This window comes from Zootoca vivipara, chromosome 11 (assembly GCF_965207765.1).
Source record: "Zootoca vivipara chromosome 11, rZooViv2.hap1.1, whole genome shotgun sequence".
Lineage (NCBI taxonomy): Eukaryota > Metazoa > Chordata > Lepidosauria > Squamata > Lacertidae > Zootoca > Zootoca vivipara.
In genome coordinates, this window is record NC_142594.1 from 53,626,750 (window position 1) to 53,770,928 (window position 144,179).

Below are 144,179 nucleotides of genomic sequence, written 5' to 3' on the forward strand. Positions count from 1 at the left end.
TGCGAGGTAAGTCCGTCCCGCTGTCGAGCAGCTGTTACCATCGGAAAGTCCTTCCTGATGAGTAAGGGGAGGGGAGGAGGGGGAGAAGAGTTTTTAGCAGGCGGCGAAGCCAGCAGGGCAACAGGCAGGGAGTTCCAGAGAGCAGTTGCTGTTGCCGCAGCCGAAGATCGACTTCTTCCATCCCGGATCCACCTCTGCGTCCTTAGCTCAGGACCCGAAGCTCGCCTCTTCGCCGAGCGCAGCGCTGCCTCCTTTGCGCCGGTCTCCGCCCGGAGCGGTGGGGTGGGGAGGGGGGAGGGAGGCGGAGCGGAGGGGGCGGGACTCCCCGCCTGGCCCCTCCCCCGGCCTTCGCCTCCCTGCTCGGGGCCCCGCCCCCGGCTCGCAGCTGGGCTCGGGCCGCCGCCGGCCTCCCTTCGGCTGCCTATAAAGCGGCCGCCTCCAGCCGCCCGGCTGCTGATCCGGCTCCGCGGGGGAAGGAACGAGATGGTCAGCCCGAGCGCCGCAGCAAAATGCTGGATGGACACCGCCTGCTCCGCTGGCTCTTCTTCTCCTCCGCCTCCTGCGCGCTCCTAGTGCTGCTGCTCGCCGGCGCCCCGGGACCGTCCCTTGCCTACTTCGGGTAAGTCGGCGGCGGGCGCGGCTGCCCCACCTCGGGGGGCTTCTTTTTATTTGACACCTCCCCCCCATCTCCTCTCCAGAGGTAATATCGGCGGGGTCGGACTGTGCCGCCGGCGATCTCGTGGCGCTGCAACGCTTTGCTCGTGAGGAAGCGAGCCCCGGGTCGCTCTGAGCTGCTGCCGCTGGCTGCTCCGTGATCGGTTGCCTGCTTTGGATCGCGCTGCGCTTCACCCGCGCGCAAGCGACGCCGCGTTTAGCGCCGGCGTGCTTAGTCGGAAGTAAAGCGCCGCTGGGTGTTTTACGGGGGGGGGGGGAGTAGGAGCAAGGGGAGCGGGATCTGGTTGCGGTGGCTCGGGCTGCTGCAGCTCTGTGCGCGCTTCCTCGCGAGTAAAGCGCCCTCGACCTGGGAGGGGCCTGCTTTAGAGCAAACCCGCTGTCCACTTTTTATTTGGTCTTAAAATGCTTCCCTGGAAACGGCGGTTGTCTTTTGCAAATTCACCTTCGTGCCTTTTTTCTCTGCCCCCCGCACCCCACTACAACCTGCTAGCGGCGTTCCCCCTCGCAACCCGTGGCGTGCGCCCATCGCCGTACCGTCGAGCCTGCCTCTTCCTCTGGGTGCCCACCCTTTCTCCAACATGCTGCTGGCAAACCCTGAGGTTTTCCAGCTTTTGCATTTAAGCCAAAGCCTCGACGCCCTTCCCTATTCTCTCTCCCTTCCATTTTCATATAGGGCGCCCGCTGTGCCCCCTCCCCACCCCCACCCCTGCGTGACTTGGCAGCAATCCGGCTGCCTCTGTCTCCCTTAGGTGTGCCCCATAATCCCGCTTCACCTTCCAGCAGAGAGCGGCAGGTTGCTTGTTCGCTCGCTCCGGCGGCGTCCCTGCCCGCTGTACGACCCGCGAGCGCTTCTCTTCGGCGCGTAAAACGCACCACTCCAAAATACTGTACATAAGAAAACCTCGTGCAGGCTACTTAACCCAGCCTCTATGCAGTCTGTATTTCCCCCTTACTAAAAACCCCTTTCCAGTACTGTACTTTCCCCTCTCTCCACCAAAGCCCACCACATCTCCCGGCAAGGTTTTTGCAGCCCCCCCCTCCCTGCCCAGTATGAATGCTCAGGGATGGGAGGGGGGGGTGCCCTTCGCACGCATCTCTTACCTGAACCACCTGTCTTTGCTCTCCCTTCTCCACATTATAGGTTGTTCAGGATGTTCTGCAGCATCCAGGGCTGTTTGCTATGTAGACCAATCCTCCCCTTCTTTATTACCCCCCCTCCCCAAATTATTTGGGGTCAGGTGCATCCAACAAGTGGCAAATGGTTCCTTGTTCCACGCAGTTACGGTACTTGGAGAGTCGCCATTCTAAGAATCTGATTGCATTGTCTTGGAGGGGAGGGACAGGAAGTGGGAGAGGAGTAATTTGGGGGTGTCACTTACCCTGCAGAACCAGGTGACTCTCTTGGGGTGTGTGTAACACAAATGCACAATTTGATTCGTCTCCCCTCCCCCTTGCAACTACCTGTATAGCCCCTTCTGATTTAAGACACATAGACTCTTAAATGTGTGTTAGGAAATGCCCAAAGGTCGTATTGTGTGTTCCTCACCCCGCAATGAAAATATTCGGTAGATTGCATAAGAACAAGATGCTGTTCCTGGGCTACCGGTGTCAAAGTGGTGGGTGTTTTGGGAGAAGTGGCAAAGCTTAAGGGGGCTGGGTCTTTGCTTCTACTTTGGCACTCTAGCAATGGCCCCTCCCTTCCTCCCTTGTGCTGCTTGTGTGGGTGACTCGTGAGCCTTGTCCTGGGCAAAGAGGATGGCGATGTCAACCTGTGGCTGTGTGGATTTGCTTTAAGTTGGCATTAGGCTGGTCTTGAGGAATTGTCCTGAGTCCGAATGCTGCTGGTGTGCGAGTTGGCCTTTCTGCTCAAGGCCTGGCTCCTGGCTTGCTTGAATTGCATCCCCTTTCCATGTTAACTTCATGTCTGAAGTTCTAGGCTGTCAGCTGGGAACAGTTTGAGCTCCCTTTCCCCGCTCCGCTTTGCACTTTGGAAGAATATCCATTGCTTGGCTTGCCTTGAATTTCCCTGGAAGCTGTGAGCAGGCTTGGAAGAGTGAGGTGAGAGGTTTTTTTTTTTTTTTGCTATAAAACATTGTGCTGATCTGGACACCCTCTATTTATTTTTCTTTTCCGTGGCGTTTAGTGGTGGGCAACAGCCTGGGTTCTGCAAGCTGACATCGGTTTTAAATGTTTGTGGTCACTCTTCCTTTCTGTGTCTTGTGAGTTTTTTTGCTGGCCGTGCAATTTATAGATGACTCTGTTAGGAAATGGCAGGATACATCATTTTATTTATGGGATGGGTCATGCTGGTTGTTCCTTATAGCAGTAGCCTTGAGTGGCTTGTAGAGCTGCGAGCTACCCTTTGAGGCTGAATTGGCTCACTGTAGAACAGACTTAGAAGGCAACAGTCTACTTTGCCAGACGCATGCTCCTTTGGCAACCCTACAGGCCAATCAAGGTTGTAGCCCTCTGATCCCATACCTACATTGGCTTACAAGAACAGGCTCCTGGAAGAAAAACCAAAGTATTCCTTTTACTTGTTGCTCACCTGGAGTTCACAGGTGGGAGGCGTTTTGCGTGAGAGTGGTAGGTAGTTCCACTAAGGAGATGGGGGAACTTAACCACATAGCCTGTGAGATCTTACGCTGGAAGCCAGCTGTTAGAATGAGCTTTAGTCAGCTGGTGTGTGAGGCTTCTGCTGTAAGGGGCATCAGGGCTCCTGTGAATGCGTTTGTCGAGATGCAATTGCAGGGTCTGAAATGTACGTTTCTGGTGCCCTGGTGTGTGTGTGTCTCCTCCTCTCCCCCACCCACTCTGCCCCAGCTATAGCGATTACTGCTGCCATGTGTTTCTAAGCTCTGGCATTTGGTGGGCAGGCAATCAAAGAGAACAGCGAGAATAAGCTGTTTCTTTTCTTCTTCCTGTATTTCATAAGACTCTGTGTCTGGGAAAGTGCCCTCCCCCCCTTTTTTAAAAAAAACCTCACTGGCCTGTCTTGGAAGTAGGTCCCCCACCCTTCTGAGCTGGTATGTCTGCTTCCCTCCCCATCCTCCCGCCTGTGTGTGTGCCTGCTCTGATTTCTGCAGCTTCCTTTCTGGAAATGCAGAATGGGTGGGGAGCTGTCATAGGTCGAAAGGCTGTTCTTCTGATCTCAGATCCTTCCCACTGTAGAGGGAAAAGGAGCAAAACGATTGCGTGTTGGGTGTCCTGTTGTGGCTGCTGTTCCTCTCTCCTTCTGCTCCCCCCCATCCGCCAAAGACTCGCTACATCTTCCCCTGTTTTAATGAAGTTTGAAAGAGAAGCGTAATCTACTCCTGTTTGATCAAAAGCACCCCCGTGGCTCTGTGTTCTGCTGCCCCTACTTCTAATTAAGCCTGATGGCAATTGGAGCGACCTCTTTGATGCTGTGTAAAAAAGTTGACCTGCCTTTACCACTTATTAAAACACTCTAGTTTGAGGGGGTGGGGGAGCCGTTTAAGTGCAGTTCTGGCTCCTGCCAGCAGAGGGGTCCATTAATCCATGAATTAAGTTAAATAAAAAATAAAATAAAAACTCCAACTACCCTCTGGTGTTAAGACTCGCAGGTGTATCCTGTTCTCTAAGAAAATAAAATATTTTCATGGGAAAGTTTCTTTTTGCACTCTCCCTCCCTCCCCTCGTCTTGTTCATTTCTATTTATTTTGTTTCTCTCTCCGGGAGGATCCATTCTCTGTAGGCTGGGATCGGGGGCAAATAGCCAGCCTCTCACCCTACCCCCCCCCCAAAGCACCATAGCAAGATGAGGTTTCTGTTTTAGTGCAGAAGGAATTAAATAAAGTGCAAGGAGATGCTTTAACCTGCTTCCCTCTGTAACTTCCAACCTCCTGAAGCATGGCCATTGCTTGCCTCCTCTTTAACTTCGGTTCTTAATGGATGTTTTGGATTCCCGACAAGTATCGTACCTGGGAAAGAAGCACTCCTAAGTGTGTGTGCATGCAGGCACATGTCAATCATGCACGGATCTCTTTCTGCATGGGCGAGAAGAGTCTGGGTGCCGCATGGTGAAATAGGTAAATAGGTGTCTGCTTATCTTACAATTGCAGAGGTTGGAGGCTTTAGCTGAGATTCCTGCATTGCAGGGGGTTGGACTAGATGACCCTTGGGAATCCCTTCCAAATCTACGGTTCCATGAGGGAACACCAAGGGTCATCCAGTCCAACCCACTGCAGTGCTGGAATGGGTGCAGAGCATGGCACTTGTCCGCAGAGTCGTTTACACATGCAAGACTGCTGAAAAGGACACTTAATTCATGTGTGTGATGCCTTTCAGGGGAAGCCAGGGCACTGCAGGGATTCCTGCAGTGTGGCTGATGTGCATGGGTGCATTGCATCCCCACAGGGAAAGAGCATCACTTAATATGCCAGGCATGGGCATTAATGGGTGATCAGGGCATGCCTTTAGAGAGAGTCTGTTTTGCAGAAATGTTAATGCCCATTAAGGTCTCCACTGCAGGCAGAAGGCTTGACTTGCCCAGTGTTTATAACACACTTGACGGCTGGCTAATGGGGGAAGCTGATGGTTTCATGTCCTGCTTGTGGGGTTCCCAAGTACCTCTGGTTGTTAGGCAGAAGCAGGATATTGGACTAAGTCCATCCTTCCCCAGCCTGGTGCCCTCTGGAAGTCATAGAATCGTAGAGTTGGAAGAGACCACAAGGGCCATCCAGTCCAACCCCCTGCCAAGCAGGAAACACCATCAAAGCATTCTTGACATATGCCTGTCAAGCCTCTGCTTAAAGGCCTCCAAAGGAGACTCCACCACACTCCTTGGTAGCAAATTCCACTGCCAAACAGGTCTTACTGTCAGGAAGTTCTTCCTAATGTTTAGGTGGAATCTTCTTTCTTGTAGCTTGAATCCATTGCTCTGTGTCCGCTTCTCTGGAGCAGCAGAAAACAACCTTTCTCCCTCCTCTATATGGCATCCTTTTTATATATTTGAACATGGCTATCATATCACCCCTTAACCTTCTCTTCTCCAGGCTAAACATACCCAGCTCCCTAAGCCGTTCCTCATAAGGCATCGTTTCCAGGCCTTTGACCATTTTGGTTGCCCTCTTCTGGACACGTTCCAGCTTGTCAGTATCCTTCTTGAACCGTGGTGCCCAGAACTGGACACAGTACTCCAGGTGTTATACTCCAGTCTTGGAATATAACACCCATTGGTCCCAGCCAGCACCAGGCTGTGGGGATGGATGGATGGACCCGACAAACTATTAGTGTGTCTAGCTGGGCTCTGATATTGTCCTCATGCACCTGGGTCTGGAGCAGAAACCTGTGGGGTCCTGATCACCTTGCGATCAAGCCTTCTCCTCTTTACTTTGCCTCCTTCTGGCTTTTGGTCTTGGTCACAACATGGTGTGACGGAATGTCAGGCAAGAATGTTGTGAGCTGGCTTGGATATCATAGCAGCATCAACTGGGCAAGGTGTGTTATGGAGCAGGGTAGGAAAAAGAAGTGTCTTAAGAATGGAGGGGTGGGAGAAGTGGAGGTATTGCCATGGGATGAATGTGAGTACTGTAAATGGAGCGTCCCCACCCCCATTGTTCTGCCCGGACACTGAGGTCCAGCTCCGAGGGCCTTCTGGCGGTTCCCTCGTTGCGAGAAGCCAAGTTGCAGGGAACCAGGCAGGGGGCCTTCTCGGTGGTGGCGCCTGCTCTGTGGAACGCCCCACCATCAGATGTCAAAAAGAAAAACAGCCAGCAGATTTTTAGAATACATCTGAAGGCAGCCCTGTTTAGGGAGGCTTTTAATGTTAAAGAAATTAGTGTATTTTAATGTTTCTGTTGGAAGCCGCCCAGAGTGGCTGGGGAAACCCAGCCAGATGAGCGGGGTATAAGTAATAAATTATTATTATTTATTTATTGCAATGCATCCTGCATCTGGTTGGCCACTGTGAGAACAGGGTGCTGGACTAGATGGGCCATTGGCCTGATCCTTCAAACCAAACTCTTCTTATGTTCTTCAGGCTTGGTTTTGCTGTGGGGTGAAGGCTATGGAGTTAAGGCAGAAGCTTCTTTCAGGAAACCTTTTGGAATAAAAGACCGAGGCAGTTCTAGGCTGATGGGATGGCATGGGAGAGTGGGCGGAGGTAGGAGGGTTTTGGGTGATGGAGCTGGAATTTGTAAAGCCTTTGGCATGATGACGGTAGCATTCCTTGGGCAGAGCAGATCCTCATCACAATTTGGGGCAAGTTGCATCCTCTGTGCTTGGGAAAGGTGGCGGCTATGGCAGAGAGAGAGTTTTTAATGTGGACGGTGCCTCTTGGAAGATGCTTTGTAAAGAAACGAGCAAGCTGTGAGGATGCTTGCAGTTTCCACCAAATCTGTTCTGGCTTACAGCTGCTTGGAACACATCGCACGGAAATGTCCCTTGGAACCTGGTGGGTAATTGTGTAGGGGACAGTCTGGCCAAACATCTGTAACTGTTGCCTCTTAACGACTTTCCCAGTGTAAGCAGCTGAGGAAATCACCCTTTTCTGTCAATTAACTTGCAAATATTTGCCTGTATTGTATGAGCTTGAGTATCGACTGGACTCAACAGTCCTAGCTGGTTAGGGAGATGGTTTCTGGATTAGCCCAGGCAAGGTCACGGGGGCCTCCAATGTTGGCAACAGTTCATCTCTACCTACCTGATTATAGTAGAAAAGGAGGATGGCTATCATCACTGTGTCTTATGCATCTTATTTCCATAGAATCGTAGAGTAGGAAGAGACCACAAGGGCCATCCAGTCCAACCCCTGCCAAGCAGGAAACACCATCAAAGCATTCTTGACATAAGCCTCTGCTTAAAGACCTCCAAAGAAGGAGACTCCACCACACTCCTTGGTAGCAAATTCCACTGCCAAACAGCTCTTACTGTCAGGAAGTTCTTTCTAATGTTTAGGTGCAGTCTTCTTTCTTGTAGTTTGAATCCATTGCTCCGTGTCCGCTTCTCTGGAGCAGCAGAAAACAACCCTCCTCTATATGACATCCTTTTATATATTTGAACATGGCTATCATATCACCCCTTAACCTTCTCTTCTCCAGGCTAAACATACCCAGCTCCCTAAGCCGTTCCTCATAAGGCATCGTTTCCAGGCCTTTGACCATTTTGGTTGCCCTCTTCTGGACACGTTCCAGCTTGTCAGTCTCCTTCTTGAACTGTGGTGCCCAGAACTGGACACAGTACTCCAGGTGAGGTCTGACCAGAGCAGAATACAGTGGTACTATTACTTCCCTTGATCTAGAAGATGCTATACTCCTATTGATGCAGCCCACAATTGCATTGGCTTTTTTAGCTGCTGCATCACACTGCTGACTCATGTCAAGTTTGTGGTCTACCAAGACTCCTAGATCCTTTTCACATGTACTGCTCTCAAGCCAGGTGTCACCCAGAGGCAACTGGTGCCAGATAGCCCAGAAATGTTGGGCTAAGACAAACCTCACTCTGATGTAGAAGGCATCTGTTCCAGAGGGCACAGCAATCTGGTGCTGTTGCTGAAGCTGGATGATATGCTTTACTGCTGATAGGCGAGCAGCAGGCCGCAGTTTCTGGCTGTGATACAGTTTTGCAAGAACACCTGTAGGTGTTTCAGTCCACTGCCGATGTCCCAGGAGGTGCAATGGTGGAGGATATCCATGTGCCAGGAGTCAGAGGGCTGTACCTGACAGTATTCGAATCCAAAGCGCTCCTGCATGGCTAACTTAGGTTTATTAATTCCAGTGGGTCTATTCTGAGTAAAAATTCACTTGGCCACAATCCGCAGAATCCTGACAGAAGGGGAACTTGCTCTTTGTACTAGGGTCCAGATGCAGGAAATGTGAAGTGTTCTGGAGCATGTTCCAAATCTGTTTTCCATGCATCTCTCTCTGCCATTTATTACATATTTATATCCCTGCCTTTTCTTCCAAGGATCTCTAGCTGAATGGTAGAACATCTGCTTTGCGTGCAAACCAGGGAGGGTTGGGGAGACGACCCCAGTGTGAAACCTCTCCTAGCTAGTGTAGACACAGGAGGTGGGTCCTGTGGTCCTTCCAGGCTGGTTCAACAATGGCTTCCATCGCTCTGGACCACTGCCGTTGCCGGCAAAGGCTAATGGGAGTACAAGGAAGAGTGGAGGGCTCTAGGTCCCCATCTCTGGTGGAAACAAGGCTGAGCTCATTGGACTGAGTTTGTAGGTCAGCTTCCTTGGTTACAGGTAGGTGATGGCTCTCCTTTGCTCTCACTAGCCTCCCAACGGGGCGAGTGGGTGGGTAGGTAGATAGGTAGGTAGGTAGAGAGGCGTTCAGGAGGAGAGAGGCAACTTTGACCTTTCTTGAAGGAAGATGGTTGAGGCCCGGTCACCTCGCCTTGTAAAAGATATTGTTGAGTTGGGAAAAGGTTCAGAAACGGACAACCAGCATGGTCCCCTTCTAGGAGGAAAGGTTGCAGTCTTGGGGACTGTCAGGGTTGTTACGACTACTCCAGAGTAACGACACTCCACACGCTTGTCTTTTAACAGTCTTTATTTGTGCACCTTATTTGCAGTGTAACAAGCTGTTGGTTTCATGTCTCCTCATTCCGATTCAGAATCCGGCACTGCCCCTTTTTGCGACTTTGACCAACATAAAAGCCTCGGGACAGTGAATCTCCTCCCCTTTCTCCTCCTCCTCAATACCGGTGTCGGGGGGGGGGAAGGGTCTACGGTCAGCCTTCTCCCTGTCCACCCTTCCCGCCTCTCTCTCTTCCTGCCTGTGGAGTAGTGGCTCTCCCATGCTGCCAGAGCCCTGGCACTCCTTCTCCGTCTCCTGACTCACCCCTTCAGACCCCGCGCTTTCATGACTTCTTGGAGACGGGCTGCTTCTGATGGGGGGGGGGGTTCTCCTGTAACCTCCCCCCCTTACAGGGACTTTTTAGTTTCGAGGAAAAGGCGAGTCAGAGGTGACATGACAGAAGTTCTTAAAATTGTGCATGACGTGGAGAAAAGAGAAGCTATTCTCCCCCTCTCATCGTGATCCTAGAACTTGTGGACCTCCAATGAAGCTGAATGCTGGAAGATTCAGGACGGATAAAATGAATGATTTTCCTTCATGCAGTGCATAGTTCAGCTGTGGAACTCCCTTCCACATGAGGCAGTGATGGCCACTGACTTGGATGGCTTTTGTTGTTGTTGTTTAGTTGTTTAGTCGTGTCCGACTCTTCGTGACCCCATGGACCAGAGCACGCCAGGCACTCCTGTCTTGCACTGCCTCCCGCAGTTTGGTCAAACTTATGTTCGTAGCTTCGAGAACACTGTCCAACCATGGTTGTCCAAAGCCATGGTTGGTTGGATGGCTTTAAAAAGGGGATTGGACTAATTCATGATGGATGGCTGCTAGCCTGGATGGCTATGCTCTGCCTCCAGGGTCAGAGCAGCCGTGCTTCTGAAGACCGGTTGCTGGAAGCCAGAGGAGGGGAGAGGGCTCTTGTGCTTTTGGGTCCTGCTTGCTGGTTTCCCACAGAGATCTGGTTGAGCACTGTGTGAACAGGATGCTGGACTAGATGGGTCCAGCAGGTTCTTCTTGTCATCTTAAGAGGGATGGTCATAGAGCTTTGCCCCAGAATCCCCTGATAAAGCTCAAAGCGAGTGGAATGGGCCGTGCTCCTCTGTGCTGTGCAATGTGTGGTGTGGTTTCGACGGCCATAATGCAGGAGCCGTCTGCAGCACCTGCCTCAGGCTTTGGCATGGCCTGCAGCAGCTGTTGCAATGTAGCTTAATGCTCTTTTCCAGTGAGTCTTGTTGGCATGCCAGCTTTCCTTAAGCCTCTGTCTGCCTGTATAGGTTGCGCCAGCTGAATCGTCCTACTTTAGACTGTGCTGAAGAAGCTGAGCACCCTTTTGTTTATTCAACTGGAGACCCTGCTAGAGAAACCCTGGGCTACTCGTAGATCAGGATCATGGGCAGATGGTAGATCAGGATCTGCTGGTAGATCTTCAGGGGATCTCTCTCCTCTCATGTTAGATGGTGAAACGGACAAAGCTAACCAGGAGTGGACGTCTGTGTGAAAGGACTGTGTTCGGTTCTGCTGCTGAAAACAAATTTTCGTACAAAGTGCTATGGCTGCCAGTTGATACTGCAGAGAGCCAAGTTTGACCTGATGCAGACGTCTTGCGCTTGAATCTTTTGATCTCTCTTTCTCCCTTTAAATGAAAGCAGGTGGTTTGGATTGGTGGTGTGGTCCTCGGAGATGCGGCGTGTGTCTGTTAATAAAAAAAAACCCCTCAGAGCCATGAAGATCTTCTGCTGGTAGCTAGAAAGAGCAGGGCTGTCTCTGTGGTGGGTCCCCACTTTGTTTAATGCAAGCCTAGTAGCATCTACTCTGACTGGCAGCAGCTTGGCATCCCAGGATCTTGGGTGGTAATTAATATTATTTATACCCCACCCATCTGGCTGGGTATCCGCAGCCACTCTGGGCGGCTTCCAACAGAAGTATTAAAACACAGTAGGGAGCCTCTGTCCATTATACCTGAAGGAGCGCCTCCACCCCCATCGTTCTGCCCGGACACTGAGGTCCAGCGCCGAGGGCCTTCTGCCGCTTCCCTCATTGCGAGAAGCTAAGCTACAGGGAACCAGGCAGAGGGCCTTCTCGGTGGTGGTGCCCGCCCTGTTGAACGCCCTCCCACCAGATGTTAAAGAGAAAAACAGCTACCAGATTTTTAGAAGACATCTGAAGGCAGCCCTGTTTAGGGAGGCTTTTAATGTTTAATAGATTATTTTATTTTATTTTTCTGTTGGTAGCCACCCAGAGTGGCTGGGGAAACTCAGCCAGATGGGCAGGGTATGAATGAATGAATGAATGAAGGAATGAAGGAATAAATAAATAGATATTCCATCTTTTGCAGCTACCAAGAAAAGGAATTCTTTGTGAAAGTAGCACAACTCCATTCTTAGCAGAGGAAGCCGACTTGCCACATCGGATTATTGTCGGCACTGATTGTCACCAGCTCTCCAGGGTTTGGGGCAGGGATTTCTCTTTCTCAGCCCTACCTTGAGATTGAAGCAGGTGCTCGCCTGCTTAGTCACACAGCCCTTCTCCAGACTAGCCTCGTAGAAAGCTGCTGCCTTACACCAAGGCAGACCGTTTGGCCCATCTTGCACTGACTGGCAGCGGCTTGTCAGGCAGGGGACATTCCCAGACATTCCCAGAGATGCCTTTGGGTATCGGATCTCTGCAAAGCAGGTGCTTCCCCGCTGCGCTTTAAAGCCCTTATTAACCGCGAGATTAAAGGAGAGGTGCTTCAGTTTGTTGGGGCTACATCTGTCCTCGCACAGAATTCCTTAGATTAAGAGCAGCAGCAGTGGACTAGTTGGCAACTTGAGTAGGCCAGGCATGTAGCTTAGAATCATAGAATCATAGAGTTGGAAGAGACCACAAGGGCCATCCAGTCCAACCCCCTGCCAAGCAGGAAACACCATCAAAGCATTCCTGACAGATGGCTGTCAGGCCTCTGCTTAAAGACCTCCAAAGAAGGAGACTCCACCACACTCCTTGGTAGCAAATTCCACTGCCGAACAGCTCTTACTGTCAGGAAGTTCTTCCTAATGTTTAGGTGGAATCTTCTTTCTTGAAGTTTGAATCCATTGCTCCGTGTCCGCTTCTCTGGGGCAGCAGAAAACAATATTTCTCCCTCCTCCATATGGCTTCGTGGAAGAGTCTCTGCTGCTTAAAGTTTAACACTTCTCTTCTCCCGGGCCTTTGGCTAATTAAACAATCTATGGGTGGGTGGGTGGGTGGGGCATAGTTTCCGTCTGTTACTATGTTATGTATTTCTGTGTTTTTATATTGTAAACCACCCTGTGATCCTCGGATGGAGGGTGGTATAGAAAATAAATAATAGTCAAAAGAATCATAATAGCAGGTATGTGTGGAAGCGGGGCCTGCATTCAGGACAAGGGAGGGCCCTGGCTTGAGAAAGAGGTGTAGCTCAGTGGTAGAGAATCTGCCTGAGTGCAGAAGGTTCCAGGTTCGATCCCCGGTATCTCCAGGTAAAGATCGTGCCTGAAATCCTGAAGAGCCACGGCTAGGGAGTGTAGGCAATGCTGGATCGCTAGCCTAACATGGTAAATGGCAGCTCTCTAATAGATTAAACATGTCACAAGCAAAGCGATCTGTCTGTGTACAGGTGAAACTCGGGAAATTAGAATATCGTCGAAAAGTGCATTTATTTCAGTAATGCAACTTAGTATTTTTTATTTACAAATGCTTTCTTTTGGAAATTCCACAGTAATAAAACAAATAGTTACAATAATACAAAAATAAACATCGCTGTTGTTGTTGTTTAGTCGTGTCCGACTCTTCATGACCCCATGGACCAGAGCACACCAGGCACTCCTGTCTTGCACTGCCTCCCGCAGTTTGGTCAAACTCATGTTCGTAGCTTCGAGAACACTGTCCAACCATCTCGTCCTCTGACGTCCCCTTCTCCTTGTGCCCTCCATCTTTCCCAGCATCAGGGTCTTTTCCAGGGAGTCTTCTCTTCTCATGAGGTGGCCAAAGTATTGGAGCCTCAGCTTCAGGATCTGTCCTTCCAGTGAGCACTCAGGGCTGATTTCCTTCAGAATGGATAGGTTCGATCTTCTTGCAGTCCATGGGACTCTCAAGAGCAGGGGTCACCAAACTTTTCCAGCAAGGGGCCGGTCCACTGTCCCTCAGACCTTGTGGGGGGCCGGACTATATTTTGAAAAAAAATAATGATTTCCTATGACCCACAAATAGCCCAGAGATGCATTTTAAATAAAATAACACATTCTACTCATGTAAAAATATGCTGATTTCTGGACCGTCCGTGGGCCGGATTTAGAAGGCGATTGGGCCACATCCGGCCCCCGGGCCTTAGTTTGGGGGACCCCTGCTCAAGAGTCTCCTCCAGCACCATAATTCAAAAGCATCCATTCTTCGGCGATGAGTCTTCTTTATGGTCCAGCTCTCATTTCCATACATCACTACTGGGAAAACAATAGCTTTAATTGTATGGACCTTTGTCGGCAGGGTGACAAACATCGCTATTACATTTCATTAATTACATTCCATTTATAACTGACCCGCCTAACGACAAATAATTACTATTACAACAAATAAAGGCTTGACATATCTTGTTTGCATGCCATGCATCTATCTCATATATTGGTTTCACCTTTTAAGTTGCATTACTGAAATAAATGCACTTTTCGACGATATTCTAATTTTCCGAGTTTCACCTGTGTATATATACACTCCCTGGAGATCTCTGCTGTTTTAAGGCAAACCTCCCTGCCTGTTGCACATCATCCTGATAAACGAGACTCCTTCCACTGCTTAGTAGCAGCTATTAATGCTGCTCTTGTGCATCCAGGGAAACAGCAGCCGTGTTAAACAGATGTCACTTGGGTAAAGCGGCCTGCTTGAGCCACCGCTGTTCCGTTTCACGGTCTGCCGAAGCAATTGAGACAGCTGGGGCTAATCTCCAGCAACCCCAAACTTTTCCCCTCTCTCTTTTATTTCGAGCAAAGAATTTTTGGCCTTTCCAAATGTGTGGCCTATCCAGGAATTGGAGCAGCGGGACAAATCTTTCATGGTTGCCTGTTAATGAGATGGTGTCAGCCCGAAGCTATGCTGCTTGTCTGGCAACTCGACTGTGTTGGCAACTGGGTGAGAAGCTTTCCTGGGGTAGGTTGGCGGGCCTGGATAGGGTCTTCTCTAGGTGATGTGCCCACTGGGATTTTCAAGGTTCTTAACCATAAACAGTTAGGTGTTTTAAAGGGGAGTGATTATGTAGGGTTAGGTATATCGTGGCATATAGGAATGAGCGGAACTTGTAAATACCATTTTCTGGTTTTCTCCAAAAAATTGGTGCTCTATTTCCCCCTCAGTGTGTCATTACTTAAGTATTATTATTTAAAGAAAAATCCTGTGCATTTATTTAGACACATTTGTATATGTGCCGTCTGGTCCTCAAACATGGGCAGCGAAATGCTGGCCTGGCCTTGTAGGGAAACATACTTGGTACACTCTGACCATTAAAACGTTGCTGATGAAGAATTGTCGAAACAGGGCCTTGCCCTGGGATTTTTATCACTGGAATTTATTTTTATTTGCCTCACCATCATACTGGAATTGATTCCTGTTTGAATTCATCATTACATAAATAAAACCTTTTGAAGACTTGCTTGAAATTCATCTTCCTCCTGGCCCGAATTCTTGCAATTTACTGTATATTCCACACACAAACACACCCTCTGACCTGAATGGGGATGGTGTATAAGGTTTGTGTGTTAGATGCAGAGATATCATGTTTTGACACCAATGTGTAGGCCTAGCTTTAAGCATGTAAGGTCAACACAACCTGCAAATCTGCCATAGCTGGAAAAGGATATGAGAATTTGCTTTCATTTTTGGAAGCGGCGCTGAATGGCTTGACTTGCGTTCTTTCTCCCCTCGCCCCCTGGTATTGGTAGTTAACTCCAAAGGTGTTCAACAAATGCAAGCTGAAATAGCTTCCCCATCTAAATAATCAAAGCACAAAATTTTGCATCGGTGAGTCGGCTGTCCTGGTGGCTTAGCCAACTCTTGGCAAGACGCTTGAACCACAGTATCCGTAGTACTCAGCAATTTGCCCGATTGTTATGCTTGGCTGGGTGTGTGGATTGCCTTTGTGAGCTTAGAGCTACTATCTTTATTAGCAAAATTCGGCTCTTTAAAAGAGTCCCCAACCCCCCCAGGCTGACTCAAGTCTGGAGGACGGTGTGATTCAGTGGATAGCGGGATGGGACCGGGAGAGCTTTTCATCTGCCTCCGCCCTGCGTGCAAAAAGGGAGGAATCCCTCATTTTGACACAAGCTTCTTTCTGGATTCTAAATGCGCAAGACGTAGCTGAGCTTTATTAGATACTCTAGCTTGGGTTGATCCCTAACCGTAAGTGCCTCTTAATTCTAAAAGCAAATGGGTTGCCCTGCCCAAGAGCAGCGCAAGACCAATAAGTCCTGCAGCTGCCTCCACTTTTACTACAGCTGCCGCCACCCAGTATGATGTCATGCCATGACATCAGCATGGGGTTTTTTTTTGGAAGCTAGTGGGGTGGGTTACTCCAGTGGCTGACATCACCCTTCCATGTCCATGGCAAAGCCATGCTGGGTGGTGCAATGGTCATAATGCAGGCAGGAAGAACTGGGGCAGGAGGCCTGTGTCGAGATTTGGGTTGTGTCTACATTGCTTTAGATCAGGGCTGGTGAAATATACTCGGAGTCGAGAGTGAATTTCATGCTCTTTATTCAGCTCATAGTCATCAAGGAGTGGAAGAGAAGAATGCCCTTTTCCCAAAACCATCTGCTTATATACATTATTTACACAATGGGCCTTGTGTGATTGGCTACTTCAGGGCTACACCTGTGGGCCAATCAGTTTGTGGATTGACTTCTGCCAGCAGCCTGATTGGCTGCTCCTGCAGGCCAATCCGGTTGCGGATTCACTTCTGCCAGCCACCTGATTGGCTGCTCGTGCAGGCCAATCAGGTTGCGGATTCACTTCCACCTGGAGTTGGATTGGGTGGCTCCTGCGGACCAATCAGACTGCTGATTCTGGATCCTATTGTTCAATGATTCAGCTCAGTACCTAACAGTTGGGGAAATATTTCAGCCCATGGTCATCGTTTGTTTGTTTGTTTATTAAATTCATACACCACCACCCTTCATCTGAAGATCACAGGGCTTAACATGAGGAAGGGCTTAGGGAGCTGGGTATGTTTAGCCTGGAGAAGAGAAGGTTAAGGGGTGATATGATAGCCATGTTCAAATATATAAAAGGATGTCATATAGAGCACTGTGCTGAAATCTGCCTTCCAGTTTCTGCTGAATTTTCTTCCCCTGTGAAATAGGCTCCTGTTTGGTGATATGATAGCCATGTTCAAATATATAAAAGGATGTCATATAGAGGAGGGTGAAAGGTTGTTTTCTGCTGCTCCAGAAAAGTGGACACGGAGCAATGGATTCAAACTACAAGAAAGAAGATTCCACCTAAACATTAAGAAGAACTTCCTGACAGTAAGAGCTGTTCGACAGTGGAATTTGCTACCAAGGAGTGTGGTGGAGTCTCCTTCTTTGGAGGTCTTTAAGCAGAGGCTTGACAGGCATATGCCAAGAATGCTTTGATGGTGTTTCCTGCTTGGCAGGGGGTTGGACTGGATGGCCCTTCTGGTCTCTTCCAACTCTATGATTCTAACATAAAACTGCAAAAGGAAAACGCAAAACACAGTGGAACCTCAGTTTTTGAATGTCTCTGCTGCTGAATGTTTCAGAAGCCGAACGCCGAAAACCCAGAAGTAAATGCTTCCATTTTTGAATGTGCCTCAGAAGACGAATGGCTTCCGAGGCGCATTTCTCCTTTCTCTCAATGAGATTTGCCGACCGCCCATTGCGCCCCAGTTGTTGAACATTTCAGAAGTCGAACGGTCTTCCGGAACGGATTTCGTTCGACAACCGAGGTACCACTGTACGTAATTAAATAAAAAGCAAACAACCCCCCCCCGCCGCCTCCCTAGACACTCTGGCAGTGGGTGGGGCTCGCAAGCCACAAGGCTGCAGTTGTTTGGGGAGGGTTTGCGATGATGGAGGGTGGTGGCGGTGGCATACTTTCAGTGAAACGAAGTTGTGGCTGTGCAAAGAGGCAGACAGCAAGACCAATGATTAACTCGGCCTTGTAGATGCCGCAGTGGCAGCGATGAAACCGAAGGGGTAGAGGGGAAATATGCAAACCTCAATGGCACCCCCTTAACAGGAAACCATTTCTGTTTAATCATTACTGGGCACGTGCTTTATCTCTTATTGGGACATTTCCTGTGAGCAGGTAATTTAATTGGCATTCAAGGCAGGAGGCTGAGTGTTCAGAGTGGGGTGGGGGGAGGACGTTAACTGCAATACAGACATTGGCAGGGGGGGGGAAAGGCTTCTGTGTGTATTTTGTCATAGGAACATAATAACCTGCCTTACACTGGTTCCCTATACATCGGGCACTGACTGGTAGCAGTTGCAAAGGAACAGGAGAAGCTGCCTTATACAGAGTCAGGCCACTGGGCCATCTAGTTCAGTAGTTCTAGTTACAGGTAGGTAGCCGTGTTGGTCTGAGTCGAAGCAAAAATAAAAACTTCAGTAGCACCTTAAAGACCAACTAAGTTTTTATTTTGGTATGAGCTTTCGTGTGCATGCACACTTCTTCAGACACACTTGAAACAGAAGCGTCAGACCCTTATATATATATATATATACAGAGGGTGGGGGTGGGTGGGTGGGGGAAATGGGTGATGGGCTGATGGGAGTGGTAAACCTGTAGATGGCTGTTAACGACTGCTGATGGCTGCAATTGGTCCTGCGGGGAAAAAGCAAGGGCTGAGGCACTAAAGAAAGCTTGATCATGCATAATGAGATAAGAATCTAATATCTTTATTCATCCCAGGTGGCTCCATAGTTCAGTAGTGTTTGCACTGCCTGGCAGTGACTGTCGAAGGTTTCAGACAAGAGCCTGTCTGGAGATTGAACCTGGGGCCTAAAGATTGGAGAGGAGTAATAAGAATAAGAATAATTTATTATTTATACCCTGCCCATCTGGCTGGGTTTCCCCAGCCACTCTGGGCGGCTTCCAACAGAAATATTAAAATACTGTACAATAGTCCGTCAACACATTAAAAGCTTCCCTAAACAGGGCTGCCTTCAGATGTCTTCTAAAAGTCTGGTAGTTGTTTTTCTCTTTGACAGCTGGTGGGAGGGCGTTCCACAGGGCAGGTGCCACTGCCGAGGAAACCAATTCAGTTTGCATTTACAGGTGAATATATCAAATTCACCCTTTCCAAAATGACATGAGGACCGAAAGATGGCCACCCTTCAAAATTTGCATGTCAAGGAGCATAGCTGCCAAGTTCTCCCTTTTTTAAAGGGAAATTCCCTTATGCTGAATAGTGTTCCTCGCGAGAAAAGGGAAAACTTGGCAGCTATGTCAAGGAGCCGGAGGTTTCAGGTCTTGCAGCAAAGCAAAGCAGAGCAGATGCAGGAATCCTGTACCGTAGTACCATGATGCTTCATCTACTGTAGCCTGATGGAATAGCAGCTGTGAATGATGCTTAAAAGAGCAGCCTGATGGAGTTGGTCTTTAGCAGAGCCAATGGAGAGGGACCCTCTCCTATATAAGCTGCTGGAAGGACCACTCTGCTTCCAGTCCTCCTCGGTTCAATGTCTGGGTCTTAAATTGCAGCCCAGGTGTCCACGTGGATAAAGGAATACACGTCTGCTCCATCATGTCAAGTTTGGCCTAGCAATGGGCTGGGTTGTCACAGCCATGCACAGCGCCACCTGAACTGTGCTCTACTTTGAATAAGCTTCAGGAAATAACACAAAGCATGCAAGCATCCAACGACATCATAGGGAAGGACATAGCAACCAAGCTCTGGCAGATAGCGCAGATGAGGCTGGTGAAGGTCTGTCTTTTCTTTTAGGTGATGAATTTTTATTATTATTATTTGTTTATACCCCGCCCATCTGGCAGAGTTTCCCCCCACCACTCTGGGTGGCTTCCAGCAAATACCAAAATACATTAAAATATCACAGATTAAAAACTTCCCTAAACAGGGCTGCCTCTAGGTGTTTTCTAAATGTCAGGTAGTTGTTTCTCTCCTTGACCTCCGACGGGAGGGCGTTCCACAGGGCGGGCGCCACTACCGAAAAGGCCCTCTGCCTGGTTCCCTGTAGCTTTGCTTCTCGCAGTGAGGGAAGCGCCAGAAGGCCCTCGGCGCTGGATCTCAGTGTCCGGGCTGAGCGATGGGGGTGGAGACGCTCCTTCAGGTATACAGGACCGATGCCGTTTAGGGCTTTAAAGGTCAGCACCAACACTTTGAATTGTGCTCGGAAACGTACTGGGAGCCAACGTAGGTCTTTCAAGACCGGTGTTATGTGGTCTCGGCGGCCGCTCCCAGTCACCAGTCTAGCTGCCGCATTCTGGATTAGTTGTAGTTTCCAGGTCACCTTCAAAGGTAGCCCCACGTAGAGCGCATTGCGGTAGTCTGTGGAAAGGGCAACAAGCAAGCCCTGGTGTTGGTTTTACATCTTGTCTGTTTTCCAGTGAACTTTATTTCTCCCTGTTTGCAGTTGTAACTGATGGGAAGAAACACTGGACTCAACAGAATGGCAAATGCCAAGGTTTTCTGGTCTCTGGATGGAAATAGCAGACCCAAATCTCCTTATGGCTTTTGTTCCAAGGAGTTGAAATAACTTCATGTCTTGCATGTTGCATGTGGCTCTCAGCTTCTGTTTCTGATATTAAATTGCTCATTTTCCAGCAAGAGTTGAGGGTGGGGTAACTTCATGGCTCTGGGTTTTTTCTTTTTTAAAAAGAAAAATAAAGAAAAAACCTGGGGAGTGTGAAAGCATTTTAAGACTGAGTTACTCCCTCTGGCTTCAAATTTGGCAGTCGTCTGCAATATTAAAGAGTACGCAATAGATCCTCCACCATGTCGGTTCATGAACTTAAAGCATATGCGCTGCTGAGTTCTGAAGCAAAGCTGGGAAACTCGCTATCTGAAAAATATCAAGTCACTGGAATTTCCTGATCTTTAAAAACATGGAGCGCACATGCACACAGAAAGCTTGATGTCAATTCAATATTGAGTAAGTTTGATCTTAAAAATGCACACACCCTGTGATATTCCTTCTCCTGCAAAAGGTTTGCAACCCATGTGAAAGGCCTGGAATTCAATCTACAGTATTCCCAGGGAAGCTGGGAAGAAATGCCTGTATTGAGTTGCTCTTAAGGCATGGGTGAATCCATCAATTTCAGTTTCTCTTTTTCCCCAGTCCTAAATTTCAGTTATCCCCATCAGTTTGCTTCAAACCCCCCCCCCATAAAACCACATGAAAATTCATCAGCATTTCAGTCTGAATTTTCCTAAAATACCCATCTTTGCAAAGTAATTTCCCTTCGAAACTACAGTCATACCTCAGGTTAAGTACTTTCAGTTTAAGTACTCCACGGACCTGTCTGGAATGGATTCATCCACTTTCCATTACTTTCCATTACTTTCAATGGGAAAGTTTGCTTCAGGTTAAGTACGCTTCAGGTTAAGTACGGACTTCCAGAACCAATTAATAATAATTATTATAATAATAAATTTTATTTATACCCCACCCTCCCCAGCCAAAGCCGGGCTCAGAGCGGCTAACACCAAATATAAAACAACTGGTTAAAATAAAACTCAACAACAAGACTAAATACATCAAAATTAAATTTAAAATTTAAATTTTATAAGTTAAGTACTTAACCCGAGGTACCACTGTACATTGATTATTGCCTTCATTTTATAAATCAATGGTCTCATTAGACAGTAAAAATTGTGTTAAATTGCTGTTTTAGCGGGTGTTTTCCATCGTCTGGAACGGATTAATCCACTTTCCATTATTTTCAATGGAAAGGTTCGCTTCGGGTTAAGTACGGACTTCCGGAAGCAATTAAGTACTTAACCTGAGGTACCACTGTACTGGATTATATACTGTACTTGCTGTGGCAGTTATGACTCCTTGCGCATCTGTTGTCATTAGCTTTCAGTGCAGATCTCCCACTGCAGTTTGTTGCTTGGTGAACATGCTGTAAAATTCAGTGATTGCGACTGATGCCGCCGAGAAGCCCAGTGAAGGTAGAGAGGGCTTGAGCATGGATGGCCATTGGAATAGTCTTGGGTTGTCCAGGATATGTGTCAACCATTGCCTCTAATTGGCCTGATCTGGGGTGGATGCGAACAGGACGTAATAGAGCGTGTAGGGCTGCTATTAAACCTTGGTCATTAGAGCCTTATTTACCTTGGTTACTTGCCTCTTGGGCTGCTTTATTCTCTGAAGGAGCAAACCATGAATGAAAATAGCTTCAGCAAGGTGTGTGTGTGTGTGTGGCGCATTGCCACACCACTATGTGCTGTGATCCCGCCAGGCTGCTGAGTCAAAGCAGGTCAGCGATTCTATGGGAGACCTACAATGGAGAACTGGGTATAAGCAGGTCCCCCTTTAACGCTCCTTTGAAGAGCCTCGCAGGATCAGACCAAAAGTCCATTGAGTGCAGGATCTTGTCTCTGATGTTGGGAGTAAGTGATGTAGGCCTGATGGGAATTTCTGTTTCGTTTCTTTTTTAAAAAAATAAATAAATAAAACGCAAACGATGCTAAAGTTGCAAAGGGTAATTTGCATTGGAAAGTTATTCAGTGTCCCTAGACAGTGGTCCTATTCGGAATGTTCTGTTTTGCTTGTATTTAGTGAGCAAAGCTAAATGCTTAAGCTGTCGAACCTGCCTGATGACTGCATTTGCAGTTGTGTCCATTCATTGTCGCTAATGAACTTGCAAAGCAGAATTTTCTGCAGGAAAACGATGCCCCTCTCCTGCCTGCTTTTCCAGCTTCCCACTCCAGATCACTGAGCAACCAATTGCCTCTGGGAAGCCCACTAAGTGGGGTATGAACGCAATTTCTGTACATTGTTTGGTATATCGAAATATAATGCCTTCTGAAGCAGAACGTTCTATTTGGCTATAGCACCACTCACTTGTCCAGCTGCCCTGGACAAGAGAGCTTGGTGGCAGAGCTGGTTCATTGTTATGCCAAAGGTTCCTGCTTCCAGGTTAAGCCTCTGGCATCGCCAAGTCAGGTTGGGAAGGACTCCTGGAGGGCTGCTTCCAGTCAGTGTAGGAGGTGATGCTGAGCTAGGTGGGCCAATTGTCTGACACGCTCTTATATTCCTAAAAGCCATTCTTGTTGCATATTGCTGCATTGTTTTGATGGTGCCTTCCAGAAACCAGGAGCTGAAGGGGTGCAATTAGATCTGCTTTCACTGAGGCCACATGGTGGGTGGGTGAGTGGGGGGTTAGTATCTGCCCCCATTTGTTCCAATGGAATCTAAAACTGCATAAACCTCCACTCTGGTCTCCCCCCCCCCACCTTGCCCTGATGGTTTACTTTTCTGGTACAAAATGTTGCCTGCCCCTCCAAACCATTTCAGCCTTTCCTTGTAGGGAGCATGTTTTGACCTCTGAGCATCTTGCTTGCTCTCCTCCTGAACCGTTCTCAAGCTTTATAACACCCTTTTAGGGACAGGTAGGTAGCCGTGTTGGTCTGCCGTAGTCGAAACAAAATAAAAAAATTCCTTCCAGTAGCACCTTAAAAAAAGGTAAAGGGACCCCTGACCATTAGGTCCAGTCGTGACTGACTCTGGGGTTGTGGTGCTCATCTCGCATTATTGGCCGAGGGAGCCGGCGTATGGCTTCCAGGTCATGTGGCCAGCATGACAAAGCTGCTTCTGGTGAACCAGAGCAGCACACGGAAACGCCGTTTACCTTCCCGCTGTAGCGGTTCCTATTTATCTACTTGCATTTTTTTAATGTGCTTTCGAACTGCTAGGTTGGTACCATAGAGACCAACTAAGTTTATGAGATTTCGTGTGCATGCACACTTCTTCAGATACACTGAAACAGAACTCACCAGACCCTTATATATAGTGAGAGGGTGGGGAGGGGTATTACTCAGAAGGGTGGTGGGAAAGGGTGATTGGCTGATAGGTGTGGTAGACCTGTTGACGACTGTTAACGACTGCAATTGGTCTTACAGGAAAAAGCAATGGGTGAGATGGCTAAAAATAGCTTTATCATGTCTAATGGGATAAGAATCCAATGTCTCTATTCAGGCCAGGTATCTCCATGGTTTTAAGTTCGGTAATAAGTTGCATAACTAATATCATGGCCAATGGTCCCATCACCTCCTGGCAAATAGAAGGGGAAGAAATGGAGGCAGTGAGAGATTTTACTTTCTTGGGCTCCTTGATCACTGCAGATGGTGACAGTAGTCACGAAATTAAAAGACGCCTGCTTCTTGGGAGAAAAGCAATGACAAACCTAGACAGCATCTTCAAAAGCAGAGACATCACCTTGCTGACAAAGGTCCGTATAGTTAAAGCTATGGTTTTCCCAGCAGTGATGTATGGAAGTGAGAGCTGGACCATAAAGAAGGCTGGTTGCCGAAGAATGGATGCTTTTGAATTATGGTGCTGGAGGAGACTCTTGAGAGTCCCATGGACTGCAAGAAGATCAAACCTATCCATTCTGAGTGCTCACTGGAAGGACAGATCCTGAAGCTGAGGCTCCAATACTTTGGCCACCTCATGAGAAGAGAAGACTCCCTGGAAAAGACCCAAAAGATGTTGGGAAAGATGGAGGGCACAAGGAGAAGGGGACGACAGAGGACGAGATGGCTGGTCAGTGTTCTTGAAGCTACCATCATGAGTTTGACCAAACTGTGGGAGGCAGTGGAAGACAGGAGTGCCTGGCATGCTCTGGTCCATGGGGTCAGAAAGAGTCGGACACGACTAAACGACTAAACAACGATAACAAGTTGCAGTTCAGAAGTTCATATCCATAACTGTTTAGATGAGGTGGGCAAAATCTGAATAACTGACAGGTCCGAGGGTGGGGAAGCAGTAAATAGGCAGCTGCTTTATATGTCAGAAGTTTGGTATTATCCATCTTACCTGGCAGAGGCTCACCGGTGTTATAGGCAAGAGTCTCTCCCACCAATACCTGAGATGCTGGGGACTGAACCTGGAACGTGATGCATGCAAAGGCATTACTACAGCACCACAGGGCTTCCTTGTGCCCTGTGACTTGCAAGGCGAGGCCCATCTGAACGGCTTGTCAGCTGCCACCAAGCTTTCTTGTTTATGTATCCTTCTGCTTGTAAAAGGGAAGAAATTTGTCTAATGCAATGGAAACCTCCAGTTCCAGGAGGGGAGGACTGTAGTTTTTTAGGCCGCAGCTTGGGAGAGGACCTCGGCCATGCGCTGCTTCTCTCTCTCTCTCTCTCTCTCTCTCTCTCTCTCTCTCTCTCTCTCTCTCTCTCTCTCTCTCTCTCCTCTCCAGGAAGTTCAGCCAGAGAAAATATCAACAGTTCCATTAAAAAGTCTGCCGGTTTTGCTAGAGTAGTGAAATAAACATACCTGTAGGCAGACCAGATTGAACCGCACAGGAAACATTAACTAGAGAGAACACACACAGAGCCCTCCTTGCTCTCCCCTGTATAATCTGCCCGCTAGAAAACATTGCTGCATGCAGATGGCAAGGAATAAATCAAAACAGCAGCCGAGGGGATTGTGCGGGATGTGGGGAGGGAGGGGATCGGCGGTTGCAGGAGGGGGGGGGTAGCGGCGCGGGAAGAGGAGAGACCCAGCTTGGATCGAGTGCAGAAAAACTGGAGCGGCGTAGCCAACAAAAAGACTTGTGCCTCTGAACTCGAGAGGCAAGGCACGAAACTGGAGCTGTGGACACGGCGAGAGCCAAATTGAGCCACTTTGCCTCTCTCTGCTTGTTGCAAAAGTGGGGAGTTCAGGGGCAGAGCAGATGCTGTACAAGGCAGGGGGGTCCAAGATAGGTCAATTGCTGACCCCTGGCATCGATTGAAAATATTTTGATGTGGCTGCAAAAGAGGGTTCTGCCTTGGGATTCTGGAAGAGTTGCTACCCCTCTTGAGTTTTTAGTGTGATGAGTATACACCAGAGCAGAGGAAGCTGCCTTATCCTGAGTCAGAGTCCAGCCATTGTCCCATCTGGCTCAGTACTGTCTACACTGACTGGCAGCAACACTCCATGGCTGCAGGTAGCGGTCTTGCCCAGTTCTACCAAGAGATGCCCGCTTTTGAACCTTCATTCAGATCAGGTGTTCTGCCAATGAGTTTTGGCCCTTTCCTAGCTGAACGCTCTTTATTGTGAAACCTTTGATAATGGGGTCCTAGGAGTCGCGACCTGGAACTGTGTTGCATCGGTTTGAAATCGGCCAGATCTTTGGGGCGCAGGCATTTTTTTTGTAAGAACACTTTGGGAAACGTGGTAGCAAAGGAGTGAGAAGAGATCTTCTTGAGTCTAGCAAAAATTAAACGATCTTGGCTGTAACCAGCTAGTCTGATAGGCTTTCACCTTTTCCCTGAACTGTGTTGTCTGGACAAATGTTTCTCTATGTACATGAGTGTTTGTTCCCAGCCAGGTCCTCCCTTGATGGCTGCCGCTTTCTCCTTTGACACCTCTGGAGTCCAACCCAGCAGGGATCACATAAATTAGGACAAATGTTGACATGCTGCATCTGATGTGCCGGTTTTGGTGAAACTGAAATTGCTACAGGAGTGCAGGAAACTGTCTTGTACAGAGTCAGGTCACTGGTCTACCTAGCTCAGGTTGCCTACACTGACTGACAGCAGTTCTCCGAAGGGGGACATTCCCAGCTGAGGAGTGCTGAAGAATTTGCCTCGAGGGAATGAGATAATAGAACCTGGTACTGTATTTTGCATTAGCTGACAAGCTTTTGCCGAGATAGAGGCTGGCTAAAGACAAAATCTCAGGACACCTTTGCTGATTGGATGTCTTTTTGTTTTCTGTCTTAATCCAATCCTTGAGAGCCTGGGCTCTATTGAATCATAGAATCATAGAGTTGGAAGAGACCACAAGGGCCATGCAGTCCAACCCCCTGCCAAGCAGGAAACACCATCAAAGCATTCTTGACATATGGCTGTCAAGCCTCTGCTTAAAGACCTCCAAAGAAGGAGACTCCACCACACTCCTTGGTAGCAAATTCCACTGCCGAACAGCTCTTACTGTCAGGAAGTTCTTCCTAATGTTTAGGTGGAATCTTCTTTCTTGTAGCTTGAATCCATTGCTCCGTGTCCACTTCTCTGGAGCAGCAGAAAACAATCTTTCTCCCTCCTCCATATGACATCCTTTCATATATTTGGACATGGCTATCACATCACCCATTAACCTTCTCTTCTCTAGGCTACACATACCCAGCTCCCTAAGCCGTTCCTCATAAGGCATCGTTTCCAGGCCTTTGACCATGCAGAAGGCCCGAGGTTCAATCCCAGACATCTCCAGGTAGGGCTAGGAATGTCCCCATCAGAAATGCTGGAGAGCTGCTGCCCGTCAGTGTAGGCAATACTGAACTAGATGGACCCATTGGTTTGAATCTGTCTGAGGCAGCTTCTTATGTTCTGGCCATGCTATAACATTTGTTCTCTGGTTGGGTGTTTGAATGTTAGACCTGTTGCGTATCGAGGTCCCCAAAACCACCCCTCAAAATAATTCACACCACAGACAGATTTTTTGTTTTGGGTTTTTTGGCATGAATTTGGCCACAACTTTATTAAAATGCAATATGTGAGTGGTTGTGTAGGCATTGGTTCTCCAACTGTCCCCTAAGGACAGAACTAAACTAGCCTATGGTTTTCCCAGTAGTGATGTATGGAAGTGAGAGCTGGACCATAAAGAAGGCTGATCGCCAAAGAATGGATGCTTTTGAATTATGGTGCTGGAGGAGGCTCTTGAGAGTCCCATGGACTGCAAGAAGATCAAACCTATCCATTCTGAAGGAAATCAGCCCTGAATGCTCACTGGAAGGACAGATCCTGAAGCTGAGGCTCCAATACTTTGGCCACCTCATGAGAAGAGAAGACTCCCTGGAAAAGACCCTGATGTTGGGAAAGATGGAGGGCACAAGGAGAAGGGGACGACAGAGGACGAGGTGGTTGGACAGTGTTCTCGAAGCTACGAACATGAGTCTGACCAAACTGCGGGAGGCAGTGGAAGACAGGAGTGCCTGGCGTGCTCCAGTCCATGGGGTCATGAAGAGTCGGACACGACTAAACGACTAAACAACAACAAACTAGCCTTGTCAACACGGGGAAACCCTACAGGGAGAGACAGGGAGCTGGGTGCTTGGCCCTCCCCTCTCCCCTCAGGTTCCCAGGGGCTCTCGCGCGGCCCTGGCCCCCGACCGGAGGTTACGGACACAGCATATCGAATCCCCTGTATTCCTGACTGGAATTTCCCCTAGTTCTGGTTACAGGTAGGTAGCCGTGTTGGTCTGGGTCGAAGTAAAATAAAAAAAATTCCTTCAGTAGCACCTTAAAGACCAACTAAGTTTTTATTTTGGTATGAGCTTTCATGTGCATGCTCATATCTGAAGAAGTGTGCATGCACACGAAAGCTCATACCAAAATAAAAACTTAGTTGGTCTTTAAGGTGCTACTGAAGGAATTTTTTTATGGAATTTCCCCAACACTCAGGCATTAACCTGAGAGGCCAACATAGTCAACAAGACCCCTCATACAACCAAAATAACCAATGCCTAACCGCCAACCTATTTGCTATGCAGTAGCAAAAACCAGAAGGCACCAGCCAATCAGCCATATGAAAAAATTCCTACCAGGCCCCTGCCAAGCAGCCAACCCCATGATAGGCACAGCAAGGTCAACACAGAGGCCTAAACATAGGGAGGGCGGGCGGGTGATCTGCAACTCAGGGGTAGTTTGTCGGCCCCCACCGTAACACGTGCTCTCCATGAAGGAGAACCCGCCTTCGCCATTGCAAACTCATCGGCCCTGTGCCTTTATGTGCAGTGCTGTGATAGCTGCCCTGTTCAAAGCAGGCTCCCTTCTTCAGGAAAAACCCATCTGTTGATTCCTCGCCAAACCTTTTGGGTGTAGCAGTTTTCTCTGCCTCGTAACTCCACTTTCCCCTTCTGGCATGTTGTAATCTGGCACGAACTAATTCCATTGGAACATGCCGTGTGAAACCTGGGCAGTTCCTGTGGCTGGCCTCTCCAGTTTCATTAAATAAAAAAAAATCCCAGGCCCTCCTGGGCAGGATGATTTTACCATCCTTCTCTCCCCCCCCCAAAAAAAAACCCACCCCTCTGCTCTCAGGGATGGATGGAGATGAGTGAAAACTTGGCTGTCAACACAGAAATGTTTGGCAAGCAAGGCTTCTTCGTTGACTCCCATCGCTCGGCATGAAGGCTGGTGAACGGTGACGAGAGCAAAAAGATTCCAAGTTTCAACAGATTTAAGGGGGGGGGTTGCAGAAACTTATCACAATACTGCAATTCACAACTTCAGCCACCTTCAGTGGCTGCTGATCTTACTGAACTTTGCATTGGGGGGTGGGGTGGGAAAAACTCATTCCTTAAATTTGAGCTAGAGTGCGCAACCTGCATCACTCCAGATGTTGGGGACTACAACTCCCATGATCCTGTCTGTCGAGCATGTTGGCTGGGGCTGATGCGAGTTGGGAGTCCAGTGACCTCTGGAAGGTGTTTGGCTTTCTGATTTATCCCGATCTTACTGTTTTATTCTCCGTGGTTTGTTTTATTTGCGCAGCTTAGAAATGCTCGTGAGGAAGCGCCATATAAATGTCTCTAATAAGAGTTTTTATGGTGGTGTTTGGCTCTGTTCAAAGTGCAGTTCTGGAGGAAGTCCCATTTTGGTTCCAGTGGACTTTTACCTGCGTTAACATGGCTGAATATTCAAAATATTCACAGAAATCTCCCTGCATCTCTGCTAGGGATTGATGAACCTGCCGCTGTTCAATTTCCCAGTTGCTTATTTTTCCAGTATTTTAAGTTCAGTTCGCCACATTTCAACATCAAGTTTGTAATTATTTAAACATCAAAATGCCCCTAACAAAATTTGTCGGTGCTTCAGGGCACATTTCTTGCAGTACATAGTTTTGCAAACAATTTACCCCTGAGTTTTGTATGTTGTTTTCACTATACATTTTTATTCACAATATATGCCGTTTTTGTGCTTGCTTTTTGGGTTGGAGAGCTGCATCACCATTCAGAAGAATGCAGATCTTGAAGAATAGCTGCCTCCTACCTCTAGGGACTTAGAGCATCTCTTGCGATCTCACTTATTGGTTTGCACCTTTGGGTTCTGCTGTGTCATAATGTCTACTTGATTGTATTGAAGCCACTGGTAGCTGCCAGCTTGGTGTTGGCCCTGGGTGGAAAGATGGTTCAAACATTAAAACTGAAAATTGGCTGTGCGTATTGCACTTCATGGAAAAACTCACCGTCGGAGTTTTGCGGGATGCTGTGAAACCTGGAGGATTATGCAGCTGTCTGGTGGACTCTCATGGCATAGGTCAGGCATCCCCAAACTTCAGCCCTCCAGATGTTTTGGACTACAATTCCCACCATCCCTGACCACTGGTTCTCTTAGCTATAGATCATGGGAGTTGTAGGCCAAAACATCTGGAGGGCCGCAGTTTGGGGATGCCTGGCACAGGTCAACCATTACCCACATCTTAATATGGTCCCTGCTAAGTATGAGCTTGTCTGGGAACTCCTCTAATTTTTACACTGGCTGTTTGCCTTTTCCCTATGTACCTTGGGAAATGTTTTCGTCCTCTGCTAGCCTTGTTATGGATACCTGCCTTCCTTGCTCAGTCGGTAGAGCATGAGACTCTTAATCTTAGGGACATGGGTTCGAGCCCCACGTTGGGCAGAAGATTCCTGTGTTGCTGGGGGTTGGACTAGATGACCCTTTTGGTCCCTTCCAACTCTACAATGCTGTGATTCTGTTTTATACTCCTATTTCAAACTCTGTACAGCTCTATTGCATTTATGTATACTTGCTATACAGTGGTGCCTCGCAAGACAAATTTAATTTGTTCCGCGAGTCAATTCGTTTTGCGAAAAATTCATCTTGTGAATCGCGGTTTCCCAATGCATAGGAATGCATTGAAATTTCTTTTTTTGCCCATAAGAACGCATTAATTAAATTTCGATGCATTCCTATGGGAAACCACGATTCGCAGGATGAATTTTTCGCATTTGTCTTGCAAGTCACCATCAGATTGCAAGACGCATTCGTCTTGCGAAAAATTCATCTTGCAGGGCATTCGTCTTGCAAGGTACCACTGTACTCATGCCCTTTGGTTGCTTCATTGTTCTTGTTTTTTCCTTCTCCTTTTTCTCCGATGCTACCACATACCTGTTAAAATAAGCCATTAAAATTTTTAAGAAGCAACGTAGCTGCCCTCTGGTTCGGATATGGTTTTCGGGAAGCGCAAATTAGGTTTTCAGTAAAGTGCAAACTGAATCAAATTTCTCCCTCGCCCCCATAATCTCTGGACCAGGGTACTTAACAAGCCTTGGAAATGGGATAGGCTTTTGCTCCTGTGATCGTCTCTCTCTCTCTCTCTCTCTCTCTCTCTCTCTCTCTCTCTCTCTCTCTCTCTCTCTCTCTCTCTCTCATATTCCCTTCCAGTTCACTGTACAATGCACGCTCCTTTATGGCTTGTATTTGGGTCAGTCTAAATCAGGATGGTAAGTTCTGCCTAAACCTTGGATCTATTTTTAGGTGGTTTGGAAACCCTCATGGCACCCTGTGGGGGAGCCCTTTACATAACTAGATTGCTCCCAATTACTGCAGTTTGAACACAGCCTAATCGGATTGAAGTGCTTTGCCACTTTCAAAAATTACTGCTGGGTTGAGGGGCAAAGGGAGGTTGGTTCGATCACCAAAACAGTCTGGTCCCCCCCCTTTTGCTTAAATGTTTTATCTGATCAGCATATGTGGAACCAGGAAACAGTTCTGCCTGCTCCTGTAGCATGTGGCTTGTGAATTGCTTGGTCTCCTGTAACACACCTAGTAAGGGACGCGGGTGGCGCTGTGGGTTAAACCACAGAGCCTAGGGCTTGCCGATCAGAAGGTCGGCGGTTCGAATCCCCACAACGGGGTGAGCTCCCGTTGCTCGGTCCCAGCTCCTGCCAACCTAGCAGTTCGAAAGCACGTCAAAGTGCAAGTAGATAAATAGGTATCGCTACAGCGGGAAGATAACGGTGTTTCCTTGTGCTGCTCTGGTTCGCCAGAAACGGCTTAGTCCTGCTGGCCACATGACCTGGAAGTTGTACGCCAGCTCCCTCGACCAATAATGTGAGATGAGCGCCACAACCCCAGAGCTGGTCACAACTGGACCTAATGGTCAGGGGTCCCTTTACCTTTTACCTAACACACCTAGTGTTTGGTCTGGGTTCCTCTCTATTCATGTCCAGCGGGGAGGTCGAGTTGTCTTACTGCTACAATTGCTTGCCAATCCTCAGGCTTCTTTATGCAAAGACAAAGATCTCGTGCCATGAATCTGCCTGCTGATCGGGACGGCATGTGTGCCCTTCGGCAGTCGGAATGGCAGGACTGCAAACTCGATCCCAAAGTTAGAGCATTGTGTCGCTGGACTGTCCTGATCCTGGGAGGTCATGAGAACAGGCGGAGGTTGAAATGGTTAACTTTTCACACCTCTGCCTTGGGTGTTACAAATCCCCGTTTAATCAAGAGGCACGCCACCCCCAGCCAGTGTTCTGGTTTTCAGCATTTCTCAACCCTTGCTGCGGAGTGGTTTTAAGTTCTAGAAGGCAAAAACCCCGGTCTGCTGCAGCTCGGATGACAAATTGCTCCTCCGAAGGTGCTATTTGCCTTGGGAGGAAAAAGCCCCATTGGTTCCCCACCCCCAAAGCAAACTGGTTCACTGGAGGGATTTCCCTTTGAACTGTAGCCAGTTTAACACCCCCACCCCCCACCCTCAACTCCAATCCTGCCCTACCACCAGCATGCTGTGGTCTCAATTTATCAGTCCCCTTTCAGTGGGTGCATTTTTAAAAGTACCCATGTCAAATGCTAAGACGCATTTAATGTTGTGTGGATTTTGGCCAATTACGCGGAGTCAACGGGAGGAGGGTGTGTTCAGCCTGGCCCGCTAAAAGATGCAGTGAATGCCAGCCTTTCGGTGGGATGCCCTCCATTGATCCGGCTGTTGGCAATGGAGTCCATGTACGCCCTTGATCTGACATGCAGCTGCTGCCACCATCACAGGTGCAAACGAAGTGCTGTCTCTGGCAAGCAAGGTGCAAACACTTTCCCCACTGGCCTCTCCCCCCCCCCCCCCGGTGCAAACAAAATCATGGACATGCCCAAAGTGCTCAGTGGTTTCTCTCGCTGAAGCATAGCTGTCAACTTTCGGATCTGAAAATAAGGGATCAGCAGCCTCACCTGTCCCAGGGACAGTCTATATGGTCAGGGCCGTCTTAAGCGCCCCTGGCGCCATGGTGCGCCGGATCTCTCCGGCGCCCTTCCACCCCATTTCCCAGCGCGGTGGGTGGCTTGGCGCGGCGCTGCTGCGCAGCGGGCGGGCAGGCACAGCGCAATCTCTCTGGCGCCCTCCCGCCCCGTTTCCCAGCGCGGTGGGCAGGTGGGCGCCGCGAGCAGCTGCGCAGCGGGCCGGCCGGCCAGCCGGCGGGCGCAGCTCGCGGCGCCCTCCTGGCGGGCCGGCGCCATGGTGCCCTGCGCCACCGGGGGTCTACGCAGAGCCGGTCCTGTATATGGTATATCTAAACAATTCAGGATAGCAGTGGGAAATGGCACTGGAATAAGGGAGTTTCCCGCAAAAAAGGGAGGGTTGACAGCTACGCGCTGAACACGAGCCCCTTTGCATTTGCCCCCGAGCCCTGACTTCAAGTACCGAAGTCCTCATGCAGCACACACCGGCCATTTTTACACAAAAAATGATTGTGCATTGTGCTGCTTTGCTCAGTTATGCAGCTATACATTTTAGCCAATAGATATTTAACAGCTAAGCCTAACACAGAAGATTGACCCAGTGGCATGTAATGCTAACAGGGAGCGAGGCTCTCCTTCACCTATGGCTTATGCAAGAAATCCTGTTTACGATAACCAGTGCTGTGCCAGAATTTTACCCTATGGTTTTTAACTGTTCTCCCAGTTAAAGGGGAGAGGAACTTTCTCATGGGGTGCTGGTGCAGGCGTTTCATTGCACTTACTGCAACGTTGAGGTGTCTTAAGTCCCCCCCCCCCACGCTGCAAAATCGCACCACCAGCCACCTGCACTTTGCAGTTTTCCGGGGCAGGGCCAGATTTAGGTTTGATGAGGCCCTAAGCTACTGAAGGTAATGGGGCCCTTTATATGTCCAGCTGTCCTTTGTCAACAACAAGTGGTTGCTGTTTTTAGTCGTTTAGTCGTGTCCGACTCTTCGTGACCCCATGGACCAGAGCACGCCAGGCACTCCTGTCTTGCACTGCCTCCCGCAGTTTGGTCAAACTCATGTTCGTAGCTTCGAGAACACTGTCCAACCATCTCGTCCTCTGTCGTCCCCTTCTCCTTGTGCCCTCCATCTTTCCCAACATCAGGGTCTTTTCCAGGGAGTCTTCCCTTCTCATGAGGTGGCCAAAGTATTGGAACCTCAGCTTCAGGATCTGTCCTTCCAGTGAGCACTCAGGGCTGATTTCCTTCAGAATGGATAGGTTTGATCTTCTTGCAGTTCATGGGACTCTCAAGAGTCTCCTCCAGCACCATAATTCAAAAGCATCCATTCTTCGGCGATCAGCCTTCTTGATTGTCCAGCTCTCACTTCCATACATCACCACTGGGAAAACCATAGCTTTAACTATACGGACCTTTGTCGGCAAGGTGATGTCTCTGCTTTTTAAGATGCTGTCTAGGTTTGTCATTGCTTTTCTCCCAAGAAGCAGGCGTCTTTTAATTTTGTGACTGCTGTCACCATCTGTTAGGCTTAATTATTGCATGTATTGGCATCAACTGTTGATGTCAAGCACTAATAAATCATGCATTCCCCCCCCCCCCAACTGATATCTCTAAAAACACATACTTGAAATAGGTACCTATAGCTTTTGTGGTACTCGGGATGTTACACTGTAGTCAGGGGCTGGGGGAAGAAAGGGAGTATTTTTCTTTCAGCGGGAGGAATAGGTAGATTGCTGAATCTCTAGAATCCAGCTTTTCTCCAGGCTTTATCTGTAATATGCTAACAGAGGCCCCGTCTGTGCAATACGTTTAAATTAGTACCTTGCCACTTTAAACAGTCATGGTTAGGAGACCCCCCCCCCAGAGCTACAATTCCTGGAGGGGTTTAAAAACCTATCCTCCTTTTCTGGGGAACTCTGAAAATTGTTGCTCTGTGAGGGGAACAACTCCCAGCACCCTTAAACTACAGCTCCCTGGATTGGTTGGGCAAAACCATGTCTGGTTAAAGTGGCATGATAGTGTTTTAAGCAGATGGGGAGCAAACAGGTAAATCGGCTTTGTGGGTTAGTTCTCTCCACCACCCTCTGATCCTAGTGTTGACCCTCTTAGTTGAAAAGCTTAATATCAAATGGGTGTTATCTTTAGCTTGAAGGGTGGTTGTTGTTTGTTCATAAGTTATTACCTACCCTTCACTCCTGGAGATGTGGGTGGCGCTGTGGGTTAAACCACTGAGCCTAGGGCTTGCCGATCAGAAGGTCAGCGGTTCGAATCCCCGCAACAGGGTGAGCTCCCGTTGCTCAGTCCCTGCTCCTGCCAACCTAGCAGTTTGAAAGCACGTCAAAGTGCAAGTAGATAAATAGGTACCGCACCGGCGGGAAGGTAAACGGCGTTTCCGTGCGCTGCTCTGGTTTGCCAGAAGCGGCTTTGTCATGCTGGCCACATGACCTGGAAGCTGTACGCCGGCTCCCTCGGCCAATAACGCGAGATGAGCGCCGCAACCCCAGAGTCGGTCACGACTGGACCTAATGGTCAGGGGTCCCTTTGCCTTTTATGACTTCCCTTGATCTGGACACTAGACTTCTATTGATGCAGCCAGGAATAACATTAGCTTTTTCTGCTGCTGCATCACACTGTGGACTCATGCAAGTCACTGGTTGACCATGTGGTTAGGGGTTGTTGGACTACAACTCCCATCATCCCTGGCCATTGGGCATTCTGACTGGGGCTTAGGGGAATGTGTGGGATCTGGATAGCATCCGAAGGACTCCCTCTGAAAGTGAGGGGCCTTCATTGGAGGTCTTTAAACAGAGGTTGGAAGGTCAGGAGTTCTTGAGGTGTGTTTCCTACCCTTCATTCCAAGGTCCCAGGGCATGTTACAACGACTAAAACACAATGTTTTTTTAAAAAGTTTGAAACGGGTCATAATTGCAGAAATATGGTGGGTTGTAAAAAGCCCTGGTAAAGAGGTGGGTCTTCAGCATTTGCTGAACGCCGTATAACAAAGGTGCCAGACACACCTCTGTGGGCAGGGAGTCCTGCAGCTCAGGTACAGTCACACCCTGGCTGCACACACCTTGAGCTTCTGAATAATAATAATAATAATAATAATAATAATTTATTATTTATACCCCGCCCATCTGGCTGGGTTTCCCCAGCCACTCTGGGCGGCTTCCAACAGAAAAATGAAATAAAATGATCTATTAAACATTAAAAGCCTCCCTAAACAGGGCTGCCTTCAGATGTCTTCTAAAAATCTGGTAGCTGTTTTCCTTTTTGACATCTGATAGGAGGGCGTTCCACAGGACGGGCGCCACCACCGAGAAGGCCCTCTGCCTGGTTCCCTGAATAACCAGCGAAGGAGGCATTTGTCCAGTATGTGGAGTCATTTAGGGCTTCGAACACTAATGTGAGCACCTTGAATTGGGCTCAGAAACGAACTGGCAAACAACGCAGCTGTTTTTTTAAAAAGGGGGGGAGGCTATATGAGATCTAAATGGAAACCCAGCCAGTAATCTGGAAAGGCTGCATTTTGGACCAGTGGAAGTCATCTTCAAGGGCAGCCCCACGTAGAGGACATTGCAGCAATCCAATCTGGAAGTTGCTATGGCGTGGGGCATGCAAGGGGCTGTTGCTGGCAAACCAACTGGAGCGGGAGGAAGGCAGCCCCACCGAGGCCACCTGAGCCTTCGGGGGCCGTGTTGAATCTGCATCTGTGTGATGCAGCAGCTAAAAAAGCCAATGCAATTCTGGGCTGCATCAATAGGAGTATAGCATCTAGATCAAGGGAAGTAATAGTAGCACTGTATTCTGCTCTGGTCAGACCTCACCTGGAGTACTGTGTCCAGTTCTGGGCACCACAGTTCAAGAAGGATACTGACAAGCTGGAACATGTCCAGAAGAGGGCAACCAAAATGGTCAGAGGCCTGGAAACGATGCCTTATGAGGAACGGCTTAGGGAACTGGGTATGTTTAGCCTGGAGAAGAGAAGGTTAAGGGGTGATATGATAGCCATGTTCAAATATATAAAAGGATGTCATATAGAGGAGGGAGAAAGGTTGTTTTCTGCTGCTCCAGAGAAGCGGACACAGAGCAATGGATCCAAGCTACAAGAAAGAAGATTCCACCTAAACATTAGGAAGAACTTCCTGACAGTAAGAGCTGTTTGGCAGTGGAATTTGCTACCAAGGAGTGTGGTGGAGTCTCCTTCTTTGGAGGTCTTTAAGCAGAGGCCTGACAGCCATCTGTCAGGAATGCTTTGATGGTGTTTCCTGCTTGGCAGGGGGTTGGACTGGATGGCCCTTGTGGTCTCTTCCAACTCATAGAATCATAGATTCCACGATCGCCTGCAAGCTGCAGGCCTGCTCCTTGCAAGGAAGAGCCAACCCCATTGAAAGCAGCCTGCTTCCCCACCTCCCAGATGTGGGAACTTGGGGACACATAATGCCTCTGTCTTTTCAGGATTCAGATTCAGTTTGCTGGCCCATATCCAATCGAGGAGGCGGTGGGAATTAACAGTATCTATGTTGCTGCAAAGAATCTTGGGGGTGGTTTGCATGGATCTAGCAAGTCATTAGTCGTGGGAGGGAAGGAATAAATCTTGGCAAGCGCAGTGCCAAAAAGCCGAAGCAAAGTGGGGCGAGGGGAGATACCTGAGATGAGGAGTAAGAAATTCCAGCCTTCTCCGCTCTGTGTACATTCCATTGATACTGCAAGTCATTTTGCAGCCTAGAGAACTCTTTCTTCTTTCTCTCCCCCCTCCCCGCCGGTCACATGATCAGCCCATGGTAGAGTTGCGATGCTGGCTCCCATGGCCAATGGTTAGGGGTGTTGGTAGTTGTAGCTCGTGTTTCTATTGGCAATATATTCATGTATGCAACGATGGCAGCCAGAATATTAGTGGCAAGAAATTGGGAAAATGAAGCAATACCAGCAATATGGCAGAGTGGCAAGCCCTAATGATAGAATATCTACAGTTAGCAAAGATGACAGGGAGATTAAGAGATCAACCGAAACAGAATGTATATAAAGAATGGAGAATATTTAAAGAATACCTTAAAAATTATCTGAAGAAGTGTGCATGCACACGAAAATTATCTGAAGAAGTGTGCATGCACACGAAAGCTCATACCAAAATGAAAACTTAGTTGGTCTTTAAGGTGCTACTGAAGGAATTTTTTTATTTTGCTTCGACTCAGACCAACACGGCTACCTACCTGTAACTAAAAAAATATTGTAAGAATAAGAATCTCCTAGTACGGTAGAACTAGAGTGATTCTTGTAAATAAAAGGTGGAAATGATATTATGTTTGGAAGAACGAAAATAATTAATTTGAGACTGCACATTATAAAGGAAAGGATAGTTATAGTAAATGAAAATATTTGGAAGGTTTTTTTAAGCTAGTACACATAATACACCGTAATGTTTTTGTTCTTTTTTGTGAGTTTGTAAATGTATATTATTATTATTTTATTTTAGTTTTATTTTCTTGCTTTGTGTCTGTATTAAATGTCATTGCATTTTGATATTTTTTAAAATTCAAATCAATAAAGATTTATTAAATACGATAGTTGTAGCTCGACAATGCCAGGATCCCCAGCCCGGTTGTCGTGTCACTTCTCTGTTTAATCCTATATTGGCCTGTTTGGACAAGTGGTGCATGGTGAGGCAGGTTGTGGTCTTAAACCAGGCACCCCCAAACTTCGGCCCTCCAGATGTTTTGGACTACAATTCCCATCTTCCCCGACCACTGGTCCTGATAGCTAGGGATCATGGGAGTTGTAGGCCAAAACATCTGGAGGGCCGCAGGTTGGGGAAGCCTGTCTTCAACCAAGACCACATTCATACCATACATTCAAAGCGCTGTTATACCACTTTGAACAGTCATAGCTTCTTCCAAATATTCTGGGAGTTGCTGTTAAGGGATCTGTTTGGAGACCTCTCCCAGTCACCTCCCAGAGCTACAATTCCCAGAGTTCCCTAGGAAGATTGATGGTTAAATCACTCTGGGAATTGTAGCTCTGGGGAGGGGAACAGGGCTCACCTAACAACTCACATAACAACAAGGACGTGGGTGGCGCTGTGGGTTAAACCACAGGGCTTGCTGATCGGAAGGTTGGTGCTTCGAATCCCTGCAACGGGGTGAGCTCCCGTTGTTCGGTCCCAGCTCCTGCCAAACTAGCAGTTCGAAAGCACGCAGTGCAAGTAGATAAATAGGTACCACTCCGGCGAGAAGGTAAACGGTGTTTCTGTGTGCTGCTCTGGTTCGCCAGAAGCGGCTTTGTCATGTTGGCCATATGACCTGGAAGCTGTATGCTAGCTCCCTCGGCCAGTAAAGCGAGATGAGTGGCACAACCCCAGAGTCGTCCCCGATTGGACCTAATGGTCAGGGGTCCCTTTACCTAACAACTCACAGCACCCTTAACAAACTTCAGCTCCTATGATACTTTGGGGGAAACAAAGACTGTTTAAAGTGGTACCGTAGTGCTTTAGATGTGTGGTGTGATTGTGGGCCAAATTGTTCTCCCCTGGATTTTCTTAAAGCTTACTCTTTAGGAAGACTCCTCCAGAGTGGGAGGTTTGGGAGAGGAATGCAACATTTCCTCAGTATCACATCAGGCCTGTCTGCCCAGCTGGCTGTTAAATGGGTGTTTTTGCTCTTTGATGTCGTAAGGTGGGACTTGGCACATCAAAACTCGTGTGTAATTTGGGGAAGCATTCTTTTGATATCTGCAAGTGGAATGGGGGTGGAACCATCCTGTATCTTGAGTCCCCATCCTAAACCCAAAATACTTTTTCTGCCGAGAAGAGCAGACCCTGAATTTCATGTCCCAGCTCAAAGGAGGTGGAGGAGGCAGACCTTGGGCATCTCTGAGATTCATGACTGCTGCTTCCTGGCACAGTGAGGAACAGCTTTTGTAAGGGGGCTGTGGCAGGACTGGTCCTCCTGAGAACATGGAGAGAACCCTGCCCATCTATTCAGCATCCAGTTCTCATGGTGGCCAAACCAGATACCTTTGTGAAGCTTGCAAGCGGAACCTGAGTGCAATAGCACTCTCCTCCTCTTGTGATTCCTTAGCAACCGGTCTACTGAGGCATATAGCCTCTGACAATTGAGGTAGAACATAGCCACTGTGGCTATGAGCCAGTGTTAGCCTTATCCTCTCGCTCCCCACCCCCCAACCATTCAGGTCCCCATCATAGCTGCCAAGTACCCCGTTTTCCCCGGGAAAGCCCCCGTTTTTACTTACCTTTTCCCAGTGGTCCCCCGTATCACTTCGTCTCCAGTTTTTCTGTTATTTTCTCCTGCCGGCGGCCTTTTTTTTCTTTATGATTTGCAAAAAATGGCCACTGCCGGCTTCAAAAGTCGCATCTACGCATGTCCAGAAGTGCATAGACGTGACTTCCAGTGTCGGTGGTGGCCATTTTTGGTGCCCACAGAAGGGCAAAGCGACACTGGAAGTTACTTCGACGCAACTTCCGGTGTCACACGGCTGCCGGTCCCGGATTCTGCTTGGAAGGTAAGGTCCCCATTGCTGTTGGGGAAAGGCTGTAGCTCACAGGTAGAACACCTGCTTTTTGCATGCAGAATTTTCAGGTTGAGCCCTGGCATTTCCTGGTGAACTGCTGCCAATCAGTGTAGACATAACTGAGCTTGATGGGCCCAGTGGTCTAAGGCAGCCTCCTATATTCCTGTTGGCAAATGATGCTTTGACAACACATTTGGTTGGCATGCTTACCTTTGGTATGATAAAACGAGAGTTCCTGAAAGTTTCACAAACCATGTGGTAAGAAGATCATTATATGAGGTTTGGGAAAGAAATAAAATGCTGTTAGAGATAAAGACCCCATGGTGGATTTTGCCGGTGGAGGTGTTGACTGTTAAAAATAAATAAATATGGAGGGGAGGAGGGCCACCTATGAGGAGATTTTGATGAAATCAGATAAGGGTTGGAAATTGAAACCATATGAAGAATTAAAAGAGGTTCTGACTGGATGGTTGCAGTACCAGCAAGTTAATGATGTTTTATTAAATGATAAAAAAAAAGGTTTTGAAGATTAAAGGTCCAAATTTCAATTAGAATTGTTGGAAGGCAGAGTGAAATGGTTATCGAAAATGTATAATGTATTGTTAGAATGGTTTGCGAAAGCTGAAATGACAAAAGAGGTGATGATAAAATGGGCAAGAGATTTTGGGTACAATATTGAATATGATGCGTGGTTGAAATTGTGGAATCAAGCATTGAAATTTACTGCATGTACTGCTGTGAAAGAAAAATGTAATGAAAATGATGTATAGATGGTACAGTGGTGCCTCGCTAGACGAATTTAATTCGTTTCACGGGTCTTTACTTATAACGAAAAATTCGTCTAGCAAATCCCATAGGAATGCATTGAATTTTTTTTTATTTTATTTTTTGCCCATAGGAACGCATTAATTGAATTTCAATGCATTCCTATGGGAAACCGCGATTCGCTAGACGAATTCTTCATAAAACGAATTCGTCTAGCGAGGCAACCTCCGCTCGAAAAATCCTTTCGCTAAGCGGAAATTTCATTAAGCAGGGCATTCGTTACGCGAGGCACCACTGTATTTAACACCAGTAAAATTAGCTAAAATGTATAGAATGAGTAGCAAAGCATGCTGGAAATGTCAAGATAAAGACGGTGAATTTTATCATATGAGCCTTCCTATCTTCAGTGATTTATCAAGTAAGCTTTCAGCAGCTCTCAGAGCGACAACAGAGATCTTGTTGCTCTCCCAGGAGTGCATGGCCAAAGCCAGGAGGCATCGCACTCGTGTCTCTTGGAGGATTCATCTTTGGATAAAACAGCAAAGTCCCAGCGGGCAGGAAACCCTCACTGTAGCTGGGTCTTGTCTCTCCAGTTTGTTGGCTGGGCTGGAATGCTGATCGGTTGGATTGCGGCAACCAAGAATCTCTTGCGTGATTAAAAAAAGACACCCCTGGTGACAAATTTGGTCCACCCTCTTAAATAGGTGCACGTCACAAATTTGTTGAATTCCATCTCTCCAGCTTTATGGCGGCATGGTGCCTTCCAGGTTTTTCTGACTACAATTCCTATCGGTCCTATCCAGCACGGTGAAGGCTGCCTTCATTCTACAGAGGCATTTAACTCCAAGACTGTAGTTGGACGATGTTCCTAACTCTTGCAGTAACTGTTTTGCTTGTCTATAATGTCCCCTTGAACTCTGATGATGCCTCTTGCTTCCTAGATGGAAGATCTGTAGGCATTGTTGTTGTTGTTTAGTCGTGTCCGACTCTTCGTGACCCCATGGACCAGAGCATGCCAGGCACTCCTGTCTTCCACTGCCTTCCGCAGCTTGGTCAGACTCATGTTGGTAGCTTCGAGAACACTGTCCAACCATCTCGTCCTCTGCCATCCCCTTCTCCTTGTGCCCTCCATCTTTTCCAACATCAGGGTCTTTTCCAGGGAGTCTTCTCTTCTCATGAGGTGGCCAAAGTATTGGAGCCTCAGCTTCAGGATCTGTCCTTCCAGTGAGCACTCAGGGCTGATTTCCTTCTGAATGGAGAGGTTTGATCTTCTTGCAGTCCATGGGACTCTCAAGAGTCTCCTCCAGCACCATAATTCAAAAGCATCAATTCTTCGGCGATCAGCCTTCTTTATGGTCCAGCTCTCACTTCCATACATCACTACTGGGAAAACCATAGCTTTAACTATACGGACCTTTGTCGGCAAGGTGATGTCTCTGCTTTTTAAGATGCTGTCTAGGTTTGTCATTGCTTTTCTCCCAAGAAGCAGGCGTCTTTTAATTTTGTGACTGCTGTCACCATCTGCAGTGATCATGGAACCCAAGAAAGTAAAATCTCTCACTGCCTCCATTTCTTCCCCTTCTATTTGCCAGGAGGTGATGGGACCAGTGGCCATGATCTTGGTTTTTTTTTATGTTGAGCTTCAGACCAGTTTAAGTGAATTAACACTTGTTGCGCCTCCCAGTTTTGCTTCTGGCCCCTCCCGCATCTGGCACGTGGCCCTTGGAACATTGCCTGGAAGGGATGGTGGCCCTTGGGTTGGAAGAGGTTTCCTGACCCTTTGATGGAGCAGCTCTTGTCCTGATGAATCCCTCTGACCTCTGGCTGGCTGAATCCCCTTGAACACCAAAGCAAGCTGTGTGTCGGACGCACAATTCAGGACACACTGCTGCACTTGGCATTGCAGTTGGGGACTCAGATGAGCTTGTGCCAAAGCTGGTGAGAAGCTCTCCATTGCTGGAGGACTCAGCTGGGTCTCTTTTGACACAGTGACCGCACATGACCCCCCCCCCCGTTTTCCTCCATCCTTTTCATAAATTGCATAAAAGGGTTTTAAGGGATTATATGGGTGCCATGCAGAGGCTTGCTCCCAACTAATGTCCTAAGCCCTGGGCATGGATCTGGCTTGTAATTCCTGTCCTTGTGAATTCTTTCTAGAAAGGGAAAGTATGGTAACCTTGGCCACAAAATATCAAAATTCTATAGCAAAAACTGACTGCTTATGTACACAAAGCCTTTGTCCACAACAACCGTGGAGAGTGAGTGTTTCCCTCTCTGTCTCTCTTTTGAAGGGGGAGTAATCTTTGATTCTGATGTTTCAGATGGTGGCTCAGCTGTGTTGAAGAGTTATTGGGTTTGTTTGAACTTTTTCAAGCACCACAGGATAGTTGGCATAGAACTACTTGCAATAAATTAGCCCAGAGATCAAAAAGGCGCAGGTTAACCAAATGCAGGAAAAACCTTTCCTATGTGGAAAGGTTGCGATGCTTTGGGGGTCTGGAGAAATGACTACTAAAGGGGAGGTGGACATGATAAGAGGTGTATTAAAATTCTGCATGGACAGGAGAAAGTGAATATTCTCCAGTGGGTACCACCCATTGAAGCTGAATGTTGGAAGATTCCAGACAATGTTTCTTCATGCTGCACAGAGTTAAACCATGGAACTCCCTTGCACAGGAGGTTGTGACATTCCTGGCAAGTCTCCCACTGAAAAATGCGGGATCAGCAGCGGCGCACCACCGGAAGTCGCTTCTGCGTAGAAGCGACTTCCGGTGCTGTGCTACCCATGTTTGGGCACTGGAAATCTGGCGGCACCAGCACCCAAAACGGAGCTTCCCTGGCAGGTAGGAAATCCGGGGGATTTCCGGGATTTTTTTTCCAATTTAGGAGACCAGCAGGAAACGGATTAAAATCCGGGGGGTTTCCCACGAAAAACGGGAGAGTTGGTAGCTATGGGTTGTGAGGGTCACCAACTTTGGATGGCTTTCAAAGAGGATTAAACAAATCTGTGGAGGAAAAAGCTCTAGATGGCCACTAGCCACAATGGCTATGTTCTGTCTCTGTTGTCAGAGGCATTCCTGGGAGGGGAGAAGGCATTCCTGGGAGAAGGCATTCCTGGGAGGCATTCCTGGGAGGGGAGAAGGCTCCTGTGCCTTGGGCCCAGCTTTTCCACTGGGGCCTCTGGTCAGCCACTGTGAAAACAGGATGAAAGACTAGACAGGCCTTTCGCCTGATCCACCCACCACCTTTGTGAACATGCTGGATTACAGCCTCTTTTCGGAACCAAAGCCCTCGCTTGAGGACCAGAACCCAGCATGACTTCAGGATTCTTGCTCAACATCCTTAGTTCCCGGCAGTTTTAGCCAATCCCTAATTCTGGCACCAGAAGTGACTCTCTCTCTGTGTGTGTGTTTCCTCTTTTTAACGCTGGGGAAAAGTACCCCAACTACTTTACGGCAGCTTTTTCTGAGTCTCCAGCTTCCACCCTCCCTGACACCTGGTTAGAGGAAATCCTGAGCCAGGATCTCGGGTGATTGGCCAGCAATCCTGGTCGCAGTTCCAACAGATGTTTCTGCTGCTTGTGTTCACCTCTTTCCCCCACCCCCCACAGCCAGTGCCAGCCTGGTCCCCATCCAACATGTTGTCACCCGGCACCGGGAACACTGTCCTGGCTACACTTTGCTGCACGTTTTTGTGAGAGAGCAGCTGGGCCATGTGTTGCGAAGCAGCTCTGGGAGAAGGAACAGGGAGGGACCCGTGTTCCTGGTGGGTTGGTTGGTTTGTTTTTGAAGGCTTCCCTCCTAAAAATTAGTTGGGCCCTTAAGCCATGTCAGGATCCGGGTGGGCTTGCAGGTACAGGAATATCGGGGAGGGGAGCTTGCGGGCTGCTCTCCAGAAAGGACTGCTCTGTGCGTGGAATAGATGGTTGAAATATGGTTGCTTTTTTGCGCATGGGTGGCTGCTTAGCACTTCCTGCTTCAGAGAGCTTAAAAACCAGGGTTTCCCAAACTTTTTTGGGGCCGCTGCCCCCTTGGTTCCATAAACTCATCCCTCTACCCTAGAAAGAGCATTGCTCAGAATAGCAGCTTGCACGACCTACTAAGGAAGAGAAGTTAAATGCAAAACAGTAACAAGGAATTGCTCATTTATTAAATCTAATTACAGCTACTTAGTTTAATTAAGTTGACAAAATTGAACTTAATCAGTGGTACCAGCTTTTCAAAGCATTTCCAGTGCCCCCTTGCCTCTTAGTGCCCCCAGGTGATCCCACCACTCCCCCAGGGGATAATACTGTCCCCTTTGGGAATCACTGGCTTAAACCCTTGCATTTGCCCATGAGTTGAGGCTTCGTCAGGCTTCTCCCCCCCAAAAAACTTGCTTCACTCCAGATGTTTTGCGCATACGGTTCGCATCAGCCCCAGCAAGTGCAGTCCACATCCAGGGATGTTATGGCCAACTACCTCTGGAGTGGCGGGGGGGGGGGGTCACCAGCTTGGGGAAGCCTTGAAGCAGACCTTTCATACTGGGCAACTGGGACTTCACTGCAAGAAGAGATCAGGGCACGCACGCTTGAAATCCAGCTTTTAATTTTGAACGAGGTTGGTTGTGAAACAGGGGCGCGCCACGCAAAACCTTTATTATCCATTCTGAACAACGATGTTTTTAAAGTTGCAGCAAAACTCTTGTGTGGAGTGCTGCTATTCAATAGTCCAACCACTCAAGTCCATTCCCTAATCTTTCCTCCTTTGCATCAGATTTTTCTTCCCAGCAGTTGCAGTTCATGGCTGCTAAGGGTGCTTAGTCCTCATTGGGTTTTTAAAAAACTCATTTTTTCCAAGGGTTTGGTTCATTTTTACTCAAACCTCTGGGTTTCCACAAGCCTGCCGCTGCCTTCCTCTTTATCAGGGGTCAGCAAACTTTTTCAGCAGGGGGCCAGTCCACTGTCCCTCAGACCTTGTGTGGGGCCGGACTATATTTTGAAGGGAAAAAAAATGAACGAATTCCTATGCCCCACAAATAACCCAGAGATGCATTTTAAATAAAAGGACACATTCTACTCATGTAAAAACATGCTGATTCCCGGACCGTCCGCGGGCCGGATTTAGAAGGTGATTGGGCCGCATCCGGCCCCCGGGCCTTAGTTTGGGGTCCCCTGCTCTATATGCATGGATGGTGCTGTTTAAGGCTATTTAAGGAATGGTGCACGTACCTTGGACATTGGAAATAGCAGGAGCGATATGACACACCCATTGACATTCACGGATATGGCATACATGATGGCAGGTCGTTGCTTGAGGCTGCGTTGTGCCCGAGCCTCAAGATTACTGACGTAGGTCGCCTTCTTCTCCTCCCCAAAGGTTGACTGGGAATGAACCCCTGACCATCCTCCCTCTGACTTCAGAAATGGAGGAAGCTGCCGTCAAAGCCCATTACAAAGTCTGTGACCGCCTGAAGCTGGAGAAGAAGCAGCGGAGGATGTGCCGGCGAGATCCCGGTGTGGCCGAGACCCTCATGGAGGCCATCAGCATGAGTGCCCTCGAGTGCCAGTACCAGTTCCGCTTTGAGCGGTGGAACTGCACCCTCGAGGGGCGCTATCGGGCCAGCCTTCTGAAGAGAGGTGAGCAGTCAGAGGGTGGGAGTGGGGGAGCCTCTGGACCGAGAGCCACAGATGTGGCCCTCCGGGTGTCTCTGTCTGGCCCTCAGGGCTCCCACAGCTTCGGGATTGGTGGTGGGATGACAATTGGTCAGAGCAGGCACCCCCAAACTTCGGCCCTCCAGATGTTTTGGACTACAATTCCCATCATCCCTGACCACTGGTCCTGTTAGCTAGGGATCATGGGAGTTGTAGGCCAGAACATCTGGAGGGCCGCAGTTTGGGGATGCCTGGGTCAGAGGGAGAAGAGGGAACAGACTGGGGGGAGGAGGCTAGCTGCAGAGGCTAGACAATGCTACCATTCAATGGATTTGTAACTGGCTGACCGAACCCAAAGGGTGCTCATCAATGGCTCCTCCTCATCCTGGAGAGTAGTGACTAGTGGGGTGCCACAGGGTTCTGTCTTGGGCCCAGTCTTATTCAACATCTTTATCAATGACTTGGATGATGGGCTTGAGGGCATCCTGAGCAAGTTTGCAGATGACACCAAATTGGGAGGGGTGGCTAATACCCCAGAGGACAGGATCACACTTCAAAATGACCTTAACAGATTAGACAACTGGGCCAAAGCAAACAAGATGAATTTTAACAAGGAGAAATGTAAAGTATTACACGGGCAAAAAAAATGAAAGGCACAAATACAGAATGGGTGACACCTGGCTTGAGAGCAGTACATGTGAAAAGGATCTAGGAGTCTTTGTAGACCACAGACTTGACATGAGTCAGCAGTGTGATGCAGCAGCTAAAAAAGCCAATGCAATTCTGGGCTGCATCAATAGGAGTATAGTATCTAGATCAAGGGAAGTAATAGTACCACTGTATTCCGCTCTGGTCAGACCTCACCTTGAATACTGTGTCCAGTTCTGGGCACCACAGTTTAAGAAGTTTACTGACAAGCTGGGATGTGTCTAGAGGAAGGCAACCAAAATGGTCAAAGGCCTGGAAACGATGCCTCATGAGGAATGGCTTAGGGAGCTGGGTATGTTTAGCCTGGAGAAGAGAAGGTTGAGGGGTGATATGATAGCCATGTTCAAATATATAAAAGGATGTCGTATAGAGGAGGGAGAAAGGTTGTTTTCTGCTGCTCCAGAGAAGCGGACACGGAGCAATGGATTCAAACTACGAGAAAGAAGATTCCACCTAAACCTTAGGAAGAACTTCCTGACAGTAAGAGCTGTTCGACAGTGGAATCTGCTGCCAAGGAGTGTGGTGGAGTCTCCTCCTTTGGAGGTCTTTAAGCGGAGACCTGACAGCCATCTGTCAGGAATGCTTTGATGGTGTTTCCTGCTTGGCAGGGGGTTGGACTGGATGACCCTTGTGGTCTCTTCCAACTCTATGATTGTAGGCAACAGGGCTTAGTGAGCTGCGAGAGTCTGTGGTAGAGAGAAGTCCAGAATCAGAGGCTGAAGCTGAAGCAGGAGAGGAGGAGGAGGACAAGAGGCAGAGATGAGTCCGACTGGTGAGTCCCTCTCCTGCTGCAACAAGCTCCCCTCTCCCCTGATCTCCCAGGGGATTAAAGGGTTGAGGAGGCGTCACCTGACTCACCATGTTGAGGAACATTGGGAGAAGCTACTCTAAGCAAAAGCTGGTTCCTGTTGTGTGCATGGAGAATACCTTTTTTCATGATTCTGGCTTTGTCTGCCATTTAGAGGGGGGCAGAAGCTAGACACTGCATAAACGCCTCACCTTCAGTTATTAGAAAAGCTATGTTAGTCAGCCTTCCAGCTTATGGAATTTCATTTTCTTTTTCTTTTTTTAAAAATATTTTTATTAATTTTCCAATTAAAACCAATTATATCACATTCAATATTTCAAATTATACACATATATATATCAATCAAACCGAATGTTATGCCAAATCATCTAAAGAATTTTTTATTTGGGTTCCCATGCTTCAAGAAATTGGGAATTCCTCGCAACTGTCCACTGCCGTCTTTTTTCTAAAGTTCAAATCGTCCTCCAAGTTCATAATAATCCAGATCTTCCCCTTACAGTCACATAGATGTTTTCCACTTTCATCCGATTGTTTCCCAGCCGCTGAGATAAATATCAAACAACGTTTCACAGATGTTCTTTCTCCTGTGTGAGTTAATCAGTCCAGCCTCCCCATAAATCTTCTTAATGGAGCTCCTTGTTGCGTCGAAGCAGCCCGAAGCAGCGCCATCTCAAAAAGCTCAAATCACTTTCGCTTTCTCTCATAGCCATGAAGATTCACGATCATTATAGAATTTACAGCTTTTTCAGGCAGGAGACCCAAACATCAAACCATAAACTCTTGGTAAATTAATGGATCTCCTTGCCCTATAGCTGAACTTAGCTTCAGGTCGCTGCTCCAATTTAAAGTGCGTCACAACTCATAAATCCTCCGAGCGCGTCCAGAACCCCTTCCGCCCGACTAGGGGGAGGCTTTTCTCATCGGCAACTCCACATCTTTAAAAAAAATATGCTCAGTAACAACAGTTATAAAGTTCAACTCACACAGTCTTTTGCTTCTCTTTCACTCCAAACAAGCCAGGACATCGCGTCCGGGAAGGTACGATGCAGCAATATGAAGGAAAATAAAATAAAAACTCACTTCCCTTATCGCTCCGTCCCCATCAATCCTTCTTCCAGATGCAGTACAATCTTTGACTCCTCTCCTTTCAGCAGCATAAATTTCTCAGCAGTAAACAGCGCTTCTTCCCCTCCTTCTGAAGTATGTCCATAGATTTAAGCCTAATTATCTTCTTTAACCATGGAAATCCCCGCCATGCAGATTAGCGTCCGGGAGTCCTGGCCCTCGTAAGTGCTCAGCCCAAGCTCCCCCCACTCCAAAAACAGTCGGAGTGGGTCAGGGGGCATCGCGGGCCAGCGGCCCCTCTCCGTAACCCCCGGAGAGGGTAGGGGGTTGCCATTTACTCCCCTAGCAACCGCCAAATTCCTTACGAAGGTCAGAGAGATGGAAAACAGGTCCGCCATTCCTGCAGGCGGAAACCGGAACCTCTATGGAATTTCATTTTCAGCAAACACTGCCCTAATGCTTCTATGCACACTCTGTGGGCCACAAGGATAATATAATTTATTACTTATACCTCGCCCATGTGGCTGGGCCTCCCCAGCCACTCTGGGCGGCTCCCAACAGAATATTTAAAACACGATCAAACATTAAAAACTTCCCTAAACAGGGCTGCCTTCAGATGTCTTCTAAAAGTCAGATAGTTGTTTATTTCCTTGACATCTGATGGGAGGGTGTTCCACAGGCTGGGTGCCACCACCGAGAAGGCCCTCTGCCTGGATCCCTGTAACTTCACTTCTTGTAGTGAGGGAACTGCCAGAAGGTCCTCAGAACTGGACCTCAGTGTCCAGGCTGAACGATGGGGGTGGAGACGCTCCTTTGAAACATATGGCGAGGCTTTTAAAAGGTGTAAACCCAAACTGTGTGTGTGTGTGTGTTTGTGTGTGTGTGTGTGTGTGTGTGTGTGTGTGTGTGTGTAGCTCTGTTGGCCTAACTGGTGCCACCCTCCTCTGGGTAACGATGCCGTTGTCCTTTGCAGGTTTCAAGGAGACGGCCTTCCTTTATGCCATCTCTTCGGCAGGACTCACGCATGCCATGGCCAAGGCCTGCAGCGCCGGGCGGATGGAGCGATGCACCTGCGACGAGGCCCCCGACCTGGAGAACCGGGAGGCCTGGCAGTGGGGCGGCTGCGGCGACAACCTCAAGTACAGCAACAAGTTTGTCAAGGAGTTCCTGGGGAAGAAGTCCAACAAGGACCTGCGAGCGAGGGTGGACTTCCACAACAACCTGGTTGGCATGAAGGTGAGGCTCTGCAAGTGATGGAGGCAGTTGTTTTTCTTGTTTGTTTGTTTGTTTGATTGGATTTATATACTGCCCTATACCCGGAGGTCTGAGGGCAGTTCACAGAAAAGATCAACAGAAAAGCTACAATAGTCTCCTTCTTTGGAGGTCTTTAAGCAGAGGCTTGACAGGCATATGTCAAGAATGCTTTGATGGTGTTTCCTGCTCGGCAGGGGGTTGGACTGGATGGCCCTTGTGGTCTCTTCCAACTCTACGATTCTATGATTCTATATATAATCAAAATAATAAAATAATAATAATAAATATAATCAAAATAAAAAAACAACCCAGTAACAACCCTCCCCCAAGAAAGAGCCACATTTTAAAAGGACATAGCATGTCAATCAGATCAACCAAAGGCCTGACACCTAATAAAATAATAATAATAATAATAATAATAATAATAATAATAATAATAATAGTTTATTATTTATACCCTGCCCATCTGGCTGGGTTTCCCCAGCCACTCTGGGGGCGGCTTTCAACATACAGTGGGACCTTGACTTACGAGCTCCTCGACATCCGACGTTTTCAACTTACGAGCGGAAAAAGTGGCCGCACGCTTACTATTTTTCCGACATCCAAACGGAAAACCCGTTCGCGGCTAGATTCGGTTTCCTCGACTTACGAGGTTTTAGTTGCGGTTTCCTCGACTTACGAATTTTTCCGTTTCCAATGCATTCCTATGGGAAACCGCTTTTCCTATGGGAAACTCGACTTAAGAGGTTTTTGACCTACGAGTGTGCATTCGGAACGGATTAAATTCGCAAGTCGAGGTCCCACTGTAATATTAAAATACAGTAGTCTATTAAACATTAAAAGCTTCCCTAAACAGGGCTGCCTTCAAAAGTCTTCTAAAAGTCTGGTAGTTGTTTTTCTCTTTGACATCTGGTGGGAGGGCGTTCCACAGGGCGGGGGCCACTACTGAGAAGGCCCTCTGCCTGTTTCCCTGTAACTTGGCTTCTCGCAGGGAGGGAACTGCCAGAAGGCCCTTGGCTTTGGACCTCAGTGTCTGGGCAGAACAATGGGGTGGAGACGCTTCTTCAGGTATACTGGACCGAGGTGCATAATAAAGGCACCATGCAAACTTCCCTGGGGAGAGCATTCCGAAGGCGGGAGCCACTGCAGAGAAGGCCCTGTTCTCGTGTTGCCACCCTCCGGACCTCTCGAGGAGGAGGCACATGAAGAAGGGCCTCAGAAGATGATCTCAGGGTCTGGGTAGGTTCATACGGAGAGAGGCAGTGCTTGAGGTATTGTGGTCCTGATATTGCCAGCATGGATAGCATTAAAAGAGGATTAGACAAATTCGTGGAGGAGAAGGCTATCAATGGATTCTAGCCATGATATCTTCCAAGGTCAGAAGCAGTCTTGTTGGTCAATGTGGCTCTCCCCACTCTCTAGACAGAGTTGGCAGGTCAGGTTTTGCATCAAAGGCCAATTCTCCCCTTGCCTTTGAGGGGGAGAGAACTTTGTCGTGTTCCCAAATGGGACTTTTTGCAGGAAAAGAACAAGCACTGTGGAAATCTGGTGCAGTTCAAGTGGGGGGAATGAAAGGGGTTCCACTCCAGCAACTCGAGAATCTGATCACCTTCTTTCCACCCTGGCCCTGCTGTCCAACCCTCCAAAAAAGTGGCGTCCTGTATCGGAAAGGCCTTGTTGCCACTTAGGCTTTCACAACAAGTGCAGTAGCACCCCAAACCTAAAGGCTGCTATAAGCTGGTTTGAAGTCACTGAGATTCTGTTTCACTGCAAACAAAGAGAGCCTCCATTGGGTTGCGGGGGGGGGGGGATAAAGGGGAGGGGAACTGATCACGGTAAGCTGACACTAATAAGATTTGGGTTTGAGCAGTGTGTTAATCAGACCTGAGAAGATTCGCAGGAGTGTTGCTATGGGGACGGCTTTGGGGCGTGGGCATGGGTGTCTATGCAGCTTTCCTGAGACAGAGAGCTGTCGGAAAAGTTTTGTGCGTGTACTTTGGGTAGGGCAGATCTAGAATCTGCAGGTTCTGGCGGAACGGAAAAGCTGGCATTTCCGGCAAGGATCTTGATTTGGTTTCTGTCCTATTTTTCCCCTTCCTAGCACAGCCTTTCTTGGCCCAGTGTCCTCCTCCAGATGTTCTGGACCACTGCCCACTGGGAATTGTGGGCCAAAGCATCTTGAGGGGTCCAGATAGGGAAGGCTGGCCTCAAAGCGCAGGACTTGTGTGGATGGGGAGCATGTCCCATATGAGGGCATAGCTGCCAAGCCTCCCGTTTTTCGCGGGAAAACCTCGTATTTTGTTACCGTTTCCCGCTGTTACCCCAAATCGATTATATCCCGTAAATATCCCGTAAAGCTCCTGCCGGCAGCCATGTCCCGGCTCCCGGCTGTCTGCGCATGTCTGGACATGTGCAGATGCGATTTCTGGTGCCCAGACATGCAGACACGGGCAGCCTGGCACCGGAAGTCACTTCTACGCATGTCCAGACATGCGTAGAAGCAACTTCCGGTGCCACTCTGTCTGTGTCTGGGCACTGGAAATCGGGTGGCGCTGGCACCGGAAGTCACTTCTACACATGTCCAGACATACGTAGAAGCGACTTCCGGTGTTGCGCCGCCGCGTAAAAGCGACTTCCGGTGACGTGCCGCCGCTGATCCCGGATTTTTCAATCCGGGAGTTGGAGAGTAGATTAGGTGAGAAGAGTGACCAGCTCAAGCTCACTTGGTGGGCTTTGTGGCTTCATGTGGGTTTGAACCCTGGTCTCCCAGGACCAGTTTTGATGCTCTTACCCCTATACCATGCTGGTTCCTTCCCACCTAGCTCCTTAACTGTGAAACTAGGAGCCAGGTGACCCTATAGCAGTAACCCCTGCCTCCCCACACTTCTGTGGCAGTATGGCAGGTGGGGGTGGTGGAAGTGGTAGTGTGTACAGAACACTTTTCTCTGAGGATTTTGGCTCTTTGTTGTTATTAAAAAGGCGAGTTTGTCGCTCTTAAGCTTACAGAGTGATGCTTCCAAGTGGGCTGGACATCTCTTGGTTAAATTATCAGATGGATGTATGAATAGAGACTTTCCTTGGGTTATCCTGAATAGCTCCCAGCAGTGGTGATTTAGAGATGCTTGCTGTATGCACAGATTAAATTCTAATCTAGGGGTGTGAGAAACAGTCAAGGGAGCTTTAAGACCTGTCCTAGGCTTTGCTGCCATTCCGGCCCCACACCCCACACCCCGGCAAATGGCACAATTCTCCATTCCAAATCTGTTTCCTTAGCCCTGCGGCCGCCATTCTATAAGCCCATGGTGGCTTGGTGAACCATGGCCTGTTGGCCTCCTGCTCTGCTTAGTTAGTGGCCAGGCCCCATCCCACTTCAAATGTTTATCTGTTAACTAACAGAACTTTCCCTGTTCAAAGAATCCTGGGCATTGTCTCTTGAGGGGACTGAGGAATTCTCTGGCTCTGTAACTCCACACACAACTATGACTCCCAGGTGAATCTATTAGGGAATCTATGTCAATTTCTCGAAGCTTAAGTTTGGTTCTCCACATTACCATGCAATTCATTTTTTTTAAGTTCTGAAAATTCACCAGCCTTTGGGTGCAAATTTCTCCTAGAACCACCTGTTCTTGTACGTAACGTTGCCTAAAACGTCCCTTTTGCAAAGCTGCTTCCTGGAACATAATGCATTTTTTGTAAGTTCCCTTTTTACCTCCAACACATGCATTTCTATGGATGGTACTTGGCTCAGAAGCGGCATTGCAAAATTCAGAGAAGTGTGCATTTCCAAGCGTGGCTGTGGTTTTGTTGTTGTTGTTGTTCCCGTAATGTTTCGGGGAGTGCAGAGCTAGTAGGTTTGCCGTTAAAGGTGAGCTGCGTCAAATGGTCTTCACCCTCCTTTGTGCCCGTTGAGAAATACACTCTAGAAATAGGAAGGCCTGTTGGGCCCTCTGAAAGTGTCTTCTCCATTGCCCTGGCTTGGTGGTCTCTCAGCGGTATGGAATGTTGTGTTTTCCATTACACACACACTTGCTGTGCTTCTGATCGTAACGGCTCTCCTGAGGCTCAGTAGACGGGTTTCTACCTCCCGACCCTTTGAGCTATTGGCAGGCGGGATTGCTTGCTGCTTTGGGGACAAGGGGAACCTTTTTCCTGACCCCGCGCTAGAGAAGAATTTCTGAGTGACGCAGATCTTCCAATGCCATGCTTGCCATCCAGCCCACCCCCTTTGCCGCCGCTTTGAAAATTTGCTTCCCGGAGAGGATTTCATTTCTCCTTTTTTTCACACCCACCTCAGCTGTGTCTCTTTGCCCCAGAAGAGTGCAAGGACCGCCCTCTTTGACCCCTCTTGCGCCCATTTCATGCCTCGCTCAAGCGCTTACGATATGACCTCAACGCCGGTGACAAGGCCAGCTTGTCTGGCACGGGGGGTTGAGGTAATTAGCCAGAAGGACTTGGCCAAGCTCCTTCTTTCTCTCTCTCGGTGAGGGGAGGAAAAAAACAAGCCTAAGAATGTTGCAGCTTATTTTAAAAAAAGAAAATGAAAGCACACACACGCACACACACACACCAGGCCAGATCCATCCCAGTTCATTCAACTATTCTTGGGAATGGGATAGTGGAGAAAGAAGCTGGAGTGAGAAACCACAGACCTCTCTCTCTCTCTCTCTCTCTCTCTCTCTCTCTCTCTCTCTCTCTCTCTCCACCCTCCAAGGTTGCTGGATGATTTTCATGTATATTAAAACGAGCGGCTGTATAATTATACCAATGCCCCCCCTTCTCTTCTGCATATGGTACCTTCCCCCTCCCCTGGAAAGAAAACATCTCCCCCCTCGATTGCAATTCTCCCTTTTGTGTCCCATTAATGAAAAGTCAGAGTGTTAGCACACTTGATTTTGTTCCACCAGGCCAGAGTTAAGTGATGTTTTAATTAAATCTGCCTCTCCGCCCCCCCGGCCTCTTGCCCATGTTTCTCAGCAAAGTATCATTAAGCATAACTTTCTGACTACCTCTCTGGAGCGTTGCTAAGTTCCTTAATCCCCCAAAGGGCTGACCCCTTCTTTCTTTCTTTCTTTCTCGTTCCCTTCCCTTCCACTCCACCTCCCCCCCCCCTCCGGTGAGGTATGTCTGTTCAAGCGTGTCTTACAAATCTGAGGGGCACCATGAAAGGGGAGGCTGTTACCCTGGGCAGGATAATATCCGTGTTTGCCCTTCCCAGTCTTGCTGCCTTCGTCAGAAGAGGAGGAGAGCCTTCTGGATCAGGCCAATGGCCCATCTAGTCCAGCTTCCTGTTCTCACAGGGGCTGACCAGATGCCCCCACTATGGGAAGCCCACAAGCAGAATTTGAACACAAGAGCCCTCTCCCCTCCTGCGGTTTCCATCATCTGGTTCCCAGAAGCATTGCTGCCCCTGACTGTGGAGGCACAGAGCACAGCCATCCTGTCTAGTAGCCACCGACAGCCCTCTCCTCTGTGATTTAGTTGAATTGTGTCCAGGGCAGCTGTCTATCAGCTCCATCTGGTACGCAGGCTGAGACCCTACCTGCCTGCAGACTGTCTCGCCAGAGTGGTGCATGCTCTAGTTAACTCCCACTTGGACTACTGCAATGCGCTCTATGTGGGGCTACCTTTGAAGGTGACTCGGAAACTACAACTAATCCAGAATGCGGCAGCTAGACTGGTGACTGGGAGCGGCCGCCGAGACCACATAACACCGGTCTTGAAAGATCTACATTGGCTCCCAGTACGTTTCCGAGCACAATTCAAAGTGTTGGTGCTTACCTTTAAAGCCCTAAATGGCCTCGGTCCAGTATACCTGAAGAAGCGTCTCCACCCCCATCATTCTGCCCGGACACTGAGGTCCAGCGCCGAGGGCCTTCTGGCGGTTCCCTCGTTGCGAGAAGCCAAGTTGCAGGGAACTAGGCAGAGGGCCTTCTCGGTGGTGGCCCTCCCAAATGATGTCAAAAAGGAAAACAACTACCAGACTTTTAGAAGACATCTGAAGGCAGCCCTGTTCAGGGAGGCTTTTAATGTTTAATAGATTATTGTGTTTTATTTTTCTGTTGGAAGCCGCCCAGAGTGGCTGGGGAAACCCAGCCAGATGGGCGGGGGTATAAATAATAAATTATTATTATTATATTTCTTATTATTATTGTTGTTGTTATTGTTATTGTTATTATTGCCTTTTAATTTCATCCAAAGTGTGGGTGCTCCCACAAAAATACTGATTTCCTACAAAAGAGGAGCAAGTATTCTAAGAGAATGGAAATCGTATGAATTATACTAGTTAAATGAATAATCAAGATATGCTTTTGAGTTTCCCAGAGACATCTGGTAGGTGACCAGTGCCAGACTTACGTATAAGCTAAACAAGCCATAGCAGGCATAGGCAACCTTGGCTCTCCAGGTGATTTGGGACTACAACTCCCATGATCCCTAGATAACAGGGCCAGTGGTCAGGGATCATGGGAGTTGACGTTCCAAAACATCTGGAGAGCCAAGGTTGCCTATGCCTGAAGGAGCGTCTCCACCCCCATCGTTCTGCCCAGACACGGAGGTCCAGTACCGAGGGCCTTCTGGCGGTTCCCTCGTTGCAAGAAGCCAAGTTGCAGGGAACCAGGCAGAGGGCCTTCTCGGTGGTGGCGCCTGCCCTGTGGAACGCCCTCCCATCAGATGTCAAAGAGAAAAAAAGCTACCAGATTTTTAGAAGACATCTGAAGGCAGCCCTGTTTAGGGAGGCTTTTATTATTTAATAGATTATTTTATTTAATTTTTCTGTTGGAAGCCGCCCAGAGTGGCTGGGGAAACCCAGCCAGATGGGCAGGGCATAAATAAATTATTATTATTATTATTATTATTATTATTATTATTATTATTATTATTATTATAGCTTAGGGCCCCACTCTCTTGGGGGCCCCAAAAAAATTAAAGGAAAAAACAACTGGATGTACATTTCCAAAAAATAAGATAAAAACAAATAAAATTAAACCTACATACAGCAACCGTGTTTTGTGTTGTGTAGGCTCCTAGGATGTAAGTAATGGGCCCTGCCTGCTAGCTTGCTCCCTAAAATATCACTGGCTTGCTCCTTTCTATATATAGGGTGCCTACATTCTGCATGTGCAAATGGCTTTAGATACCTATTAGGTCCATAGAGGACCATATAACATATATTCAACACAAAAAAACACAGTGACAATTTGTTGTTGCCAAAAAACAGCTAGACATATAAAGGGGCCCCATTAACTTCAGTAGCTTGGGGCCTCATCCCAACCCAAATCCGGCCCTGTTGGTGACTGTGAGAATAGGATGCTAGACGTAATGGCTAAATGACGTGATCTAGCCAAGGCTATGCTTCTCTTCTCATGTGTAGAGTTCTGGGAACCTCTTTTCAATGTTAACAGAGAACGCTTGTCTTTGTAGCTTTTAGAAATGTTCTTTTTTAAAAAAGGAAGGAGGGCACAGTTCGTTTGCCTGGAAGCCTGGACTCAGTCACTCTCCACAGCAGTTCCGCTTGCCTTGCCCGTCATTTACGCTCCGTTCCTTACCTGCAGGTCATCAAAGCTGGCGTCGAGACCACCTGTAAGTGCCACGGCGTCTCCGGATCCTGCACCGTCCGGACGTGCTGGCGCCAGCTCTCCCCGTTCCACGAGATTGGCAAGCAGCTGAAGCAGAGGTACGAGACGGCCCTCAAAGTGGGCAGCACGACCAACGAGGCCACGGGCGAGGGGGACATCTCCCCGCCCAAGAAGTCCGTCCCGGGCCAGGGCGACCAAATCCCACGGACTACGGACCTCGTCTACATCGACGACTCGCCCAGCTTCTGCCTGGTGAGCCGCTACTCGCCCGGCACGTCGGGCAGGAAGTGCTACAAGGACAAGAACTGCGAGAGCATCTGCTGCGGGAGGGGGCACAACACCCAGAGCCGCGTGGTGACCAGGCCTTGCCAGTGCCAGGTCCGCTGGTGCTGCTACGTGGAGTGCAAACAGTGTACGCAGAGGGAGGAGGTCTACACGTGCAAGGACTGATGTGAGACACGAGAGGGAAGTCTTGCACACCAACGGATTGCCTTTGCGGATGACGGGAGAGGGCCCATCCAGGGAGGTGAAACAGGGTTTGAAAGGGTGTTTTTCACGGTTGACTTGAGAAGCGATGCCGAGATGATGTAAGCACTTTGTAGGGTACGGGTGACCCCCCCCAACTCTTGCCTTCTTGTTTCCTCGACCTTCTGCCCCCTTCTGATGCTTCTGGAGGTCCAAGTGCATGGAGACAAGTGCCTATTGCATGGAGTCCGTATCAATTTTTTTTGGTGTGTTTTTCTGTTGCGAAAAATGCAACAAGATAATTTGTGGTGACTGAGATGGGATCCCTAGCTGTTTTCCCTTGTCACTGCCCTTCACGAAACCTTGGCTAAATAAGGCATTCTCTTTTTTGGGCAGAGAAGCTTCTGGCCTGTAATCTGGATTGTCCTGTTTGTTCCGTGGCTGGCCTTGACTGCCTTGAGATCCAACGGGGGAAAAAGCACCGCCCCATTTTGTGAAGCATTTGATACCAAAAGTGTCTCCAGGGAATGGGTGGTGATGTTGGACTTCAGCATCTCTTCAAGGAGGAGAGTCAAAGTTTTTTAAAAAGTTACATACCGGGATCTCCTAAAATAGGATGTTTCAATGTGGCCTGCTTGATGGAAGGTGGTTGTGGTTCCTCAACGTGGAAGGTTTGGTTTGACCATCTCCGTTTTGAAGCAGACATTGTGAGGTTTCTTTCCAAATGTCAAGACGTCTCATTGCATTGCCCCACTTCAATCCCCCTCTCACTTTCTTGTCACCTTCACGACCTACTTTTGTAAATGATGAAAACCACTAGAGGCCTTCTTAAACCTTCCCAGGGACACACACCAGCACTCTATATAACTCCTTGTTGTTATTGTTTTTATTTTTGTACCTCTTATTGCTCCAAAACTCACCCTGTGGAGGCTGCCTTAAATTCCAGTACGTATTGAAATCCTGACTTCTGGACATGCAGCTTTGGCAAGTTGCCTTCCTGATTTTATGGAGAAACCCTGTTGCCTTAGAGGCTGCAATGCTGCTTTGGCTTTTTAAGCCGTTCTTGACCGGATCGCACAACCCAACTTACTCTACATCTCTTCGGATCTCATTCCAGTTACACTCAACAGCGATAGTGGTATATACCGGCACAGATCTCTGCAAAGATCTTTGTAACATTTCCCTCCTTAAGCCGCTAGATTGAGGCATCATGCATTTTAGAAATCAAGTACAACAGCAGTGCAAATATTGGGTTCTGAGTGACTGACTGGCAACCATCAAGAGGGGAAGGGAAGCCAGAGAAGAACCAACAGCAGTGACCAAAAGCAAAGGATGGTCTGGGCTACTTGAGATTCTTCCATTGCTTTTTAGAATTGGAACGTTACAAATCTGATGACGGATTTCCCTCCTTCAACAATACTACTTGGATCAGAAGCGGCTAGCTAACTTCTTGGCAAAGTGCCCACTGTAGGCAGTGATAATGGGCATTAGGCATTTCTGATTCTCCAGTAGTAGCATTTTTTTTATAAAAAAAAAAACTTCTTCTTTTTTTTTAAACCTGTTGACCTGGTTTTCAGTGGGGAGCTGGATAAGAAAAAAACCTTCTGCATGGTTTCCGTTTGTGTGCCTGGGGCTGTCCGATCTTCGAAGGATGCCCTCTCTTTTTTTTTCCCTTTACTGCCGCTTCTCTAAAATAATAATAAAAAATAGTAGCCACTCGCCTCGTATCTAAGCTATATTATTGTGCATCTACTGGGAGGGGATGGAGTTGACTGGCTTTGTATACTTGTCAGACTGGAAAACTGATTGAGGGTGGTCAAAAGGCAAGGCCCTGCTTCCTTTTGCTGGTCCAGGATTCTGCAAAGACGGTAGTTCTTGTCCATCTTTTTGAAGGCCAGATGAGACCAGTTGCAACAGATGTTGAACCTCAAAGACACATATTCCCCTCCCTCTCTGCCCTGGTGGCTCTCCATGCAACAGACTCCTCAATCTGAACTGTCCTTGGGTGTCACAACAGATGGACCAGCCCTGAAGTTCTGTGCAAATTGGTTTTAAGAAAAGGCTGAATAGAAACCTATTATTCAATGTGGATATATATAAATCTATATATATATATATATATGCGCCTAAATATAAATATGGAACATTTATTTATTAAGCCTTTCAGAAGTACCTTCTTATGGTTTCAATGTGGTATTATGTCCAGTCCTCTCTTGAGCAAGCGCGATCTCTCTTCCACCCTTGTTTTGCACGCACACATAACTTTGTCCAAATCATTACTTCTCCGACAAAATTGGGCGTGACTACCAAATAAGATGCATGCTGCATGCCACGTTCTTCAGATTTTCTTCTTGTGGGTGGGATCTGGACCACTCAGCTCAGTCCTAGCTCACTGGAAGAACGGATCACAAATAGCTAAGGAGGAAAGTTTAGGGCCAGCCCACTTTTTTTTTTCAGTGAACTGACCTGAATTTACACACACACACACCCCCCCCTGGGTTTGATGTGCAACTTGGAACATAATTTTCCTTTGGATTTTGCCCGTCTCCAAATTGAAAAAAAAAATGTATTTCCAGATGCAAAAATGAGATAGAACCAAACAGACATAGGGATTGATTCTTAAGAATTTGATACGGGCAAGAAATACTGACTTCCATGCCTGATCTCGCTATGGTACCTTAACAACTATCGCAGTTGAGCCCCATTATAAGCTGGGTGCAGGGCCAAATTGAGCTATTTTGCTGTCCCAGGTGAAACCTGTTTGAGTGTGTTGAGGGGGGGGGGGAGGGACGTCCTTTATGCTTTTGCCCCTGGTGAGTTGAAATAAAAAATTTAAAAAATTGTCCAGTAGCACCTTAGAGGCCAACTGAGTTTCTTCTGGGTACAAGCTTTCGTGTGCATGTACACCACTTCAGATATCTGAAGAAGTGTGCATGCACACAAAAGCTTATACTCAGAACAAACTTACCATAGTTGGACTCTAAGCTGCTACTGGACGACTTTTTTCGTTTTTTTATTTCGACTGCGTCAGACCCAACATGCCTACCTACCTAAATCTAGACTCCTTGGGGAGTGTTTCCCAACTTGCAATAAATTATTTGGCAAGAATGAGTGTAGAATCTGGGGAACTTTTTGAAGACACTATGACCCCAAAGATCTGTGTTGAAGGGGATTTCTTTTCCCCATTTCCGAGCCAACAACTTTGCCTGTTGCCCTGTACAGCCCCCATGATTGGGGTAGCCTTGTGCCCTCCTGGGCCTGTCTCCCTTATCAGCTGCCAATGACCTTGCTTTCTGGATCTTTGCCCAGGTTGGCTGACGAAAGGCAGAGACATCCTTTCACACACGCACATGCCCAGTTTCTTGCTTTTGCTGGGGTTCATCTCGAGTGAAACCATCCTGATTGAGACCAGGGTGCAATGAGTTGGCTTTACGTTAAGTGGAAGAAGGGGCAGCCCCACCTCCAGAGCCACTGGCTAAGTGATAGGTTGTAGCCCAGTGGCAGAACAACTGCTTTGCCTGCAGATCCCAGGTTCCATCCTCAACATCTGCATGTCAGGCTGGAAAAGGCTCCAGTCTGATACTCTGCAAAGCTGCTGCCAGGCAGTATGTAGACAATACTCAATGGATTGCTGCTGGTGATAAACCTGGCTGTCAGGAATCAAACCCTTTTAACGGATGCCACTGCTGTATTTTGCCACTGAGATCTGGCTAAATGTTGTGTTCACCAGAAAGCAAAAGTGTGAATGGGCTTTTCCTTTCTTTGGCATCTTGCCCGTATGGGTAGGATGGCGCTGTAACTGACTATAGGAACCTAGCTTTGCTGCAAATATTGATGTGCCAGTTTGAATTGGAGTTGGGGGAACCTGCAAAATGCGCCCATTCTATTGCAAAGACGTTCTCAAAACTTGGGGGAAACAATCACTAGTCCTGTGCAATTTAAAAGGAGCAGATCTCTGGGCTCACTTACGACTTCCCATAGAAATCTGCACAGGATCACGGCCCTAAATTATGTTGCATCTCAAAGTGAGTCAACCTCCAACTGGATGGCAAATTTTGTTGTTTAGTCATTTAGTCGTGTCCGACTCTTCGTGACCCCATGGACCATAGCATGCCAGGCACTCCTGTCTTGCACTGCCTCCCGCAGTTTGGTCAAACTCATGTTCGTAGCTTCGAGAACACTGTCCAACCATCTCGTCCTCTGTCGTCCCCTTCTCCTAGTGCCCTCCATCTTTTCCAACATCAGGGTCTTTTCCAGGGAGTCTTCTCTTCTCATGAGGTGGCCAAAGTATTTGAGCCTCAGCTTCACGATCTGTCCTTCCAGTGAGCACTCAGGGCTGATTTCCTTCAGAATGGATAGGTAAATTTTAGTGTACCATTAAAGACAAATCCTGTGAATGGTTACTCCTCAGTAAGCCCTATTGAGATACTTACACAAGTAAGTGTGCATTAGATTGCCACTTCAGATTAGTAATTTTACCCCCAGTAAAGGGGAAGGAGGGATTCTGCATTTTCTGCCTCCCAACACCGAAATGTCTTAGGCTCATTTAAAGACATGGTCCCCCACCCCAAATCCTGGATGGATTTCCCTTGTGGGTGAAAATGTGTCAACCTTCTGAACTGAGAGCATTGCAATAGTAACAGGCCAGCTATTTAAAACTTCAGATAGACAGAATAGTGAAATTGCAGGTGTACATTCTGGGAATGTGGCCATTTTTTTTTGTACGTGCTTGCCTTGTTGAAACATCGTCCCAGATCACACATCACAGTAAACCACAGTCAGCAATTTTGCATGGACACACCTATTCTTGCATACAGAGGGAAAGGGTCGTGATTCCTTGCCTAGTGTTATGTCTAAACCAGGGACCATGGTGTACCTCACTCAAACAAACCATAATTGGCTACAGATCATGGTTTGCTTGGGGAGCGAAATAAATCCTATTCCTTGGTTTGAATGCATGCAAGCCAACAACCATGGTTTGTTATTCCCCAGCTCTTGCTGGGAGGTGCAAAATGAACACAATTGGCTTATGCACAGTAAACCATGGCTTACCCTGATGTGTGAACATTGTCTTGTGTGCAGCTGTGCAAAGAAAGGAGAAGGAGAGCATCTCTTGCAGTCTTTTCCCACCCACCTTTGCTCAGGAGTTGGTCCCGCTGAATTCTATAGGACATCCTCCTGAGTAAGCATGTGTAGGATTGTGGCCTTTGAGCTGAGAGGCAAAGGAGTGAGTGAACTACTGAGTGGGAGAAACTCCTCTTTGTATAATAATTCACGCACTGAAGCCGGGGTGTTTCTGTAAGTATTTAAAAATGTATTTATGTTAATGCAAATATTATTGCTTTCATGTTATAGATATATATATATATTGTAAATAGTAAGGTTTATTCTCCTGTGGTTTTTTATATATATAAATAGTATTGAGGCACGTGCTTTGAATTGTATAGGCAGGTGTAATACACTTATTATTATTATTATTCCCCTTTTGAGATTGGGCCATAGCTGCCAAGTACCCCGTTTTCCCCGGGAAACCCCCCGTTTTTACTTACCTTTTCCCGGTGGTCCCCTGTATCACTTCATCTCCCATTTTTATCCGTTATTTTCTCCTGCCGGCGGCCATTTTTTTCCTGATTTGCCCTTCTATGGGCACAAAAAATGGCCACCGCTGGCATCTACGCATGACCAGAAGTGCGTAGACGTGACTTCCGGTGTTGGCGGCGGCCATTTTTGGTGCCCATAGAAGGGCAAAGCGACACCGGAAGTTATGTCGACGCAACTTCCGGTGTCACACGGCTGCCGGTCCCGGATTCTGCAGTCCGGGACTTGGAAGGTTAGGATTGGGCTAGCTTTTATGGGGCTTTCATCAACCCAAGGGCATATTACAAGTTGTCCTCCCCAGTAAACTTCATGCTAGTGTGCCATGCTTTCCTTGCCTTAAATCCTGGGAAACTAACATGGTGTCTTACATATTTTGTAGGATTCAGACTCTCCTCCACCCCTGACCATGCCGACTGAGGGGGGTGAGGGTTACGAGTCTCTACACAGTATGAAGACAATAGGTTGGCTTCCCCTGCTATCAATGTTGGTGGAGAGACAATTGACCAGGATCCAACACACTGCCCTTTGGAGAAGCCTCCAGAGGCTGGCTTGTGTCCAGTGAGACTTTTGATTTCGACTTAACCCCCGTGCTGGATCTCAAAACTTCTCTCAACTCTCCTTGGTTTCTGAAAAAAAAAAAACCTTTCGGTGTCATGGAGAATGGCGAGGGGGTTTCTTTTGTTTGTGGAATAGCAAGTTGAAAGCCCGCTGGGTTCTGCATTAACTAACAAGCCGTGTTGGTTCTTTAGATGCTCCTTATGAAACAGAACAAGGGGGAGAGAGAGCCCTCAACCCAGCCTTCGCCCACCTCCTGGTGGTGTTAGACTGCAGCTCACATCAGCCACTGCTGGGCGTTGCAGTCCAACAACATCTGGAGGGCACCAGGTGGGTGAAGAGAGGCCTTAAATTCCATTAAGGTTTAATGAAAGTGTCCTCTAGTAGCTGAGGACCAGCAGATCCCTTGTATTCTACACCTTCCATTTTGCTTCTCTTTGTTGCTTAATCTCTTGCGGCTGTTTAATACGTTAACATTTTTAGCAAATGCTCCTAATATACACGCAACGATATTTTGTAGTAATATATATGCAATGTGGGTACACATTGCAGAGGATGTTTCACTCAGCAAGTGCCCTTGTGACCATCTGTCTTCTGCCTATTTACGGCAGTTTTGTGGAAAGCCAGGAGAAGTCAGTGTTAGGGTGTGTTTTTTTCTGCAAGACAAAATGAAACAAACCCAGGAGGATGTGTTTTGTTGAACCTACTGAAGTTGCAAAGAACCTGTGACGATCTATGCCAGGCATTCCTAAACTTCGGCCCTCCAGATGTTTTGGACTACAATTCCCATCACCCCTGACCACTGGTCCTGTTAGCTAGGGATCATGGGAATTGTAGGCCAAAACATCTGGAGGGCCGCAGTTTGGGAATGCCTGATCTATGCAGTCACCAATTGACTTAAATGGGCATGTTGAGACTGTTGCCCACCTATTGAATTGTACTGGGTCCTGATCCTGGTGTTCATGGAGATGGGTTTTCCATCATCTGCCAAACTCCCACTGGGTCCAAGAAATATCTTCTCTTAATGCGTTGTTTGTTCCATGACCTAGCAGTGGGCTGTTCCTATTTGTAGCCCAAAAGTAAGTCATTGACCCAAAACTGAAAATGATCTTGTGTTGGTTTAACACATTGGTTATGCCTTAAGACACTTCCCTGGTCTCCTAGAACCCTTTTTGTGCTACAATCTAATGCAGGCACCCCCAAACTGCGGCCCTCGAGATGTTTTTGCCTACAACTCCCATGATCTCTAGCTAACAGGACCAGTGGTCGGGGAAGATGGGAATTGTAGTCCGGAACATCTGGAGGGCCGAAGTTTGGGGATGCCCGATCTAAGGCAACTGGTTCTATTGTGACAATCATAAGGGTTGGCTCCTTTATAAAACATGGAGCGACAGTACACTTTGACTGCCAGTCTTTGTCCAGGCAAAGTGTAAATCTGACTCCACATGAAAAGAAGGCTGGGACACAGGCAAGTCATAACATAGCAAGTCATAGCATTGGTCCGTCTAGCTCAGCATGGTCTATTCTAACTAGTGGCCCCTTTCTAGGGTTTCAGGTGAGGCGGACATTCTCAGCTCCACTTGGAGATGCTGGGAATTGAACCTGGGATGTTCTGTGCATGAAGCAGACTTGGTTGAGCACAGCACCAGTGGATTGTGCCTGAATTGGACTGCTGTGGTGGCCATCTTGCCCCTCATTGATTTCCTATTCCTCTCTCTCAATCTTAATGGAAGCTACCTTGAGTCCTATCAGGGAAAAAGGCAGGCTATAAATAAATGTATAATAATTTATAATAATAAGTAAGTTGGTTCTCCTTGCCCAATCAACCTTGTCTTACCAACATTCTCCCTCTAGTGGGGTGCATCCATTATTTATATAAATAACTATTCAATAATATAGTTACAAAACTACTTTCCCCAACCTGATGCAACTGAGATACCTTTTGTGGTAGGTTTCCCAGTGTTAAATTCAAACCCACAAAACGTCACACCAGCTTCTGTCTTCTATGACTGCCTGAGGCAGCCCTTGACTTGCAGACCTCTAGGTGGTATTGAGTCTCCGATTCCCATCAGCCCTAGCTAGCTTTGCCCATTGTTGGGCATGATGGGAGCTGTAGTCCAACACCTAGAGGTCACCAACTTGGAGAAGGCTAGGCCGAAGGTGGAGGACTCAGTGGTGTGCATAGAAAGTTGTCAACGTCCTATCAGATGGTAAAGGCAGCCATGTGGTTGTCCCATCTTCCGCTGCCTTAAGCACAACTGATCACATTCTGGGTGTTGTCCTTGAGAGATAAGTTGATGTCAGACGCCGTAATAAAAGGGTCATGAACAGAGGCCCTGTTAGGGTCTGTCTTCCAAGCTTGGACATGTGAGGAAAGGGGGAAGTACAACGCTTCCCTTTCAAAGCTAAAAGTTCAGCCAAAATGGCAACCTCGTGCCAACTGGTTTTCTCTCCCTGCCAAAAATCGTTAGGATCTCTTTCCCTTGCATGTCACAATTTGGAGTGGAGATTGTAGGGGTGGGGAGTCTTAAAATGATGTCGAAAAGGCTGTAGCTGTGTGGTAGAGTGTCTTGCTTTGCATGGATAAGTTCCCGGGTTCAATTTCCGGCATCTCAGGGTAGGTAGGGGAAAGATCTCTGCCTCAAATGCTGTAGAGCTGTTGCCAGTCCGTGTAGGCAGTACTGTACTAGATGGAGCAAAGGTTTGAGTCTGCGTAAGAGAGCTTCCTGTTTACCTAAGCCAATGCAACAGCGGAGGTGGAGAGCACTTTTCTTAAATTTTAAGGTTCATAGTTTCAGCCTCTATTTATTGGTTTGGAGAAAGACATGGAGAGGTGATCTCCCTGAATATTGTGTTGTTGTTTAGTCGTTTAGTCGTGTCCGACTCTTCGTGACCCCTGAATATTAAACAAACAAACAAACAAAACCAGCCTTTGGGTATGAATGATTAAGTTTTAAAATTGCCATCTGAATTGGATCAGGCATCCTCCGTTTCTGTTTTGGGCATATCAATTTTTAGTCAACAAAGCCTTGTTCAGCTCATTAATGGTCTCTGATTCCATTTTTCATCTAGAAAGCATGAACAGGGACTTCTTATGCAAACGGAGTTCCTTTTGGGAAGGGTTGTGAGGAGCAAATTCTAACATATGAAGGATTTGTAGTATGTATTGTTATATTTTCCAGGGGGTGGGCTTTGGGGTGGTTAATGTCTTATGAGAGCCTAAATTATTTTTCTCTACCTCATATGTACAGCTTTGTTTAGGTATAAATCTGATTCTTGAGTGACTGTGGAGAATGTATTTAAATTATTTAACATCTTTGTATAACAAATGAGAACAAATGAAACAATAAATGTATTTTAAATTATATCATGGAGCCTGTCTTGATATCTTGCTGAGTTGGAAGGATGGCAATAGATTAATCACATACTTCTGTCCTGGGGGGGGGGGAGTGTGGCTCCCATGGGTCTTCCAAGACTTCTAGAACTCTCTAGAAAAACAGAGTGCTTTCCACTGGTAGCGCAACTGTCTATGTAGTATGATGTTGTTTCCAACTCTTAATCATAGAGGAGGTGTGGGGAACCTTTGGCCTCCCAACAGCCCTAGCAAGCATAGCAAAGGGCAAAGGGTGATGGGAGTTGTAGTTCAGCAACAACTGGGAGGCCAAAGGTTCCCCTCACCGCCCAGTAATAGAAGGTTGGTGTACAGTACAATCCAGATAACATGGGTTAGGAGCTTTCTATAGCCAATTCAACCAAACTATTTGTGGAGTGCTTATGCTATGGAATTTGCTCCTACGGCAGGTAGTGATAGCCACCAACTCTTAGAAAGTCTGATTAGACCAGGCATCCCGAAACTTTGGCCCTCCAGATGTTTTGGACTACAATTCCCATCATCCCTGACCACTGGTCCTGTTAGCTAGGGATCATGGGAGTTCTAGGCATCCAAATTTAGGGAAGTAATAGTACCACTGTATTCTGCTCTGGTCAGACCTCACCTGGAGTACTGTGTCCAGTTCTGGGCACCACAGTTCAAGAAGGATACTGACAAGCTGGAACGTGTCTAGAAGATGGCAACCAAAATGGTCAAAGGCCTGGAAACGATGCCTTATGAGGAACGGCTTAGGGAGCTGGGTATGTTTAGCCTGGAGAAGAGAAGGTTAAGGGGTGATATGATAGCCATGTTCAAATATATGAAAGGATGTCATATGGAGGAGGGAGAAAGATTGTTTTCTGCTGCTCCAGAGAAGCGGACACAGAGCAATGGATTCAAACTACAAGAAAGAAGATTCCACCTAAACATTAGGAAGAACTTCCTGACAGTAAGAGCTGTTCGGCAGTGGAATTTGCTACCAAGGAGTGTGGTGGAGTCTCCTTCTTTGGAGGTCTTTAAGCAGAGGCTTGACAAGTATATGTCAGGAATGCTTTGATGGTGTTTCCTGCTTGGCAGGGGGTTGGACTGGATGGCCCTTGTGGCCTCTTCCAACTCTATGATTCTAGGCCAAAACATCTGGAGGGCCACAGTTTGGGGAAGCCTGGATTAGACAAATATATGGAGGAAAAGGCCATGTTTTGCCTCTGTTTGCCAGCTGCAAACTCAAGTGGGGAACACTGTTGCACTCATGCCCAGCTTGCAGGCTTCCCATAGGTATCTGGTTGGCTACTGTGAGAACAGGATGTTGGACTAGATGGGTCATTGGCCTGATCCACTTATGTTCTTAGAATAATAGAATTGTAGGGTTGGAAGGGTCCTAGTGGGTCCTCTCTAGTCTAACCCCCTGCAATGCAGGGATCCCTGACAAAGGGCCATGCAAGCTCTTTTTTTAAAACCTCCACAGGAGGAGATGGAATCCTCTTCTTAGGTAGACTCTCCCACAGTCAATCAGCTTCTACTGTCAGAATGCTCTTTCAGATGTTTAGTCCGAACCTCCTTTCTTGTCGTTTGAATCAATTGGGTTGTGTCCTTCCCTGTGGAGCAGCAGAAAACAAGCTTGCTCCATCTTCCCTGTGACCCCCCTTTGGATATCAGAAGATGCCTCTCATATCACCTCTTGGTTTCCTCTTTTCCAGGCTAAACATACCCAACTCCTTCAATGGTTCCTCCTAAGGCTGGGTTTCCAGACCCTTCATCATCCCGGTCCTCTTCCTCCTGTGCTTGTTCCAGTCTGCCAATACCCTCCTTAAACTGTGATGCCCAGAACTGGACTCAGTACATTTGTAGATTCTTTGTTCACTTCGAAGTTCCATTTAGCTGGTGGAATTTATTCCCTTATCTATATCTCTATATCTCTTGTAGGGTTGTAGCCTTGGAACAGCCGGACGTTGAGCTCCAATGGGAAATGGGTTCCACATATAAGGCAGACACTCTACCTGCTCTCAGAAATGCATAATGAGACTGAGTTGGGTCAAATACTTAGCTGCCAAGTATCCCGTTTTTCGTGGGAAACCCCCGGATTTTAATCCGTTTCCCGCTGTTCTCCCGAACAGAGAAAAATCCTGGAAATTCCCTGGATTTCCTACTTGCCAGGGAGCCTCCATTTTGGGTGCCGCTCTTCCCATGTGTGAGCACAGGAAATCGGGCAGAGCAGCACCGGAAGTCGCATCTACGCATGCCCGGCGGCCACCATCAAGATGGCCACCAGGCATGCGTAGAAGCGACTTCCGGTGCCGCTCTGCCCGATTTCTTCTTGCTTCTACGCAACTTCCGGTGCCGCGCCGCTGCTGATCCCTTGGCAGGTATGGTCAAATATCCATTTATGCATTGAAAGGGAAGGCCATTTTGGTGCCTTGTTTTGACCCTAAATCAAGACTTCATTGCTGCAGTGTACTTACCCCAAGCATTAATCCAGGCCTGCTGCTGTCAGTTGCTGTCTTGCCTTTATCCAGGCCGATATTGCAATGCCTTTGTTTACTTTGGCTCTTTGACTAAGACGACAGACGCACAACACCCATCTCTCCCTTAATGTGGCTTTTGCCATATGGGCCTCACACTGCCGAGATGTTAAAACACCCTATTTATTTCACAAACCACAAATGTGCTTGTTTAAAACAAAACAAAAGCCCTTCCAGTGCAGGCTGGGAACGGGATCACTCAACCCTTTAATGAATTTCAGTTCCTCGTGGTGGTTGGTCTGTGTAGCTGGCTACCGCCTTAGAGCAGTGATGGGGGACCTCTGGCTGACTCCAACTCCCATCAACCTTAACCAGCATGTCAGAGAAGATGGACACTGCAGTTGAGAAACATCTGGAGGACCGCAGCTTCCCCATCCCTGATCTAGAGGGCTGTGTAGAATGCCTATGGCCTGCCTTAACCTGGTGCCGCTACATGCTTTGGACTACATCTCCCATCAACCCCCACCAGCAATGTTCAGGGAGGATGGGAGTTGTAGTCCCGTAATACCTGGAGGAGTTCTGCAGCCCTGGTGAGGAGGTGGTTGAGCATCTTCCACAGGCCTCATACATTGGTTGGCTGTGGACTGGCCCCAGAGCAGCCTTTCTCAACCTTGGGTCCCCTAGATGATGTTGGACCACAACTCCCATCATCCCTAGCTAGAAGAACCAGTAGTCGGGGATGATGGGAGTTCTCCAAGGAGTTCTAGGTTCTTGCCCTCATTTAATCACTACCCCAACAACCCTTTGAGGTGGGTTGGGCTGAGAGGCAGTGACTACCCCAATGTCACTCAGTGAGCTTAGGAAAGACTCGCTGCGTGGTATCTTGGAGAGCTACTGCCAGACAGTGTAGACCAGGCATCCCCAAACTTCGGCCCTCCAGATGTTTTGGACTACAATTCCCATCTTCCCCAACCATTGGTCCTGTTAGCTAGGGATCATGGGAGTTGTAGGCCAAAACATCTGGAGGGCCGCAGTTTGGGGATACCTGGTGTAGACAAACACTGAGCTAGATGATGACGATAATAATAATAATAATAATAATAATAATAATAATAATAATAATAATAAACAATTTTATTTATACCCCGCCCTTCCCGGTCAAGACCGGGCTCAGGGCGGCTAACAGCAAGAATATCAAAGCAAGCATAAAAGAAACAATTCAATTAAAATGCAGATTAAATGTTGTTGTTGTTTAGTCGTTTAGTCGTGTCCGACTCTTCGTGACCCCATGGACCATAGCACGCCAGGCACTCCTGTCTTGCACTGCCTCCCGTAGTTTGGTCAAACTCATGTTCGTAGCTTTGAGAACACTGTCCAACCATCTTGTCCTCTGTCGTCCCCTTCTCCTAGTGCCCTCAATCTTTCCCAACATCAGGGTCTTTTCCAAGGATTCTTCTCTTCTCATGAGGTGGCCAAAGTATTGGAGCCTCAGCTTCACGATCTGTCCTTCCAGGGAGCACTCAGGGCTGATTTCCTTAAGAATGGATAGGTTTGATCTTCTAGCAGTCCATGGGACTCTCAAGAGTCTCCTCCAGCACCATAATTCAAAAGCATCAATTCTTCGGCGATCAGTCTTCTTTATGGTCCAGCTCTCACTTCCATACATCACTACTGGGAAAACCATAGCTTTAACTATACGGACCTTTGTCGGCAAGGTGATGTCTCTGCTTTTTAAGATGCTGTCTAGGTTTGTCATTGCTTTTCTCCCAAGAAGCAGGCGTCTTTTAATTTCGTGACTGCTGTCACCATCTGCAGTGATCAAGGAGCCCAAGAAAGTAAAATCTCTCACTGCCTCCATTTCTTCCCCTTCTATTTGCCAGGAGGTGATGGGACCAGTGGCCATGATCTTGGTTTTTTTGATGTTGAGCTTCAGACCATATTTTGCGCTCTCCTCTTTCACCCTCATTAAAAGGTTCTTTAATTCCTCCTCGCTTTCTGCCATCAAGGTTGTGTCATCTGCATATCTGAGGTTGTTGATATTTCTTCCGGCAATCTTAATTCCTGCTTGGGATTCATCTAGTCCAGCCTTTCGCATGATGAATTCTGCATATAAGTTAAATAAGCAGGGAGACAATATACAACCTTGTCGTACTCCTTTCCCAATTTTGAACCACTCAGTTGTTCCATATCCAGTTCTAACTGTAGCTTCTTGTCCCACATAGAGATTTCTCAGGAGACAGATGAGGTGATCAGGCACTCCCATTTCTTTAAGAACTTGCCATAGTTTGCTGTGGTCGACACAGTCAAAGGCTTTTGCATAGTCAATGAAGCAGAAGTAGACGTTTTTCTGGAACTCTCTAGCTTTCTTCATAATCCAGCGCATGTTTGCTATTTGGTCTCTGGTTCCTCTGCCCTTTCGAAATCCAGCTTGCACTTCTGGGAGTTCTCGGTCCACATACTGCCTAAGCCTGCCTTGTAGAATTTTAAGCATAACCTTGCTAGCGTGTGAAATGAGCGCAATTGTGCGGTAGTTGGAGCATTCTTTGGCACTGCCCTTCTTTGGAATTGGGATGTAGACTGATCTTCTCCAATCCTCTGGCCATTGCTGAGTTTTCCAAACTTGCTGGCATATTGGGTGTAGCACCTTAACAGCATCATCTTTTAAAATTTTAAATAGTTCAGCTGGAATATCATCACTTCCACTGGCTTTGTTATTAGCAGTGCTTTCTAAGGCCCATTTGACTTCACTCTCCAAGATGTCTGGCTCAAGGTCAGCAACCACACTACCTGGGGTGTACGAGACCTCCATATCTTTCTGGTATAATTCCTCTGTGTATTCTGTGTATTCCTCTGTGTATTCTGTGTATTTAATGCAGATTAAATACAATGTTAAAATTCAATGTTAAAATTAGGAATCTACAAGTGCAACCTCATTTAAATATCTGTAGGATAAAGCCTTAGGGGAGGGTAACACCGGGGTCAGACCGAGTCGGTCCAAAGGCCAAGCGGAACAGCTCCGTCTTGCAGGCCCTACGAAAGGATGACAACTCCCGCTGGGCCCTAGTCTCCTGAGAGAGAGAGCGTTCCACCAGGTCGGGGCTAGTACTGAGAAGGCCCTGGTCCTGGTCGAGGCCAGTCTAACCACCTTGTGACTCGGGATCTCCAGTATGTTATTATTTGTGGACCTTAATGTCCTCTGCGGGGCATACCAAGAGAGGCGGTCCCGTAGGTACGATGAGGCAGCTTCCTATGATTCCTGTCCCATGGCTGTGTCCTTGAACCCAGATCTCCTAGGTCCTAGGCCAACACCATTCAGGACACAACCATGGCTCTCATGCTCTCATTCTTTCACTTCTCTGCAGTGGTTGTGTTACCAGACTTTCCGTAGGCTGGAGAATAAATGACTGAAGTGGGGAGCCTCTTGTAGAAACTCACATCTTCTAAAATGCATCTTCACAAGTATGAAAAGGTCCCCACTTTGGATGGCACCCCCCCCATCCTCAAATCATTGAAGGTGGTGAGAGTGATTGCAGGGAAGGCCGTAATCTTTACCATACTTTACTGAACATAACATCAGAATGGCTGGACAGAGCTTGGATCAGTTCTCAAGATGCTGGATTTTTTCATTTAAAAAGCAGCTGGAAGTTTGTACACACGCACACACAGTGTTTTTTTCCTTTAAAAGATTTCATTGAATCATAGAATCATAGAGTTGGAAGAGACCACAAGGGCCATCCAGTCCAACCCCCTGCCAAGCAGGAAACACCAGCAAAGCATTCTTGACATATGCCTGTCAAGCCTCTGCTTAAAGACCTCCAAAGAAGGAGACTCCACCACACTCCTTGGTAGCAAATTCCACTGCCGAACAGCTCTTACTGTCAGGAAGTTCTTCCTAATGTTTAGGTGGAATCTTCTTTCTTGAAGTTTGAATCCATTGTTCCGTGTCCGCTTCTCTGGAGCAGCAGAAAACAATCTTTCTCCCTCCTCTATATGACATCCTTTCATATATTTGAACATGGCTATCATATCACCCCTTAACCTTAACCTTTAGGGGTACTCTCATTTTCCTACTCATATTGAAATACTGCCCCTCACTGAGGCCAAACTTAGATTCACAAAATGGTTAGGAGTATGCGTACCCCTGCGTCCACCCAGAAAAAAAGCACTGCACATACACAATATCATATGTTCATTTATAGTTCATTTGTTGATGGAATCCATTGACATACCCTGAAACTGAGGTCAGGTGCAGTAGCAGAAACGTTATTATTACATTCATTCATTCATTCATTTATATGAATTAGGCATTTTTTAAATAAAAAGATGTGCCTTATAGTACAAAAATTACAACCAATCTAAAACTGAAACAGAATCAAAGCTAGAACATAAGAAGAGGCTGCTGGATGAGGCCAATGGCCCATCTAGTCCAGCATCCTGTTCTCAGATGCCTGTGGGAAACCAGCAAGCAGGATTCGAACACAAGAGCCCTCTCCCCTCCTGCGGTTTCAGAAGCATTCAGAGGCTTTGCTGCGTCCAACTGCAGCATTCTTATACATCAGAAGAGGTCCAGCACTTCCCACCCACTAAAAGGTATCGCCATTTCTAAAATCCAGGTCAACACTAGATTCCAGCATTGTCAACTGAGGCCTGGGTGAATGCTTGTGGTGGAAGAAAAAGTTCTTTGCATGTTCAAATGCCCAGATGCAGTCCTTACTAACTAAAATCAGTCTGAAACTCTGGAAAGCCATTGACCCTTGTTATAGATCAGTGGTATCTAAACAAGTGGCCTCTAGATCTCACTATCATCAGCCCTGATCACTGGCTAAGGTGACTTCAGCTCACAGGAGATGGAGCCTAACAGACTGAGCTCACCACTTCGGCAGCTCGTAAAGGTAAAGGACCCCTGACAGTTAAGTCCAGTTGCGAACGACCCTGGGGTTACGGTGCTCATCTCGCTTTACTGGCCAAGGGAGCCAACGTTTGTCCACAGACAGTTTTTCCGGGTCATGTGGCCAGCATGACTAAGCTGCTGCTGGCGAAACCAGAGCAGCACACGGAAACACCATTTACCTTCCCGCTGGAGCGGTAGTACCTATTTATCTACTTGCACTTTGACGTGCTTTCGAACTGCTAGGTTGGTAGAATCTGGGACCGAGCAACGGGAGCTCACCCTGTCACGGGGACTCGAACCGCCGACCTTCTGATCGGCAAACCGAAGAGGCTCAGTGGTTTAGACCACAGCGCCACCCACGTCCCTTGTCAGCTCTTGCTGTAGCCAGTATTGAGCTACGGACCATTGGTCTGAAGTGACCTTTGCTCCCAGATGGGGCTATTCTGGAGGACAGCAGCTTGCCACATCTGGACCCAAAGCTCCCAACTGTTTGGTTGGTTTGTCTCCTGGCAGAGACAGCCTCTCTCCCAGGCCGCTACCCAAGATCCTTTTCGACTGGAGATGCCAAGACTCGAAGCTTTGACATGCGAGACAAATCCTCTACGATGGGCCCTTCTAATGGCATCAAAGGTTGTAACTGCAGACATCTCCCTGTCTCTACAACCCCCGTTAGTTGGTGTGCATACTTTCTGCAAAAAAAAAGAGAGGAAAAAGCTCTCGGACCCAAACAAGGAGGCATTGATGGGGTTGCCATCTTTCCACCGGCTTCGCGACCACCGTGGGGAAGGCAAATTCAACTTGGGCGTACCTGTCATATGTCAGCCGACATTATGCCCAACTTCTCGCTGGCATGGAGCAAAGGGAGATGCAGTTTCTTCCCTTCTCTCTCTCTCCCCCCAACCTCACCCTTCCCTCCTCGGCAGGGTTGTTTACGCTCCACACGGCGGGTGGGTCTGCTTTGCTTTGGGCTCCCCCCCCCCTGCTCCCAGCCATGCCACCCAGCTCCGCGCAAACGTTATCCCTTTTTCCAGCCCCTCTCTCTCGAAAAGGCTCGAGGGGGTGTACTCTGCGAGGTAGCGCAGGGTAATAAAAGGAGCTGTCGCCTCACTGCTGGGCAAACAAGTTATGTCACACTGTTTAGTAAACCCATTTCCCCTTCGCACTGTGGAAAGAACCTGTCCTTTTTTCTTTCTTTTTTTCAAACTCCTGGAAAGTATAACGTCTGCCGTTCCCTCCTTGTCCCCCCCCCCCCGCTTGCTCCTTCCACATTTCAATGTGTTAGGCTTATTCCATTTGTTGGGAAGAATCCAACTTTGATTTTGTTTTGGGTTTTCCTTACAGGTTTCGATTGTCACTCGAGAGATTCTGCTCCCCATCTCTGCCACACCTTGCCAGCCCCTTCTTAATTCTCCAGCTAAATCCGAGGGGGAGCAGCTAGCGTGAGTTTTATTTTCACTGGCGACTGTCGAGACTGGGACCGCTCGCACTTTTCCGTATAGAGAAGAAGACCTATTAATCAATACTACCCAGCTGACACTTCAAACGGTGGCCGGCCTGGTGGGGGTCGGGGGGGATACGACTTGATTAATCAATGCAGGAAATCGTAGCCCGCAAAGAACGCGTAATGGGACCTGGCTTCAAAGGACAGCTTTGGGCCAGGATTCCAAGCCTTGTGAAGATTACGCCTGTTCGTGTGTCAGAACAGAGCCGGCCCGGCCATCTGGGAACTGGGGCGCAGTCTTCAACACAAGCTCCTTAAACCCCGTTGACATCAATGGGATTTAAGGAGCCTAGATGCAGGTGGGATTTGCGGCTGTGCTTTCAGATTTAAATGGTGCTTGGGGCTGGGCACTCGCAAGGTCTTCAAGTGGTGACCTGGGAACAGGAACTGAAGTGTGGCACCATCTGACTCTGGTCAAATGAGGGAACGGCGGCCACACCAGTTGAGGGAACGGTTTGAAAGAGAGACTGGTTTGAAAGGTCCCCGATTCAATCCCCGTATTTGTAGTTATGACCCAGAAAGGTGTTCCAAATGCCGGACAGCCACTGTTGGTCATCAGTGTGGACAATGTTGAGGTAACTAGTCTAGTGGTTGGAATTGATATAAGGCAATTCTGTAGGTTCCTATATTCCAGGGGTGGCCAACTCCCAAGAGACTGCGATCTACTCACAGAGTTAAAAACTGGCAGTGATCTACCCCCTTTTGGGGGGGGGGTTCAGGCCAAAGTTGTTGAGCTTTCTTTAGGAAGGAGGAAGGCCCATTTTGCGGTAGTTGGATCAAAGTTGTTGAGTTTTTTCAGGGAGGAGGTAAAATGTTGAGCTTTTTAAAGGGGAGCCACAGTTGTTCAACTTCTTTGCGGGGAGCCAATAATCTACCAGTGATCTACCGCAGACGTCCGGTGATCTACCAGTAGATCATGATCTACCTGTTGGACATGCCTGCCTGCTATATTCCTTCCCACACCACTCTGAATTTAAGAGAGGTACAGTTTCAGTTTTGGGGTGTAGCAATGAGGTAGCGCAAAACTTTGGCTGAGGACTCAGAACTGGCCTTTTGTATTCTATTGATGTTGTTGGCCTACGTCTGTATCAGGAGACACTCCCCCTGTCTAGGAAACTTACAGGAAAACTCTGCTCTTCAGCTCCTATCATGTTGGCCTATCTAGCCAACATGTGTTGTTTGTTTGACTGCACCGTAAATATCTGACACTCCAGGAAGGGCTGGGAATGTCCCCTGCCTGGAACCCTGAAGAATCTCTGCCATATTGTATAGACAATATAGAGTTAGATGAACGGTGGTCTGAGTGAGTGTAAGACAACTTCCTAAGTTCCTATGATTTTTTAAAAAAATTAAAGATTTTCTTGATTTACAAAGATATATGCAATGTCTCTCGTAACATTTTTACAATTCAGTTTCATTTGTTGAGACATTGGGAAGAAAGGGGGGAAGAGGTAGATGGGGAAAGACGGGTGGAGGTGGGGTCAGGTGACGAACTAACCAATAAACTGAAACTGACATGGGGACAAATAGAAGAAGACGCCTTCACCCCGGTATGGCTCCCTTTTATCACATACACAGCCCAACAAGACAATGACAAAAACCCACCAACAGCATACAAATCAATATGGCTAACCTGATCCAAAACACCCACTCACCCCACTCACACACAAAGCAATGACCACCACAGCCAACCACAAATGAACAATCATACCCTAGGCCAGGGGTGGCCAACTTCCAAGAGACTGTGATCTACTCACAGAGTTAAAAATTGGCAGTGATCTACCCCCTTTTGGGGGGTTCAGGTCAAAGTTGTTGAGCTTTTTTTTACGAAGGAAAGCCCTGTTTTTTTGGGGTTCATGTAAAAGTTGTTGAGCTTCTTTAGTTAGGAAGGAAGCGATATTGAGCTTTTTTAAGGAAGGAAAGCCCTGTTTTTGGTGGTTCAGGTCATTTTAGGGGTGCAGGGCAAAGGTGTTGAGGTTTTTTTAGGGGAGCCAAAGTTTTTTAGCTTCTTTGGGGGGGGGAGCCACTGATCTACCAGTGATCTACCACAGGCATCCAGTGATCTACCGGTAGATCACGATCTACCTGTTGGACATGCCTGCCCTAGGCCAACCCCAACATCTCTCACCACCAAAGGAACGCAAGCAAACAGCAGAGAACCTACACAAGCGACGCTGACAAAAAACCCCTAAGTTCCTATGATGTTTATAAACCCAGATCTCCAAGTGGCAAGACACACCAGGGGTTCCAGCACTTACCCAAGGCTCAGTTTCCTTTGAAGGGAAGTCAATGTGCTTTTACTATACACCTCATCTGTCTCCTGAGAAATCTCTATGTGGGACAAGAAGCTACAGTTAGAACTGGATATGGAACAACTGATTGGTTCAAAATTGGGAAAGGAGTACGACAAGGCTGTATATTGTTTCCCTGCTTATTTAACTTATATGCAGAATTCATCATGCAAAAGGCTGGACTGGATGAATCCCAAGCCAGAATTAAGATTGCCGGAAGAAATATCAACAACCTCAGATATGCAGATAACACAACCTTGATGGCAGAAAGTGAGGAGGAATTAAAGAACCTTTTAATGAGGATGAAAGAGGAGAGCGAAAAATATGGTCTGAAGCTCAACATAAAAAAAAAACTAAGATCAGGGCCACTGGTCCCACCACCTCCTGGCAAATAGAGGGGGAAGAAATGGAGGCAGTGAGAGATTTTACTTTCTTGGGTTCCATGATCACTGCAGACGGTGACAGCAGTCACGATACTAAAAGATGCCTGCTTCTTGGGAGAAAAGCAATGACAAACCTAGACAGCATCTTAAAAAGCAGAGACATCACCTTGCCAACAAAGGTCCGTATAGTTAAAGCTATGGTTTTCCCAGTAGTAATGTATGGAAGTGAGAGCTGGACCATAAAGAAGGCTGATCGCCGAAGAATTGATGCTTTTGAATTATGGTGCTGGAGGAGACTCTTGAGAGTCTCATGGACTGCAAGAAGATCAAACCTATCCATTCTGAAGGAAATCAGCCCTGAGTGCTCACTGTAAGGACAGATCCTGAAGCTGAGGCTCCAATACTTTGGCCACCTCATGAGAAGAAGAGAAGACTCCCTGGAAAAGACCCTGATGTTGGGAAAGATTGAGGGCACTAGGAGAAGGGGACGACAGAGGACGAGATGGTTGGACAGTGTTCTCGAAGCTACGAACATGAGTTTGACCAAACTGCGGGAGGCAGTGGAAGACAGGAGTGCCTGGCGTGCTCTGGTCCATGGTGTCACAAAGAGTCAGACACGACTAAATGACTAAGCAACAACAACAACAACAATTTATGCTATTTGTTGTTGTTATTGTGGCTGTTATAACTGAAGCATAATGGGTTGTATTCAACCACTCAGAGTAGACCCACTGAAATTGACAGATATGATTCACTCAGGCCCATTAGCTGAGGCTCCAATACTTTGGCCACCTCATGAGAAGAGAAGACTCCCTGGAAAAGACCCTGATGTTGGGAAAGATGGAGGGCACAAGGAGAAGGGGACGACAGAGGACGAGATGGTTGGACAGTGTTCTCGAAGCTACGAACATGAGTCTGACCAAACTGCGGGAGGCAGTGGAAGACAAGAGTGCCTGGCATGCTCTGGTCCATGGGGTCACGAAGAGTCGGACATGACTAAATGACTAAACAACAACAAGCATTTACTTACACATCCACACACCCACACACACCCTGATCACAGGATAGAGGATCTCTGAGCATTAATAGCCCAGCAGATCTTGCTTCACCTTTAGGTTTCCAGGGAAGCATCAAGTCACAGGTTGGGGTCCATCACAGTGCAGACAAGTCTCCAGCTTCCAGCATCAGCCCAGAGAGGACTCTGAGAGACACTCCCACTGTGCCCTGTCAGGGGGGAGGGCGAAGCCATACATATAATCTCCTCACCTGGCTGGGCAGTTCCTCTTTGCTCTTTCACCTCATTCTAGCAATACAGAACATCTGCATGTCTGAGCTCCATGGCTCAGACACCATTCTAAGCTAAAGGAGGTCTCTGTAAGTGGATTACCCTTTTAAGCCTGCCTAAACAAAGCTGCTGCTATCTTCAAGTGTTCTGAGTAAATGTTATGTTTACCTTTTACAAGACTGTGTGTGTGATTATTGTTTTAAGGGGAAGGAAAGGGCGAAATGGCGTGAGAACCCAGTCTGCCTTAAAACAACCTCAATTACTTAAACCGAAAGTCTTAATCTAGCCCAGGCACCCCCAAACTGCAGCTCTCCAGATGTTTTGGCCTACAACTCCCATGATCCCTAGCTAACAGGACCAGTGGTCAGGGATGATGGGAATTGTAGTCCAAAACATCTGGAGGGCCAAAGTTTGGGGATGCCTGGGCTAGCCTATCTAAACTTTCCCTTTTAAGCTGCAAAGGGATACACTCTGCTGAACTTGCAAACGTGAGGATGGAAGGATAATATCTAATAAATATATCCTTTTTTCCCTTTAAGATAGGATATATTTGTTAGATATTAGAAAGAAAAAGAGAAATAATCTTTTTATCATATGGGGTTGTCTTGTAGTACGGTTAAAGCTTACTGGGAAATGATATATAATGAATTGAAAAGGAAACCCAGAAGCTTCTCTTTGGGGAATTATAGGCACAGAACTACCTAAATTGTATAGAAGTTTATTTATGTATGCTACTACAGCAGCAATAATGTTACTTGCCCCAAAATGGAAAGAAGCAGAAGTCCCAGCAAAGGAAGAATGGATACAAAAACTTATGGAATATGCAGAAATGGCGAAACTTACCGGAAGAATAAGAAATCAAGATAACAAACTTTTAAATAAAATAATGGAAAACATTGGCAGGATTATTGTAATAACCTGCAGTTTCACAGCAGTATATATTTGTAGTATATAATTAAATGAGCAAATTAAATGAATTTGGGTAGGTAGAAGATATTAAAAATAAATTTAAGGAACTGCAGAAAGGGGGAGGAAGTCAAGCTTTGAAATGTTGAAACAAAAAAAAAAATCATTCCAGTAGCACCTTAGAGACCAACTAAGTTTGTCATAGGTATGAGCGTTCTTAGTTGGTCTCTAAAGTGCTACTGGAAGGATTTTTAAATTTTTGTTTTGACTGCGTCAGACCAACACAGCTACCTACCTGTAATTTGAAATGTTGAAATGATTGTAAAATTAATGAAATGTATTAACCTGAAAAGTATAAAAGATCCATCCCAAAGGGAGAGGCAGGGGGTTGAACCTATGACCTGTTGCATGCAAGCCAGATGCCCTACCCCTGAGCTACCTGAGCTACGGCTCTCTCTGTCTATGTGAGAAGGAGGTGAAGGGGCCTTGAACGCATCCCACCGGAGCAGCTTCTTCCGATTGCCCGCCTGCATTCTCTTCTGCAAGGGCTACCTCTTGCGTCCACACATTTTTTGCCACATTTCTCCCTCCTTAGCCTTGAATCATCTCTGGATCCTCAGCCAGGATCCCACCACGGAGCCAAGTCCCCACTCCGCTCTCTGCCACGCCCAGACTCCTCCTTCCTGTTTCGTTTGAAAACTCCTCTGTAGCTAAGATTTCTCTTGGCACGGCTTCAGGAAGTCAGCGTCTTCTTTGGAAACAACAACTCAGAGGGGAAACCAGGTGATGCAAAGCTCCCCGTGAATAAGGCAGCCATGGTGGCCTCTGGAGAAACACAACCCGGTTTCAGACGTCCCATCAAAATCCAGAGACCTAGTCTGTCTCCGTTGGATCCCTTCCCTCTGCTTCCCCCACCTGCTCTGCTCCTCTGTCCCTCGCCTCGGCCTTGCAGGCTGTGTGCTTTGGATCCAGTAGCACCCCTCGCTCTATTGGGTGACGGGAGACGGGGACATACATTCGCCGCACGTGTTAAAAGAGCAGATAAACCTTCGGGAAGCCGCCCGCTTCCAAAAGTGAGTCATCCCGAGAACCGATCTGGACAAACAGCTGTGCTAACATTGACTAAGTTGCTTATTAAAAATATTGGCAGACGAAGAAGAATCGCTCACTATTTGATCATTCTCTGTCTTTCTTTTTTTGGAATTAGCAAAACAATCCGGGGAGATTTCAGAATAATATTTTCGGGTCAAGATAAGGCCTGTTGTTCTTCGCTGAAAAACCGCCCGCCTTTCTTTCCTCTCTCCGAGAAGTGCTTAGGGCAGAGGAAACTGATCTTTGCCAGCCGTCGCACCCTTCCCAAAGGATGGCAACTTAATCTGCTCCCCTCCCTCAGTTTTCATAGAACTGGAACAGGCCAGAGACCTGTTGTTGCAAAACTCGGTGAAGGGAAGTCAGCCTGATTTGCTACTTGTCTATTAATAGTGGATTAATTAAAGGGAGGGAGGTCTGCTTGATGTCTGTGCTAGGAAACGTCAGGGCTGGAGTCCAGATGCCCCCCCCCCGGCTTTCTGTCTGGCCCTCACATCTTGTCAGGAGCATGGGCAGGAGTCAGGCTCTGGGGCCTGTAGTGCTTTGCAGGACTGGGGCCTGCCTCAGCTTGTGCTGGAGAAGCAAGGAGTGGCCACTCAGGTGAGGCCACTTAATAACTCACTGCACCTGGTGGCAGGAGCTGGGAGGGATAAAAGCTCAGCATTTCCCTTCAGCTCTTTGCCACAGCAACGCTATCCCTGCCTGGTTGCCTCTGGCCTCTTGCTCCTTGGACCCTTGCCTTGCCAACGCCTTGCTCCTTGGACCCTCGCCTTACCGACACCTTGATCCTCGATCCTTGGACCTTCGCCCTGCTGACGCCTTGCTCCTCAACCCTTGGACCTTTGCCTTGCCGACACCTTGCTCCTTGACTCCCAGACCTTCGCCTCTGCCTTGCTCCTTGACCCTGCGACTGTCTGCTGCTGGATCCTCAACCCTGCACCTGTTCCTGCTTCTACACCACCATCTTGCCCTGGTCCTGATGTCCTCAGCAGGGCTTCAACCGCCCACCAACCAGACCGTGACACATCTCTGCTCAAGTCATATCCCATGTTGGCAGTTAGGGTTGCCACCAAAGGTTGGGCAAAATAAAGGACAGGTTGGGGTGGGGATTGGGGGGCACACACACTTTCACGACACCAAATCCTCCCTCCCCTTTGTGGAGGGGGGTTCCCCACATTCAGCCTCCCACCTCCCTTACCAGCCCTGTTCTTCCCCTCAACTCACGTCTTCCTCCTTTGGCGATTCCTTGTAGCCGAGTAAGATTGTCTTCCATGAATACGGTTTTAACAGTGAGTCTGTAAGTGACTGTGGAGGCCAATTCTGGATCCGCACGTCCTTTTACTATAGGGACATAGGTTTCCGGGTGGGAGTTGATCACTGTGAGGGTTTGCCAAGTGTGCCACTCTTGGCCAGTGTGGTGTAGTGGTTAAGAGTGGTAGACTCGTAATCTGGGGAACCGGGTTCGCGTCTGCGCTCCTCCACATGCAGCTGCTGGGTGACCTTGGGCTAGTCACACTTCTCTGAAGTCTCTCAGCCCCACCCACCTCACAGAGTGTTTGTTGTGGGGGAGGAAGGGAAAGGAGAATGTTAGCCGCTTTGAGACTCCTTCAGCTAGTGATAAAGCAGAATATCAAATACAAACTCTTCTTTTTCTTAGCACATTTCTCCTTTGTGTCCTGAGTTTGAGAGTTGTCAAAGCCCATGACTCACGTAGATGGGCAGGTGCCAATGTAGATGGCTGGCTCCCACGGGCAAAGTGAGCCACAGCTCCAGCCTCTTGCCCATGCTGATGCCAGAAGAGACTCAAGCGTGGAGGGGTAGAGGAAGGCAAGAAGGAGGAAGAGGAATCATGTTGGGGTCATGGAGGGGGCCAAGTGGCGATGGACCTGCACCATGCTAGACTGGTGGCGATGGCTGCGTGAGAGGGAAGGAAGGAAGGAAGGAGGGGAACGAGGGAGGGAGAGGACGTTGCTCCTTCCGCCTTCGTTCTATTGTTGCTCATGCCGGCCTGGGCTCCTTGTCAGCTGCACCAACAGAGAACCACCACCATCTTGGGCTGGCCAAGCTTCAATCTGGCGGAAATCGGGTCCTCCCTCCAGAGGGGGCAGGGTTGTGGTGGGTCCTGGCAACCAGGTCTAGGTGTTGGGGCGGGGACAATTAGAGCAGCCACAACACCCTATTGGGTGGTCCATCTGACGGGTGCAATTGGGCTGTGGGCACGCCAATCAAAAGAGTCAGATGGCCACCACTATTTAAGTGCTGCACGTGCCGTAGAGAGCCTTCCTTCTCCGGCACAGTGCACCGGAACACCGGCCCACCACTCCCTTATTTTAGGGCTTGCGCACTTGACCTTGCTATGCCATTTTGTGTCGCCTGCCGCTGGGACAGGGGCACGACAGGAATTTTTCCCAGTTGGCTGATTGTCTGGTGCCATTTGGGTTTCGCCTGCTGCGTAGCGATTCGTCACAACTTGTAAGGTTGGCGGATAGGCTCTGGTTCACGCTGATAGGAGTGGAATGAGCCCTTACCACCCTATCCACAGGTATTCCTCTCAAAGGAATCCATGGGACTTCTGGTTGGTATTCAGGGCCATCTTTAGCACATCGGGCGCCCTCATGCAGGGATCCCTCGGGCACCCCCCCCACCCCACTCTTTTTTTTAAAAAAAAACCTCTGCACCTCCAGCTCTTCCCCTCCATTAAAAAAGAAAGGAAAGCTCTTACCTTCCCTGGAGGAGCGCGAGAGCCACAGGGTCGGGAAGGGAGAGTGCGGCCTGCAGAGAGGCCCGGCGTCCCGGCCCCGCGGAGCCAGCAGGGCAGCAGGGAGTGTCCTAGACTGTGGGAAGGCATCTGAGCCTTCCCACCAACAGGAACGCCAATGAAACGCAGCGCCGGGGTGAGGGGTGACCCTGGCGCTGCAGAGTAGAACAGGGTCCTAGTGCCCCTGCTCCGCTCGCTTACCTCCCTGAGCGGAGATCCTGAGCCGCGCGGCTGGTGGAGGGAAAAGGGAGGCCACCGCGCAGCTCCTCCACTTGCTGTTGCGCCCCTCAGCATCCCCCTGTGCACCCAGGCGCCCTGCCACTGGAGTCAATGGGCGAGCCGGCCCTGTTGGTATTCCCCCAAGTGGGGCTGTGCCCTCTCCTGAGTTCTTGGCACACATGGGGGGAATCAGGGACTGGCGCTAGTCAGACCCCCGTCCCAGGTGTGAACCTGTTTGCTGACTCATGGTGCATCTTGAATCAGTGCTACCTAGGTAGCTTTGGAACCAGAGCCTATGCAACCACTCACTTGATTTGGAATCAATAAAGTTGTGGCCTAAATTCTGCCAAAAACCAAACCAAAAATACAAGTCATGTCTGAATTTATTTCTAGACCTAGGTTAAAGGGTCTCCACATGCAAAAAGTCACCCCGTTTGAAGTGCAACCAGGCAGGGGACACTGTTGTCCAAAAACGGTCCCATCCCCATTTTTCTAGCAATGGGTGGCAACCTTACTGGCAATGCTTCTCACCCTCATTGAGGATTTTTGCTTGGCTGGGGTGTGTCATAGAATCATAGAGTTGGAAGAGACCATCCAGTCCAACCCCCTGCCAAGCAGGAAACACCATCAAAGCATTCTTGACATATGCCTGTCAAGCCTCCGCTTAAAGACTTACTTACTCTTACTGTCAGGAAGTTCTTCCTAATGTTGAGGTGGAATCTTCTTTCTTGTTCGCTTCTCTGGAGCAGCAGAAAACAACCTTTCACCCTCCTCTATATGACATCCTTTTATATATGTGAACATGGCTATCATATCACCCCTTAACCTTCTCTTCTCCAGGCTAAACATACCCAGTTCCCTAAGCCGTTCCTCATAAGGCATCGTTTCCAGGCCTTTGACCATTTGGGTTGCCCTCTTCTGGACACGTTCCAGCTCGTCAGTATCCTTCTTGAACTGTGGTGCCCAGAACTGGACACAGTACTCCAGGTGAGGTCTGACCAGAGCAGAATACAGTGGTACTATTACTTCCCTTGATCTAGACGCTATACTCCTATTGATGCAGCCCAGAATTGCATTGGCTTTTTTAGCTGCTGCATCACACTGTTGACTCATGTCAAGTTTGTGGTCTACCAGGACTCCTAGATCCTTTTCACATGTACTGCTCTCAAGCCAGATGTCTCCCATCCTGTATTTGTGCCTTTCTTTCTTTCTTTTTGCCCAAGTGTAGTACTTTACATTTCTCCTTGGACTCTGAAGGTGCCTCTTCCTTGAGCGAATGTCTGTGGAAACCAGCCTACTGTTCAAAGGCAAACATGATCTTCGTTGTCCTACCTCCGGCCCCACCAACCACTAACCTGTGGCCTCGGGAAAGTTGCCCAGAAGGGATTGTGGCCCTTGGTTTTCCGCCTCTGCCCCTAGTGAATTGGAACGTATCCATTTGCACCGAGCAGTTGATAACAGCCTTCACTGGAAACTCTGTTCAGCCTTGCAGACATGTCCCTGGAAAACATAGTTTTACAACAAAATCCAAACCAAAGCTGATTGTCTCTCTGGCCTGGTTTTAACGCTCACCTTCCTTTCCTTTCTTTTGCCCTATGTAAATTCTGCACGATATCTGATCTGATCTTTGCCCTCACTTTTATTATTTTAAATTTATTTCCCAACATGCTGTGGAATGTGGGATTATTCCTTGCAGCACTAAAAGAACTTTCCAGAGTAATAACTCAGTTCCCCAATTCACTGGCATTTTTTTTAAAGGCCCTGTTGCTTTTCCTAATGAAAAAGGGGGATTTAAGAACAAGATCTCGAGGCCTCACAAAGGAAAACAACATCATAATAATTCAAAAATCCCTTTCCCAATGCATTAAAACCCTTTAGTATAGGACAGAGCCGGCAATTTAGTAGCTTAATCCATTTGGCAAATGCGAGACAGTGCAGGCTTCAATGGCCCCCAGCTCGGAGGTTTTGTTTGGGAGAGTGTTTGCAAAGTGAATTCAATAAGGGCAGGAAAACGCTCTGCTTGTTTTAATCAGGAGGCAAAAGAGAGACCTTCTCACAATGTCCAACGTTGCCTTGGCTTTGGGAAAAGCGAGAGAGCATAGAGGTCTGAGTTACTGGACGGCCGTTGTCCCCGAAACACGGCCGTGCCATCTGGTGGGAATTCTCCTCTGTCCGCTAGCTTCCCCCCCTCCCGATTTCAACTAGCGAAATTCTAATCCCCTGACATTTCACCCAGCAAACAATATTCCTGGTTGCGATACAATGGAGACTTAAGCAGGAAGGAAGGCGCCCAGACACTGGCGCATGCAACAGAGGCGAGGATGCACGGCAACGGACCCACCTGTGTATCCTTATGCCAGATGCGAGGGACCTGTAGCCCTCCAGATCTTGTGGGGCTCCAGATCCCATCTCGGCATAGCCAATGGCCAGGGGCAGGGCCCATTAGCCTTGGTGAGACAGTCATCTCAAGCAGCAGCCGGGGAACAGTTGCGAGGGGTGTGGCAGATCTAAAAACATTGCTTTGAAAAGTGGGAATTAGGTAGTTACTGTCATGGACTGGCAGGATTCAGAGAGGTGGTGGGATTCACCAGCTGGGGAACCCCCGAAGGGAAGACGGCTCAGAGCCAGGGGATTGGTGGCATACCTGCCAAGTTGCTGTCAGAGAAATAAGGGACCGGGCCGGAAATAGCAGACCGGAAGTAGCGTTGCCGCCATATTGGAACTGGGCGGAGCATGCTCAGAAGGGACTTTTGATGCTGCTTTGCCCAGTTCCAAAATGGCCACCGCGCCAGAAGTCGCACTGCAGCCATTTTGGAACTGGGCAGAGCAGCATCAAAAGTCGCTTCTGAGCATGCTCCGCCCAGTTCCAAAATGGCCGTCGCGTCACAATATACCAGGGAAAAACAAAAAAATCAGTTTTTTCAGCTAGGAACAGCTGGAAAAACGGGGATTTCCTGGGGAAAACGGGAGACTTGGGAGCTATGATTGGTGGGGGGACAACGACGATGACGAGCAGCCAGAGGGAGAAGGCTGGGAAGAGGTGGTGTCAGAAGCTGAAGAGGCAACTGGTCTTTTTGTTGTTGTTGTCGTTTAAATCTCCATTTAATTTAATTATTATAACATGGAATATATGCTCTAAGGTATACAGAATGTACAGTGTAATGTATTACATTAATAAAATTTCTGTTTCTGTATCATTCTATTATTGTGACTTCACCACAGCTCGACATCCTTTAATATATTTTGGAATTATCATTGTGTTATATACATTGATTACTTGTGCCCCCTGAACAATCTTACAATAATTTTTTCTCATCTTTACAAACTTAATCCATGCATATCATTAAATTTGTTTTGGAACGATATTTTGTCATATATTCTCCTAAGCAGTTCCATTCCTTCTTAAGTTTTTGATTCGACTAATGTCTAATGACTGATGTCATTTTAGCCAGTTCTATAAATTCACAGCCCTCTGAATTTATTTGGGGAAGGTGAAAGGATCTACATACGCAACTAGCTGTGATTCCTGCATTACAGCAGGTTGGAGGAGATGACCCTTTTAATCCCTTCCAGCTCTATGATTCTATGATAAGAAGGTGCAGAATTCTGCAGACAAATGTGTGTGCACCATTCAGGATGTGAAATGAACACAACTTCTCCTTCCCACAATGGGCTCATGTGTGCGGACACATGCGCTTGAATTTTTTGGCACAATCCCCCGCCTCCCAGTTCCGATGTTACGGCCACTTTTGCTTTATATGCATATTGGCCAGGATGCTAAATTGCAGAATCACTCACCAGGCTGTATCTCGACTCCCTTGATTTAATGTCAGATCTCTCCACATAACATAACTCGTCTCTCTTATAGAATTTGTTGAACAACCTTTGGGAGATCAGAGGATAGCCTGGACGCAGTCTGGAGGAGAGAGCCAAGTATGATATACAAAAGAAAATGTCTGGGCACGGTGCCATTGGAATATCATCAGATACGAACCAATCCTAAGGGCATGTTGCGAATGAAAGGTAAGAATCTGTCCTCCCCCCCACCCCCCGGCACCCCTCTTTGAAAGTATGTGGAATGGGATGAAAAAAGTAAACTAACGTTGATCGGTGTTTGATTGTCTAGCAAATTTACTATGGAAAATTGCGGGGTCTCTGATGAATAGTTGGAGGGTTTGAACGCCGGCCTGTGCCAATAAAACCTAAATGTATCTTTCAGAAGTAAAGATAACAAGAAGCTCAGCTGAGATGCGAGGAACAATACGAAGGGTAAACATTGCATATTTAAAATAAATAAATAAATCTTTTTCTTTTTCTAAAAAAAATGGAAAATAAGGATCCAATTAGCGGGAGGGATTGCATAGATTATACAAAGGAGATAAAAACGGGGAAATGTAATTGGAAACACTGACACTCAGTATCAAACTATCCAAAGCATGTTATCTAAGCTGAAATGCTTTTCTCGGAGAACGAAAAGGGTCGATGGTCTCGCGGGGGTTGGCAGCGGAGAGCAGGCGATGACAAAGTTGCTGGATTTGCGCGAGGCTCTCACTTGAAATGTTGGTAGTATCATGGGCGTACCCAGCGAGGGGCAGGGGGGCAGCTGCCCCCCCAGAAGCAAAATAATAATAATTACCGTATTTTACGGACCATAACCTGCACTTTTCCCCTCCAAAAACTGGAGGGGAAAAGTCGCTGCGGGTTATGGAAATCGGGCTGTTTCCGCCCCCTCCACAGCCGCAGCCAGCGACAGCAACATGGGGGGGGGGAAGGAGCAGCCTGAGCTGGAGTGGGCAGACGGGAGCTCCTTCCTTCCTTCCATCCATCCTTCCCCCCCCTTCCTTCCTTCCTTCCTTCCTTCCTTCCTTCCTTCCTTCCTTCCTTCCTGCCTGCCTGCCTGCCTGCCTGCCTGCCTGCCTGCCTTCCTGCCTTCCTTCCTGCCTGCCTTCTTTCTTTCTTTCTTTCTTTCTTTCTTTCTTCTCCTCCCTCCCTCCCTCCCTCCCTCCCTCCCTCCCTCCCTTCTTTCTCTCTCTCACCCCTCCCTCCCTCCCTCCCTCCCTCCTTTCTTTCTCTTTCCTCCCTCCCTCCCTCCCTTCCTCTCTCTCTCTCCCTCCCTCCCTCCCTCCCTTCCTTCTCTCTTCCCTCCCTCCCTCCTTCCTTCCCTCTCTCTTCCCCTCTCTTGCCCCCCCCCCAGTTTTGATCCTGGGTATGCCCCTGGGTAGTATTGAGGGAAGGAGAGTGCTGCTGGATCTGGCCCAAAGGTCCATCTAGTCTGGCCATCAGTTGCCCCAGCAGCTAACCAGGCATCTCTTCTGGAAAGCGGCTAAGCTGGACCTGAATGCCATAGCACTGTGATTCCCTACAGCTGATATTCAGAAGCAGTGGAGACAGAACTTAGCCCTTGTGGCTAGCAGCTACTGGTGGCCTTATCTTCTGTGAACTTATCTATCCTCTTTCAAAGACATCCATTTTGGCCATCTCGCTACTTCTTGTAGGTGCAAGTTCCAGAGTTAGGCTCTGTGCTGTGTGAATGAATATTTTCTTTTGTGGCAGCAAATGGCACACGACTTACGCCCCAAATATCTGAAAAGCTGCCTCCTTCCCTACAGACCCTCCTGGGTGCTAAGACCAGCAGAAGGGGCCCTCCTGGTAGTTTTACCTTCCCTCAGAAATTCGGGTGGTGGTGGACCAGAAGAGAGCATTCTCTGTGGCAGTCCCTAAATTGTGGAAATCCTTCCTCATTGTACAGGTTTCAGTGAATTCTAAGAATGCACCTGTCCTTGGACACCTGAGATGCTTGATTCCAGGGCCTCCTTATTACTGTGACTGCTTAACTGTTTTTTAATTATGAAGTGCACCACAAGCAAAACATGAGTCTACAGTATGATGCAGCAGCAAAAAAAAACACACACAACAATCCTAATGCTATTCTAGGCTTCATCAGCAGAAGTATAGTGCCCAGATCAAGGGAAGTAATAAGCCCTCTCTATTCCACAAATAACAACATTCTGGAGATTCCAAGCCATAAGGTGGCTAGATTGGCCTCGACTAGGGCCAGGGCCTTTTCAGTACTGGCCCCGACTTGGTGGAACGCTCTTTCACAGGAGACCAGGGCCCTGTGGGATTTGTCATCTTTCCGCAGGGCCTGCCAGACAGAGCTGTTCCACCTGGCCTTTGGGTTGGATTCAGTCTGACCCCTGTGTTTTTCTCCCTCGTGGTTTTGATTTATGGACTACTTAAAATGAGGCTGCACTTTAAATTTTAATATTGTATTTTAATATTGTATTTTAATTAATTGTTTTCTTTTCTTTTATGCCTTATTGTAATTTTATTGGTGTTAGCCGCCCTGAGCCTGGTTTTGACTGGGGAGGGCGGGGTATAAATATATTATTATTATTATTATTATTATTATTATTATTATTATTATTATGCTTTGGTCAGACCACACCCAGTGTCCTGAGTCCAGTTCTGGGCACCACAATTTAAGAAGGATATTGTCAGGGTTTGTTGTGACTACTCTTGAGTAACGACTGCCCACATGCTTGTCTTTCAGACATTTATATTGGTGCACATTCTTTACAGTGTAACGCATCGCTCATTTCATGTCTACCCGCTCGAGTCAGATTCCTGCACTAATTCCTTCCATGTTTGTGACCAGCATAAAAGCCTCGGAACTGAGAAGCGCCTCCCTTTCCTCTTCTTTCTCAATTCTGGTGTCGGGGGGACAGGTCTTCTATCTGACCTATTCCTGTCCACTCTTTCCGCCTCCCTCTCTTCCTGCCTATGGAGCAGTGGCTCTTTAGTGTTGCCAGAGCCCTGGCAGTCCCTGTCCGTTTCCTGACTCACCCCTTCAGACCCCTCGCTCTCATGACTGCTTGGAGACGGGCTGCTTCTGATGAAGGGGGGGGGGTTCTCTATAATCCCTCCCCCTCACAGATATTGACAAGTTGGAAGATGTGCAGAGATGATCAAGGGTCTGGAAACCAAGCCTTAGGAGCAGTGGCGGAGGAAGAGGAGTGCGGGAGGGGGAGCGCACCGCCCCCGGCAGCGCAATCCCGGTGGGTTGTCATTGCGGCTGCCCCCCCCTGTGCTGGGTGCCACGCCCCCAGGACATGTGCCACACCCCTTTGGGCGGTGTGCCACGCCCCCAAGATGGCACCAGCCCCACCCCCGCCTTCTCTCTGCCCCCGGTGCTGGAACATGAAGCTCTGCCACTGCTTAGCTGGCAAGGTGGAAGGAGTTGGGTATGTTTAGTCTAGGAAAGAGGAGAGGGTATATGTTAGCCATTTTCAAATGACTGCTGGGAGGAACGCCGAGAGAAGGGAGGGCATGGTGCAACTGAAGCAGCACAACCAGACGCCTTCATCTGCCCCAGCTGCAACAAAACATGTCTGTCCCACATTGGTCTCTACAGCCACAGCAGGCGCTGCAACCTTTCAACAGCTTGACCTCACCCACAAAGGCACACTTTCCCATTGTCTCCTGAGACAGATGGATGCCAAGCCCAAGGGCTGTCTCGTGGAAGAGGGAGCAAGCTTGTTTTCTCCTGTCCTGGAGGGTAGCACCCGAACCGATGGATTCAAGTTACAAGAAAGGAGATCCCAACTAAACCTCAAGACAACCATCACTTTCTGATGGTAAGAACTGTTCGACAGTGGAACAGACTTCCCCGGGAGGTGGTGGACTCTCCTTCCTTGGAGGTTTTTAAGCAGAGGTTGGATGGCCATCTGTTGCAGGGCCTGCAAGACGGAGTTGTCCCGTCTGACCCCCCTCTCTCCTTCTGTAATCCTCATAGAACTCTAACCCAATGGTTGCCATTCATTTGATTCTGAATTGATTTTAGAATGTATTTTAATTAATTGACTGAGTGATTTTATGTCCACTGTGCTATTTTTACTCGTGGTTAGCCGCTCTGAGCCCGGCTTTGGCCGGGGAGGGAGAGATACAAATAAAAAATTATTTTTTATTTTTTATTATTATTTAGCTGAGATTTAAAAGCCTTGCCAGGCCATGATCATTCACACCTGCTCAGTCCTCCAACCATGCCCGCTTCCAGCCTCCCAGCTTCACGTTTGTGCCAGCCTTGGTGTGATGCTATGTACAGTGGTGCCTCACTAGACGAATGCCCTGTAAGACGAATTTTTCGCTTAACGAAATGATTTTTCGAGCGGAGGTTGCCTCGCTAGACGAATTCGTTTTACGAAACATTCGTCTAGCGAATCGCACTTTCCCATAGGAATGCACTGAAATTCAATTAATGCGTTCCTATGGGCAAAAAAATAAAATAAAATAAAATTCAATGCATTCCTATGGGATTCTCTAGACGAATTTTTCGTTATAAGAATTGACCCGTGGAACGAATTAAATTCGTCTAGCGAGGCACCACTGTAGTCGTCTCAGCCTTGCCTGGGTAACGGCTGCAATCCTGACCCCACTTACCCAGGAGGAAGCCGCACTGAATTCAGCAGGCCTTCTGATTAGACATCTTAGCCTTATGCTGTAGGTCACGACAACCTCCCCCCCCCCCACCCTTCTGAAGCACAGAGCAGCAAAGAACTCTAATTAAAGATTATCCAATATTGCTTGCAAGGCGAGGGTTCTTTAGAAAGAAGGGGGGAAGGCCCGGGAACGAACCAGCCAGCAGCAGCGCAAACACTTGTGATGGGCTGGCAAAGTGCCCTGCATACCAAGCAATCCTGTCTGACTAGCCCAAATCCTCCGAGGATGAGAAACCCTAGTTCCATTCAGATTCAGAACAACTGCAGCGAGATGAATCAGCTTGGTGATATCACTCCTGCCTTGATGCTAAGGCACGCCAGTTGCATTTCGAGCCCCCGAGAACGCTCAGGGGCAGCCCAAGACTGGGGGGGGCGGGGAGTGGAGAGAGAGAGAAGGGAATAAAATGAAATAGACTTTCCACTTGCGCGTCTGGCCTATTGTTCTCCTGTCCCTTGAACTGCGTGCCAAACTTGCCTCCTACTCCATCCCTTCGGCATGTCGGTAATGGCAGACTTCAACCCGAAAGAGCTTTCCAACCCATTCGCCCTCTGCGGAGAATGCTTCTGTTAAAGACCATGGAATATTTTGCACCTCCTGGAGCAGGTGGGAGGGCGGACGCCGGGAGGGTGGGGTGGGGAGAAGGAGGGAGGCTTCATATCACCCGACATGACGTGACTTTTTCCAAAGAGGTCCTCCTCGCTTGAGTCAAGATGGATATTTCCCCCCCCCCCAAACCTGGAATCCTCCTTCGAGATCTTTCACGGGTGAAAGGAAATAAAGAAGGGTCATGCTCCTTAAATGCAAGCCGGCACAAATTGCAATAAGAAAGAGGCGAAATTCTCAAAGGATTGGGTTTTAAAAAACAAAACAAAAACCCTCTTGCTTTGAAACAAACTAATTCCAGTTTTGAAGAAGCTCGCTATTTTTGTCTATATATGTGCACAGTTTCCATTTCCCACCTGCCTTTTCCCTCATGGAAATGATGTCTGTTTCCTGCAGAGGATTCTGGGACGCTGAGTGATGAAGGATGTGCTGTCTGAGGTAATTTTTTTGGGCCTTTGGAGAGGCGGAGGAGAACTTTCTCAGGGTTCACCAAATGCTCAACAAGCCTTGAGCCACTTCTAGGTGAACAGGAGAGTTATTACCCATTTCTGCTTTAGATTCCCTAGATGGCATAGACCAGTGATGGGCAACCTCTTCAGCTTGGTGTGTCAAAATTCGCCAAAAAACCGAGCATAACTTGGGTGGTGTGTCACTTCCGAGAAAAAAACCATAATATCGCGATATTTATAGTTTAAATAACAAAAATGTATAATTGTTTCCCCTTTTGAAAAAAGGGAGGAAAAAATATTAAAGCTTTTTTTAAAAAAAATATATTTAAAAAGGGGAAAAATAATGCAAAACCCAGAGCTCTTTCCCAGTGGGATTCTGGGCTCAGGCCTTCCTCCAATGGGTCTGCCGCTGAGGAGGTGGGCTTGGGTTGGGCCTGTGCCTCCTTGTGGCCCTCTTCAGCCCACCTCTCCCCTCACTCGGCTATGCTTGCGCAGCAGCGGGGCAACAGGGAAGGAGTTTCAGCTTACTTGGGTGTCTCTTTTCTCTTCCCAGGATGGTGGCAAAGTGGCAATGGTGGCAGCAGCGAGGTCAGGGTCGGGGTTCTTCTCTCTCCTCCAAGGGCCCCCTCCTCTCCCTTGAGGCGGGGGTGACGGGGACGGCAATGGAGCGAGCGGCCCCGTTCTCCTTTGCCTTGTTTTTCTTTCTTTTCTCCCTCCTTTTCACGGCAGCAGCTGGGCCGGGGATTCCTTTTTCCTCCTCTGGCCTTTGAAGTGCCTCAAAACCATTAATCAGGTTCGCAGGGTGGGGGTGGGGTCCGGCAGCTCCCCAGTTGCTGCAGTAGTGGCCCCCAGTGTCTGGGCGGAGGCGGCAGCGGTTTTGGTAGCTCGGAAGCCTGCCCGGCAGCTCCTGCAGCGCTGGTCACTTTCAGGAGCTCCGCGGCTCCGTGCCGACCACCATCTTGCCTCGCCGGAAGTCCACAAGGCCCCCAGAGATGCGTTGCCTGTGGCATTCCGCCGCCAGCCGGAAGTAAGGTCTCGGAATGCGGCCACGTGTCACCGAAAATGGCTATGCGTGTCAGTGCTGGCACGCGTGTCATAGGTTCGCCATCACTGGCATAGACCCAGACTATCTAAAGGACAGTCTTCTTCCAGATGGACTTCTTCCAGTTGAGACTGGCTTCAGAGGCCTTTGTCTGATAAGTCTGCCTGCCTCTGGAAGTTAGCCAGGCTGGCACCATGGCTGGCACCAGTGGGGAGACCACTGCCAGTAGCTTGTGTCCAGGCACAGTTTGGTTGGGTACGCTGAGGTTCTCATCGGGAGCAGAGATCGCCTAGAAGGGGAGTCCAGAAACAACAAGAAAGGCTGGCTGGCTGGAGGCAGGGCGATTGCACTGTATATAATTGCAATAAATAAAATAATAATAATAATAATAATAATAATAATAATAATAATAATTTATTTATACCCCGCCCATCTGGCTGGGCTTCCCTTGCCACTCTGGGCGGCTTCCAACAAACATTAAAATACATCAAATATCACAGATTAAAAACTTCCCTAAACAGGGCTGCCTTTAGATATTTTCTAAATTTCAGGTAGTTGTTTATCTCTCTGACCTCTGATGGGAGGTTGTTCCACAGGGCAGGCGCCACCACCGAAAAGGCCCTCTGCCTGGTTCCCTGTAGCTTTGCTTCTCGCAGAGAGGGAACCGCCAGAAGGCCCTCGGCGCTGGACCTCAGTGTCCAGGCAGAACGATGGGGGTGGAGACGCTCCTTTATATAAATAAAATAATAAAGTGGCAAAGGTGAATTCTGAGAAATTTCGGGAGCAAACCCATTCCCTTTCCCACCCTGTCTTCTTAAGCAGAGATTATATGTGACCCTGGCCGTTCTGCATGCCCACGCTTTCCTCTCCCCCGCCCTATCGAGGAAGGTCCAAAAATTGTATCAAAGGGAGCGTTCCAACTCCCTCAAATTGTAGGCGATGGCTTTGGGATGACATCAAGCGAGTTGCTGCAATTGCCCCACCAATTTCTCACCCGACCTCAGGCTGTTTTATTAAAACCTGATGGGACAAATTTATCCCCATCTTCTTTTTCTTAGTTCTTTCCCACTCCACTAGTCTTGGTAAAGAGTGCAAAAACCTGCTCCAAGCCATTGACAACCCTCATTACCTAATTATCCTAAAGCATACCCAGATCTTAGGAAGGAAGGAAGGAAGGAAGGAAGGAAGGAAGGAAGGAAAGAAAGAAAGAGAAAAGGGCCTTGGCATAAAGGAGAAGTGGAAGGCATGCCTACCCAATTGGCATCTTCCAAAACAATATGTGAACCAAAACACACCCATTATTCAAAATCTGCACTTCTCTGAATTTTGCAATGCGATTCTCCAGCTAATGCGTACATAAACACATATACTAGGCTATAAAGTGTGCATTAAAATGCAAGTATTCATGAAAACAACGTACCAAAAATGCAACTTATTAGGGGAAATTGCTTTGCAAAAATCAGGCAAAATTGTATGCAATGCGCATTAAGAAATTCGCGCGTAACTCCTGATGAATTTTCATTAGGGTTCCCCCCTGCCAGGGCATTCTTGAGCAGGCCCTGCCCCCTGCCCTTAAAATAAAAATCAAACTCATGGTTAGATGCTTTCAAAAGCCAATTCAACTAAAATATTTGTGGAGCCCTATCACGCAGTGCATGGCTACATGGTAGAATTTGCTCCCACAAGAGATAGGGACGGCTACCAAATTTCAAGACTTTAAATGGCAGATTAGACAAACGTTTGGAGGATAAGTCCATGTTATACCGTTGAAAGCCAGGTGGAACCACAAGTGGGGAGCGTAGCTGTTGTTATTATGTCTGGTTGGCCACTGTGAGAACAGGATGCTGGACTAGAAGGGCCATTGACTCTGATCCAACAGCCAGGCTCTTATTATGTTCTTAGAATCATAGAATTGTAGAGTAGGAAGGTCCCAGAGGGTCCTCTAGTCCAACCCCCTGCAATGCAGGAATCTCAACTGAAGCATCCACGGCAGATGGCCACCCAACCTCTGCTTAGAAACCTCCAAGGAAGGAGAGTCCACCACTTCCCGAGAGAGTCCGTTCCACTGTCGAACAGCTCTTGCTAGCAAAAAGTTTTCCCTAATGTTCAGTAGGAGTCTCCTTTCTTGTAATTTGAATCCATCACAAAAATATCCAAAGCTCAGCTCCCCATCCTGTGCAAATCATGCAATTTAAGAATATTTGCATCTCCATAGTTGGCATCCCTTATTCTGCTAGCCCTGGCAAGAGACAATGCCAAGTAATGAGAACACAGATTGCATTGAACTGGGGTCAAGGGTGCACGAACAACGAATATACTTTGTGAAAATAACATAGAAAAATGTATTGCATTGGGGGGGAATCGCTTAAAAAAAAACACCCATTATTTAGCTTTTGCATTTATATCCCAACTTTTTCTTCAAGGAGTTCAAGTTCTCCTTTAATCCCCAAAATCCTGTGAACCAGGTTTGCTGACAGAAGCAGTGATTGGCCCAAGGTCACCCAATGGCCAAATGGGGATTTGAACCCTGGTCTCCCAGGTCCTAGTCCAACACTCTAATCACTACGCCACCCTGGAAAAAAAATGTGTATACAGTGGTACCTCGGTTTAAGTACACAATTGGTTCCGGAAGTTTGTACTTAACCTGAAGCGTACTTAGAATCATAGAATCATAGAGTTGGAAGAGACCACAAGGGCCATCCAGTCCAACCCCCTGCCAAGCAGGAAACACCATCAAAGCATTATTGACATATGCCTGTCAAGCCTCTGCTTAAAGACCTCCAAAGGAGGAGACTCTCCACCACACTCCTTGGTAGCAAATTCCACTGCCAAACAGCTCTTACTGTCAGGAAGTTCTTCCTAATGTTTAGGTGGAATCTTCTTTCTTGTAGTTTGAATCCATTGCTCCATGTCCACTTCTCTGGAGCAGCAGAAAACAACCTTTACTTAACCTGAAGCGAACTTTCCCATTGAAAGTAATGGAAAGGGGATTAATCCGTTCCAGATGGGTCCACGGAGTACTCAACCTGAAGCGTACTTAACCCGAAGTATGAGTGTAATTGGTTCTGGAAGTCCGTAGTTAACCTGAAGCGTATTTAAACTGAAGCGAACTTTCCTATTGAAAGTAATGGAAAGTGGATTAATCCGTTCCAGACGGGTCCGCAGAGTACTTAAACTGAAAGTACTCAAACCGAAGCGTACTTAAACCGAGGTATGGCTGTATTGCGGAAAACTCGCATTATGATGTTGACGAACTTTCACAAGGACTTTAAAAATAAACGAATGGAATGAGAAGAAGTGACAGACCAGCTGCTATGGTTGTTGCATATTGCATTACATTTATAAGCAATAAAACACATTTTTTTAAAAAAAACGAATGGCTAAAAAACTGGTGTGGCAACGTGAAGGACCTAATTTAAGATCTGAAAAACGAGAAACTGGGTGAAACCGAAACGGGCACGATCGCCCCTTCCTACTTGGGAGCGGAAGTTTCTTTGACCACCACTTTCACTAAAGGGGCTGCTGTGACAGGGTTCAATCGCCTGCCACCGCCCCCGACGTCTTGGGGTTAAAGGGGATAATCCTTCACATTATCCAGCCTATTAACTATCGCGCCTATAAAAACACCCGAGCCTGCCACAGTTACCGCTGGCAGAGTTCCCTTCTGCCCATCAAGTGGACGGGAGATCATTTGTAACGGGATATCCCCGGGGCCGTGTGCTGTTGACACTGAGGAAGAAAGAATTCGGGCTCGGAGTGCCACTCGGGTTACTGATGATTTGGAAAATCCGCCCACTCGTATGGGTGTTGACAGCGTTGTATACAAACTCTCACTCCCTGCTCGGGATATGGAAACAGCAGCCGGATGGAGGCTATAAGGAACTTGATAGACAAGGTCCCGGGTGAGGACCAACGGGGAGGTCAAAGGAGTCATCTCTTTTTAAAGCCATGATGCTATTAGATGGGGTGGGGTCTCTGCGCTGCACATGCTCCAGTGGCCCCTATTTTCCAGGAACTGTCCCTACTATTTAAGAACAAGAGAAGAGCCTGCTGGATCAGGGCAATGGCCCATCTAGTCTTTGCACGGTGGCCAACCAGAGAACCCAATGGAAAACCGGTAAGCAGGAGCTGAGCACCGGGGCAACTCTCTGCTCCTGTGGTTTCCAGCAACTGGGATTCAGAAAGGTTCCTACCTCCAGCAATGGGGAATCCATGGCAGAAGGGCACCCAACCTCTGCTTAAAAACCACCCAGGAGTCCACCACCTTCTGAGGGAATCCCTTCCGCTGTTGAACAGCTTCTACACCTGGATAAGAGATGGATCACCAGTTCCGTGAGAACGCCACACACCCAAAAACTAACTAAAAGGACAGTTTTCCACCCAGGCGATCCAAAGGCTGCCCCATGCAAAATAGGATTTTTCAGCCCAACACAAAGCATGCCATTTATTTATAGAATCATAGAATCATAGAGTTGGAAGAGACCACAAGGGCCATCTAGTCCAACCCCCTGCCAAGCAGAAAATTCCACTGCCGAACAGCTCTTACTGTCAGGAAGTTCTTCCTAATGTTTAGGTGGAATCTTCTCTCTTGTAGTCTGAATTTATTTCTAGACCTAGGTTAAAGGGTCTCCACATGCAAAAAGTCACCCCGTTTGAAGTGCAACCAGGCAGGGGACACTGTTGTCCAAAAACGGTCCCATCCCCATTTTTCTAGCAATGGGTGGCAACCTTACTGGCAATGCTTCTCACCCTCATTGAAGGATTTTTGCTTGGCTGGGGTGTGTCATAGAATCATAGAGTTGGAAGAGACCATCCAGTCCAACCCCCTGCCAAGCAGGAAACACCATCAAAGCATTCTTGACATATGCCTGTCAAGCCTCCGCTTAAAGACCGCCAAAGAAGGAGACTCCACCACACTTCTTGGCAGCAAGTTCCGCTGTCGAACAGCTCTTACTGTCAGGAAGTTCTTCCTAATGTTGAGGTGGAATCTTCTTTCTTGTTCGCTTCTCTGGAGCAGCAGAAAACAACCTTTCTCCCTCCTCCTTATGACATCCTTTCATATATTTGAACATGGCTATCATCTCACCCCTTAACCTTCTCTTCTCCAGGCTAAACATACCCAGCTCCCTAAGCTGTTCCTCATAAGGCACCGTTTCCAGGCCTTTGACCATTTTGGTTGCCCTCCTCTGGACACGTTCCAGCTTGTCTGTATCCTTCTTGAACTGTGGTGCCCAGAACTGGACACAGTACTCCTGTGAACCAATGGCTATAACAACTAAAACACATCTACAGTACTTGCAACTTAATAGGCTCTCAGGAGCATAATCTCAAGTCTCTAATCATTTCCCCCCTCCACAAGCCTTTGGAGTACATAATTTATATCCATTGAAAGTGAGCGCTGTTTGGATGATGGAGTCTAAATATTCATAATTTACACAATAATACACACAGGTAGGTAGCCGTGTTGGTCTAACACAGTTGAAATAAATAAATAAATTGTCCAGTAGCACCTTAGAGGCCAACTAAGTTTGTTCTGGGCATAAGCTTTCGTGTGCATGCACACTTCTTCAGATACACTGAAACAGAAGTCACCAGACCCTTATGTATAGTGGAAGGGTGGGGTGGGGGTATTACTCAGAAGGGTGGTGGGAATGGGTGATTGGCTGATAGGAGTGGTAAACCTGTTGATGACCGTTAACGACTGCAATTGGTCTTGCAGGGGAAAAGCAAGGGGTGAGATGGCTAAAGAAAGCTTTATCCTGTCTAATGGGATAAGAATCCAATGTCTCTATTCAGACCAGGTATCTCCATGGTTTTAAGTTTGGTAATAAGTTGCATAACTAAGATCATGGCCACTAGTCCCCAGTAGGAGATGGGTGATTGACTCAATGGGTATTGTAAACCTGTTGATTACTGCTAATTGCAGTTAATTTTTTATTTAATATTACGCACAGTTTGAGATCCATTGTGTCGTATGTACATTTTGGACATTTCTTCCCCTATTTTCTTTGCATAGAAAAGCAGACTTCAAATTCAATGTGTCTGATACATCGCGAGTTGCGGATTAAGTTTAGAGATTATGAATATGGACTTGAACAGGGCTACTTGTATTAAGTTCAAGCTGCAATCCTGCGCACATTTTCCCTGCGAGAAAGCCCCACTGAACTCAGCAGGTCTTACACCTGAGTAAACAATGCACAGGCTTGCTCTGTCAGATACCATTTTAAACCAGCTGGACTTTGTCGCTTACAGCACTACCGTATCCATATGACTTCAGAAGTAAACCCACTGAGTCCAATATGATCTACTGTCAGGTAATTGCATGGACCCAGGATTGCAGCCTTAGGCATGTAGGTACTGTATAAGGAACAGTTAAAAAAAACCTCTCAAAAACCCAAAATATAAATTAAGACAACACCTGATTGTGTTGTTAAAACAAAGTCAATCCATGCTGTGAACAAGGACTGCTTTCACTTTGGGCAGCATAAGAATCCCCTGCCATGGCTATAGTTCCTTGGCTATAGTGATCCCCTTCTGTAAAATGGGCACAAAGGAGAACTAAGCATTCCCTGGGGCTGCCCTGGGGCAAGGTGCTTCTCTCTGCCCCTCAGTGTCCCCCAGCATAGAATTTCTATTCTTGCTGCTCCGGCGGAATGCGCTCAGATAATAGATATACAACCCCACTGGTACAATGCAAGCTAAATAGTTCGGACTTTCCCCCCCTCTCCCCCCCCAGCCTCTCTTTCACTGCCCACCCTTGCAAGAAGCTCCGCTATGAGTAACTCCATCTGGGCCATTAAACCCAAAACCTCTCTCTGGTGTCCATCCGGGAGGAAGTTCAACATCTCCGCTGCGCATTTCCCAAAGAGCAGATCATCGCCAGCATGCCCAGAGCTGATGTTTCCTCACTCAACAAGAGGCAGGTCAAATGTCCAGGGATGCGTCCCGAACAAATTCCGTGCAGCCTTCAGACACTGTGCCTAAAGAAAGAGAGCAAATACCCAGCAGGCCTCGGGCTTGACATGCTGCTGCATTTTCTCTCCACAGCTGTCTCTGTCCGTAGCAAAGTGCAAAGGCTCCTTTCCAGATGATAAACCTGCTGTGGGGTGGGATGACCGGCCACAGGGGGCACTGTTGGGCTGCCTGAGAGCTCGGAGGAATCTGCTTTCCGTAAGGTGAACACGCGAAGGGTACAGAGTCAGGCCATGTGCCCATCTCAGGCAGCTTCGTCTGCACTGTATTTGCAGAATCACAGAGGTGGAAGGGGCCTCAGTGGGCATCTAGTCTAACCCTGCTTCTGAGAAATTCACTGCTGCAAAGTCACTGATGGATGACTGTTGAGGCTCTCCTTTAAAATATCTGAAGCAAAGGTAGAATTAACAACAACAACAACAACAACAACAACAACAACAACAACAACAACAACAACAACAACTTATTATTTATACCCCACCCATCTGGCTGGGTTTCCCCAGCCACTCTGGGCGGCTTCCAACAGAATATTAAAATACAACAATCAATTAAACATCAAAAGCTTCCCTAAACAGGGCTGCCTTCTGATGTCTTCTAAAAGTCTGATAGTTGTTTATCTCTCTGACCTCCAATTCCACAGGGTGGGTGCCACTACTGAGAGGCCCTCTGCCTGGTTCCCTGTAACTTGGCTTCTCGCAGCAAGGGAACCGCCAGAAGGCCCTCGGCGCTGGACCTCAGTGTCTGGGCTGAATGATAGTGGCTCCCGCCCTGTGGAATGCCCTCCCATCAGATGTCAAAGAGAAAAACAGCTACCAGATTTTTAGAAGACATCTGAAGGCAGCCCTGTTTAGAGAGGCTTTTAATCTATAATCAATTATTTTATTCTACTGTTGGAAGCTGCCCAGAGTGGCTGGGGAAACCCAGCCAGATGGGCAGGTATAAATATTATTATTATTATTATTATTTATTATCTGTTGGGAGCGACCCGTCAGGCGGGCGGCATACAGATAATAAAATAATGATAATGATAATAATAAAACAGATAATAATATGTTTTTGAGCACATGATGTGCTATGGATTGAGCACATGATGTGCTATGGATTGGACAAGCTGATGGGACAGCAGGGTATCAATGGCTACCAGCCATGTTGGCTATGCTCTGCCCCCAGGGTCAGAGCCAGCAGTGCTTCTGAAGACCAGTTGCTGGAAACCTCAGGAGGGGAGAGGGCTCTTGTGCTCAGGTCTTGCTTGCGGATTTCCCTTTAGGGAATCTGGTTTCTCAGTGTGGGAACAGGAAGTTGGACTTAGATGGGCCACTGGCCTCATCCATCAGTTTTTTCTGATGTTCTTATGTTCAATGCATGAACTACAGGGATCCATTCAGCATATCGAGGGAGACCAGTTCCATACTCTTGTCCTGAAGCCATCCTGAAAGGCACGTCCCTGCAGAAAAATCCTCTTTCTCCTTGGTTCCAGGTCCTTCCCAAAGTCTCGGGAGCCCAGGCGAACTTGCCCTGAAGGCGACAGGACACGTGCCAAGTGCAAACAAATATGATTATTGCAGCTGGCTTAAGGGAGCTATTTGTTCTCAGAGCTCAGCTTTTGCAAACAAACGCAGGCCGAAAGTGTTTAATTTCTGCTCTGCCGTCCTCTGCGGAGAGAGGGGCGTGGCTAGTCCCCGGGATGCCGAGCGTCAAGGAGAAGGGGACGCTGGCTCTTCCAGTAACCACAGAATAAACAAAAGAGGGAAAGGAGGGATTGAATTCTTACCGCAAGATGATGTTGGGGTTGCGATTTGATACGAGGGAGATTTTTCTTCTTCGTTTTTAAAAAACCCCAAAAGCTCTAACGAAATGGAAGGGATCGCCATGCCAAGAAAGTGCAATGGCATGCCAAGGGAAGGCGTTTTCTCAGGCTGAGGCGGGAGCTGGCAGCGCAAGCGTGAAGAATTGGTCGGAGTGATTGTGGAATCGCCGGCCTTTGGCCAACGTCTGCCTTGCACACAGATCTGTAAGAGGACCAAAGGGGGGATCCCTTCCCCAGGGCATTTTCCAGCTGCGTTTTCTGTCATTGTAACGCACATTGCCTTGCATTGAGTCAGACCATGGCTCTGTCTAGCTCAGTACTGTCTACACTGGCTGGCAGCAGTTCTCAGGCTGGGAGCTTTCCCAGTCCAAATTGGAGGTGCTGGGTATTGAACTTGGGACCTTCTTCATCTTTATCAATGACTTGGATGATGGGCTTGAGGGCATCCTGAGCAAGTTTGCAGATGACACCAAATTGGGAGCGGTGGCTAATACCCCAGAGGACAGGATCACACTTCAAAATGACCTTAACAGATTAGACAACTGGGCCAAAGCAAACAAGATGAATTTTATCAGGGAGAAATGTAAAGTACTACACTTGGGGGAGGGGATGAAAGGCACAAATACAGGATGGGAGACACCTGGCTTGAGAGCAGTACATGTGAAAAGGATCTAGGAGTCTTGGTAGACCACAAACTTGGCATGAGTCAACAGTGTGATGCAGCAGCTAAAAAAGCCAATGACCGACTCTGGGGTTGGGGCGCTCATCTCGCGTTATTGGCCGAGGCAACCGGTGTACAGCTTTCAGGTCATGTGGCCAGCATGACAAAGCAGCTTCTGGCGAACCAGAGCAGCACACGGAAACACTGTTTACCTTCCTGCTGTAGCGGTACCTATTTATCTACTTGCACTTTGATGTGCTTTCCAACTACTAGGTTGGCAGGAGCTGGGACCAAGCAACAGGAGCTCACCCTGTCGTGGGGATTCGAACCGCCAACCTTCTGATCGGGAAGCCCTAGGCTCTGTGGTTTAACCCACAGCACCACCCACTGTGTCATAGTATTGCTCTATTCTGCCTTAGTCAGGACACACCTGAAATATTGTGTCCAATTCCGGGCACCACAATTTAAAAAGGATGTTGAGGAGATGTAAGGTGTGCAGAGGAGGTGGACCAAGATGGTCATGGGTCTGGAAACCAAGCCTTATGAGGAACGGTTGAAGGAGCTGGGTATGCTTAGCCTGCATAAGCGAAGACTAGATGTGATAGGATGTTGTTGTTTAGTCGTTTAGTCATGTCCAACTCTTCATGACCCCATGGACCTCCTGTCTTCCACTGCCTCCCGCAGTTTGGTCAAACTCACGTTAGTAGCTTCAAGAACACTGTCCAACCATCTCGTCCTCTGTCGTCCCCTTCTCCTTGTGCCCTCAATCTTTCTCAACATCAGGGTCTTTTCCAGAGACTCTTATCTTCTCATGAGGTAGCCTCAGCTTCAGGATCTGTCCTTCCAGTGAGCACTCCTGTATGTGATAGGATAGCCACCTTCAAATATCTGAAGGGGTTCCCATGTGGAAGATGGAGCAAACTTGTTTTCTGGTGCTCCAGAAGGAAGGACCTGAAGCAACTGATTGAAATGACAAGAATAGGGAATCCAACTAACATTAAAAAGAACTTCCTGATGGTAAGAGCTGCTTGACAGTGGGGTGGACTGTCAGCTGTGGAACTCTCTCCCATAGGAGGCAGTGATGGCCACTAACTTGGATGTCTTTAAAAGAGCATTAAACAAATTCATGGAGGAGGAGAGGTTTATCGATGGCTGCTATACATTATGACTGTGCTCTGCCTCCACAGTTGGAGGCAGCAAAGCTTCTGAGTACCAGTAGCTGGAATTTGCAAGAGGGGAGAATGTGCTTGTCACGGTCCAGGGTTGAAGCCCTGGCTGAGGATGTCAGGACCAGAGGCAAGATGGTGGTGTAGAAGCAGGAACAGGTGCAGAGCTGAGGGTCCAGCAGCAGGCAGTCGCAGGGTCAAGGAGCAAGGCAGAGGCGAAGGTCTGGGAGTCAAGGAGCAAGGCATCGACAAGGCAAAGGTCCAAGGAGCAAGGCAAAGGTTCAAGGAACAAGAAGCAAGGCGTTGGCAAGGCGAGGGTCCAAGGAACAAGGCGCAAGAGGCCAGAGGCAACCAGGCAGGGATAGCGTTGCTGTGGCAAAAAGCTGAAGGGAAATGCTGGGCTTTTATCCCTCCCAGCTCCTGCCACCAGGTGCAGTGAGGTATCAAGTGGCCTCACCTGAGTGACCACTCCTTGCCTCTCCAGCACAAGCTGAGGTCTTCACCTGAGTGGCCACGCCTTGCTTCTCCAGCACAAGTTGAGGCAGCCCCCAGTCCTGCAAAGCAGTACAGGCCCCAGAGCCTGACTCCTGCCCATACTCCTGACAGTGTTCATGTGTTCCAATTCTGCTTGCCAGTTTCCCACAGGCACCTGGCTGGCCACTGTGAGAACAGGATGCTGGACTAGATGGGCCCCTGGCCTGATCCAGCAGGCTCTTCCTATGTTCAGAAGCCCCCTACACCAGAGAAGGCCCTCCTGTATTGCATTTATCAAGTAACTCAAGAGAATGTAACTAGCAACACACACAAACACACTCCTTATCCTCTTTGACCTCTCCTTGACACACCTGAGAAGACAGGCTCTGTTTGAACTCCATGACCTGTTAGCAACATCTGATACCAATGTAGGTGGACAGAGTCTCAAAGGCACCATTGGGGCAGCAGGCCTCCTTGTTTAAACCTGACTATACAAGAAAAGCAAAGGGTGAGTATTCTGAATTTTAGAGCAAAAGGGGAGCTGATAAACCCTCCTCACAAAATCGCTGAGTAACCTATAACTAGAAGATAGCTATTGCAGACCCTCCAAGTGTCCCTATTTTCCAGGGACGCCCTTGATTTAGAGAAGCTGGAGTACTGTGTCCAGTTCTGGGCACCACAGTTCAAGAAGGATACTGACAAGCTGGAACGTGTCCAGAAGAGGGCAACCAAAATGGTCAAAGGCCTGGAAACGATGCCTTATGAAGAACGGCTTAGGGAGCTGGGTATGTTTAGCCTGGAGAAGAGAAGGTTAAGGGGTGATATGATAGCCATGTTCAAATATATAAAAAGGATGTCATATATAGGAGGGTGAAAGGTTCTTTTCTGCTGCTCCAGAGAAGCGGACACGGAGCAATGGATTCAAACTACAAGAAAGAAGATTCCACCTCAACATTAGGAAGAACTTCCTGACAGTAAGAGCTGTTCGGCAGTGGAATTTGCTACCAAGGAGTGTGGTGGAGTCTCCTTCTTTGGAGGTCTTTAAGCAGAGGCTTGACAGGCATATGTCAAGAATGCTTTGATGGTGTTTCCTGCTTGGCAGGGGGTTGGACTGGATGGCCCTTGTGGTCTCTTCCAACTCTATGATTCTAAGCTGTCCCGGTTTTTTATTTGACCCCAGAATGTCCTGGCTGCAGTTCCCTATCCACTCTGGCTTACGCAAATAACGAATAAGATCAAACAAATTGGCCTAAATCCTGAAGATCTTTTTAATGGAACTTTGAATAAGGCAAAAATAATTATTACTCAGAGACTTCACGATGTTGAATTATAACAAGAAGATGCCTCAATCCCGGAGAATTACAGATGTCTAAAATCGTGGCCTAACTTTGCAGCTGCCCCTTTATTTATCTAACATTACTAATGAAGCCTATAGATGGGCCTTTTCCAGAGCCCGTTTTGAGGCAATGCCCTCAGTTGTGCTGTACGGCAAATTATGCGGGTACCAATTCATGACCGCCTTTGCCCTTGCATGTCCAATAAGGTAGAATCTGTCACTCACATCCTTTTATTTTGTGAATTTTCTAGTGAAGAATGATCTCAACTTATCTTACCCCTTTTATCAAAATTTATACCCTTGCAATATTATTTGGAATTCTCCTCCGAAATCTTACGAAAATTCCTTCTGGAAGATTCCTCAAGTCCAGTATCATATGATGTGGCCAAATTCTGCACTTTAGCTATTAAGAAACGCAAATCTCTTCTATTGAGTAATACATTGCAAATTCCTTTTGTGTAACTGTTCTGCTTCCGGTGATGTTATTGCTGTTGTTTTGTTTGGAATCATGGTACTTTGTCTTGCTGGCTTTTGCTGTAATAAAACTGAACTGAACTGAAGCTTAGGATGTCCCTATTTTCATTGGAAAAATGTTGGAGAGTATGGAGTTATTCGACTCCCAAGCTGTCTGAAGGCAATCCTGTATAGGGAAGGTTTTATTTTTTTTATTTTTTTAAAGTTTAATATTTTATTATGTTTTTATATACAGTTGTACCTCGGCTCCTGGACGCCTTAGGAGTTGAACGTTCTGGTTCCTGAATGATCGAAAACCAGAAGTGAGTGTTCTCGAACGTTCTTTCAGAAGCCGAACATCCAACAGGGTGGAGCTGCCTGCAGCCAATCAGAAGCCACACTTGGGTTTTTGAACGTTTTGGAAGTAAAACAGACTTCTGGAACGTATTCTGTTTGACTTCTGAGGTACAACTGTATGTTGGAAGTTGCCCAGAGTGGCTGGGGCAACCCAGTAAGATGTGAGAGGTATATGTAGTAAAATTATAATTATGGAATGGGATGTCCCTATTTTCAATGAAGAAATGTTTGAGGGTATGCTTTCGTTGGTCAGAGCCTCCCACCCTCAAAGAGGCTTCTGACCAGGCCTTGAGTGTGATGTTCTTACAACCTATGGAAGTGAGAGCTGGACCATAAAGAAGGCTGATTGCCGAAGAATTGATGATTTTGAATTATGGTGCCGGAGGAGACTCTTGAGAGTCCCATGGACTGCAAGTAGATCAAACTTATCCATTCTGAAGGAAATCAGCCCTGAGTGCTCACTGGAAGGACAGATACTGAAGCTGAGGCCACCTCATGAGAAGAGAAGACTCCCTGGAAAAGACCCTGATATTGGGAAAGATGGAGGGCACAAGGAGAAGGGGACGGCAGAGGATGAGATGGTTGGACAGTGTTCTCGAAGCCACCAACATGAGTTTGACCAAACTTCGGGAGGCAGTGCAAGACAGGAGTGCCTGGCGTGCTATGGTCCATGGGGTCACGAAGAGTCGGACAGGACTAAACGACTAAACAACAACAGATGCTCATAGATCCTTTTCTGTCTGATGGATCCTGAAACTCTGAGAAAGGCACAGGTGAAGTGTTCTGATCCACTGGAGATTAATTTCACCAGCAACTGTTATGGGGGGAGGGAGGAGCTGAACAAACATGGATATCTGGTGCAAATCTGTAAAATATTGCTTCATTTGGGACAAGTTACTCTGCTTTTTCCCTGAGAAACGAACAAAAGCAGATTGTGGAAATTCCGCTCAGCCTCCACCTGAAATGGTCTTTGCTTGCACAGTTCCAAAATAACCCCCACAGATTTAAGAGCTAAAGACTTGCTTTTTAATTTATTTATTTTTTTAAAAAAAGAGCAGAAACAATGAAAGGCGAACTTCTCAAGATGCTGAATCCTGTGCCGGATGCCAGATTCCCCGATGTGACTTCGGAATGCCTCCCCTCATAAGGCACCAGTGTGGAATTCGCCTTTCCCTTCAGACAGACAGCTGCATTCTTTGGAGCCACGGCCGGGCCTACCCAGTAAACAAAAACAAAATTTGCTTCTGGATGGGAGTCGTCGCATGAAACAAGAAGCTAATTTCCCCCGCTCTGGTGTTTGCCATCTGCATTAGCCTTGGTCTCAGGGGAAAGTGAATGGAGCCATTATTCCTAGGGTAGACTTGGCCGTATAATTCCGACGGTGGTGAAACTGTAGACCGCGAGAGGAAAAACATAATACTTGTGTGACCGGCTTGCCATCGGCCGCCTGAGCTGGTGTCTACCTTGTTTTGCGAACCGAGGAGTCGGGCGGGCAGCTTAAGGGGTGATAGACTTCAGTGTCCAAAACGCACGGAAGGCAGGGAGTAATTAAAGTGGGTGGATAGCTGAGCTAGGAGGCAGTGCAAGGCTCTCTATTGATTTCTCAAGGCTTCTCAGTGACGGGGCCACGAACCGTGGAAAAATCAGTGTGGGACCTCCTGGGAAGGCATTCACGATCCCTCTTGGAACGTCTCAACCCCTCCGCCTTTGCTTTTATTTCCTTTGCCTTAGGAATGAAGGAAATCTGGAAGCGGATCATGTGGGTGACACCACACCTTCTTCCTGGCCTTACCGGCACAAAACCACCGCACTGGCCTCCGTGATAACCTCTACCCATGTGCTGGTCTCCATGTGGACAGCTAACGTGCAGAGGGGGAGAAAGTGCATTTTATCACATGCTTTGAGGGTGTTTCCTGCTTGGCAGGGGGTTGGACTGGATGGCCCTTGCGGCCTCTTCCAACTCTATGATTCTATGGTGGGATTTGTAAGATTATTTGAAAAATTTGGGAAATGATACATAACGAATTGAAAAAGGTGCTTAATATAACCTTTGTGGAAAAACCAGAAGCCTTTTTGAAAGGTATTTTAGGGCAAGGAATGCCGAAGAAATTTATTTACCGTATGTACGCTACTACAGCAGCAAGCACTCTAATAGCACAAAATTGGAAGATTGGAGAAATGCCATCTAAAGAACAATGGCAAGAAAAATGGATGAACTATGATCGGCAAAGTTAACGGACAAACTGCGTGAAAAGGACAATAGTGACTTTGGAAAAGAATGGGAGCCTTTTACAACATACTTGCAGAAACAACAAAAAAAACATGTACTCCTTGGCAGGATTTAAATAAACATTTGCAACTTTATTTACAGAGCACAAGAAACATAATTAGTGATAGCAGCACATTATGTATAAACAGCAGAATGTAACATTTGGTGTAATAACCCAGAAATGGAAGCTGGGGGAAGTCAACGGGGGGGGGTGGGAAGCTAGAAAATGGATGTTAAATGATGATATTGAATGTTTGTTATGAGAAAAGAAAATCAATAAAAAATATTTTAAAACAGGAAAGAAAGTGCATTGCTCAGTGTTGCAATGGGCCCCAATGGCCCATCTGACCCAGCTTCCTGATCTTACAGTAAGCAGCCAAATGCCTGCGGTAAACCCACAAGCAGGATCTAAACACAAGAGCATCATCTCCTTCTATGGTTTCCAGATACTGGTATTCCAAAAGCATCACTGCCTCTAACCATGGTGGTGGAGCATGGCCCCCACCACGGCTAGTAGCCACTGATAAACTTATCCTCCAATAATTTGCCCAGTCCTCTTTTAAAAACACCCAAGTTGGTTGCCATCCTTGCCTCCTGTGGCAGTGAGTTCCGCAATTTAATTTTGGTAGGGATTTCACTGAGGTCTTCTCCTTCCTTTGGTGACTTCTGAATGGAATTTCTGTTCACATTACCTGACATATTATGGCACATGGAGAAGGGGTCGTTGGGAGGGATGGTATTATGTACTGAGCTGAATCATAGAACAATAGGATCCAGAATCAGCAGTCTGATTGGTCCGCAGGAGTCACCCAATCCAACTCCAGGTGGAAGTGAATCCGCAACCTGATTGGCCTGCAGGAGCAGCCAATCAGGCGGCTGGCAGAAGTGAGTCCGCAACCTGATTGGCCTGCAGGAGCAGCCAATTAGGCTGCTGGCAGAAGTCAATCCACAACCTGATTGGCCCACAGGTGTAGCCCTGAAGTAGCCAATCACGCAAAGCCCATTGTGTAAATAATGTATATAAGCAGATGGTTTTGGGGAAAGGGCATTCTTCTTCTCTTCTTCTCCTTGATGATTATGAGCTGAATAAAGAGCATGAAATTCACTCTCGACTCCGAGTATATTTCAGATGCAGAATAAAATTTCCGCCCAGCACTATTTTCCATTGTCAAGTCGCCACGTTGGCCCCTCCACTGACCGCCGTCTTCCGCACGTCTGTCAAAAGCTGCTGGTCGTTGAAGTTCCCTTGCACGTCCATCCAATGCCTTGAGGGTGCCCATGGCAGGAGCAAAAGGGCATTGAGTGTAAGAGGAATGCCCTCTCCTTCAGCCAACTGCCTTCCCCACACCCGGTGTTGAAAGCTACGGAGGCATTTCTAGTGCGAATGCAGCAGCCCTGCTCCCTGGTGGCATGGGTCATAGTCAAAACATGGATTCCGGGCCAGTCAAAACATCACCAGGTTACTAATCCCGGTCTAACACCCTCCCCAACATCAACGCCACATTCCCATCAAATCCGCTGGCATCCAGTTCTGCTCAGAAGCCAAGAGGCTATTGCACTCCCTGGTACTGAGAACTCTCCGCGGACTCGTATGTAATATCCTTCTTCCACGGGTTCCCTTCCCCCCCCCCCATCCATCACCGATTCTGGCGAGGATTTTGTTCTCTGTTTTTCGGGGTGTCCTTTTCACACAGCTGCTTACGCAAAACATCCAGGGCAGGTTTATATATTCAGCATTTGTTTGTTCGTCGGAAATGTTTCTTTCTTCCGGTCATGAAATTTGTGCGCCGCTCGATGGTTAAAACCAAAACCTAAAAGCGGTTTGCAAAAATATATAAGGCAATAGAATAAAAAGACAGGGCACAGTGCCACCCCAAAGACCAGGTGCAGAGAGGGCGCTTTGGAGCAGCCGTTTGAGAGCGTTGACCAGCTTGTCCTTCAGTCGTAAGACCACAGCCTTGAAAGGAGGGTCAGTCAAGAAACATCCCAGAGCACTCAGTAATTCTTCTGATTCCATTGTCCGTAGACAGACCACCCAAAACATTTCGTATTTGTAAGAGCTCGACCATTAACTCTGACAATGTCTGCACTTTGGAACTCCCTGCCTATTGATTTCAGGCAGGTGCATTCACTGTACTCTTTTTGGCGCCGGCTGAGAACATATTTGTTTAGGGAAGCCTACCCAGATGTTTAGAAAGTTGATGTGAGTTTTAATCTGCAAATTTAACTTTTTGAAAGTTTTAAATTATTGCTGTTATTCCCCCCCCCCCCTGGTGATCATTTCACTGCTTTGTCCTTTACGTAAACTGCTCTGAGGGCTTCCTTAAACAATCAAGCGGTGTATTGAATTTTATGAAACAAACAAACAAACAAATCCCAATTTGTCCTACGCTTCAGGTAAGCCAGGGGTCAGCAAACGTTTTCAGCAGGGGGCCGGTCCACTGTCCCTCAGACCTTGTGGGGGGCTGGACTATATATTTTTGGGAAAAATATGAACGATTTTCACCTGCCCACAAAGAGGCCTGAAGATGCTTCACCTTAGCTGTCCCAGTTGTCGTCCCAATAGCTGCAGTTGGGCTTTTCCAGCCAGCCAGGTGCCATGGCGGGGCAGGAGGCTGCGTTGGCCAGCGAAGACAGAAGCAGCAGTCCCGGAGGAGGAGCCGCGGACAAAGGTAGGGGAACCGGGGCGTCGCCGGAGCTTTTACCCACCACCTGCTGTTGCTGCTTTCCGAGAGGCACCGCGGAGAAGAAGACAGAGCTGCCCGCCAACTCGCAAGTGGCAGCCGCAGCCACCGCAACAACCTGCCTGAACGCCATGGGAGGGAGGCAGGCAGGCAGGTGGCGATGAAGAAAGCGCGGGAGGAAGGGGCGCGAAAAAGGGGCGCAGAGAAGGAAGGAAGGGCGGACTGAGGGAGAGGGAGGAGGAGCAGGAGAAAAACAGCAGCAGCCGGCAGCGGTGTCACACGCCCCCTTCACAGGAAGGCAGGCGGGCAAGCCGACTCCCGTCGTCGATGGTGCTTGGTGTGGGACAAAATTGCTCTGGCCCTGAGGGGGAAAGCGCTGTCGTGTGAGGGAAAGGGAGGAAGAGGGAAAGAACGCGTGCTCTGGCGATCCACGCGGCGATTCCCGTACCATCCACAGGCCGGATCTAGAAGGCAATTGGGCCTGATCCGGCCCGCAGGCCTTAGTTTGCTGACCCATGAGCTAAGGAGTTGGATAGCGTCCTGGTCAATCCAAATCTGACCTGGGAATAACCTAACCATGGCAACAGTCTCATTACAAGCCATCCAATGAATGGAACCAAGCCAGCCAGCAAAGACCAGGTCAGGGGTTTGTCCAGTCACATGGGTGGGACCACTAATGTATTGGGACAGCCCCTTGGTTGCCATGGAGACCATGAAGTCCTGAGCGGGAGCACTTGAGGCCTAGTCGACATGGATGCTGAAGTTATCCAACACCATTGTGGAGGGACCCAAAACCACCTGTTCAAGACGAGCTCCACAGGCTTGGCATAGTGGAGTGGAAAGGAGATTTCAACTAAACATGAGGATGATAACAATAACATAATAATAATTTATTCTTTATACCCTGCCCATCTGGCTGAGTTTACCCAGCCACTCTGAATGGCTTCCAACGATAAAACGTCAAACATTAAAAACTTCCCTAAACAGGGCTGCCTTCAGATGTCTTCTAAAAGTCAGATAGTTGTTTATTTCCTTGACATATGAAGGGAGGGCATTCTACAGGGCGGGCGCCACCACCGAGAAGGCCCTCTGCCTAGTTCCCTGTAACCTCACTTCTCGCAGGGAGGGAACCGCCAGAAGGCCCTCAGAGCTGGACTTCAGTATGGACGATGGGCGTGGAGACGCTCCTTCGGGTATACTGGGTCAAGGCCATTTAGGGATTTAAAGGTCAGCACCAACACTTTGAATTGTGCCGGGAAACGTACTGGGAGCCAATGTAGGTCTTTCAGGACAAGTGTTATATGGTCTTGGTGGCTGCTCCCAGTCACCAGTCTTGCTGCCGCATTCTGGATTAGTTGTAGTTTCTGGGTCACCTTCAAAGGTAGCCCCACGTAGAGTGCATTGCAGTAGTCCATGCGGGAGATAACCAGAGCATGCACCACTCTGGCGAGACAGTCCGCGGGCAGGAAGGGTCTTAGCCTGCGTACCAGATGGAGCTGGTAGACAGCTGCCCTGGACACAGAATTGACCTGTGTCTCCATGGACAGCTGTGAGTCCAAAATGACCTCCCAGGCTGCGCTCCCAGGATGAACTTTCTGACAGTAAGAGCTGTTCCACAGGTGAACTCTTGGAAGATGGCAGGTTCTTTTCGATGGATGTTTTCAAACAGAGCTTGGGTGACCACCTGTCTAGAAGTCTTTAAACAGTGATTCCGTCATTGCAGAGGGTTGGACTAGATGCCCCTTGGGGTAACTTCCAACTTTCCAATTCTATGACGCCATCTCAAGAAGGAAGGCACTCCTAACATCTGGCCATTTCGCTCGCTCCGTTCCGTACCGTTCCCAGCTCTACGATGTCCTTTTTGAGATGGGGGCAGTGGTCCGAAGCATCCAGAATATCCCATCTCAGGACTATTACCATCTCAGGACTATTCAATTGCTCATCTTCTAACATTGTGTATGCCATCAAATGCCAACATCAGGAACCATAAGACAAAGAAACCAGTAGGAGAACACTTAAATCTCCCAGGACATTCTATACAAGATCTCAAAGCAGCTGTTTTATTACAGAGAAATTTCAGGAACAGACTGGAGAGACAAGTTGCTGAATTGGAACTCATTACCAAGCTTAAAACCATGGAGCCACCTGGGATGAATAGAGACATCGGATTCTTATCTCATTATGCATGATCAAGCTTTCTTTAGCGCCTCAGCCCTTGCTCCCCCCCCAGGACTAATTGCAGCCATCAGCAGCTGTTAACAGCCATCCACAGGTTTGCCACTCCCATCAGCCCATCACCCATTCCCACCCACCCCCACCACTCTCTCTCTCTATATAAGGGTCTGACACTTCTGTTTCCAGTGTATCTGAAGAAGTGTGCATGCACACGAAAGCTCATACCAAAATAAAAACTTAGTTGGTCTTTAAGGTGCTACTGAAGGAATTTTTTTATTTTGCTTTGACTCAGACCAACACGGCTACCTACCTGTAACTAGATCCCAGGAGGTGTTTGCACCACAGATTTATATCGACACCCAATCTGGAAGAGGCATCACTCAACGGGTGCGGCTGCCGGGGACAATCTTTCTGCCGACTGCAACGAGGATGATGAAACCCTGCAGATGGCGAGGAGAGAAGGAGCAGCCATTATGCAGACAAGCTGGCAGCTCCGCCGAGCACTTGGCATGGCACGATAGTTTAATAACCACCTCGTAATCTTTATTTTTTTTTAATTTTTCAGCTGGCTTCCTGCATCCATCCAGCAAATTCCCTCCCTGCTCAGGATGGTGATCCTTTGCAAAACGGTCGGCATTTCTGAAGGCTTACCAGGATAATGTGCTGGCTTGGAGAGTTTGTGATTTCACCAGCCCCGAGCCAGATGGCGGATGGAGCCACTCGCTGATGATGAGCGATCTAGCCTGGGAATGACACACGCAAAAACTTTGCTGGGTTTGTGACTCAAGAATATATTTATACACCACTTTTACATCCCAGTGACATTGCCCGGCAGCTGCTGGGGCCTCCAATGCTGCGGCAGGGCCTATCATCGATCCGGTTGACACAGTGCATTTGGATTTTCACAAAGCGTTGGACAAAGCACCTCACCCGCGACTCCTGAGTAAGCTTAGCAGTCAAGGAATAAGAGCAGAGGTCCTCGTGTGGATCGGAAATTGGTTAAGTTGGTTAAGGAGGAAAAGAGCAGGAATAAGCAGGCAGTTCTCCAAATGGAGAGAAGTAGAACACAGATTCCCCAAAAGATCCGCCTTTGGACCTGTGCTTTTTAACTTGTTCATAAATGATTCAGCACTGGGAAGAGCATACCTGCCAAGTCTCCCGCTGAAAAATGCGGGATCATCAGCGGTGCAGCACCGGAGGTTGCGTAGAAGCAACTTCCGGGGCCGCTCTGCCCATGTGTGGGCACCGGAAATAGGGCAGAGTGGCGTCGGAAGTCGCTTCTACGCATGCCCAGCGGCCCCGACCAAGATGGCCGCCGGGCATGCGTAGAAGCAACTTCCGGTGCCGCTCTGCCCTATTTCCGGTGCCCACACATGGGCAGAGCTGCACCCAAAATGGAGGCTCCCTGGCAGGTAGGAAATCTGGGGGATTTCCAGGATTTTTCTCCATTCGGGAGAACGGGAGCGGGAAACGGATTTAAATCCGGGGGTTACCCGTGAAAAACGGGATACTTGGCAGCTAAGGGGAAGAGTTTCTCTCCTGAGTATCTAAGACACTGGTTAGAGGTATGCAGGTAAGTCATTCCCTTGTAAAGGAAACACTGGGGTTGTGTTTCTTTTAAGAATGCTGCAAAGGAGCACCAACTGAGGTGGGCAGAGCATTTCTGAGTCCTGCCCCTACAGCCACACCCACCCCAAATGACCTCTTCCTTTGCATCTATTCCCTATAAATGTTATGTTCTCTGGTTAGGAATCCCTTTCCCTTTGTTCATTGTCTGTGGATATTTGCTGAGGAAAGAGAAGCACTTTGCACATTCTCAGAGGCAGCAGCCGTGATAGTTTTCGTTTCATTTTATTTCCGAAGTTGTCATGAACTTTTACCCCCATTGTTCAGGCTGGACACTGAGGTCCAGCTCCGAGGGTCTTCTGGCGGTTCCCTCCCTGCGACAAATGAGGTGACAAGGAGCCAGGCAGAGGGCCTTCTTGGTGGTGGCACCTGCCCTGTGGAACGCCTTCCTGTCAGATGTCAAGGAAATAAACAGCTATCTGACTTTTAGAAGACATCTGAAGGCAGCCCTATTTAGGGAAGTTTTTAATGTTTGATGTTTTATGGGCGGGGTGTAAGTACGGTAATAAATTATTATTATTATTATTATTATTATTATTATTATTATTATTAATTACATGTGAAGTCAGGTTTTGGTGGATGGAGCGGACGAGACCAAGAGTGGGTCCAATGATCAAGAAGGCGGTTTCTGCACATGCTACAGAGGGAAGTGAGGGGCAGATGGGAAATTGCCAACCTGGGAAGGCAGCCCATCTAGGAGAAGGAAAAAGTCCTAAACCTCCACTGCCTCATGAGACATCTTTGGAAGAAGGAAAAGGCTAAGGAGTAAACCCTACAGAAATCCGGAGTGGAGTCCCTAAGATGGTTAGATGATAAAAAAAATTCCTTCAGTAGCACCTTAAAGACCAACTAAGTTTTTATTTTGGTATGAGCTTTCGTGTGCATGCACACTTCTTCAGATACAGTGAAATGGAAGTTTCCAGGCACTTATGTAGAGAAGGGGTGGGGAGGGGTGGGGATGGGGAGGGGGGATCACTCAGAAGGGTGGTGGAAATGGGTGATTGACTGACTGATAGCTGTTGATGACCGCAAACGACTGCAAATGGTTTTGCATGAAAAAGCAAGGGTTGAGATGGCTGAAGATCGCTTATCATGTATAATGAGATAAGAATCCGATATCTCTGTTCAAACCAGGTCCCTCCATGGTTTTGAGCTTGGTGATAAGTTGCAATTCAGCAACTTCTCTTTCCAGTCTATTTCTGAAATTCTTTTGTAGTAAGACAGCTACTTTGAGATCTTGTATAGAATGTCCTGGGAGATTGAAGTGTTCTCCTACTGGTTTTTCTGTCTTCTGGTTCCTGATGTCAGATTTATGTCCATTTATCCTTTGGCGTAGGGTTTGGCCTGTTTGTCCAATATAGAGAGCTGTTAAACATCTTGCTCTGCTTTCTTTTGGACCACGTCAGAGAGGCCGAGAGGGGGGTCTTGTTGCCTGGGCAGCCCAGGACCTCCATACACACTGCCCAGGCTTGCACCTCGGGGAGGTCAATTCAGTTTGTCTTCACCCCCAGAGGTGTACTCCATTGCCTCTCAAGACCGACGAATGGCAACAACAAAATACGTTGATAGGATCATTGTGCCCCAAAGAACTTTGGGTCCATCTGAGGCATGAGCAGACCAAATCCAGAGGTGTTCAGTGTTAACCGTCGCCATTCCCTCTCTCATTGCATTCTGGTACCTGAACCTAAATGGCTGAGAACCATACCTTCCAACTCCTGGTTAGAAAAATCCGGGATCAGCAGCGCCGGCGCCGGAAGTCGCTTCCAGACATAAGTAGAAGCAACTTCCGGTGCCGGCGCTGCCCAATTTCTGGTGCCCAGATATGGGCAGAGTGGCATCGGAAGTCGCTTCTACACATGTACAGACATGCTCAGAAGCGACTTCCGGTGCCGCTTTACCCAATTTCCGGTGCCCAGACATGGGCAGAGCACTCGAAATCGGTTCTGCGCATGTCCAGACATGTGCAGAAGGAGCCTCCCTGGCAGGTACTGAAATCCGGGGGATTTACGGGATTTTTTCCAATCTGGGCTGCCAGCGGGAAACGGTTTAAAATACGGGGGTTTCCCGTGAAAAACGGGAGACTTGGCAGCTATGCTGAGAACACATGTAGGATCTTGGGAGATGTAGGATCTTTGAACCTCAGGCAGTTATCACTTTCTGATCCTAGTATTTCCCTTCAAAAGGAACAAAATGTAGTGACTGAGCAACTTCGATCATGTACAAAGTGCTCCCTCCAAATGTTTTCCTAAAAAAAATACCGTACTTGAGGGCTGTATTTGAGGGACGATCCCAACAGATTCCACATGAAAAACGCTTATGTCCCTGTGGAGATGGCAGTCCCGAATTGGTGGCGCACACACTTCTGGCTTGCCCTCTTTATAAAGACTTGAGGAATGAGATTATTACCCCTCTTTTATTGTCCATTCCGGGTCGCCCAACCACTGCCACAGTGCCCTTTCTCAAGATGAGCAGGTGACAGCGAAGGCTGCAAGGTTTTTAGCCGGGGCAATCAGAATAAGACCCACTATTTGACTATTGATTCAAAACCCTAAAATGTATTTTTATACAATTGACTTTTTATTTCTATTCTTCGTATATTTTATTGTTGTTTTATTGCTATGGCCGATGGCCGATGCAAATAAAGATTCATTCATTCATACTGTATGCCGAGGAGTAAAGGAGCAAAAACTGATGGACTTGAAGACCCCCTTTTTGGGCCACTGGCTAACACAGTGACATTTACGTTTTGGGCCTCCCTTTTCTGTGCGTTCCCACAAACTCCAAGGCTTGGCTCTTGACAGCTGGAGAAAAGAGCGCCACCTAGCGAGCGACCCACAAAGCACTTCCTGAAGCAGCCAGGAAGGTTCAATGTCGAGAATTCCCATCTGGGTTGCGACCTCTGTTGACCCTACTTAGCACATGAAATCAGATAGGATCACAGAACAAGGTGGTATGGTATGTGTTCAGCATTTTGCCGGGATGCCAGAGCCAGCGGATGACCTGGTTAAAGATCTTAAATGTCTCTTTTCCGTCCTCCTCCTGCTATGTTGAGTTTCATATATGTTCCACAGGATCCAATTTTTTAAAAAAGAAAATCCTATTGCACATCTGTTTGCTGACAAAAAAAATTTTTCCTTTCAGCAAGCCTACCCAGTTGTGTAGTTTTAACATGTGATGATATTAGTGTTAATTGTAAATAATAATAATAATAATAATAATAATAATAATAATAATAAATGTATTGGTTGCTTTTTTAAAAACCAAGATTACACAAAGCTACTTACAACATACAAACAAATAGGCACATACATTACAACTAGTGTAGAAGAAAAATAAAGAACAAAGATCTAAAAGACAATCCTATTTTTAAAAGAAGTGTGCATGCACATGAAAGCTCATACCAAAATATAAACTTAGTTGGTCTTTAAGGTGCTACTGAAGGAATTTTTTCTATTTTTAAAAGGCAGAATTCAAACATCACACCCACTCAATGCGGTCGCAGATAATTAACAGCCAAAGGCCTGGAGAAAAAGTTTTCATGTGACCGGGTGGGAAATTTGAATCCATGTCTTTCCCCACAAGATTCTACTTTCTCAGCCTCTCTGCCCCTCTTTATTCGGTCAAGCTTTTGATTTATCTAGGGTACTCATATAATATTTTCAGATCTTCAGTGCTATGAATTAACATTGGCTTCTTGCAGTGCTTAGAATGGGGTAGATAACCTCAGGCTTCTCTGTCTTGGCTTATGCACTGTTTTCGAAAGTGTGAATTAGGTTTGCCTTTAAATGCGGTCTGAATCAAATTCCTCCCATATTCCTAGCAGCAGTGTAAACAAAACACTAGGCATCATACAGCATTAAAAGCACATTTAGGCAAGACCATCTCCCTGAAAGGAGGGAGGGAAGGGACTGAAAAGGCCTGTCTGTCACCTGTCACGCAATAGGCATAAGAGGAACTCTGCTGGATCACAGAATCATAGAATTGTACAGTTGGAAGGGAACCCCAAGGATCATTTAATCAAGAACCCCACATAGATGACCAGCCAACCTCTGTTTAAAAACCTCCAACAGACCCTCCAAGTGTCCCTATTTTCCAGGGACATCCCTGATTTAGAGAAGCCATCCCAGAATGTCCCACTTTTCCTTAAGATGTCCCTCCTTTCATTGGAGAAATGTTGGAGGTTATGGAGTTATCCGTCTGAAGGCAATCCGGTATATTAAATGTTTAATGTTTTATTATGTCCTTTATATACATGTTGGAAGCTGCCCAGAGTGGCTGGGGCAACCCAGTAAGATGTGTGTTGGGTATAAATAGTAAAAATTATCATTATGGAATGGGACATCCCTATTTTCATCAGAGAAATGTTGGAGGGTATGCCTCCAAGGAAGGAGAGTCCACCACTTTCAAGAGGGTCCACTCCATTGTCAAACAGCTCTCACTGCCAGAAAGTTCTTCCTGGTGTTCGGTTGGACTCTGAGGGACAGTGGACCGGCCCCCTGCTGAAAAAGTTTGTTGACCCCTGCCTTAGGCCCTCACCTACCACGGCTTCGGACATGGCCATGCTCCGGACTCCTTAAGGGAGTACCCTTCAGCCATTTTGGGGGAGGTGATGGCAGCAACCTCCCCCCCCACACACCTGTAACCTTTCAGAGGTAATCCAATGCCTACCGCCCAAACCAAAGTTGTGACGAGTTGCTACGAGGTAGGCGAAAACCACCAGGCCAGAGCCAATTTGCCAAGTGGGAAAATTCCTACCAGGCCCCTCAACGGCGACCAACCAATGTCCATAGCAATGTCAAGAGAGCCTTGCCTAAGGGGAGGGAGCGCGAGAAAAACGATCCGGTGGTCCGGATAAGAGAGGCAGTTTCCCGGCCACGGGCTTGCTTAAATCAGCAAGCCACGTCCCCTTGGAACGTCCTGATTGGACGCGCTAAGGGAGCGCCGTGTCCGGGAGCCGGCCAATGGGCTGGGGGGGTGGCATCCATTCCCCCATCACGTGGAGTGCTCGTGGCACCCACAATCTCCCCTCCTCCTACGGCGGAAGGGACTTTCTGAAAAGAACATCAGCAGAGTTCTTCTGGATGAGAGCAAAGCTCCATCTAACAGATGACAAGATTTTTTTTTTGTGGCAACAGGCAATGGGTCTTCAGGCACCCTGGAATAAAGCCCACACAGGGGTTTAAAGGTAACAGCTAGAGTTTGAAGTGTGAGCCCACCTTGCCTCATGCCACCTCGGTTGCCGTAGGAACAGGTCTCACCTTAGCACAGCTATGGGGGAGACATCTGGAGTGCCTACAGATTGCGTCGTTCCCCCCCCCCTCTTTCCCTTCATGGCCACACAAAACACCTCCCCCCCCTCAACTCTTTTTGGGCCCACGTACAGGCTAGCAAAATGGGACCCTCACAAACGGGTGGTCTTTGAGCATCTCCTCCCCCCCCACCTTCCATCCCAGGTGCATTTTTTGATTAAAAATAAACATAGAGAACCATAAGGAACACCTATAAAGGTGAAGAGGGAGATCAGCGGAGAAACCTGCCTTTATGGCCAGGGCTTACAGAATCAGGACAACGGGGAATTTGAGGCAGGAGGTGTTTGCAGTCGGCGAGGGAATCGCTGCGAGCGCTTGCCAGGGGGATAGAGACTCCCTCAGGCAAAAAGGAAAAGATTGCATTGTTTTGGTTTCTGCAAAACGCCCCCCCCATTTTTTTTAAACTGAAGTTCATGTGGGGGGCATTTTGCAGAAACAAAAACAATTGTTCTCCCCCCCCCAGGAGCTGAGAAAATGGCAATGATGATGATAATTGTACCATTGATATACATCTCTGTGACACGAAGAGATCCCAACAAAGGAGTAATGTAAAGCTATTTGAATATATTGAGCTGGCTAAAATGACAGTTAGGAATAGAACAAGCCGAAAAAGTTCAATAAGGAATGGGAGTGTTATAAAAATCATCTAGAAAAACATTGTTCTCAAATGAGACCTTTATTATGCTTTGATTGATTTTTTTTGCAAATGCCAAAACAGTTATCATAATTAAATAAGCCAATACCGAGAAATAGAAAACATTGAAAGAAGGCCGTTAAGGAAAGGAAAGAATGACTCAAATTGAGGTGGTGGACAGAAGTCAATCCAAAAGATTAGAATATTAAGGTCTGATTACTTAGAACAATAATTATGGGGAACGGGTGGAGGGAAAGATGTATTTCTATGTATTCGTATGATGTATTTCTATGTATTTGTTTTTCTTTAGGTTTAGTTTGAATTATGGATGGAAAATGCCTATGGATGTATGCAAAGCAAAATAAAATAAAAATAAAATACCGTACACCTCCGTGACACTTTACCTGCTACTTCACAAGTGGGGAGAGTGTTGTTCTCATGTTGTGCTTTCAGCCAAATTTCTGACTCTGTATCAGACATCTTATTTATTTCTATTAATTTCTGCAAGAAAGGAGATTCCGACTAAACTTCAGGGAGAACTTTTTGACAGTAAGAGCCGTTTGCCAGTGGAACGGTCTCCATCGCGAGGAAACTTCTTTTTATTGAATGTTTCTAAGCAGAGGTTGGGTGGCCATCTGCCATGGATGCTTTCAGCGAGATTCCTGCATTGCAGGGGGTTGGGCTAGAGGACCCTTGGGGTCCCTTCCAGCTCTACAGTTCTATTACATTTGTACCCCACCTTTTCCTCAAAGGAGCTCAAGGTGGCGTGCATGGTTCTCCACCGTCTTACTTTCATCCCCAGAACAACAACCCTGTGAGGTGTGTTAGGCTGTCTGGCCCAAAGGTCTCCTTTGTAATAATAATAATAATAATAATAATAATAATAATAATAATAATAATATATTATTTATACCCCGCCCATCTGACTGGGCTTCCCCTACCACTCTGGGCGGCTTCCAACAAACATTAAAATACATCAACTATCACAGATTAAAAACTTCCCTAAACAGGGCTGCCTTTAAGGTATTTTCTAAATGTCAGGTAGTTGTTTATCTCTCTGACCTCTGATGGGAGGGTGTTCCACAGGGTGGGTGCCACCACTGAGAAGGCCCTCTGCCTGGTTCCCTGTAGCTTTGCTTCTTGCAGTGAGGGAACTGCCAGAAGGCCATCGGCGCTGGACCTCAGTGTCCGGGCAGAATGATGGAGGTGGAGACGCTCCTTCAGGTATACTGGACCGAGGCCATTTAGGGCTTTAAAGGTCAGCACCAACACTTTGAACTGTGCTCGGAAACATACTGGGAGCCAATGTAGATCTTTCAAGACCGGTGTTATGTGGTCTCGGCGGCCGCTCCCAGTCACCAGTCTAGCTGCTGCATTCTGGATTAGTTGCAGTTTCCGGGTCACCTTGAAAGGGTTAGGGTTAGGGTTAGGGTAGCCCCACGTAGAGCGCATTGCAATAGTCTAAGCGAGAGATAACTAGAGCATACACCACTCTGGCGAGACAGTCTGCGGGCAGGTAGGGTCTCAGCCTGCGTACCAGATGGAGCTGATAGACAGCTGCCCTGGACACAGAATTGACCTGCGCCTCCATGGACAGCTGTGAGTCCAAAATGACTCCCAGGCTGCGCACCTGGTCTTTCAGGGGCACAGTTACCCCGTTTAGGACCTGGGAGTCCTCCACACCTGCCCGCCTCCTGTCCCCCACTAACAGTACTTCTGTTTTGTCAGGATTCAGTCTCAATCTGTTAGCCGCCATCCATCCTCCAACCCCACCGAGTGGGGATTTGAACCCTGGGCTCCCAGGTCCTAGTCCGGCACTCTAACCATTGCACCACCACTGGTGTAGTCTTCTTATGTTTCCACACACAGAGGCCTTGATCTTGGACAGAACAGATTGCTCTGCTTAAAGAGCCTCTCCAGGCCATGTTACACTTCTGAGTGAGTCAGGAGCCAAACCATCCCCTCCCCTCCAGCCTCAGAGCTCTCTGGTTTCTCCCACAGCTCTTCACCCATCATGGCACAGAGATCGTGTTTTCTCCCTCTCTCATACATACCCTCCAACATTTCTCCCACGAAAATAAGGGCATCCCCTTTCATAATAATCATTTTACTATTTATACCCCACACATCTTACTGGCTTGCCCCAGCCACTCTGGGCAGCTTCCAACATATATAAAAACATAATAAAACATTAAACATTAAAAAACAAACCCCTTCCCCATACAGGATTGCCTTCAGATGGCTCGGGGGTTGGATAACTCCATACTCTCCAACATTTCTGTTCATAACATTCGAACTTGTGGACAAGTGGGAAGATTCAGGAAATAGAAACAGAAATCCTTTTTCATGCAGCGCGGAGATAAATTATGGAACTTCTTGCCACAGGAGGCAGGAGCCAACCTAGCTGGCTTCAAAACAGGATTAGACCAATTTGAGGATGGGAAGACTACCATCCTCCATCTGGTACGCAGGCTGAGACCCTATCTGCCTGCAGACTGTCTCGTCGGAGTGGTGCATGCTCTAGTTATCTCCCGCTTGGACAAAGATATAAGATATCTTTATTGTCATTGTCCCCTTGCGGGAACAACCAAATTACTTGGTTGCTACATCCACTCATATAAAGCATTCCGCATAATCCAAAATTACAAAAACCTAATTAAAAACAGTAAATATAATACAAAATAACAAGTAAAATAAGATGACTTCAAAGTCCAGGCTTTCCATTTAAGGCCAAAATCGCTCTAGAGAAGAAACTGTTCCTGAGACGGCTCGTTCTTGCCTGCATTGTTCTATATCTCCGTCCCGATGGCAGGAGCTGAAAGAAATGGTGACCAGGGTGCGTTGGATCTCTTGATATGTCTAGTGCTTTTCTATGGCACCTGGTGGTATAGATTTGTTCTAAGGTGGAGAGTGAGCAGCCAATAATGCTCTCTGCTGTTTTAATAATTCTGCACAGCCCTGCTCTGTCCTGGGAAGTACAGCTTCCGTACCACACACATAAACCGTACGTGAGCACGCTCTGTATGGCACAGTGATAGAAGGCAAGCAGCATCTTTTGTGGAAGATGGTTTTTCCTTAAAATTCTCAAAAAATACAGTCTCTGCTGCGCCTTCTTCACAAGCCCCCTTGTATTAACACTCCAGGACAGATCCTCCTGTAACTCAATGCCTAGAAATCTAAACGTTGTTACCCTCTCCACACAAATTCCGTCAATCAAAAGTGGCTGGACCTCGTTCTTCTGTCTCCTAAAGTCCACCACTACTGCAATGCATTGGCTCCCAGTACGTTTCCGAGCACAATTCAAAGTGTTGGTGCTGACCTTTAAAGCCCTAAACGGCCTCGGTCCAGTATACCTGAAGGAGCGTCTCCACCTCCATCGCTCTCCCCAGACACTGAGGTCCAGTGCCGAGGGCCTTCTGGCGGTTCCCTCGCTGCAAGAAGCCAAGTTACAGGGAAGCAGGCAGAGGGCACCCGCCCTGTGGAACGCCCTCCCAAAAGATGTCAAAGAGAAAAATAACTATCAGACTTTTAGAGGACATCTGAAGGCAGTCCTGTTTAGGGAAGCTTTTAATCTTTAAAAAATTAGTGTATTCTAATATTTCTGTTGGAAGCCGCCCAGAGTGGCTGGGGAGGCCCAGCCAGATGGGTGGGGTATAAATAATTATTATTATTATTATTATTATTATTATTATTATTATTATTATTATTATTACTATTGGCTACTAGCCAGGATGGTTCTGCCCTGCCCCCACGGTTGGAGACAGCAATGCTTCTGAATGCCAGATGCTGGAATTTGCAGGAGGGGAACGTGGTCTCTTGTGCTTGAATCCTGCTTGCCAGATTTGATGGCCCATTGGCCTGATCCGGCAGACTCTCCTGATGTTCTCATGGGCTTGCATTTAAGCCCAAGGCCTGGGCTAGCTGGCCTTGAACCTCTCGTCGCTAACAAACAGTTAACACTCAATCCATTCCCTTTCCAGGGTATGGATGGTGGGGAGGTTTGGGGGGGGGGCGGGGAGAGAGAGAAAAGAACCAAGCGACCGGGACTGCAAGCCAAGATCGGGAGCCACAGCCAGTTCCAAAAAAAATCCACCAGCCGTCTAGGATTTCAGAGTCTTGTCCGCAAGGATCCACAATTAAAATTTCTACTGCTAAAGTTTCATGGGGGAAACAAAAGCTCTGATATTCCCTCCCTTCCCTCCCCCCACCTTGCTGTGTGACCCCCTCCCCCCCCCCCAGCCACTCAGTTAAATGGAAGCAATGGGAAGCCTCTTGTTTCTTGGCAGACACATCTGCCCTGTTTTGTATTGCTCAGTTCCATCCTATAGCAACCTCCTCCCTCTCCGCTGCTCTGCATCCCCACCCTAGAGTTCGGTTAGCAGAGTAATTGCTGCCATCATCTCGCCCTGCCTCTCTGCCTTGGCGGATGCCACTGGGACAATTCGGGGTGGGGATTGTGGCCGCTTCCTCTAGTTAGAGCCACACGGATTTATCTAGCTGACCCCACCAACCCAGCTCCCCCGATTATGGTCTAGCTCAACCTGCAGATGTTTGGGACAACAACTTCCATCAGCTTCCACCAGCCAGGTTAAGAACAGTCAAAGAGCCCGCAGGATCAGGCCAATGGCCCATCTAGTCCAGCATCCTGTTCTCCCAGGGGCTAGCCAGATGTCTGTGGGAAACTCGCAAGCAGGATTCAAACATCCCTCCTGTAGTGTCCAGCAGTTCAGAAGCATTCAGTTGAACTTGGCGCTGTACACTACTTTCTTTTCTGATGAGGACTTGCCTTTGCTTCTCCTAGTTAAGAGTCACGGTGATTTATTTAGCTGCCCTTCTCTGCCCTTTTGTGGTGTATGGTCCAACTCAGCATTTGCCAATTGGTGCCCTGCAGATTTTTATTTATTTTATATATATATATATTTGCAAAGCACAAACAGAAAAAGAAGAAAGAAAGACAATTGGTTGACTTCCCACCCATCCTTCCATCGTTTCCTTAATTTAACGGTTAGTGCTGCTTATTCTATTTTAACCAAATCAACCTTACATCTATATTTCCCACCATCTATATATATAAAAATGTAGGCATTGTGTGCGCAGAGGTCACAGCCTTTCTCCGTAACCGCTGAACTGTAATGTAACAAATTTGGCCACAACGTTCCATGCCCATCAGTGAGGGATCTGGCATAATTCCCCCCCCCCAAAATGCAAACCTTTCATACCTAAAGTAATGATTAAACACACAAAAAAGTGGCACCCAAATTAGACGTCACCAGCAGAAGCTCTGAAGACTCCAGCAACATCCAATAGAAAGGCAGATCGCCCACTGCTGCCTCGAAAGCCGCGCCACCAGATGACATCACAAAATTCCACAGCAACCAACTGAAAACAGGCCTTTTGCAGCAACAAGGCCCAACATTGCCAAGTATAGATAGGGGCCTGCCTGGGGGGGGGAATAGGGGACAGGGATAGGTAATGGGTCAGAACAGGGTGGGGGGGAGACACAGGGATGAAACCTGCCCTCTCCACAGTATCTCGCCTTGGCTTTGCAGACTAGGCTGAGTGGATTTAGGGGCCTGTCTGGGTGGGGCCAAATAGGCCGCAGCATAGAATCAACTGAAGATGGGCTTTTTACAGGGCCGTGCCTTTGGGTAGAATAAATGTTATTTCACATAACACAAGTGGGTAGGGGAGTCAGGGTTGGGACGGGGCAAATTTTTACAGAACACGCATATTGGGGGATTGATTGTCTGCAAAATGAACGGGTCACAGGGATAACCCGGGGGGGGGGTGTTGGATGGAGGAGAGGAGGGAAATCACAAGGGTAAGTGGGGGGGTTAGGGTGAGGAGAGGGGGAAAATCACAGGGATAAGCCGGGGGGGGTGAGGGGAAGAGTGGGAGAATCACAGGGATACGTCATGGATCGGCACAGAGTAGGGGAAATCACACAAATAGAATCATAGAGTTGGAAGAGACCACAAGGGCCATCCAGTCCAACCCCCTGCCAAGCAGGAAACACCATCAAAGCATTCTTGACATATGCCTGTCAAAGAAGGAGACTCCACCACACTACTTGCTAGCAAATTCCACTGCCAAACAGCTCTTACTATCAGGAAGTTCTTCCTAATGTTTAGGTGGAATCTTCTTTCTTGTAGTTTGAATCCATTGCTCCGTGTCCTGGAGCAGCAGAAAACCACCTTTCTCCCTCCTCTATATGACATCCTTTAATATATTTGAACATGGCTATCATATCACCCCTTAACCTTCTCTTCTCCAGGCTAAACATACCCAGCTCCCCAAGCCATTCCTCATAAGGCATCGCTTCCAGGCCTTTGACCATTTTGGTTGCCCTCCTCTGGATATGTTCCAGCTCGTCAGTATCCTTCTTGAACTGTGGTGCCCAGAACTGGACACAGTACTCCAGGTGAGGTCTGACCAGAGCAGAATACAATGGTACTATTACTTCCCTTGATCTAGATGCTATAATATATAGACAGAGGGCCTTCTCGGTAGTGGCACCCACCCTGTGGAACGCCCTCCCAGCAGATTTCAAGAAAATAAGCAATTATTTTACTTTTAGAAGACAACTGAAGGCAGCCCTGTTTAGGGAAGTTTTTAATGTTTGATGCTGTACTGTTTTTAATATTCGGTTGGAAGCCGCCCAGAGTGGCTGGGGAAACCCAGCCAAATGGGCGGGGTTATAAATAATAAATATATTATTATTATTATTATTATTATTATTATTATTATTATTTTACTATCGATGCAGCCCAGAATTGCATTGGCTTTTTTAGCTGTTTGTGGGATATAAAGTTACAGGATTCCATCGGGAAGTTTCAGGGCCACACGCTGACTGGAAACGAAGCAAGGTGTTCTCCCCGTAACCTTCGCAGGCTCAAATGGCATTGAAGGCAGGACTGTGCATCGCTGCCCCAATACCCTCGCAGGACATCTGGAGGGGGAGGGCAAGCAAGAGTGCAAAGGAAACTATGAAAGTGAGTGGTAAACCAGCGGAGGGCAAAGGTCTAACCCACGGGGAGATGAGGAGGGAAGTAGTCATAGAGCGGATATTAATTTTTAGTGTGGTGGAGGTGATGAAGTAATCTATTCTCAGCTCTCTGGGACATGCCAATGCCCTACTGTGGGGAAAAAACGAAGGAGGCATGAGGCAGCTCTCTCTGCCCAGGGCAGTTGTCTGAAGTGCTGGCAGTAAAGGAATTGGCTGCTAAGATCCCTTAGATCAGGCACCCCCAAACTGCGGCCCTCCAGATGTTTTGGCCTACAACTCCCATAATCCCTAGCTAACGGGACCAGTGGTCAGGGATGATGGGAATTGTAGTCCAAAACATCTGGCAGGCTGAAGTTTGGGGATGCCTGCCTTAGATAAAGCCAGAACGAACTTGAAGGTTCAATGCCATGACTGCATGAATTGGAGACCATTAAACCATAACACCAGTCTTGAAAGACCTACATTGGCTCCCAGTATGTTTCTGAGCACAATTCAAAGTGTTGGTACTGCCTTTTAAAGCCCTAAAAGGCCTCGGTCCTGTATACCTGAAGGAGCGTCTCCACCCCCATCGTTCTCCCCGGACACTGAGGTCCAACTCCCAGGGCCTTCTGGCAGTTCCCTCACTGTGAGATGTGAAGCTACAGGGATCCAGGCATAGGGCCTTCTTGGTAGTGGCACCCGCCCTGTGGAACACCCTCCCATCAGAGGTCAGAGAGATAGACCTGACATTTAGAAAATACCTAAAGGCAGCCCTGTTTAGGGAAGTTTTTAATCTGTGGAACACACTCCCATCAAAGAAATAAACAACTATCTGACATTTAGAAGATATCTGAAGGCAGCCCTGTTTAGGGAAGCTTTTAATGTTTGATGTTTTATCATGTAATACAGTCATACCTCGACTTACGAAGGCTTCAACTTCCAAAGTCGAAGCCTCCGGAAGTGTTTTCGGTGCACGGTCGGCGCATGCGCAGAAGCATGAAATTGCACTTCATGCATGCACCGTAAAGGCGCTTCGACAACCGAAAACTTCGACTTACGAAGACGACCGCAGAACGGATCGTCTTCATAAGTCAAGGTACCACTGTATTCTGTTGGGAGCTGCCCAGAATGGCTGGGGAAAGCCAGCCAGATGAGCAGGGTATAAATAATATATGATGATGATGATGATGATGATGATAATGATGATGGATCCCAAGAGAAAATCTGGTCGGTCCCCCACCTCACCCTACGATGACCAGCCAAGCAGAGCACCTCTTCCTCAGATGCTGCTGCCGTTGCTTGATCTTGGAATCTCAGGGCTTTCCAATATGGTGTCCACCACGCAGAGGACATTTTGGGGAGCAACCTGAAAACTCCTGCTTTTGTGAACGGGTTTCTAAGAAATGCTACAACAGAGGGTCTTCTACTCTAGGCTCTGTTTGAGGTTTGCAAGGGTACCATACCTGCCAAGTTGCTGTCAGAGAAATAAGGGACCGGGCCGGAAATAGCAGACCGGAAGTAGCGCTGCCGCCATTTTGGAACTGGGCGGAGCATGCTCAGAAGTGACTTTTGATGCTGCTTTGCCCAGTTCCAAAATGGCCGCCACACCAGAAGTCGCACTGCAGCCATTTTGGAACTGGTCAGAGCAGCATCAAAAGTCGCTTCTGAGCATGCTCTGCCCAGTTCCAAAATGGCCGCCGCACCAGAATAAACCGGGAAAAAACAAAAAAAATCAGCTGGGAAAACGGGGATTTCCTGGGGAAAACGGGAGACTTGGCAGCTATGAAGGGTACATGATTGACTGCAGGTAGAGATCATGAAAGGCACAACTAGAGTGTTCAAGAATGACACCGCGGTCCAAGAATGCACAAAAGCTATGAAGAAATGATCATGCGTCTCCTGCCAGCTTCTGAAGGCGAGGCACATTGGAAAAGCCAGATGCAAATGTTAAATCAAATCAGTATCGTCCAGTTCCTCACATAATTGCTCGGCTGGTGCCTGGAGTTGTGGGCTGGAGTGATCATTCCCAGGTTGCCAATGCTAGGAGGAGCGAGAATGTGTTTGCAAGCTGCAGGCTGGAGTTCAAGGCGTCAGGCAACTGGTTCTATTGAATGCATTCACTTAGCAACCTTCAGGCTCCAGCCAATGCTATGCAGGCCACCCGGCAGGGAACGGGCATGGCCAGTCAATAGCGCTGAGGAGCGGGATAGCGTAGCCGGCACCCATGGGGGCTGCTGGGGTCATTTGCTGCACAGCGGTCTCTCTCCACGCCTGCAGAAGTCTTCTGAAAAGGAGGTTGAGAAAGGGGAGGGGAAATTGGCCTTCTGTTCACCTCCTGCGAGGAGAACACACACACGCACAGGGCCTCATTGGCAAGGCCATTCAGACTGTGGTGCCTCCAGACAGACAGACAGAGGGGGGGGGCTTGCATTCATTGAGCATTGCCCCAAACTGCTTGGTGTTGCCTTTTCAATGCCGAGCAAGGAAGCCCAAACCCAGCAAGAGGCTTAACAGAAAGTTGCCTTTCATGGAAGCCACCTTAGAAATGGCTTGGTGTTCCTCCTTCCCAAATAATAATAATAATAATAATAATAATAATAATAATAATAATAATAATTTATTATTTATACCCCGCCCATCTGGCTGGGTTTCCCCAGCCACTCTGGGCAGCTACCAACTGAATATTAAAAACAGTACAGCATTAAACATTAAACATCACATTTTTGGTGGCAGCGGTGGGATCGAAATTCAAAGCAAAAATGTGACGATCCCACCGCTGCCACCAAAAATGTGACGATCCTCCCTTCTCTATTACTAACAGTGTGCTGAAGGAATTCAGTTATTGTTCAAACAACCCACTATTCCTTCTTTCTCCCAAATAAACTCCCTGTTTTTATATGGGTTTGCTAGTACATAGAGTACAGTTCCAGCTTTCCAAATAACGTGGCTCTGTATCCTTAAAAACTCCAGGCAAATATTACAGGAACAATCTTATGCCCTCAGTAAGGTTTCCCTCTCAACTCAGGTTCACCTCAGCAGCTCTTTGCCTCAGCACTCAAGCTACTTCAAGGCACTCTTTCCCTTTACTTGCCTCCCCTGTGTGTAACTTTGAGATGCAAACTATCCACCTGCTCCTCAGGCTTAGTTTTACCTCCCCTCTTCAGTCACCACCCTTTTGAGTTTAGATACGTTGCTGGAATAAGGAGGAACATCCAATTTGACACAACATAGATGAAAGCTTTATTTAACTGGAGAACATGTATATTTCTTTATGGTTTCATTTGTTTAAACTCTTAGTTCATCATCTTCTTTTCATATAACACAGACTTGTTAATACAGCTCCTGCATCCCTCTCTAACACTCTACTCCCCAACTGCCAACTGCCGTTTAGAATGCCATCTAGCTCCGCCTCCCAAGGAACACCTGCCTATAATGGGAGTGATAGATTAACCCATGATGAACCGGAATCATCATCAGGCACCATTCCGCCACACCCCGCCCATCTGGCTGGGTTTCCCCAGCCACTCTGGGTGGCTTCCAACTGAATATTAAAAACAGTACAGCATTAAACATTAAAAACTTCCCTAAACAGGGCCGCCTTCAGTTGTCTTCTAAAAGTAAAATAGTTACTTATTGCCTTGACATCTGCTGGGAGGGCGTTCCACAGGGCGGGTGCCACTACCGAGAAGGCCCTCTGTCTGGTTCCCTGTAACCTCACTTCTCACAATGAGGGAACCGCCAGAAGGCCCTCGGTGCTGGATCTCAGTGTCCAGGCTGAATGATGGGGTGGAGACACTCCTTCAAGTATACAGGACCGAGGCCGTTTAGGGCTTTAAAGGCCAGTACCAACACTTTGAATTGTGCTCGGAAATGTACTGGGAGCCCAAAGCCTAGTTAGTGTTTGCCCAGGGTTTGGAAGGAGACCGGAGGGCTCTAGGACAGGCATAGGCAAACTCCAGATGTTTTGGGACTACAACTCCCATCATCCCTAGCTAACAGGGCCAGTGGTCAGGGATGATGGGAGTTGCAGTCCCAAAACACCTGGAGGGCTGAGTTTGCCGATGCCTGCTCTAGGACAATGCCAGAGCCTTGCACCTCCTTCCCAAAGCCTGGTGCCTCGCTTAAAGGCTTTGGGAAGGCAACATGAGGGCGGGAAGAGGGGTGTCATCAAAATTTGGTCTTGCATGGGTGCCATATTACGAAAGTCCACCCCTGCACACTCCCACACACCTGAATATTCACCAGTGCTGAAGACCTCTTGGGAGACTTTGGATGATGATAATAATAATAATAATAATAATAGATTATTTATACCCCACCCATCTGGAGGGACGCAGGTGGCGCTGTGGGTTAAACCACCGAGCCTAGGGCTTGCTGATCAGAAGGTCGGCGGTTCGAATCCCTGCAACGGGGTGAGCTCCTGTTGCTCGGTCCCAGCTCCTGCCCACCTAGCAGTTCAAAAGCACATAAAAGTGCAAGTAGATAAATAGGGACCTCTCCAGCGGGAAGGTAAACGGCATTTCCATGCGCTGCTCTGGTTTGCCAGAAGCGGCTTTGTCATGCTGGCCACATGACCTGGAAGCTATACGCCGGCTCCCTCGGCCAATAATGCGAGATGAGCGTCGCAACCCCAGAGTCGGACATGACTGGACCTGATGGTCAGGGGCCCCTTTACCTTTACCTTCACATCTGGAGTCATTTTTGAACTACCACCCTGTTTCCCATTCCAAATCTTTCTTTGCTACAGGCAAGATATCGACACCTGCACCATTCATTTAAACCACTGTCATACCACCTCAAACCGTCGTGGCTTCCCCCCAAAGAATCCTGGGAACTGTAGCTTGTGAAGAGTGCTGAGAATTTTGGCTTCACACAGCTACAGTTCCCAGAGTTCCTTGGTGAGAGGGACTGGTTGCTGAGCCACTCTGGAAAATGCAGCTCTGTGAGGGGAATTAAAGAGGTCGTCTATGCTATCCTGTTCCACATCCAGGGCTCTCTTTCTTCTCCATGGAAATCTTCCTCAATGTCTTGCCTCCAAGCATTATCATCAGTTGCAAGGAAGGAACCACGAGAGTTGTCTAGCCCAACCTCCCTGCAATGCAAGAATCGTTTGCCCAATGTGGGGCTCGAACCCAGAACCCGGAAATGAAGAGTCTCGTGATCTACTGAAAAGCAAGCAATGGTCATGCTTTGTTCCGAGAAAAGCCATATTTAAGCTCTGTAAATTGGACATGGATATTGTTGAACTTCAGCTGGAACATCAGATAAGGCAAGAAGAGGCGAGGAACTTTCAAGGTCCACACAGGGACCATTGGAAGTCCAGTAGAAGACCAATGTAGGTTCCATGAAGCTCTGCCTGCCTGTTTTAGTAGAGTCACAGAATTATCCTTGGAAGGAACCCCAAGGAGCAATTCCGGCTGTTCATACTCTCTTGCCTTAAATACTTGCTTCCACAACCATAACTCATACATTCTCCATGTGTTGCCTTTGTGGAGTCCTCAGAAACCTTAATTGGTCTAAAGCAGGGGTGGCCAACTCCGAAGAGACTCCGATCTACTCACAGAGTTAAAAACTGGCAGTGATCTACCCCCTTGGGGGGGGTCAGGTCAAAGTTGTTGAGCTTTTCTGAGTTGGGAGGAAAGCCCTCTTTTGGGGAGGTGAAGGGCTAAAATGTTGAGCATTTTTTAGGGGAGCCAAAGTTGTTGAGCTTCTTTGGGGGGGGGAGCCAGTGATCTACCAGTGATCTACCACAGGTGGCCAGTGATCTACCGGTAGATCACGATCTACCTGTTGGACGTGCCTGGTCTAAAGAAATGCTATAGCCAGACATCTGGCTATGTTTCAGAAACATCTGGACATGTTTCATGGAACACACCAGTCCAATTTTCTACATCAGTGGTACTCAACGTGGCATTCTCCTGAAGCTAGTGGACTACAACTCCCATCATTCCCAGCACCTCCTGTCTTCTCCTTACAGCTGAAGGTATTTGTGCGACAGTGAGCGACAGGAAAGAGGGCAGGTCCAAGAGGAACCTCCCCAAATTTGGCAGAGGCTTGGCACACCCTCTCTTGCATGTGCCAAGGTCTTCCTCTTTGACCAACATGCTGAACAACCGGCCTCAAACATTGACCAAGGTCTATGAGCAGTGGAATGTGAAGGGTCATTAGGTGGCTGAATCTACTGGACTGTCTGGTAACCACAGCTGTGTGGCTCAGATCCTGATCTTGTCAAGGAAGCCGAGGAGCTGTCCAGTAGGTCAGGAGCCAGGGTTTTCAAGGCAGCAGGGGAGCTGTCCAGCTAAGGAGTGACAGAGGGATGAGCAGGGTGAGGTCTCCCATCAGCAACTGCTAGGTACCACCTAAGCAACCAGCTAAGCATTCACTTTGGTGGTTAGAGCGTCAGACTGGGACCTGGAAGACCAGGGTTCGAATCCCCACTTGCCCATGAAGCTCACTGGGAAATCTTTTTTAAAAAAATAACCCCCCCCCCCAATTTTCAGTTTTATATGAATCATCAATTAGGATGAATAAAACAAACACTGAATAAAACAAAGTTATATTGACTTCCCTCCACCCATTTGTGGTTTCTCCTGCATTCATTTTCAAATCTGCATCTGCCCTGCAATTTCTTTCCATTAGTTGCTCTCTAATTCTCTAAATTATCTCTTTAACGGTTTGATTTTAAGTTAATCCTGCTAATATGGTTAAATGTTTACATTATTTTTTTCATACAGTCCACGTATCTCCCCCATTCTTTATTAAAAGTTCTGTCTTCTTCATTTCTTATTCTTCCTGTACGTTTGCCATTTCTGCATAATCCATTCGTTTTAGTTGCCACTCCTCCTTGGTTGGGGCCAAGTTTTCTTTCCATTCCTGTACAAAAAGCGCTCTGGCAGCCGTGGTTGCATATATAAATAAACACACACACCCCAGTCTTAGTCTTTAGGTATCTCCTGTCCTATTATCCCTAAAAGAAAGGCTTCTGGGTTTGTTTGTTTTTTGGTAAAAGTTACCTTCAAGATTTTCCCCAATTCATTATATATCATCTCCCAGAAGTCTTTTGGGCCTTGGTCCAGTATACCTGAAGGAACGTCTCCCCCCCCCATCGTTCTGCCCGGACACTGAGATCCAGCGCTGAGGGCCTTCTGGCGGTTCCCTTGTTATGAGAAGCCAAGTTACAGGGAACCAGGCAGAGGGCCTTCTCGGTAGTGGCACCCACCCTGTGGAATGCCCTCCCACCAGAGGTCAAAGAGAACAACAATTACCAGGCCTTTAGAAGGCATCTCAAGGCAGCCCTGTTTAGGGAAGCTTTTAATGTTTGATGGATTTCTGTATTTTAATATTTTGTTGGAAGCCGCCCAGAGTGGCTGGGGGAACCCGGCCAGATGGGCGGGGTATAAATATATCACAAGACCACCTCGCTGGGCAATCTTGAGCTACTCAGTGCTTCTCAGCCTAATCTGTGGGATGTGACCCATGAGAGGCAGTCAAATATAACATTCCTTGAAATGCTAGAGAAGACATGTGAGGGAATGTTTGGTCCAGCCAGTCGAAACTTCCTGTTCCTCCTGGCTGGAACATCCTTCCTTTGCATGTGATAGAAGGTAGGCATGACCTAACCTGTCCAGGTAACAAGAGGACAAGTCAAGAACCACCCTCCCTTTCTTTTTGACTTCCTTCTTCATTTGACCAGCTTTTAGCTAGGACTGCTCTGCTAGCTCTCAGCTAGCAGAAGCACTGGGATTATTCCCCCATATGGGGTAGATCCACATGTACATATTTGTAACTCAGTCTGCCTTCAGGAATCCAACTCTGAACAGATGTGAGTAAACTTCTTTTATTGACTTTGAATAAGATTGTGGCGTCTTTATTCTTTTAAGAGGGACTCAAGGGAACTTAGCAGGAACGTACAATTCAATCTGAAGACAGACTGAATTGTATAATAGTGAGAGGCTCACACGAGCCTGCAACCAGCTATCTGCTGTGCATGTAAAAAGGGGAATGTAACTCTGCTAAGTACAGTAAAGGAACTTGCTAGCGCAAGTTAGGAAGGATATTAATAAACAATATATCTTCTTCTGCCAACCTGATCATTCCCACATAACCTACCTTTCAGGGTTGTTGTGGGGATTGAATGAGGAGGGGTAGAACCGCATTCCACCACCTTGGAGGAAAGGGGTGGGACACAAATGCAATAAACATGCAATGCAAGCAAGCAGCTTTGTACGGTAGTTGCTCCCAGGAACACAAGCCAGACCTTTATCCAGAGCATTGTTTGGATCTGACTTCCTCTTCCTGAGTAGAGCTCAGGCATGGGAGGTCTCCTTCATCCATCTGTCAAGGATTCTTGACCTGGGATTCCTGCATTGCAAGGGGTTGGACTAGATGACCCCTGGGGTACCCTTCCAACTCTGCAATTCTATGATTCTCCAATCTACCTTCCCAGTTTGTGCTCACATACTGGAGGGAAATGGATATCTCGGGAGCAGGGTGCAGACTTCATCCAAATGGACGGCCACACACCATCAATGGCTCCTCTTCATCCTGGAGAGTAGTGACTAGTGGGGTGCCACAGGGTTCTGTCTTGGGCCCAGTCTCATTCAACATCTTTATCAATGACTTGGATGATGGGCTTGAGGGCATCCTGAGCAAGTTTGCAGATGACACCAAATTGGGAGGGGTGGCTAATACCCCAGAGGACAGGATCACACTTCAAAATGACCTTAACAGATTAGACAGCTGGGCCAAAGCAAACAAGATGAATTTTAACAAGGAGAAATGTAAAGTACTAGACTTGGGCAAAAAAAAATGAAAGGCACAAATACAGGATGGGAGACACCTGGCTTGAGAGCAGTACATGTGAAAAGGATCTAGGAGTCCTGGTAGACCACAAACTTGACATGACTCAACAGTGTGATGCAGCAGCTAAAAAAGCCAATGCAATCCTGGGCTGCATCAATAGGAGTATAGCGTCTAGATCTAGGGAAGTAATAGTACCACTGTATTCTGCTCTGGTCAGACCTCAGCTGGAGTACTGTGTTCAGTTCTGGGCACCACAGTTCAAGAAGGATATTGACAAGCTGTAACGTGTCCAGAGGAGGGCAACCAAAATGGTCAAAGGCCTGGAAACAATGCCTTATGAGGAACGGTTTAGGGAGCTGGGTATGAGAAGGTTAAGGGGTGATATGATAGCCATGTTCAAATATATAAAAGGATGTCATATAGAGGAGGGTGAAAGGTTGTTTTCTGCTGCTCCAGAGAAGCGGACACGGAGCAATGGATTCAAACTTCAAGAAAGAAGATTCCACCTAAACATTAGGAAGAACTTCCTGACAGTAAGAGCTGTTCGGCAGTGGAATTTGCTGCCAAGGAGTGTGGGGGAGTCTCCTTCTTTGGAGGTCTTTAAGCAGAGGCTTGACAGGGATATGTCAAGAATGCTTTGATGGTGTTTCCTGCTTGGCAGGGGGTTGGACTGGATGGCCCATGTGGTCTCTTCCAACTCTATGATTCTATTTGTGTGATTTCCCCTACTCTGTGCCGATCTATGACGTATCCCTGTGGTCTCTTCTAACAATATGATTCTATGATTCTATTAAATGTCACCCCAGGAACCAGTTTTCTGATCCTCAGCCCGATCAACTGGGCTGAGGACAGGCTATGGAGAATTCTGCAGACTCATCGCAGTTCATGCCAAGCTCTGAAAAAAATTCAGACTTGCAAATGGTAAGCGAGACCCAGGCAACACGAGGAAAAATGCCGATGCAGTACAGCCACCCTCCTCCCCCTCCACCCATGGAAACAGCCAACTTCCATCCAGATCGAATTAATTGCAGAGCCCAACTTTGGTCTTCCACCTCCTGGAACTATCCGTAAGTTCTTCCTTTGGTAGCCGCCGAAAGTCAGATCCTTTTGCTGATGCGATACGACTGATCCCTCTCTAATGAGGAAATAGGGTAGCTGAGATGAAAGGCCAGACCCCCACTGGGTAAAGATACCAACTAATAAACCGAGCTCAAGGAATATGGAGAGCCTCATATTTTTCTTTTCTTTTCCCAGAGAGGATTTGGGCTTTGGGTGTTTTTGATCAAGCTCCTTGCCAGGAACTTGTTATTAAAGGTTTCAGGAAATAAAGCACTACCCGAGCCTGCTGCCTCCCGGCCCCGAGAATCACCCCCTACCACTCCACTTGCCTGCTAGTTTAGTTCATTCATAATTGTATTAACAATTTCAGCCAGGGTAAAACAACCAGAGCAAGCAGCGTGGAAATGGAGAGAGAAAAAGTGGGCTACAAAAAGGCGGACAGTATGCCATACATTTGTTAGAGTCTAAGGCAGTGATGGCCAAACTCGGCCCGCCAGCTGTTTTGGGACTACAATTCCCATCATCCCTGACCACTGGGCCTGTTAGCTAGGGATGATGGGAGTTGTAGTCCCAAAACAGCTGGAGGGCCAAGTTTGGCCATCACTGGTCTAAGGGATTCAAGGTGTGTGTGTGTGTGTGTGTGTGTGTGTGTGTGTGTGTGTGTGTGTATTCTGTGCACTCCTGTCTTTACATCATCTACATTTGTTTGGTCATGTCCAAAGAATAGAAGATGGCAGGATCCCCAAGGATGTGCTCCACAGGGAGCTGGCTTCAGGCACCAGGCCCGTGGGCAGACCAACTCAAGTCATAGAATCATAGAGTTGGAAGAGACCACAAGGGCCATCCAGTCCAACCCCCTGCCAAGCAGGAAACACCATCAAAGCATTCTTGACATATGCCTGTCAAGCCTCTGCTTAAAGACCTCCAAAGAAGGAGACTCCACCACACTCCCTGGCAGCAAATTCCACTGCCAAACAGCTCTTACTGTCAGGAAGTTCTTCCTAATGTTGTTTAGGTGGAATCTTCTTTCTTGTAGTTTGAATCCATTGCTCCGTGTCTGCTTCTCTGGAGCAGCAGAAAACAACCTTTCTCCCTCCTCTATATGACATCCTTTTATATATTTGAACATGGCTATCATATCACCCCTTAACCTTTTCTTCTCCAGGCTAAACATACCCAGCTCCCTAAGCCGTTCCTCATAAGGCATCGTTTCCAGGCCTTTGACCATTTTGGTTGCCCTCTTCTGGACACGTTCCAGCTTCTCTGTATCCTTCTTGAACTGTGGTGCCCAGAACTGGACACAGTACTCCAGGTGAGGTCTGACCAGAGCAGAATACAGTGGTACTATTACTTCCCTTGATCTAGACGCTATACTCCTATTGATGCAGCCCAGAATTGCATTGGCTTTTTTTAGCTGCTGCATCACACGCACAAGTGTTACGAAGGTGTCTGCAAATGTGACATGAAAGCTGGCTACATCAACCTCACTCTGTGGGAATCCCATGCAGACGACCCGCAGTGCCTGGAGACAGGCATCCAAGTGCAGTGGCCAGAAGAGGAATGCATCTGCAGCAGAACAATCCAACGCCTCCATCTGCCCAAGCTGCAACTAAACATGTCTCTCCTGCATTGGTCTCTACAACCACAGCAGGCGCTGTGAAACCTGCCGACAGTCTGACTTCACCCCCCCTCCAAAGGCACCCTTTCTGAAGGTCGTGGCAGACCACCTAATGATTTTCTGCCTGTTGTTTAATGGAAATATGCTAGGCTAGATGCAAAAGGGCACTAGGAGAAGGGAACGACAGAGGATGAGATGGTTGGACAGTGTTCTCAAAGCTACGAACATGAGTTTGACCAAACTGCGGGAGGCAGTGCAAGACAGGAGTGCCTGGCGTGCTCTGGTCCATGGGGTCACGAAGAGTCGGACACGACTAAACGACTAAACAGCAGATGCAAAAGTCACCACTGTAGGCCACCCGAAGGAAGCTCATGGACCACCGGTGGTCAAGGGACCACACTTTGGGAACCCTGTACCAGAGATCATGATATCGAGGGCTTGGTTTCCACCACGGCACGTTGCCAAGAGTACAAGGGAAGGTTTCCCTGGCAACTTCTAGGAATGTAAGAGTGGATTAGAGCAGGACCCATCTAGCCCATCATCCTGCTCTCACAGTGGCCAACCAAATGCCCCAATGGGAAGCCTACAAGCAAGACCTCAGTGCAATGGCACTCTCCCCAACTGCAATTCCCTGCCACAGATACTCTGAGACATGCTGCCTCCCTACAGCAGAAACAGAACATAGCCATTGTGCATAGGGGCCACTGACAGCCTGTCCCACCATGAATTTGCCTTATCCTCTTTCAATGCTATCAGTGCTGGTAGTCATCACTATCTCTTGTTCCACAGTGAACATCCATCATTCAGCTTCAGTCTACAACTTTGTGGCCCATATACTCAGTCTCAGTGTTTCACCAACTGTTTTCATATACAGTGGTACTTTGCAAGACGAATGCCCTGCAAGACGAATTTTTCGCAAGACGAATGCGTCTTGCGATCTGATGGTGACTCGCAAGACGAATTCATTTTGCGAAAAATTCACCTTGCGAATCGCGGTTTCCCATAGGAATGCATTGAAATTTAATTAATGTGTTCCTATGGGCAAAAATTGCTAATAACAAGGCCAGTGGAAGTGATGATATTCCAGCTGAACTATTTAAAATTTTAAATGATGATGCTGTTAAGGTGCTACACCCAATATGCCAGCAAGTTTGGAAAACTCAGCAATGGCCAGAGGATTGGAGAAGATCAGTCTACATCCCAATTCCAAAAAAGGGCAGTGCCAAAGAATGCTCCAACTACCGCACAATTGCTCTCATTTCACACGCTAGCAAGGTTATGCTTAAAATTCTACAAGGCAGGCTTAGGCAGTATGTGGACCAAGAACTCCCAGAAGTGCAAGCTGGATTTCGAAGGGGCAGAGGAACCAGAGACCAAATAGCAAACATGCGCTGGATTATGGAGAAAGCTAGAGAGTTCCAGAAAAACATCTACTTCTGCTTCATTGACTATGCAAAAGCCTTTGACTGTGTTGACCACAGCAAACTATGGCAAGTTCTTAAAGAAATGGGAGTGCCTGATCAC

General features: G+C 47.7%; 1 protein-coding gene across 1 annotated transcript; it reads left to right on the forward strand.

The window, feature by feature from the left end:
- The first annotated feature begins 419 nt into the window (after positions 1-419).
- Positions 420-60,086, forward strand: WNT9A (Wnt family member 9A). Its single transcript, XM_035129647.3, has 4 exons — positions 420-619; positions 46,222-46,481; positions 50,051-50,313; positions 57,882-60,086. The coding sequence occupies exons 1-4, from the start codon at positions 510-512 to the stop codon at positions 58,353-58,355; spliced, it is 1,107 nt and encodes a 368-aa protein (XP_034985538.1). The 5' UTR covers positions 420-509; the 3' UTR covers positions 58,356-60,086.
- Positions 60,087-144,179: the final 84,093 nt, after the last annotated feature.

Excerpts from the sequence above, each read along its gene's own strand:
- WNT9A (XM_035129647.3), top strand. The coding sequence starts at position 510 with ATGCTGGATGGACACCGCCTGCTCCGCTGGCTCTTCTTCTCCTCCGCC. Across the intron at positions 620-46,221 it reads CCGTCCCTTGCCTACTTCGG|GTTGACTGGGAATGAACCCC; the intron begins GTAAGTCGGCGG and ends TCCTCCCCAAAG. Across the intron at positions 50,314-57,881 it reads ACAACCTGGTTGGCATGAAG|GTCATCAAAGCTGGCGTCGA; the intron begins GTGAGGCTCTGC and ends CCTTACCTGCAG.